Consider the following 144,179-nt stretch of genomic DNA (forward strand, 5'->3'; position numbering starts at 1 on the left):
TTTAAGTCACTTAACTAATCTGACCAAAAAAAAAAGGATGCTTCCTGAAAAAAAGTTATTCTCAGCCAGACAAAAGCTGGAATCTATATACCATTTTCTAGAACATGTCTACCACTGTTTGCTATCCTTCTGCCCCAAGGCAGCAAAAAGCTTCATGTTAGGAGCAGCATTCAATAAATATTTAGCTTTTTTTTTAGAACGGACTTTCACTGATCAAGAATTTCCTTTATATGGGTTACTTCTTCTGTCACCTTGGCTAATACTTCACATACTCAGAGAACAGCCATAAGTTTCAAGTTACTTTGCATTCATGGGAAAAATATCAGCATATGGGGGGAAAATGGTAAGGTTTCCATGAAAAAGCATAATGTGCAATTTCCTGTAAGAGGCCCGTCTTCGAAATGCAGCAGAAGATACTGAGTGGCTCTCTCCAGCAGTCACTAGGCTGCTAGAAATGCAAAGATAAATTAGGCAGAAGCACAACATTAGTCATTGTGTTACTGTAGGTTTCCTACAGAGAACTGGGCACAAACACAGCTTGTGCCACCTAAGGCAGCCGGACGGATTCCCCCTTCTCCTTTTTTTGCCATGTGGGTGCGATCCGGGCCTTCTAGGGAGCCGAGATTCCCGACCGCAGCTCCTCCACGGGCCCTGTCACCTCCTGGCAGAGGCACCTCTGCAGACATGGGCTGCGAGGGCGGCCCAGCACCTTAACTGCTCAGAGCCCAGCCCAGAGCTTGTGAGCTCCCTCGCCTCGGCTAACAGGTCAGAGCTCGTGAGGGACGCAAAAGAAAAACATTAAAGAAAATAATAATCATAATTTAAAAAAAAAAAAAAAAAGAAAAAAGAGAGATGGTAAGGCGTGCAAGGCATCCATCCAGGGCTGCGTTTGCCTGCCTTTCCTTCAGCTGCAGGGGGGCCCTGAAAGCCCTGTCAGCTCTCCCGAATGCGGAGCGTTCTCCCAGCTCTGCAGGTCCAAGCCGGGCGGTGGGGCAGCGCTGCCCCCCAGTGCCGGGCCCCGACGGCGCACAGACCCCCGCCAACCCCCTCCTGTCTGTCGTTCTGTCTGCCTGTCTGTCGGCCTCGGCTCGACCAAACACAGCTCTGAAAGCATACTACGTCTTTCCTGGAATCATGTAGATCAGGTATAGATACGTATCTCTCTCTCGTTGTGCTCATGGATCGATCTATCTATCTATCTATCTATCTATCTATCTATCTATCTATCTATCTATCTATCTATCTATCCTATATGAATGAATATTCATAGATCTATATACATTCAATGATGATAGCTACGGAAATATTTATATTTTATATATATACGTCTGTGTATACATTTAGACTCAACTGTGCAAGTACATAGACTTTTCCCATAGAACAGCGTCTTTCTGCACATGCAACCCACAAGTACTTTATCCTCATTTGTATTGGTATCAGCACAGGGGAAAAACAACAGAGCAATAAATATGAGGGAAAAGTGCCTGACTTGAAGAAGAAACACTGGTCATCCAAACAATTCCCATAAATGTGACAAATGAAGGTCCCTCAACAATTAAGATAGTGCTCTATATCACCATCTCACTTTCACAGCTGCATTCAAGATCAACAGGGAACATTCTGCTCTGCAAATGTGTGCTCTCTTTCTCTTTCCCCCATGCCCTGGCACTCTTTTAAGTTTTTATTATTATTTTTATTTCCAACATTCCATAAGACAGAGATTGACCTTTTATACACAGCAAGAAAGTCATAACTAAGGCTTGACATTCCCTTCAGTTAGGGGCATGTGTTCCTGAGTCACATTTTCCTCCATAAAACACTTGGAAGACTTCTGAAATGGTCCTAACAAGTAATTGTGCAACTTCTGCTGGGAGCAGCAAAAGTGCACTACTGGCAAGTGCCTCATGCCTTCTAGGCCCATAGCCACCGTCCAGAAAAATCCCATTGATGATCACAACTGGATGTCACACTGCTGCTAACAGTCACTTTGGAGTTTATAGGGGAAGTTTTCACTTGTAGCTTAATATCAGTTTAACACTTTGCTCCGCATCAACCCTGTCAATATTTACAGAGACTTACACCTTGTTAAGGCCACAGGGAAAAGTGTGTTTTGCCTTCTGCCCTCCCTCACCTCACCCATATCCTACCATGCAGAAAGTCCTACAGTGATGAGTGACTACTACCGTTTTCCAAAGATATGACCTAAAATTTGGACTTATCTTCATTATTTTAAATATGATCATCTGTCCCCAGACAGGATTAATCTGAGATTTGTCATACCTTGGCTGGGCTCCAGTGCCTTCAACAGAGAACTGCACCCACACGACCTCCACAGAAGAATTAGCCTGCTATAATTTTCCCTGGGCCTTCAGAAAGCTCTCATACCAGGTCTTAAGGATGACTCAGTGAGCAATCCTCACGCCTCCAACACCCCCTCACACAAATGAAATTAATCCAGAGGCCTAAATCAAGAAGATAGAAAACCTCAGAAACTATGTAGCAACATAGTATCAGAGAAAACACAAACATTTCAGAAAAATAAAAGGACTGGAAGAGAAGGAGTAGCACAAGGAGTTACTCAAAATATAATGTGGAAAAGCTTAGCTGTTTCAGAAAGAGGACAGCATTCCCTGTCAACAGGCAGAGCAAATGATATTTTTATTTTGATTTAATTAGGGCAAAGACCACAACTTCAGCAATACCTCAGATTTCTTTTAATTAGAAGGTGAGATGACAAAATATATAGACAACTGCTTTGATTTCATGTGGTAATTTGTACATTCCTACACCACGAATTGCATTAAAACAGGGTTATGTTATCTTTATGTTGGGTTACACATTTTAAAACCAAACATATCAGGGTTAGACAGCTGTTATTATTTATGCACTTCCTAGCATGTTTATTAATTTTGACTATGCTCCAATATCTGGACCAGAACACTTAATGTTTTGAGTTCATCCAGATAAGCACAAAAACGTTCTGGTGTACATGTTGCCCAAATACAGCAAAAGAATTTTCCTAGTCACACTAAGCATGCTGGCATACACTGTACTCTCACAAGAAGCATGGATCAACAGAAAGGCTGGCTTTATTGCTTTAGTTAAAAAATAACTAATTTCCTAATATTTTCCTACCTGCTTAAGCACACTGGGTACTGTAATACAAAGCAAAGGCATTTTAAACTTTGAATAGTGTATTTTTGTTACAGTAACAAACCAAAACCAACTTATCTAAAGCAGGATTTGGGATTTTGCTGTTAAAGGGCTGCAGCAGTCAACCTAGAGACAGTAATGGTCTGCCACAGTTCAGTGAGACAATACTCTAATCCCTTGGACTTTCCTTAAGCTAATTTTGGAAATCACCCGGCCATTCATAATGCAGCACTTTGCCTTCTCATATCCCTTTTCTGCTGCATTTAGCAGGAGCTAATACTTTTTGAAACACCATCACTCTAGCAGTTGTTTTGTTTTGATATTGCCTATGGAAAATGTGGCATTTTAAAGTAGAAAGAAAGAAGGAAAAAGAGGAACCAAGTACTGAACAATGGAAGACTTCGCCCTCATGTTAAGGCAGCTTCACAGGCATGGAAATAGATGGACCAGCAGATGTGAAATCAAGGGAGGCTTTCCGGTGATTGCTGAATCATTTCTTCCTTTGTTATCGCTACGGGGCTTCCTGTCAGCAAGTCAATAGTGCATTCAGGATACAGCTAAGAGGCCAGATCCTATTCACTGAGGAGCCCCAATTAGCCATGTGATGTCAGGGGACCTTTTCACATCTAACACAGTAACATTGTACCAGAATAAAGGTTATCCATTTCCAAAGGTGGAGAAGTGAAAGTAAACTGGAGCACACCCCTGTACCACTTTTTGGAACTATAATAGATTTTTACAGTGTGCGTTTCAAGATTTGTTCTGTTCTTCCCTTTTCCTCCATCAGATAAGCTTTGTTCAACAGGATTTTCTTGTTGTTTTTATTTTAAAGGAACAGAACATAAATCACATGCATGCTTTTTGAGGGAATGAATACACAAGTTTTACTGAGAATGAAGTAGACTGAATACACAACTGTAACAGCCACCCTGTCTTTGGGGTTGTTAGATGAGGAACTCCAGACAACCAAGACTGAAAACCCATCCTGCCCTATTCTGCATAAGCTGCCTGAATTCCCCTCCCCCAGCAGCACAGATGGAGAAAAAGATGAATAGGTGCTCTGGGCTTTAGGGCTGCAGAGGAAATTAGGCAAGGACTAGATGTATTTTTCACCCATAGCTGGACCTTGGCAGAAAGACTCAGTTGCACAGGGCTAACTAACAAGAACAGCAACCTCTGCCTCTTACCTGAGCATGGATCCCTACCCCAGGGCACCCCAGAGCTTACAGAAGCAAAGGTTTGACACTTGCACCCCTCAATGTCCAGGGGACAGCCTGGTCCCCATCAGAGGCAGCCACACACCAATGGAAAAGTGCAGATTTGTATCTAAAAACACAACTCTTCCTGTTGCTAGAATGACTCTTTGTGGCATTCCAGCTCTCAAAATTACAATCATCCAGCATAATCGTGTGTTAAAAATGAACAATGAGGAGAGCAAAAGCACTTTTCACCCTTGAGAAAAAGGCCTCAAGCAAAAGCTATCCACCCCCACCACACTCAGTAATCCTAGAGAAGTACTGGGAAGTGAGTTTTGTTTGTTGGTGGATTTTGGGTTTTTTTGTTCATTTGGGTTTTGTGGGGAGTTTTTTTGGTTTTGTTGTTGTTGTTGTTTTTAAGGGAAAACAATTAAATGAAGATATACCAAGGATTTGTTTTGTGGGGAATTCTTTCAATTTCAACGAAGATGACATCATAACATGACAGGTTAAGGCTCCAACAGGTTTTTATTGCAGATTCATTTGCAAGGTTACCTATTACTTTATTTGGCAGGTTGCACAGCTATCCCCAATAATATTCTAATTTCTTTATTGCATTGGGTTAAGATCTCTTCTGGTGTTCCCATGAACCACTAAGCGATAAACCTTGCCAGGGTGTAGTAATTTGCTCAGGCTTGCTTGGTATGCCACATTAGAAGACCAGATAACGGTGAATAGAAAACACATTTTATTAATACGTAGAATCATAAAATGTTTTGACTTGGAAGGGACCTTAAAGATCATCTAGTTCCAACCCCCCTGCATAGGCAGGGTCACCTCCCACAAGATCAGGTCAATCAGAGCCTCATCCAGCTTGCCTTGAAAACTTCCAGGGATGGGGCTTTCACAGCTTCCCTGGGCAACCTGTTCCAGTGGCTCACCACTAAAAATTTTCTTCCTAATGTCTAACCTGAATATCTTCTTTTCCAGTTTCAAGCCATTACCCCTTGCCCATTCATTACAAGCTCTTGTAAAAAGTCCCTCCCCAGCTTTCCTGTAAGGCCTCCTTCAGGTACTGGAAGGCCACGGTGAGGTCTTTGCAGAGCCTTCTCTTCTCCAGGCGGAACTGCCCCTACTGTCTCTGCCTGTCTTCATAGAAGAGGTGCTCCAGCTCTCAGATCACCTTCATGGCCCTCCTCTGGACTTTCTCCAGGAGCTCTATGTCCTTCTTATGTTGGGGGCTCCAGAATTGGACACAGTACTCCAGGTGGAGTCTCAAAAGAGCAGAGTAAAGAGGCAGAATCACCTCCCTCAGCCTGCTGACTACACTTCTTTTGATGCAGCCCAGGACACAGCTGGCTCTCTGGGATGCAGGCACACATTTCCAGTGCATGTTGAGCTTCTCATCCACCATCACTCTCAAGTCCTTCTCGTCCAGAATGTTCTTAATCCATTCTCCACCCAGCCTGTATTTGTGCTTGGGATTGCCCCAACCCAGGTGCAGGACCTTGCACTTGGCCTTGTTGAACTTCATGCAGTTTGTAGCTTTATTACAAAGGGAGGTAACTGAAATAAAGACTCTATAGCTTCTGACCAAGATTACATTTACTAGCTGTTTAAATACCGTTGTATTTCAGTTATAATTTTTTGCTTTAATTAAGCTAGTTTCTCTACAGTTCTTCTGTGTTGTAATGAACTAAACATCTCTGTGGGAATGTTACTTACTTCCTACATCACACTTCTAGTATTTCCATTGAAATTTGAAAGAAAAAGGAAAAAACACCCAAGACCTCCAGGATGTATAATCACACAGGTCATGGAATACAGGAGTATTCAATTAAAGAGAGCACTGCCTTTGAAGACAAGTCAATAATTTCATGTGAAATGCTGTGTTTTACATCAGGGTGGGACAGGGGTTTTTTCAGTTAAATTGTACTCCTCTTAAAACAGAGATTAACATAAACTTCAAGGTTTAAAATTTTACAGTTTACAACTTCAGACAGTCCCATCTCAGCTTTTAGAGATAATGGAACATGAAAAGTACACAGCATGCACAGACAGCCTGAACAAAGCAAACTCATGAAGTCCCCTGAATGCTACAATAACATTCTGCTATGCTGTATCAAGTCACTATAGGCATCTAAATTGAAAGTAATAACTAGAGTTTTCGGGTTTTTTTTTTTACTTACTACACAAACTGCTGACTGATCAAACTACACAATTTTAGAATTCAGTTAACTAAATAGCACAAGTTGCTTTTTTTCTTTTTGCATCTTGAATATAAATTATTTCCCTAGATAATCTTAATACTTCCCTTATTTTGTTCATATTTCTAGCATAGCTCTATTTTCATAAGCCACTAAGCCACCTTGTTTATTTATGTGAGCCTTTGAGACAGACCACTCATCTTGATAAGTGACAAGCAAGAAGGCTACCTAGCAGCATAGTATGATGGACTACCAATAATACATTAGCTGCAAGTATTATTGTCTTTTTTTGTGTACAAGATTCACAGTCTAACACATTCTTAAGTATAACCATAATACAATTTCTTCTGTTCTCTGAAATATCTTTCAGACAGAAGCAGATAAATTGTATCTTTTATTATTAACAGGATCAGACATATCAGAACCCCTCAGCTGCAAACCTCAAAATCAGGGTTTTGACGTTCAGCATCCAATAGACAGGAACCAACTTACAAACAACAACAAAAGCCTCCCACTACAATAAACAAAACCCTGTAACTTCCTTACATAAGATAACAAGACCCTTCTCTAAAAGCTTACCTTTTGAGGCAAATAACCCCCTCCCCTCAATTCAATAAACTAAACTCAAACCAAACCATCCCTTCACTAAGTTGGCTTTTGTCACCTGTCTCTTTTATGCTCATCAAGCAGATTAAGTTACCTATTTAAGGTGGGTTTTTTTCACACCACCACCTAGAAAACAAAAGAAGCAGCAAGGCAAGGTAGCTGTTGTACTTATCTGCTGGTTAGCTGTCTCTTATACTAAACAGGTAATGTAGGTTAGAGTATACCTATAAATTATATGGTGTATGTTTTGGTTGTGATGTAAAAAGTTTCTATTTTCAGTGCTGTAATATTCCTCTCTCTATATATATAAATGGTTTAAATTGCTTATTTTAAAGAGCTTTTAAACCCCTGGTGTTCTCATTATTAGCTCTACTACTGCTACAGAATTGATATTGTGCTTTTCTTTTTTATTTCTTAGTTTATTAGCCAGTGGTGCTCAAGAATACAAGTAGAACTTACATGGAAAAACAGCCTAATTCTGCTCTTTGTCCTCTCCTAGTGGTTGCTACTCCATGGTAGGGGAAGTCAAACTTTGTGAAAAACCAGTCTCTAAACTCTGTAGCTTACAGCCTGCTGTGCTAAGGTCAACCAGCACTTGACATGTAGTGCTAAAAACAATTAGGCCAGAAGATGCATATTTGTGGCTTGGTAGTACTTATCCTAAGGCTGGAACAAATAACCAAGGTGGAATTACTTCTGTTAAGACTGGCATGCTTATGAGTCAATGGGGTGGTGGACTGACATTGTGGAAATTATTAAAGTATCTCGGGTGTTTCAGTGAAGCAGGTGCTGTTAGTAATCCATGTGTCTGAGGTGAAGAAAGTGCTTCATCTGCTCTAGGTGGCAAGGTGGCAAGCCAGGTGGATTTTCTAAAGTTTTCTTCTGATTAATGCCAGGACACAAATTTTTGTCTTCTATAGACACTACTGTGTAGAGTGTGAAAAGAAAGGATTTTTTTTTCCTCTCTCTCATGGGAATTCAGGTAGAGTACAAGCTCCTGTTTTTTTTCTCAAGGATAGGGAAACTGTGATTAACTTCTTCTCCTTATTCTACCTGCTACTAAGGAAGCTATTGTACCCCTGTGATAGACTGGGAGGAGAAAGATATCCATAAAGGTATACTCAAAATAACAGGAAAAAAAAGGCCCTTACTACAGGTATCAAAACCAAAGCATGTGAATAGTAAAGTAGTTCTGGGTAAACTTTTCTATGTGTTACTTTTCTTTTTAATATAAGCTGTATTTATGATTATGTGGCTGTGTTGCAATTTTTTTTCTGGTAACTACTTCTCTAGAACCAGGGTGCTATAATTTCTTCATTCTGGGTGGATCAGAGCACCCTCCCCTGGTTTCTCATACTTCATGATAAATACTGCTGTGTTCAAGGCAGAGGGAAATGCTGTGTGACAGGATAAATAATACTTCTCATAGAGTGGTGTTCATCTGCTAGTACTGGGTATAAATCACTTCACATATTCTGGGAGAAAATGTCCTTTCAGGTAAGTGCTCAGCCTTTTCAGGGAGCCCTTAGAGGAGAGAATAGCAAAAAGGATAAATATCTAGCAGGAACATAGCTATTATCCTGTATCATATTCTTTGCACCTTAGGTGTAGCTTTTCTTAAAACAGCAATGCTTTTTTCTTAAAGCAATATTTACTGTATACTTCAATGTATGTCAGACTGCTTACTCAGGAGGAAGAACTCTTGATTATGTTCCTTGCATATGGACAGATTAAATCCATTTTGTTTTTCTTTCACTGTGTAATGGTCATAGGTACCTCCATAGAAAAAAATGATGCTGTATTTCTTCTCTCCTAATAACCAAATAAAACCCCCAGAATTAACAGTATAGTTTGAAGTGCAATTAAGGCTTTTTCTAGCCTGGAAATGGAAGGTGTTACACTGTGTTTTTGGGAGCCATGCTTTGGGACAAGAACTGCATAGCTAGTAACAATGCTTAAAATAAATGTGCAGGGCTCTTTCAAGATCATGCAATTTAGCCATGTTAAAAACAACTGTAAATTGAATGCCTCTTGGTGCAGTAAGGTTTAGATGGAAGAGATCTCTGGAGAGAAACAATGCAGAATTAGTGATCTGAAACCTATGATTTTTTAATAGGTTTGGTGTGTTTTTTTTTAACTACAGTCTAATGAGGGTTGATCTGCTTTCTGAAGTTGTTCTTCTAATGTAGCATTTCCTTTTTTCCATTCTCTTCTAGGCCTCCCTCAAATCTGCAAGTCTGCATCTAGTTCAGGTATTACAGAAAGAACAATATGTAATAAATCACAGCAGATGAAAACTCAGTCCTAATTTATTGGTAGGGAAACTCTGTGTGAAGGCAACTTGCCAAAATTTTAAGGACTACATCTAACTTCTGATAAAGTAACTATGTACAATAGCATTTATTGTACCTTCCCTGTTAGAAGCTCATTACTTGTTCTAGTCTTGCTAGCAACAGAAGCATGGAATTTAGCTTTGCTTGTGACTGATTCCCTGTGTTCCAAGTCCAGCTAATCTTTTTCTCTAACAGATTTGAAGAGAAGTCTTGGGGTAGTGTCAACATCAGTTACAGTCATGCAGGGTCTGATTCTATAACTGGATGTCACTTTGTTCCTTTAGGTAAAACTTCAGAGGATTGCTATGGTCCATGAGCTCAAGCAGGCAATTTGATGTTAGATTTGAGAAGAATTACCATACTGTATTAATACCAAATTTTGTATTGAATGCTTTTTTTTCTGTCCAGATGCTGTTCTAGAATAAGACTAGCATATTGTACTTCCTTTTCTCTTTCATGAGTTTATTGAACCAAGATCCAGAAATCAGGTTAATAGTACCTGTAAATGATAATTACTACAGCAGATCTGGTTGCCATATATTACATTTTTACTAGTTGACAAATATGCGATGTGAATTTAATTATTTTGGGAGTATTTTAGACAGTAACAAAGGCAGATTTCCTTTTCATGGTTGTCTACCATAGCATTTGTAATTAATTACTCTCCTTTTTTTTTATTACTGTTGCTGGTTTTCTAGCACCAACTAACATTTGTTGGGTTTTTAACAAACAAGAACTTGGTTTTCCCTTTTCTGTTTTACTCAGATCATTTGCCACACTGCCATGAGTTTGCCATCAGGCAGAAATTACTAGTGTCTGAATTCTCTTTGTTAGAATTAGTGCTTCAATTACAGGATTGTCAGACCTTAATAAGAAAATACAGGTGCTGCAGCTGACAGATCTTATGCCTTTGGTTATCATGCACTTTACTGATGTATAGTCTCAGCCTGGTTACATTATACTACAAGTTCAACACTGCCTGATGCTAAAACAGGGAGTACAGAATCATATAAAGAAGAAAATATAGCAGTGCTAGTGACTATGCACTTTGAGAGGCCAAAATCAAGACTTGAGTCCTGTCTCTGTATGCTGAGTGAGAAACAGTCATTATCCTAGTCCTTAGGTAGCCTGTGACTGAACCAGACAGCTCAGAATCTGAGAAATAGAAGAGGAAACTGAGGCATTAAAATTAAGAAAGAGAATGGGTTTTTAAAGGCACTAATGGACTGCTGGGTTTCCATTTTGTATCTACATATAAATGGCATAATTTCTTTATAAATGATTAGGAGGAGATAATGCAGGATATCTCCAGCAGTGGTGGTTCATGACTTGCATTGGTTTCAGCAGAGCTCTGTATGAACACAGTGACTGGCGGACAAAAGTGGAGTTCACAAGCTCAGGTCCTCAGCATGCAAAGCACTGAGTGCAGCCTTGTTATTAAGCCAAAGCAAATGCATGCAGACTTCTGCTGACTTGGAATACTAGACTGAATAAAAATAAGTAAAAATATGTAGTGAAAGTGCAAATTTCTTGCTAATCTGGGTTCTGTTCTGATGTGGCATATATAACTAGCATAACATAAGCATACAAGTAAAGGTAATCTTATTAGTCTAAATTCTTAGCAGAGCAGTGATGTTTTTTTCTTTAAATCACTTCTACCTGTGGGAAACGGAAGGGGGAGGTGGAAGACCTTTCTGAGAAATAAACATGCTTCTGGCCTGCTAACACTGAACCAACCACCTCATTTCAGCTGCACTGTTAAAGCTGTGCTATTGGAGAGCATGTTCTGACTTTTGGGAGACTCGACAGCGAAGGACGGTCAGCACCCCCGGGCACGCAGGGAGGTACAGTCTTCCAGGCTTTTATTGTAAATTATTTAGGCAAGCATCGTGGGGAGCTACTGTCTCTTAACTGCACGCGAAATTGCCCTCAGAGTGGTACGTGTGTGGAGGGGTTTATTTGGGAAGGGAAAGGAGAACCAGGGGCAGACACGTCGACAGTGAACCGCATTTCCTTCCAGAAAAAAGACGTGTAAAAAACCCGAGGGAGTGACCATTCCCTTTTTCCCCCGCCAGCGATGGCGTTTCGCCAAGGGGGGAAGCCCCTCTCCCTCCCCGAGGCGGGGATGCGCACCTTCCCCCACCTGCCTCCGTGGCGCGGAAGCCCCCGGCCCGCCAGCCGCCCGCGGGGCCTGCTCCCCCGTGCGGCCACCAGGTGGCGCCGTTGGGCCGGCCGGGGAGCGGCGGGGCCAGGAACCGGGACCAGGAACCGGGACCAGGAACCGGCCTCGCGGGGCGGCCCTTCCCGGGGCTCGCGGGGGCGGGGAGCAGCGGGCGCCTCAGCGGGTGGCGGGGGATAAACGCTCCTCTGAGGAAGACGTAGAGAAATGCCGTGTTTCCGAGGGAAAGGGCCGGGGTTAGGCAGCCCACTGTCAGGACGGTCTGCGACGGTGAGCAAGGGGGCGGCCCGGGGCTTGCGGGTTTTGGGGACGCCAAGCGCCGAGCTTGGCGGGGTGCGGGGCTGCCTGCCCGGAGAAGCACGGCTGAGTTCTAGGCTGTCGGCGAAAAAAAACCAAAACCAAACAAAAAACCAACCAACCAAAAAAACCCAAACCAAAACAAACCTGCAGGGTGCCAGATGCTGGCTAAGTCCAGAGCTAAAACGCCAGGCTGCCTTTTGCAAGCGGCTCTTCCACTTTTAAAGCTGCCACCCGGGTCACGCAGCGCTCGGTCTGCGGCTGGATGTCCGAGGCCGGGGAGGGCTGCGACCTGCCGCGCTGGCTGCCCCGTGGCTCTCAACATCTCGGTCAAACCCCGCAGAACCGTATCTCCTTCGTGAGGCTTTCGGAAAAAAAAAAAAAAAAGAGTTTGGATGGTAAAGAAGCACGATGGAAAGTGGATTAGTCTACAGGCTGTGGCCCAGAAAAGCCTGGCACCAGGAGCCTGGGGTTTTGTATGGCATTTAACCAGGGAGGTGGCAACTGCTGGTGCAAATTTTCCTTTGGGGATACTGCTGTAATCCATTTAGGAAACTTTATCAGCATGCTAGGGAAACTGAGGCTCAAGAAAGCTTTCCCCTGAAACAACTCTCTTGGTATCTCTTATCTGAAGGAGATAACAATAAATCTTTGTAATTCTCTGTATAAGGTTTTTAATACAACATGAACAAGGCAAGATTGCATTTTAAAACTTTTTTTAAACTTTGGCAAAATATATTAATACGTTGTGCTCTTTATGTTGTTTATGTACTTCTTGCATTTTGCTTATCTCTGTACCATTAGCAGTGTAGTTTTAGATCAGACATTCATGCAATTTAAACTTTTGCATATTGTAGGTTAGCTTCTTGTCAGTTTAATTATACCTGAATAGGTGCATATGAAGTTGAAATGCTGAATTTGGTGATGAGTGAATGCAGGTTTTTTGACCAGGAAGGCACATACCGTATTTCTGGTTGTGTAAGAGTGTTAAAATGATATAACCTTGTTTTGTGACTTTTGCAAAGTAAGCACAAGACTGAGAAGGATCACCTGGCTCATAAGAGTTCGCCGGTCCTTTGTGTCTTGTTCTGTGGGGATTTTGGGAGCTATGTCTTTAAATAATAATTTTAATATTGCTTTGCTGTTAAGCTGAAAAGCTCCAGGAGCATGTCCAGACCTTGCCCCTGCTGTGCCCTACTGGGCTGCTAAATGCATAATTTAGCAACTTCTGAGTGATCTGGGTGAGCTCCATCACTGCTTAGTGAGAGTAATTCTTCAAATAATGCATTTACATCAATAACAGATCTGATGATATATAATGTTATTGAATGTTCATGTTTTCATAGTAGTACTATTACCTAAGCAAAAGAATCTTAAGTTAAGATTTAGACATGAAGACTTTTGAGACATGAAAAGCATACCAGTACTAGATACTTAAGTCTTGCTCTTAAAGACTCACCACAGAATATATCGAGCCTGACAAGACAGTTTCTGAGGTGTTGCTTTTCAAAAGCCTTTGAGATTCAGCAGTCCAGATCTTACAGCTACAAAGTCTTAAAGAAAGTGGGAAAAGAGCAATGTTTGCCATAAGTAACTGTAAAGTTTCTTAGTGTTTACATCATTGTAGCAGTAGTATTTTTCACTAGTGCATCTGTGGCTTTTTATGGAATTGAAAGACTACATAGGCCATATACCTCTTATTACCTTACATTAAGGCTATAAATGCCTTTAAGTTTTAACAGTCTTAGAGCTGAAGGTGGAGCGTACATCTGGATATCAAGCATGGCAAAGAGTACCTTGTTAGCAAAAGGTATTTACTTAAAAAGGCCAGGTGGATTACAAATTGTCCTGTATCAAAGCTAAAGCAAACAGAATAGCTGGGACTATGTTGTGAAGTAGATACCAGTGTTCCTACAGAGGCAGTAGGAACTTCTGCTCTGTCTCGCACAATCTACCTGATTCCACTAGCTCAGGTGCCAGCAGCCAACGTGCTGTTCCCAATATTATTTAGTGCAGTCCTGGGTTTAATGCTCACAGGATGGTGCTTGTTGGTGTCAACCAGAATGGAAGTTTCCCTACAGCTTGTGGTTGGTCAAGCATAGTCTTGGACTGAGAAAATGTAGGATTTGCAGAAGTTTTTGTTTCTTAAAGTGAGTTGTTTTCAAAATGAATTAGCTGTTCAACTATATTGGAGGGTTTTTCCCTCCAAAGAATGGGTTACCATGGGGAAATGCAACTTTTACCTGTTTTGATGCATTGACAACAACAACAAAAAGGTTGGTCCTGTATTTTGGCTTTTAAAAAAAACAAAACACAACTTCCTTGAACTTCACAGAATGTGTGTTTTCTGGGAACAGTGTCTTCCCCGGTCTGAGAACAGAGGCTTCAAGTGAGCCAGAGAAGGAAATGAATGGTATCATGCTGGTTTAAATAGACTGTTTTGGGGACCACTCGGATCTAGAAGGAATCTTCTTGTATTTATGCTTCACAAATTTAAAAACACGACTGGGAATATTACTGCTAAACTCTACTGGATTTGAGCTAGCCAGTTCCCAAATCTTGTCATCCTCCTGAGCTGAATTCTGAATCCAGGGTACTGCATTTGGAGAGTTGAGTCGTTTAGATGCACAGGAGGAGCTAATTTACCCCTGGTGGCTGCAAGAGTTTGGGAAGTGCAGTGTTGGGACACCTGAGTAGCTGCGTGTGTGTCAGCTGAACCCAGCAGAGCTTGGTAGCTCTGATTGAGCACTGCCAGTGCTACAGTTCAGGTGGTGTTTTGCAGAGAGACACAGTACTTGTCATTTGCTCAGTTTCTCATTATCCTTCATAAGGAAGAGATATATTGAAACATGTATATACGGGTAGCTAACAAGAGTCAAGCATCAAGTTTAGAACATTAAAAGTAACTATACTAAAGTGACAAGCATTTCCCTTCCTGACTGGAGTTCACAAATAATTTTTGTTAATTACTGTCTTGCAGTAGTTGTTGTCCAAGAGATAACAAAGATGTGCAAGGAGTGTGTCTGTGAACTCGAATCTTTTGCATAGCTGAGGGATTAAGAGGTATTTCTAGAGATTATTAACCACTTTAATGGCCAAAGGATTCTGTACACACCAGAGTTGTCTGTTTCTTCCCATCAAGCTCTGTGTGTGCCACATTAACATCATCTGCTATACCAGGGAATTCTGCTTGCTCTTCTGCCTACATTTTCAAAAGAGGATACCTGCTTGACCTGCATACCCAGTGAATTGTTTAAATACCTGCTGTGCAATTTTCTTTAAGAAATGTTTCTATTTGTGAGCTTGCACAGGTAAGTCTTACTCTTGGAGGTGAAAGAAAGGGATTTGCTGACATTCCTTTGGTTTAGTTCTGATCTACTGGTCTTACAGATGGTCTAATTAGTGGCAAAAACTGGTAAGCATGTGCTCATGCCTTGCTCGAAGCCTACTGATAGTGTTATCTAAAAACATTCAAGAAGGATGATCATTTTCTCATGCAGAACTTGTGTGTTACACTTAAGGGGTCCCATTTTTAAAATTTGTTTTATCCCAACCATATATGCTTTAATTGAACTAAGCAATTTTTATTAGGGGATCTGGAGAGAAATCTGAGTGTTGCCACAAAAAGCTAACTGCTGTGGCAGGAAAATAAACACAGTTAATAGAAATACTGTCATTCTGGCATGTGCTTTCAGTAAATACATTGGAATGGGAATACAGAAGAATAAAGAAAGAATAGCTATGTGAGGTTTTTTTCTGCAAAAGTTTTAAGTAGCTAGTGAGTTTTTCCAGGATTTTCCTTATCACCCCAGGTAAGGTGATGGCCATTTAAATTTCCTTGTTCTTTTATGCTGGCTAACACCTTGTGTGTCTGCATACAATCATCTTTGGTCTGCTTGTTTCCATTCACTTTTCCAGTGCAAGGCTTTAATTCAGACTAAGCTGTTCTTTTATAAAGGCTATTTTTTGGGAAGAAAAGATATTTTCTTTATAGTTTGTGCCACCATGGACTTCTGGTGTCTCTTCTATTGCTATGTGAATTGCAAATGAGCAGAACCTCACTGTCCAAGATCTAACAGAGGAAGTAAGGGAAAGGAAATTTACTTTGCTAACTGGAATTACTGTTTAGTGAAAGGTAATGGAAGATGTAAGAATTCCATCATTTTAGGCAAAAAAAAGTGCAACCGACGTGTTTTTAATGAGTTCATAACTTGCCAGAAAAGAAACTGGAAATCAAGCTTAATAGCTAAACATGATGACAAATCTGTCAATGTGATAATAAGACATATTTCACCCCCAGAGACTTTCTTCCTCAAATGTTTTTTGTCAGTAACTGATTGGGCATTGCAGACAGGTTTAACTGGTATGAAAGAAACCTTAGCTTTTGCTTTGTTTCTGTTCCTCTACAGGTTTTGACCTTGGTAGCTACCAGAATACAGATGCATGTGGTGAGTCTGGACCAACGACTGCAGAAAAATTTGCCCAGTTCCATATATACCTATGGCTCAAAGATCTGCCTAGTGATTTTATGGTTTTGATTGTTGTATTTCATGTTATTATTTTTGATAGAAAAAGTGATCTTAAATGTTGGCTAAATTTTTGATGTAATGTCTATGTAGATATTTTTTAATGGATGTGACAGTCTAGGTCTCATTTCATAAAATCATAGAATGGCAGGGATTGGAAGGGGCCTCTGGAGATCATCTAGTCCAACCCCCCTGCTAAAGCAGGTTCGCCTAGAGCAGGCTGTACAGGATCATATCCAGGTGTTTTGAATATCTTCAAAGAAGGAGACTCCATCAACTCCCCAGGCAGCCTGTTTCAGTGCTTTAGTTACCCTCAATGTAAAGAAGTTTTTCCATGTGTTTAGATGGAACTCTCTCTTTTCCAGTTCGTGCCCATTGCCCCATGTCCTGTTGCTGGGCACCACTGAAAATAGTCTGACCCCATCCTCTTCACACCTATCCTTTAGATAATTATAAGCATTGATAAGATCTCCTCTTAGTCTTCCTTTCTCCAGGCTAAACAGGCCCAGGTCTCTAAGCCTTTCCTCATAACAGATGCTCCAGTCTCCTAATAAAGCTTGAAGCAAAATAAAAAAGCTCAACCCAGAGTTGCCCATTTTTCTATGTTATATGCTTGAGATAGTAAAGAAGAATTATGGAGAAGACTCTTAGAGTATTGTGTTCACTTTTGTTATGCTCTGTAATGAGACTGTCATAGTGGACTGGGAGAAAGAACTCTGGTTTTGCAGCCTTACTGCAGACTGGAGATTTTGTATGAGCAGGATAGGGAAAGTAACAATGTGAAGGAAAGCTCCAAAGTGCTGGTCAAGGTCTGCTCTCCTTCCTGTCAGCCTATATGTTAAAAGGAACATGAGCCAGCTGGTAAACACTTTTTCTTTTTTAAAATCAAAAGTATTATCAATCCATCTTCTCTAATGTTCCCACTTGCAGATTTTTGACCCTAGGTTTGCTTGTTGCTCTACAAATAGCACCACCCCAAATAAACCCTTTTGCTATTCGTAAGGTCTGAAATTTATTAATGAATCTTCCTTGAATTTTCCTTGAAATAACTGGTTTTGAAGTTTTACTCTTTTAGTACTGAAATTGAATTTTTCAATATTTTAGTACATATATTTTGTATATGTATCTACTGAAAAACTATTTATAATCTTCTTTGAGCTTACCTCAAGCCAAAACATGGATAACTTTGTAGCTGGAACTGCTTGAAAAATACCTATCTTTTATAGCATTTGCAAGCTGAGCTCATAAGGATATTCCATCCTTGTAGTTCTGCTGTTACATTAAAATGAGATAGGCATGCTATAATTGCTGCTGCAAAACCATTGTCTGGCCTTTATTTTAACAGCACTGTCTTGTTATGAGCAGAACTAAGCGGTGACTATGATGCCATAGGAAACAATGATCACACTATTTTGTAACTGTACATTATAATCAGGAACAGTATGGCACAAAGTTCAGTCCTCAAGATTAGAACCCCATACAGAACAAGAATGCATTGGGACACGCTTCCTGTCTGACCTTATTTTAGCGATGCTGGAAATGCCACAGTAGGTGTGTCTTGCAGTGCCAACGCAAGTGCATCAGGCTATCCAAACCTCCTACAAGCAAGCCTGTGAATTGTTCCCGAAGGTAGTTTCTAAGTCTTTCTTCTCCTTTCCTGATGAAAACATTTCCCTTTGAAATTAACACAGACTTACAGAGTGTGTATCAGAGAACAGAAGCTGGCTTGTAAATTAAAGCTTCAGTTGCCTTTGAATGTGTTTTTCCAATAAAGCAGTCCTGAGGTGATTTCTGTTGCATTGAGATCAGGGAGTCTCACACCATCATGCTAGGACATGTGTAAGATATTCAGAGTAAGTCAAGCCTGTCCAGGAGGAAACAGGTTGTAAACTGACAGGGGTTCCCAATTATCAGGCTATCATGAAAAACATGTGGTTACAAATATAAAGGTTCCAAATTTCTCTTATGGTCTCTGAAATTCACAAGTTCTTGGGGAAAAAAATAGAGCTCCTTATGAGAGCATTTGTCTGTAACAAATTCAGCAAAAGTTCAATAGAAAATTAATTTCTGTACTTTTAGTTACAAATCAAGAGCTTTTAAAATTGTTATAGTGAAAGGAGTAGCAACTGAAAATGCAAATGAAAGAGGAACATGAGGGAGAGTGAGTGAAGAAGGACAGAGGAATGTGCTAAAATTCAGTAAAAAATGTGAGCAGCTCTTTAAAAACATACTGAAAAATTAAGTAGAGACTGGCAGTGTGTATGCAGGATGATTTGTAGCTGTGCATTCAAAAGTAGTCTGAAGGGGATTATTGTGAAGAAAACAGTGGCATTTTCTTACCTGAAGGTAGAAATGGCTAGTAAGAGATCTACTTTCCTCTGTTTTGTGCATACTGGAACACCAGCTCTCCCTCCTGACACTTGCATGTGGTTTCCTTCGCTGAGAGGAAACAACAGGGTACTGCTCACTTGGATGGAGAATTTCTTAAGGACATTTGTCAGTATGACACTTGTTTGGTCTATTGAGTCTATATTTGGACTTGTCAGAAGTAGGAAAAAGGCAGGCATACTTATTTTACCTTTTCTTATGGAAAAAACCCTCACTAAACAGCAGTGTAAAGATCTAGTCAGTCCTGCTTTTCTCAGAGAATTGCAAAGCTAGATGTTTGCATCCATACAGGATGTGTGCCCCGTCATTGCAAATCCCACGTACAATTCATTGACATCTTGGAGAGCAAGGGGGATCTTATTTGCAAAATTGAGTTTCTGGTGTGAGTTTTGGCAGTTGTTCAGAGCATTGGAACTGCAGAAAGCTCTTTCTGCTCCACAACACAATGAGAAATCTCCCAGCTTTGGTATGCTATGAGAATTGGGCAAGTCATTGAGTTAGACAGTTTCATGAGGCAAGGTGGCCTTGCCCCAGAATGAGCTGATGCTTCTGCACTAACACTGTTTTGCTACTACTTCATTCGTGTGCTTGTTTAATTTAGAACATTTAGTTATAATTGGAGATGTATTACAGTATTCATTCTGTAGCCTATTTCTTATTCTTGGTTGATAGCTAGTTCCTTATTAGATAAGTGATGTATTGTGTTCCTGTGCTTCTTTCTACTGCTGGAATTACATAGAGTTGTTAAAAGGCTCTGTTACCTAAACTCTTTCAGAGGTAAATACATTTGTTTAAATGTTTATTACAGACCTACAGCAAATGGGCTAAATGTAGGGGGAGGGGAACCACTCAGTCTCAAATTCAGGCTCTGTGCTTTTGAGGTCAAGGCTTTGTGGATATATATCAAAGTGTAAATCCTACCCCTCCTTCTCTGGTTTCTCCTTTATTCACTCTTCCCCTTCCTTCACTGAAATAACATGCTTCTGGAATAAATATTCTGGAAAAGCAACTGTGTGGGAGTTTTGTGGTATACTTTGAGGCCAATTTCAAAATACTTTTTGCAGAGTTTTTTTTTGTGCACTGTGGTATTCCATCCATTTCAACAGAAAAAAACCTAGATTTGCTTCAGTTGCACCTAAAAGGAAACCTACTAGATCCTGGGGGACTGTTTGTAGCTACAGCATGTCCAAAGGAATACAAAGCCAATAGTTTTACCAGTTATTCTTGTAATACAATGAATTTCATGTAAAACCTCCACAATAATTTAAACAGAGTTGTCTCTTTATATTTTATTTACTCTTAATTCCCCCAGGAAAATAACAGAAGTGAATCAGAGGCCTTGTCCTTCCTGGTTAGCATGGTGTGCTTCTTTTACATTAACTGCTAAGGTGGGCCAGCTCTAGCAGAAGACTGCCGGAAGGTTGCACTGAGCTATGCAGTTCATGCAGTAACTGTTACTGACCTGGGAAAGGACCTCAGGAACTGTAGTCCAACCTCTGGCTCAAAGCAGTGTCAGCTGTGAACTCTGAGTGGGTTACTAAGGCCTTTATCCATGGGACCTTGGAAAGGGATGGAGACTGCACAGCTTTTCTGGGGAGCCTGTTCCACTGCTTGGCCATGTTCACAACAGGAAAGGTTTTCCTTTGGTTGTGTCAGAACCTCCTCTGCTTTAATGTAAGATCACTGCCTCTTGACTTCCTGTTGTGTACCTCTGTTAAAGAGACTTATTCAATTGTTTCAGAATTATAAAACATTTAAAGGAGCTTTATTCAGGCATTTAACTTTGTAGGTATTGGCTGCTACTGGGTACCCTCCTTACACATGGCCATCTTTTTTTCAGTCTCAGAAGACTCAGTCCTCTCATCCTGTCCTAACCGGGTATTTGCTTAAGCCTCCTGACGGCCTGATACTGCAACAACTGTTGGAGATAGGCTTTTTCTCCATGTGAGACTGCTGAAGGTAAAAAAACTTACAATTCTGTTTGAAACAACACTTAATCTTGTGTTTCAGTAAGAATGGAGCTGTAGGATCCCTGCTCTGTATCAAATGCTGGGTTTATCTTCATTTATAAGTTTGCTTGTTGAGTAGAACCTGCTTCAGTTTGGAAGTCTCTGCCTCTGGCCCATAGTAGGAGCATTCACTGTCCATGAAAAGCCCTTGTGGCTCTGGTCTGAGGGGTGCCTGTGAAGGCAGGAGGGTACAGGTACAGTCTACCCAGAGTGCAGTCTGGAGTCTTGACCAGAAGACAATGAAATGTTCTTTGGATAGGAGCCTAATTCATGCTGTCATCTCTCTGCTGTGTTGGTAGAGTTCAAAGAACCGTAGCCATGCTCTGGAAAAATAGCAGCTAAAGACAAACCCAAGGGTTCATCCTCAATGCTTCTGAGTTCCTTGAGGCTCTGCCTGACAAGGTGAGTCACACAGCAGCCTTTTTGTTTGAGGGAATGAAAATCTATGCCCTGGAAGCAAGTCTTCCCTGTTTGATGCAGCTGCTCCTGCTGGGATTTCCCAGCTGAGTGAGGGGCTGGTGCTTCAGGTGCCCTGCCTGGTGGGCACGGTGCTCAGGGATGCAGGTAGCCTCCTTTCTCTTCCTGAAGTGCATCCCGGCAAAAACTTAACCCAGGAATATGCCCTAGGTAATGAAGCAGTAATGCCTTAATGCCTGCTGCTGGATTTGGAGACATTTTGGTGTCAGATTGTCAAGTTACATTGATGTAGTAAGTGCACTCCCTGGGACTTGTGATCGATTTACAATCTTGTTGTTTTTCTCCCCTTGATAAATAACACTTCGCTACTTCCTTGTCTTTATTTTTTTAAAAAAAATTATTTTTATGCCCTTCTATGTCCCGCCGATTCTTTTTCCTGCCGTTTTTCTTCACACCTGCGCGCCGTTCCCGCTTTCCCCGGCGGGCCCTGCTGGCCGGGGCGGCTCCCGCGGGCAACCTGGAAGGAGGCGAATGGTCGCCTCCCTCCGGGGCTCCTGCCTTCAGCTAGAAACACAAAACCGGCGCGTCCCGAGAGCGTCTGGACTTGGCCCCGGCGAGGCAACATCTCGGCCCTTCACCACCCCGTTCCCGTAGCGCTTCCCGCCCCGCGGGCTCGCAGGGCCGGGGCGGGCCCCGGGCCGGGGCGGGCGCGGAGGAGGAGGAGGCGGCGACAAGGGGCGGGCGGGGCGGCCGCCATCCCGGCAGCGCCTCTGTGGCGCGGGCGGGCGCTGCCCGGCAGGGGGCGCTGTCGCCGCCTGCGCCCCTCTCGGAGCTGCGCTGCGAGGGGCCGCCGTGTGTCCGCCATATTGGCGCCCGCGCCGCAGCCGCTGCGCCTTGTTCCTCCATCTCCTGCCGCCGCGGCCGAGCGGAGCCGAGCGGGGGAGGGGACGTCGGCGTCGCCGGGCGGGAAGCGGGGCGAGGAGGCCGCGCGCTGCCAGGAGGAGACGGAAACTCGGGGAGGGGGGGGCCCGCGTATCTTCGCGCCCGCCCCCTGCGCCACCCGCCATGGCGAGAAGGCCCCGCGGCCCCTGAGCGAGGCGCACACGCACACAGAACAGAGACTAACCCCCCTCCCGGCCGCGGCCTGGCCCGGCCGCCATCAGCGGAGAGAAGCCGTCCGGCTCCCGCCTCGGCCGCGACATGGAGGCCGTGAAAGCCTTTAACAGCGAGGTGTGTAACCCCCCTCCCCGCTCCTTCCCCTCGGGATCGGGGAGCGGGCGGGGCCCCGGGGCCCCGCGCCTTCGCTGCCCCCTCCCGCTGCGCGCGCTTCGCCCGCGGGGAGGGGGCGGGAACCGGGGGCCCTGGGTGGGGGGTGCCGGGAGCGGGGGAGCGCTCCCCCCCAGCAGCCCCGGGGCCCGGGGACTTGCTCCCGGGTTGGGCGGGAGCGGGCCGTGGTCGCCGTCCCTAGGAAACGGGAAGGGGGGGAGAGGGTAATAGAGACACCCCCCCCCCCCCCCCCCATCGCACTCCTCCTTCCTCCGGCGGGCTGGGGGAGACTGAAGGGGGAAGAACAGTTCCGGCGGCGGGCTGGGGGGAGCGGGAGAAGGCCGAGGTGGAGGAGGCCTCTTCCTTGCGCCTGGCGTGCGGTGGGGCGGGTGATGCCCGGCCAACTTCACGCAGCGGCCGGAGGAGGCTGCGCCGGGCGGCGGGGGGGGTTTCCCCGATCGCCAGGCGCGGGGTCGGTGCCCTCCCTCGCGTCCCTCACCTCTTCTGCCACCTTCTTCTTCCTCGCTGGTTAAATGTGTGCGCGCACCCCGCCAGCGCACACTTTTAACACCTCGTGGAGCTGCGTTTTAAATCTGAGAATAGGAGTACAAAGGCCTGGAGACTCGTCGCTGTTTTTGAGAATTATATTCACAGTGGTCAGAAGTAGACGTTCCCTGCGTGCTACCCAGTGCTCAAGTCGTGCACCAAAGCACAGTGCTGAATGGGCTGCGGCACCCACACATACATGCTTACAGGCTCAGGTATTGATATGGCACTGGGCTTCCCTTTTGTGCCGGTAGTTAATGTTTATTTTATTGCAAGATAGTTCTTGTGGCAACTCTGCGTTATTCCTCTTCATTGCAAGAGTTTGTATCGTTTAGATCATAGACTCGTAGAATCTACTGAGTTTAGATTTTGAAGGCAATGCAAGAGCAAGGGAAATAAATACGTATTTTCTTACTAGGAAGTAACACGTCTTAAAATATCTTTTTATTTATATTAACCGTCGAAAGTATCGGCTGTGGTTACAGTGTATCCTTCTACAGACTTCTCATGTATTGCTTCTTCAAGTTGCCCTCTTGCTACCCCCACTGGGGATGTAGTAGAGTTTTAAGTCATACAATGCTGGTTTAAATGTTAATTTGATTTGCAGTGGAACAATATGCCAACCATGTTGTTTCTACAAGACACGGTAAGAGAGGTTTTTAAAATGGGCAGATACTTTACATGAGCTCAGGAGAAGGTGAACACTGTAACTCGTGAGCAGTTCTAGGTGTGCTATATGTGATACGGATTCTGTGAAATCATATTGTGGCCACTAGAAAAAAATAAAATACAAAATCTTTTCCCCTGTTTTATTATTTATTGGCTTATGTGTGGTATTGTTAAGTAAGGAAGAGGCTAGTTACAAGAACAGAACAACATAAACAGATTAGAGCTTGTTTGTTTGTTTGTTTATATGTATTAGTATGAGCTCAAGTTTTTACTTTCATATTGTGAAATGAACTCTGACTTGCTGAGCACTCAGGTATAAGTACTGTAAAATAATTAACTCTGAAGACTTAAGACAATAACTATATTGAAGAGGAGAACTTTAGAATATGCCTTAAATCTTCTAAATGCTTGAAAAACAGTAGACTTTGGGTTGTCAGAAAAGAAAATGCAGAAGATCAGGTAATAACATTTTAGTCAACTTATCTCCTACGGTATAAATAGACAGCATCTATGAATAGGCTTGTTTTTATGACTTCCCTTTCAGTTTTGTCTTAACCTGTTTCTCTGTATTTGAATGCTGGGCTATGCTGATAGAAAGAGTTTGAGGATGCTATCACTAAATCCCTGATCCTGGAAGAAAATAACATGAGGCTTGCTACCTTTGTGGAAACCTTAGTGTCGCTGCTAGCCACTCCTAATATCTCTGTACCCAGTTCAGAACTTGACTGTCCATCATTGTCTCTGGTCTAACTGACCTATACACAGTTTGCATTTTAGAACTGTGAAATGATTAATAAATATTTAGCGTGCTGAAGTGTCTGAGTCCACAGATTGTGTTATACCTAAATGCTTTTGATTAACTTAAAAAATACTAGTACTTGACTTCTGAAAATCCTTTTATTTGTTTCTGTTGTGTTCTAAAGTCATGTTATATATTCAGAAATCACATCAGAGTTCTGTTCTTGAGGTTTTTGGCTTAAATTAGATGTAAATTAAATTTAGCAGCAGATGGGATAGACAAAGTTGTACAAAAACTTTTACCATTCTTTACTTAATACAGTTTGCATTCAGTTAATAATCTTGTAACCGTTGATTTAACTTACTGGTGAAATCCAGATGACACTTTGGAAAGAACATTTCAAATACATTTAAACACTTTTCTGCAGGTTAGGTACTTCCTGGATTGGGGGTTTGTTTTTGTCTGTTTGTTTTTAAAGAAGCTGTGTTTGGATTCTGCAATGAAGCTAAAATAAAGGCAGCTCTCCATCTAGGTAGTATAGCTTACTCTAAATGTGTATGTGAGCTGAGCAGTATCTTGTATTATAACTACCGTAAATGACAGAATAGGAGTGATCAGCATAGGGTTGTCATTAATTTGATTGGAAAGAAATATCTTGGGTTTATTTGAACTCCGACTGTTGGAAGTCGTGCCAGCTGTTGTGGAAAGCTGTTGAATGTCTAGTGATGATGCATGGCATTGTCAGTGCTGTATGTAATCATATATATATAAAATTAGCCCTAACATTTAAAGTCTTGGGAAAGATAAATTTAAAGATGATAAATAATCACACTTCTAAATAAAACATGCTCAGTGTTGTTTTCATTTAATGGTTTATGTTTTACCATTTGGTTGAAACTGCTTGGCAAGTGAAAAACAGAGTGTTACACATTGGACTTAATATACCATGGATGTAACTGGCAGTGTTTTATACCACACAGCTTGTCATTAGCAACAGTTGACATAATGAAAGCTAACCATTGCAGAATCATTTTCCTCTAGGTCTCAGTACAGGCCCTGAGTGTTTTTTTCTGAAGAACACAACATCGAAATCAAGAACTTGACAGAAGAAAATAACTGAAATGTTTCGAATTCTTTATATGTTCTATAAAATGTATTTTGTGAAAAAGAAATTGAAGTGGACTAGAGGCAAGCAGGCATACCGTCACAGTTCCAGGACTCAGATGGTAATGTTTTTATTGCAGACTTATACAATTAAAAACTGGTATTTGTTATATAGTCAGCTCAGTGTTAAAGTCTTGCTGTCGGTTTCAGATCTAGCCGTTCTCACATTGGTTTCAGGTGCTGTACCTGAAGTTGGTTTTTGTGTGCTATACTCTCCAGTTCTCTTGCAATACTTGTCCTTTTTTGCAGTGGCAACCTTAGTATTTTGAAGTTTTTTTTCACTTTGTGATGTGAAGACTGTGTGCAGACAAGTGAAAAAGGAGACCAATGAATGCTTTAATTCTGAAACACTTAATTCTTTTAAAATTTATTTTGATATATGAATCTGTAGGATAAGTATAAATAGTTTTACTGTCACAGAAATGGTCGTAGGACTGGAATGTGTTTTAGGGGAAATGGAGTTCACAGATTAAGTACAATGCAAACTGGTTATTTGAAGTAATAATTTGTTTAGTCATGTTGGCTGTAAGTATTGCCATGACTTCTGTAAGTAATGAATAAGAGTAAACTTGAAAGGACATTTATTTAAGTTTTAAAGGGCAAATTAAGCTTAGATGGTTCTTTCTTTAAAAACTACAATAGCAATTCCCTGATCTAGTTGAATTAAACATAGCATTTATAGTAATTCAGTTTCCCAGACACAGGCACACATCTCTTCATGTACTGGTTGAGTCTTGCTGTCCGTTATGTTGCCCTTACTGTTTTTTGGGGGGCTTTTTGCACTCCCTTTATTTAAAAACAAAACAAAAACTATCTCATGCATGAGATGAACATTGATTGGTCAAATTGTTGAAAAATACTTGTATTTTGTAAGTTGCTGAGACTGACACCTGCAGTTTTGAACTGCAGCCATTTGGGCAGTTAGCAAAACCTACTCTAGGGCATTTTGATAGCTTAAAAAATTCTGGAAGCATACCTAGAGATTTCAGATGTAGAATGTACATTGTTGAATCCAGGGAATGATAGTTTTTAGCATCCAGTGCTATGAATTTGAGCTGAAACGTCGTGGAAAAAATACAGGCTTTTTATTTTTCAAGCAAAACAATATATTCTGATATTGGAGAGGCAGTTGTGAAAAGGGCAATTGTATAGTAAAAAAAACAAAAAAGAGTAAGACAAAGTTTCTTCCTTGGAGCCCAGGAACAAGAAAGTCATGTGTCTTCTGATTCCTTTCAGAAATGCCATGTTCGTTCGAGCATGTTTTGTATACAATTTTAATTCCTTTTGTCTGTATGATTGGGTGCTTATGTTTTCATATACAAGGGAACTGAATGGAAAACTCAGTGCCATGGAGATGTGGAATATGCTCCATCTTAAAGTGTTTCAAGGTGAGGATGCACATAGAGCACTGTAATATTAAGGTAGTGATTACAGTTTGCTTGGAGTGATGTGTATTCCTTTAGCCTTCCTCTTGTTAATCTAAATGTCTCCTAGGGAGAGAGAGTCACAATTAAAGCTTCCACAGCATTTCACTGCTGGGGTTCAGCAGTTACTAGCAATGGAGAGGGTTGTCCTTGCATAGCTAATCGTAAAGGGGAGTCACAGTGAGCTTTTGGTGTGCAGAATGGTTGTGAGTGCCACACAAGATAACATGAAGTGATACGTAAAGTGATCATTGCTCCTTTTGGATTAGCTGGTCATAATTTGTCAGTGGTAGGGACAGACTAGTCACTTAACATTTACTGGCAATACTGTTGTCTATATACTCTATTTGCACTTCCTTGTCTGTATGTCACCTTTACCATGATGTTTCTTTAGAAGGTATGTTTTAAGTGGTGGTGGGTAACATTTTCATCAACTGGAACTTCAGAAATGTGATCCTTGGAAATTACCCACATTTTAATTACTGAGCATTGGAGTATAGGTGCACAAAAGCACAAAATACTCTGGTTTAGATTACTTTATTTAAATGGCGTATTCTAAGTCACCAAGGTGGCTTTTTTTACAAAAGAATAATAATAAAAAAAAAGCTAAATTATGTTCCTCATGAAGATGCTAAATAGAGGCTAATGCTGAGTAGTTGGGGAGAGTGGGGAAAAAACATGCTGTTGGAAACGAGAAGCCAGGGCTTTTATTAGTGCAAGTAGGAATAGTAGCAGTGACATACAAGGGAACATGCAAAGGCGTGTAGGCAGCTCCCTTGCAAGATATTTTTCTTAGATTCTGCTGTATATTTCATATTGGCTGAAGCACCTGAAACATCTGCAGAGCTTTTTTCTAGCTGCTGAGAAAATGAGAAAACTTGTCTGTTTCCTCTTCTCTCTCACTGATATTTTATCAGTCTTAAAAAAGTGCAACTGCATTTCATATCCTCTGCTGTTTTGAAGGATTCTGAAACTATGATATATTTAAAGCTTTATTCTTTTTTGTTTATCTGATACCACACTTACGGTCTGGGATTTGTAAATTTTGCTGTAGCAAATTGGGATGAAAGCTTTTGGCTCACCTCTATTCCTTATTTTTCAGAAGTTGAACATATGTGTGCAAGTGGACACACATACATCTGGAAAGTTGTCTCAGTCTGCGGGGTGGATGTGAAAAAGGTCTTCAGTTTTGTTGTTTGTTTTTTTTTGCTTTATAGCAAAATACAATTATCCTCAGAGAAAAAAAACACCTTAATCTTTATAAACTGTATGAATTCCCTTAAGGTACAGCAAAATATATAATAATTTGTTAATTTCACTTTTGCTGTCAGAAACATTAAGAGCAGTATCAGTGAAATGTAAATACTTCTCTCTGTTGTGTCCCAGCAAGAGTTGAACTTTGCTGACTCTCAGCTATTTGCTTTATGTTTAAAAGGGCAGAGGGAAAGAAAGGCCTTTTCTCTCTAAGATACAGTAAATATTAAATTGATGTTCACCCGATTAAATGTCTCCCTGTGTGCTGAATAAGTATTTACAGTTTTAGTATCACATTTTCAAAGACTGATCTGACCTTAGACTTTTGCCAGCCACAGAATCTTGACTTCTCTTGATTCTGATAACCCTGAAGTTGTAACTGAGTACTATGAGCATCGATCCTGCTTGCTACTCATTTAGAGAGCAGTGAACCATTTTGTAGTTTAAAACAAATGCAATTCTGAACTCTCATGACTTCAGATGCTTTGATTTTCACCTGTTTGCTAAGACCATACTTAGGGCTACAATATTTGGAAAAGTACTTGAAATTATCTTGATTCTTATTTGAGTTTGCCATCAGCAATCTCTTTTCCTGTGGCAGTTGTTTTAGTGGAGTCTAGTAATCCAAATGGCTTTCTTACTTTTTTTCAGAATGTTTTTTTCTGTATTTGATAAAGCAAATCTTAAAATACGATCTAGACACTTCATTACTTTCATGAGGATTTTTTTTCACTTGGTAAGAGGCCCACACTTCTCTTGTCTGTGGAACTGGTCCATTATTCTACCTCTGGGCAGCCATCAAGACATTTTTCCCTAGTGCCTGATTCAGCCTGGATTAGAGCCTCTGTTCCTGGCTACAGCAACTGCTGGTGTAACTCCATTGTGAGGCCTGGGACAATGGTGCTTAATTGTTCATGTGAGTTCAGCCAGCTTGGCTTTGAATTTAATAAACAGTATTAGTCCTTGTTCCTGTATCAGAACTTTTCATTAATTTCTTGTGCATTTTTTTCCTTCAATTTCTATGCTTCTTTGGAGGTACTTTCCTGCAGGATTTCTCTGGAAGCACTGACAGCAGCAGCAGTCACCTAGGTAAATGTATTAGCTTTATTCAGCAGGTGCTTCTACACTGCGGAGTATGTGTTCTTTCAGAGAAGATGGGGATCTTCAGCTACTGCTGAGCTAGCTTTTGTCTTCATCTGTCCTTGGCAGTTGTACTAACCAGGAGACATCTTTTAGTAATAGAATTTTAAAAAGAATTGTTAAAATTTGGAGGAAGTAAGAGGAAATGAGTGCATTGCCACCATGACCCTCTGTTAGATTCATCCCCACCACGTATACGTGTTTCTTATAATAGCCTGCTCTTTGAGCTGTTACTGCTTTTGGTAAGTGAGCTACCATTTGAACAAAACATGATAGTTTTCTTCCACTTTTTTTTTTCAAGAGTTTGCCTACAGAGCTCACCTGGTTTTCCTAGCTACAGTTTTGATTCTGTGAGGTTTGTTTGTTTTAAGTTCCAAATGAGTAATATTGTATTGCTATAATTTCTTCTAGCTTTGTGATTATACAAGCAGGTAGCTGATGGGCATTTTTCTGATGCTTTGACATTCACAAATAAAATGAACATGTTTAATATAAAATACAGATGTGAAAGGTAGAACTTTACACCTTTGTTACTGAGTTTGCTGTTGATGATTTGTGAGAGTGCTCTGATTCCTGGTTACAATGAGGGCATAAAATAAGGTGTTTAAAAGCAGATGGGCAGAGCTGAAATCCAAGAGGCAGTAGTAGCAAGGAACAGTGGTTTGGAGTGGATGGTGGCTTATCAGTAAAACCATGTAGGGTAGCAACAGCTGGGAGATTGGGGACACGTATTTAGGTATTCTTGAGCTTGTTTGTTGTGAAGTTCTGTCAGTAGTATCAGTTTTGAAAGATTGGAGTAAATACTCTTTTACATACACTGATGACAGCTGCACAAGGTGTTTTATGCAAGGCAGTGAACAGCTGTCTTACATGTCTGAATTGGAATTTATAATTGATACAGCATGCCTTTTTGGGAAAGATATTTCAGAAGATACATCTTGTGTTGTCTGGCCTAGGGTTTAGTGTTTCCATATACACATCTGGAGTTGAGTGTTAAGGGCTTCCTTGGTGTTATTTTTTTTTTTGTTGTTGTTGTTTTCTGCGTTTAGTATGTATCAGTTGCATTCAAAAACTGAAGTAGAATTAATTATGCACATCCTTTGCTTTCCATTGGTCTTACTCTGTAGCTTATTTTTTCTTTAAAGAAGTACAAAATACGGTAAATTGCTACTTAAACTGTTGGTTTAAAAAAACCTTGGCTTCATGACATGACTTTATGGAGGTCTCTTGGCAGATAATTTAGGAATTAATGCCATAGATAAAAATACAATTGTGATACTTTGATTCTGATGTGATTACAGTTTTAAAAAGAGAAAAAGTCATACTTCTATATGTCTTTGGATTTTTCAGAGCTTTGAATATAATCACCAGATTGTTGGAAGCCTGTGGAAAGATCTGATCAAGCTGAATAGTGGATTTTCTATACATATTAGCCAAACTGAGCTGTTTCTTGTGGAAAGGAATAGGTTATTCTCTGAACCTGCTCTGAATTACAGCTTCAGATAACATGTTGGTCTTCATAGCTTGCTTACCAGATACTCAGAAGTAGCCACAGCTTTTTAATTTTCAGGAAAGCGAAGTAGAAAACTTCCTAGGGAAGAAGGAACATATGTATTAGTTGGAGAAATCCAAACCACTATAATCCATGAATCATGAAGTTTCTTTCGGAATGCAAGGGATTTAAAGCCATATCTAAGGAGAAAACATTCTGAAATCAGTATGATCAAGGACAGCTTTTGTTGCGGCAGAGAAAATGTGGGAGTCTTTGATTTTCATAATGTTTAGGAGGTGTCCCTGTATTTTATAGCTCACAATTGTAGAGGTGTGATTGTATTTAGACTTCTCTAAGGCATTTAACTCCATAGTGTGCCACACCTTGCCAAACCAGTGTGTTGCAACAAGAACAAAAGGCACTTCTCCAGTGTGGGCAGCCTAAAAGCTTGTGTCTGGAAACCTACAGAGACTGACACTCTGCGTGAAGCTGATTGATTTTCTTGTTGGTGATCTAGAATTAGCTATAAAATAATGATAATATGTTAATTATGGAAATTAGCCATATGGCAGGAACAATGAGAAAATTGCAGAAAGTGTACTAACCCTGTGGTATTCCCTGTTTTTTAAGTAATATGCTTTCAAAGATAATCTGAACTTTTTGATCAATCTTTCCTTTCTGTATTAGGGACTTTGGACATTGTAAAGCACTCGGTCTTGCCTAGCTATTTTATGCAGTCCATTTAGAATTTTCTAAGCATCTTGTTCCCACACAGTAAACATCCTAAGTTCTTATGAAGAGAAAAATGGGAATTGTATTTTATGACTTCCAAAGGGCCAGGAGCAAGTGAATTATGTTCTAGGCGCTATTCCATGCAACTACAAAACAAATGTTTAGTTCAGTTTTCAGGATATTAGAGTTGAATCCAGGTGTTTTCTTTAAAATCCAATTTTACATTCATAGTCTATTTGTATAAAGCAGGGTGTACCAACAGAACTTTATTTGAAAGCACTAATGGAGACGGTTTAGATGAAGTTGTAAATAGGCGATAATATGCCTTTTTGTTCAAATATATGAAAATTAAAATGGAATTTTGTCACTCCCTCTCAAATTGTTCAGGTTCAGTAAATCTGAAAGTTATAATTGTGCTTCCTCAAAATGAAGGAGGTAGGAGAAGGACTGAGGAAAGCCAGTGATGATAACACCTGACTTCTTCATGCACTGAAATTTGATGGGCTGGAGAGGCTGCTGTATTACTGTTGCATCTCATTTAACTTAATTACTTATACACTCAAGGTGAATATTCAAAAGTCCTCTTTAAATGTAAACATGTAAAGGGTTGTGTATAATACAACTGACATATAGAGGGTTTTTCATGTGAGTGTTCTATGGTTGCTTTTATGTATTTTATAAGTCAATTAAGTGCAACAGTAAAAGGACAACACTGGAATGTCGAGCATATTCACTATTATGTAATGTTTGTTAATTTAAACCACATGTCATGCACTTGAAGCGTTTGAAAACAGTTGTAGTAAGAAAGTTGCCATTGAGATGCAACTTTCTCTTGTTCTGAGATTTTTTTTCATGTTGGATTTCAGCAAGTCGTATTGTCTTGGTTGATTACTGGAAGAACTTTTCATAGTTCTCCCTCCAAACTGAAATACCTGATGCAGAATGGAACTTCTGCCATTCTGGGCATGCAGCACACATATCTTTGGTATATATTTTAACATTTCTGTATAATGCAAAGAGCAACAGTGTGCTAATAACAGTTCTCACTTGTAGGTCCTAGTCAGCAGCAAGGAAAAGTCTTAAATTTCAGGAAATTTTGTGAAATGCAACATAATAGGAATACGTTGATTCTACCTTTTTTTTTTTTTTTTTTTTTAAATAGCAATAGCTGACAATACTTTTTTCTTGTTCTTTGCAGTGTGGTGATATAAAAATTTGGTAAGCAATTTGGTGACTATTTCTGTGTTTATGATTAGATATGATGTATCTTAATGCTATTGAAAGGTGAAAGAAATTAACCTAAATTGCTAAGGGAATATGTATTAAGCTTAATTTGTAAGTATTTATTTTGTCTCTTGCACATTGACATTGCAGACATTTATTATTATTTTGTACACTGTCTGGTTAGTGTTGTGTCCTGGTAGCAGCCAGACAAAACTGCAAAAATACTTGTTGAGATACGTGTAGTTGATATCCCTGTCACCCCATCTGGCCATAAGCTTATACTTACGAGATTGGTCTGAGTCCTAAAGTATCAGTATAAAAATGTTTATCCCCTTAGCTGCTGAAACAGGAATTAATCTATATGAATTATGTTTCTTTGGATCACATTAGACCAGAGGTGTTCATAGCTTTCCAGCCTTCTAGTGGCAAAATTAGTCTTATATGAAATACTATTTCCTAGCCACTCTTGTGTTTTGAAGATGTGGCCAGAGATGTGAAAAAAGGATATGTTACTTCTGAAGCTGTATTTAAATGAAGTTAGTACTTTCTTCTAATTTTATGCACAATTTTGGTAGGGAAAAAGCTGGTTGTCTTGCCTGTTGAATAAGAGTTGTGAAAGATCATGGAATTAAGTGCTGGGCTTTTTAGAATTGTTGTATGCCATTGCCTTCCATGGAGATGTAGTAACTGGGCTGTTCACAGAGGATGTAGTTCATGTGCATACTTGAGAAACATTAAACTGTAGCTTAGCACTGTGTGGTATATTGCCTTCTAAATTACAGCTGTTTGCGATGGAGTTCACTTTTTGCAGATATTTACAATAGAATTAACTTTTAAAGCATTTTCTGAGTTGCACTCCTAATTAAAAAGATCTTGGTTGTGTTAGTGAAAAATCAAAATTTGAAATATGCTGATGAATTCCCAGACTTTCAGTAATCCTCTTCAAGACCACAGAATTAAAGAAAAAATACAGAGCAGAAATTTAATACTTTATCAATAGCATCTACCTGATTTTTTTCCTTTCTCCCCGTTCTCAATGTAGAAGTTATATAGCTCATTAAGTCTTTGAGCAAGCACATATTTTTCCCCAAAGTTTGGAAACAGTACTTAGTTTATTTAAAATTGTGCTAGGGAAGGGGAGTATTAATAATGCTGTTAAGCCTAACTTTTGTGTACACTGGAATATTGCCTTTTATGTAGTTTCTTGGCTCTCAGTATCATTGCTTTTTGCAGTACAAATCATTACATTATTTTATCAAATATAGGAAAATAAAAAATTGGGACTGTAATTGTCTTAATTTTTCAGCCTGGTCTTTTCCTGGATAAGATACGTCAATGTACATTTCTATAGTAAATATATGTAACTTGATGCATTTGGAACTTGTTAATTCTGAAGAAGGTGCGTGAGGAAATGACACCTCGCCGTTGTCCAACAAATCCGCACAAAATCCATGTGGGGACAATATCCCATCTACTTCCCTATAATATTGATTGACTTCCATGTGGATAGTGGTATTGAAGAAATGCTTGGTTTGGGATATGATACAAAACAATTACTCTTAAGGCTTTTTCTTTTCTTTTTTGTAACCAAGGTAAGAACAGAAAACATACTTTTTTACCTTGCTGTTGCACAAAGGAGAAGTAAGGAGAGAAAAAGCGCACGAGAAAAAAACTGAAGAAAGAGGAGGTAAAAATAAGCTAACAAGAGGATAGAAATAAAACTTATTTAAAAAGAGGGAACCAGAAAGGGAGAGAGATGAGCAGTCCTGATAGTAACCATCACTTCTGGGTGAAGTGGCTGCTCTGTGATTAAGACAGGGAGTTTGGAACAATTTAAAGGTCTCTGTTATCAAACTTCCTGCTCTTCTCAGACGCTTGAAATGGCAGAGCTGACTAGGGCTGGGTTAAGTTTGACAAGAACATCCCAAGACTTGGTAAGGCTTTGGATGATGAGGGTAAATTAAAAAGGAAGTGCATATGCAATTTCAGGTAATTCTGGAGGAACTGGAAAAGGAATCTGATATCTATTTGATATCTACATGGTGAGAGGGTCGTCTTCTCACCAGGGAATTCTGAGTCAGAATCACATGAGCACACCTGAGACTCTGTGTCTCAAGTCCTCCACTGAGAACTTACCAACTTTTTTCCTGGTAATCAATAGACTTTGATAACAGTATAAGCTGCCACACTGGCGTTTTTCACCTTGCTGTGCTAGTGAGTCGTGCTGATTGATGTTTTGTTGCGACACAAGGCTAAATTGGAGGAGTGAAGCACAATTGGATATCCATGCTTTTTGAGTCATTATTTCTAGGTGATTTGGTTAGCTGCTCTACATCCTACTAGAGAGACATGGGGAGGAATTATTAATAGTATGGAGAAGTGATGCATGTTTGACCCTCTCTGCCTCACTGTTACGTTTCTGTACATTTTAGTTAGGATAAGAAATTATAAATTAGCAAAATTTATTTTTACAATTTAGATAGTAATGAGGTTTAGCCTTACAAAAACAAAACAAAAATCCACCCTTGAAATTACCTGTTAGTTTGGTAATCTTGAAGGTTTTCAGTGCTATCTAATAAGCGGTAGGTGGCATCTGATTCTTACTTTCCAAGATCATTATCCTGGGAGTTGCTTTCATTGAGACAGATTAGGCTTTGGTGATTAAGAGTATCTTTGTGGACTCATTTTGTCTCTGAAGTGCCGTTCAGATTCCAGTCTTCCCTCTAAAGGTTTTCTGTGATTTATATTCAGTGTTTAATCAAACATGGATACTTCTATCCAAGGTTTATTGATTCTCACCCACCTAATTATCAAAATGGGGGTGTGTGTAGGGCATGGCTGCATGGAATTGTCATACAGGAAAACAGTAAAAAAAACTTCCTCCCATACAAGTGCACTGCACATTGATCTGGTGTTCTTTTTAGATATAAATGGATTGGGAAGATTAGTGTTCACTTGTAGTTTCCAGTATTGTTTGTTTGGAGCTGAGCATGGTTGGTTATCTAAAATACTTGAGATAGGCAGTTTAAGAGTCTTGTCCACAGCTTTCTAGAATAAATTGTCAGTACATTACATTTTGATTGACGTTGCAATCAAATGTGTGCTACTGTGGAGTTTCCTGAGTTGCAAAATCACTGGCACTTTTTACAGCAACTTGAAAGTATTTACTTTTGCTGTGCTTTTTCTCACAGAGGAAAATAAGATTATTCCCCAAAGGTCATATGGGAAGCCTGCATTTAATGTTCTTTCTGATTTGATTATTTAACTTGTTTTTTCAAAAACTTAGCCATCATTCCAATGTAGAAATTGTTTCTTTTACCAATAGTCAGACTCCTTGTGACTTGTCCCCACTTGTGTTGCAGTTCTGCCCCTTCCCCCCCCCATCGAATTCTGTACAAGTTTAGTTTTTATTCCTTCTTAACATTTGTGTTATTTGGAAGTCATTAATTTTGTTTCCTTTAGCATTACACACGCAGTTTCTTTTTGTGGCTCAGTAAATTTTGTGTGTGTCTACCTTTAGAGAGGGAATGGAATGTCTTACCTTTAGTTTTCTGAGTAATGTGCCATAGTTCAAGAATGGACAGTACAAAACAAAGCTTTGTATAGTTTTGAAATGGATGTTTATATTTTATCAATGTTTAACCTTTCAATTTATTCAAGTCAGTTGGTCTTACCAAAGTGGCATTCTCACTGGTGTTGTTTGTATGTTGGAGTGACTTTGCTGCGGAGAGCCTTTGTGTCAGAATCACTGGTGAATACATAGCTCTTGGCAGCAGTGCTCCTTTCCAGACAAATACTGGTAGACTGGTTTCTCCCCCTTAGATACTACAATAGCTGGGAGATTAATATTACCTTTGTTTATATTAACAAATTCTTTTTAGTTTCTGGTGCAAAATTAATTACTAAATGAATGGGAAAAAATAAATTGATCTGGCAACATGTGAGGTAGCTTTTTAATTAGCTTTTTATATGTTTGTAATCAACTGGTGATTGGTGTGTTACCCTTTTCAGTTAGCTTCTGAAACTCAGACAAAGAGATTACGTTTAGGAAGGAGACATTGTTCATTTCAGGTTTGTGCAAAGCTGGGTGCTTGGTGGACTCCCACGAAACAAGTACACCTTCCTCATAATACAGGGTTTCTTATATACATCAAAAGTAAAAATTCATCTTATCCCTCAAGTACACCAATATTAACATCTACGTACTTAACCTGGTGAGTTCTGAGTTTAACTACTCCTTATTCTGCTACCTGTGATACCCATCTCCGGTGGCTTCAGACATTCAAACCAAGTGAAGCACATCCTTCTGTTGGTCATGCAGGTCTGTCACTTCCAATATCAGATATGCAGCGTTCAGAGAGAAATTTTTATTCTCTTAGTGTACATTTTAAAAAAAGAGACACTGAACTTTGGTGCTCACGACAGCAGTGCCTCAGATTTCAACTGCAAGTTTCTGTACTTACTGGTTTTTCACTTAAAAAATTATACAAATATTTTCATTATGCAAGTCCTTCCAACTGTGAACTTAGGAAAATAATTAGAGAAGACTGTTTTTTATGGTGGTGAGATATCTATAAAGTGATTAGATGCTTAAAGCATCTAATCTGATCAACTGATCAACTTTCATCTTTTTGGGCAAGTGTTTTGTATGAGTCGATGTTTATCCAGAGAAGCAGGTAAATGCCTAGTGAGTGGAATTAGGCAGATTTTCTTCATAATTCAAAGAATCATACGGTAGCTCATCTGTAAAGCATGTTTTCTGAAGTTTCATAATGCTTTGTGTGTCTGTTTCTTTACTTTCTTCCAGCTTGTATTGCAAATGTGACTGATCTGCTTCAAAACCTCAGAAACTTTGTGGTTTTGTCTGCCAGTTGAAGATTACAACGTTTCACTTTTGATCCTCTTAAATGAAACACTATCACTGTTTTGGAAAAAATGCAGCTGGCTGATGTGATAAGGCTCACACTTCATTTGAATAAAGCCTTTTAAACTGAGAGCTGTATTTTATACCAGCATTCAGATATCTAACTGTATTTTATACAGTTATTTAAAAGAGTGGGTGTGTTTCATTATGGTATCTGGGCACAGACTTAGCAAGTCAGTGACAGCAGTTCATGAGTGAGTTGTGTCCCTCTCAGGATTGCCAGAGCTGCCCTCTTAGCTAAGGAAAACCACACTGGGCAGTTTGAAGCCACATCCACCAGCCTGGCTGTCGCTCCCTCTGTGTTCATCTCATTTGGTGTGTTCCCCCAGTCCCATCCTTCCCAGTTGATCTCCACTACTCAGATTGTATTGACATCTGCCATCCTCTTAGTAATTCTCTTTGAGGACTGAAGAGTCATATTTAGCTTTGTTCTTCATATGAAAGCTTCTCCATAATTTTCATTATCCCTAGTGATTTCATCTCCAGCTAGAGGGAAGAGCAGAAATTCCAGGGATATTGAGAGGTTGAGTGCACAATGTAGGTTAGTACAGTTGTCTAAATAATATTATGGTTCTAAAAGTCCATCTGTTTGATTTACTGCTGAGATTTTTCTGGTTTAGTGTTGAGTTGTTGCTTTCAAAGAAATGTCTCATGTATCAGCAGATCCCTTTCCTGAATGACAATAGTAAGCTTTAGTGCCAGTGTCCACTACTTCATGTGTACTTATGCTTACTTTGTCTGCCTTTTTATTACTCTTCCATGCTCACGAGTGGTACTCGGTGGGACTTCCTTCTAGTACAAACAAAACTACTGTTGATTCAAATTGTTTGCTGGCTGTCTTTATGGAGTAATTGTTCAGGTTATTTGTCGTGCAAGGGCCTGTTTAGAAGAGCTTAGTTTCTTTGTAGCATTTTGTGAAGGAACTTTAGTAAATGTCTTTTGGTAGTCCAGGTGGGCTGTATCAGTATGTTCATTGAGTCTTTCAGAGAAAGACAGTACACTGAGATGTGGCTTTTCCATACAACAGATGCATGGAATTGTTTGCTCATTGATTCTTTTCTTTGAAATAATTTATACAAATTTTTCTGGTTACAAACATTGAGCCTAACTGATTTGCTGTTTCCTAATTCTCGTCTTGAACCCATTTCAGAAATGAATGTTGCTTTTCCTATCTCTCAGAGCTCCACAAGACTGAAACTGTTTAAAGTGGGAATTCATGCATCACAGCTACTAGGTCTTTCATTCTTGATTTCTGTTCTAGCACATAATTGTTTTTCACATTGTAAGCTTTTCTTTACCTTCTTATGAGCACACTTAAGGGAGATTCTGTTGTGGAAAGTTTCCACAGTTTTTCCTGTGTAGATCTAAAAAGAGGAGGCAGTCCTTTTTCTGTAGGGCTTTATCACCTATGAGTCCTCTTTATGTGCTGTTTGTCCTGGAGGAGCAGTGTAACAGATCTGCTATTCCTTCTCTCTTCTTAAAGGGCTGATTTTTATGTATTGTCCTATTTGTTTTTCAAACATGATTGCTTTATTTTTTACATCTACATTACCAGTCAGAGCTTATGGTCACTTCTCCCCTCGCCTTCTTTGGACACCATTCTTATTTTCTTAAACGTACTATTTTACTTAAGATAGTTTACCTGAATTTACTATTTAGCCATGTTAGCATTTAACCTAGTTTGTTTAAAGGCTTTTTTAAATGTGAAGTCAAGCATTTATCTTCTGCCAATGAGCCTGAACACCTTAAAAAAGCATGAGCAGGAAATAATTATAGCAAACTCTTTTGGCTAAGCATTTGTACAACAGGGCATACTGGAAGAAAAGAGCCAGAATATAAACACAAATTTTAAAATCAATGTATTTTAACTCTTTGTTTTCACACTTTAAAATAATGAATAAGTTGTAGTTATTTTGCTTTAACTAGATTTGAAGAATATCTGCTTCAGACTTCTGCCATGGACTGACAGACCTAAATCACCAGTGTTCCAAGTTAATATACTTTTCAAAATGAAATGTATTTATACAAAAATTAAAGCTTCTTAAAGACAATAAAGGAAAAACAACTCAGAATAATTTTTTTTTTTTCCCTTGGTTTCTTCCAAGTACTAAATTTAGGATTTGTGTTTTCCTTTAAGTGACTGTTAAAACATGGGACAGGTGTATCCATTGCCTCAAAAAGCCTGCTTCTACAGAAGTATGTTATTAATTTTGGTGTTTCTTTTCGTCCATTTTTTCTTTTTCTAGGTTGAATTATCTGTTGTTAAGGCTAAGTTTGGTTCTCTGATACCTGGAATAAAGTAATGGGATGCTAGGAACAATCCATGTTATCCTCTTGGTTTTTGCTGTATTCCGGATGTGTGGTACTAAGATACCTGACAGTACACAGCTGATGCTTCACAATCAGTCGTGTGCGAGTCTTCTGTGTTTCCCAGCACTGTGTTGTAGCTTTCTAAATGCTTTGAACTGCTCCATCCACTTCTCTTTCCTAATAGTTTTGAAGCTGATGGACTGGCCAGGTGTTGCCCCAGCATACCTGCGTGAGTCAGTGGTTCTGTGTCCTTGTAGCAGTGTTTGTCATAGGTGAAGAAGCTACTGTTTCTATCTCTTCTGGGACTGTTTCCACATCGGCAAGGTGGCTTCTTGAAGATAGGCTGATTTCTTTTTTGCTCACATATCTGTTAATTGCTTTTATTAGTATTTTGGGCTTTGAGAGTGCTGACCAGGAATACCCAAACTGACACTGCTAAGTTACTGCCTGAATGTAAGCAAAGTGTTTCTGGCTCTGTAGTGGCTGCAGAAGTATTTTATCGGTAGTTGCATATCATCCAGCTAAACCAGTAGCCAAGATAAGTGACCCACACAGTCTGTCTAGTAAAACACCTGTGAGTAACTCGAAGTTGCTGACTGGAGATTCTTGATTTTCTGCCTCTTTTCTGCCTTTCCCAATGGTTGTGAAGAGCATTTATGTATTTTAATTCTAGAACAGTATTGCTTTTTAAGAAGCATGTAAGTAATTAAGAATATTTTGCATTAGTGCAATGCACTAATAACAGCAATTAGGATTAGTAAGAAGTAACAGTTATTTAAAAGTGGTAGTAACAGTTGTTTTAAAAGTGGATGTCTAGCTGTGAACTGGTTATAATTTCACTGTTTTAATGGAAATCCATTCAAGCTGAGGAGACAGATACTTATGTTTGGACTAACAGTTTTTTTCAGTTTGTCTTTTGACAGCTATACAAGCGTTAGTTAAAACTTGTAATGATGGGAAGGGTAGAAAACACATCTCATATTGGTAGGGAGAAGAAATCCTTGTCTGTTGGAAACTCAAATACAACAGAATACCTACTTGTTAACTTCAGAGTGATAGATTATTATAAGCAATTTGGGGAGCATGACCTATATTTAATATTGTCTAGTCTGTTCCACCTGTTATATTTTACTTCGTTAAATGTAAATAATTTTGAATTACATTACTGTTTCAATGAGTTTTTAATGGAAAAACTCCAGTTCTTTCTGTCTTTAGGAAGAAAGAAAAAATTGTCCATGGATGGCCATTTCTAGTATTACGGCTCAATTTTTGACCTAACATACTTGTAGACATCTGTGTTGTAAATAAAAATACCATCTAAGTTAAGTCAGTAATATCCTTAAAACTCGTTTGGCATTTTCTATTTGGTCTTTTTATATATGCAAGCAGCAAATATTAGGCAGTTCCATGTCTGTTAACACCTATGATTAAAGGAAAAAAGAGCATAATTTTGTTCAAAGGAATATATTGTGAATAATCAGACGGTTTCCCAGCAAATAAATAGCCCTGGACATGGAGTCCTGACTCAGTGTGAAGGAAGGAGTTGTTTCCATTTGCCACCTATCAGTCATAGCTATGAAGTTACTTCATGTACAGTTCTCACTATGTAGCAAATTTCTGATTAATATCTGTCATGCTGGATTGCTTCTGCAATGTGGTGTATGTACTAGTAAAACAAGTAGAGTTATTACTGCATCCTGGGAGAAAATTGTTGCAAAACTCTGCTGCCTGTGTACTGTGGCTGTTTTGATGGTTAGATATTTATGAAGGTACAAAGCTGTGTTTAAAATTGAGAACGCAGCTGAATTCTAGATAGAGCATTTGTATTACTTTTCATATATTATTCTTCTGAGTTAACACAGTGAATGAAGGAAATCTTGCACTTTTTCCATTTTGTTTAATGGAAAATAAAAAAGATTTGATTCAGCAGACATATGATGGTGAATTTAGGAAGTAGCTGGTTATGCTTCTGTTATGCTTCCATAAAGGTGGTCAAGTATTTTTAAATTTTTTTGCCCTAGAATGAAAAACTTAATGAGAGCTACTGTATTTGCATATCATATGCATTTATTTTGTAACTTCACCTGCAGGTGTCTACTGTATTTAGTGCTAGTAAAACTATGTATATAGTGACTATTGCAAAGAAAAACTTGTTCTCTTTTAAACATTTTAGATCTTGGATTGTATTTTATTGGGCCTTTTTAGTTTTTCTTCAACAGGGATACCTTTTCTGGTGTAATATATACTGTAAATACAATGGAAATAAAAAGCAGCATTTTCTTGTGGAAAAAGAATGTATTTTTATACTGCGTATAACTGCAGAACATATTTCTTAATTACTGAGGGTTTGTTTGTTTGTTTGTTTGGCAGTTGTACTCGCTGAATGATTATAAGCCACCCATTTCTAAAGCTAAAATGACGCAGATCACCAAGGCAGCAATCAAGGCTATAAAGGTAAGGAACTCACTGATTTCTTTTGATTACCTTTCCATTTATTGTGTGTGTCAAAGCAACTGAATGCCTTGAAGAGCTTACTTAGAACTTTTCAGCTCCCTTGTTGTCTGTGCAATTTCCAAGTTACAATCAAATGTGATACTGATGGGATATTCAGGAGTGGAGCAGAAGGCTTAATTTGTTGTGTGACTTTCATTTGCTGGTTGTCATATGTGAGAAAGAATTATACTAACTTGACTCTTCTGTCAGATGTGAAAGACAAATTTTTATTTTTTTTCCTCAGTTTAAAAAGAAAATAGTGACATTACCTGGGAACTGCAGAATAAATAAAAAACTAAAATATACAACTACAATTCCCCATATCCTTTCCCCTCTCCCTCCACAAAAAAATATCTAAGATATGTGTGCCTTTGGATCAATTACATTGTTTATTTCGTTTTTACAAATTCCTAGCAGAGCTTTTCATGGGTGTTGTGCATAGATTTTATTATTTATGTTGCTTAGGTACAAATTGTTCTAAAGTTTTAGCATTGATATGCTAATTAAAGACTTTTTGACAAAAAGTAAGCCTAATTGCCAAACGGCAATGGAGCTGCAGAAATCAGCTCTGAAAAATGATGGAAGGAAGTATAGCATTAGTGTTAAGCATTAAAACAAATGGAAACTCAGTGAAAACTGGAGATGAAGAAGGTGATAGGATAAAAGAAAAAAGTAACAAACTTATTCTCTTTCAGTCTACATTCCTCTGAGAATGCAGATACATTTTCAGATAATAAAACCTATATTGGTGTTTTGGGTAATTTGGAGAGAGACTTTTCTGATTGACAGAGGAGTGAAACTCACTGGATTTCTTAAGTAAGAGAAGTCTATGTAAATGTTAGTGTATGCGGTATAATGAAAATGCTAAATACTTGCATTTAACATAAACAAGTAGTAGTTGGCAGTAAATACTTCTGTAATTAAACAATTAGACTTTATCAAAATGTTTTATCATGTATTTAACTTGAAAATCCTGCTTCCACTCCTAAAATTTCAATAACATCTAATTGTTTAGAGCAGTCACTGAGATGATATAGAACCATTATGAAGATACAAGAGATTAAAAAACAGCAACAAAAACCAACTACAAACCAGGCCAATTTAAAAGCAAAAGTGTTCACTAGGTGTTAAAAGATCTTCCTGTACCCATGTTTTTAGGTTATTGAAGTGCATACTTGGAAAATAAATTAATTACAGGCAAGCACTATGCTTAGTAACACTAGGCTGACATATTCAGTTGTGTACAATTAAATAATTGTAAGTTTTTGAAGCAACAATTACATTATTCTCTTAGTTCTCTCTAAGTAAGTGCATGCTATTAAAAAAAAATTCAGCATAAAAAAGCTTCAGAAGACAAAAAAAAGTGAAATTGGCTTTCTTAGATGCTGTTAAGTGTTCTAAGGAAAACACCGTGCTCTGTAGGTATTGGATTGCTGACTAATCATCCAGAGTTTCTAATTCTTGTTTTACTATCCATATTGCATGACTTGAACATGCATCTTCAGATTTTGTTCTCTGTTGAAATATTATTTTATTTTTCAGTTCTACAAGCATGTTGTACAGAGTGTTGAGAAGTTCATTCAGAAGGTAAGTCAGTCATAGGTATTTTGTGTTAGCACTGAGAAAAATGTCCTCATTTTGGGTTACCAAGTATTGGAGACCATCAGATTTTAGGTAGATACATGGATCAGTATTTCTGTCACATGTTAATTTTTTTCAGTTTTCAGTCACATTCAATTTGTCCTAGTAATTTGAGCTGTGATGCAGAAAGACAAATACTTGGCTCTCTTTTTGAAGTTATGAGGTACTTTTATCTGAATCACTGTGGATACTGTTTTTACACTACTTCTGTATGCATTCATTTAGTCAGCATAGCCCAGTCAACAGCTGACAGCAAAAGATTTGACAGTGTTTTGGTGATTGACAGCTGCTGTGGCTTTTCTGCCAGGTTTTCACGTAGATTTTGAAGCTGAACAGAGGATGATCAATCAGCCTAATCTTGTGTGTAGTAGGAGATGTAGCATTTAATTTGGTGGTTCCCTCTAGTTATTTAAACAAAAAAACTAGAATTTAGATCAAAGACTGGAATTACTTTTTGGGAAGATGCAGTATTAATGTAAAGACTCTGAATAACAAGAATTTTATTGCATTTTGTTTTCTTGCAACAGTTAATTATTCTTGGGTAAAACTGCATTTTGCCTCCACTTAGAAAGGCCTGCATTCCAGTTTGTGAGTCTTTCCTTCTTGACTGCATACTTCCTGACTGTTCTTTGATCATTTTGGTACTGACTTTCTTCTGCTTTTGTAAATAGGAGTTAATTATGATCAAATTGTGTTTTTATTTTGTCTAGCAAGCTAGATAAGTTAGTTGGTGAATGTTGCAATTTTGGGAGCAATTTTTCTTCTGTTCTCCATTTTCAAGCAGTCTGGATTGCTCTGTGTCAGTAACCTGTCTTCCTCATTACCTTTCATTCCTTGGTGCCATGTGTGTGCTGCAGTGCCTTTTGGCAGTGGTTGGACAATGTAAACAGGAGAGCTCAGCTTCAGACCGGTATTTTAAGTGCCTCAGAAGAATTAATTACTGAATTATTTCAGTTCTAAAAAATTAGTCCTGTGTGGAAAAGGTGTCACTAGTTTTGTGGCAGTAGTGAAGACTAGTAGTATACTTCACTATTGTTGCTAGTGTTTTGTCAAGTAGTTGACTTTTGGTGCATCACCTCTGACTTCTTCCACCTGTAAGAAAAGGGATCAATAAATGTCCTTTCATCCCTGTTGAATACTACAAGTGGACGTAGGAGGATGAGAGCAGGTATACATCTTACCCATCTCTGATTAGTAGTGCTTTGCAGTTTTACATCCCAAAATTAATCTGGAAGTGCCTGAGTTATTGATAACTTTGTTAGAGATCACTCTGGATTAGAAGTTTCCTTTTGGTGGGCTTGATCTGTTATTTTCAGTATTTCATGAACAATTTAGTGAAATGTGCAAATTATTAATAACATCAAGTAATAAGTTCTTTTAGTAGAATTGGAGAAATGCAGATGAAAGCTAGCCATTTGATATTTATGAACTCAGTTTGTATGTTTGGAAGGTAATTGGATTGTTTTTCTGGAAGCAGTCACTTCAAGATAAAACTCAAGACTACTGAATCATCTGTTAAAATCTGCCATAGACTTGTTGAGAGTGATGTCAGTGCCATCTCAATTAGCTTGCTGCTGATTCTTTACTACTCCAATATTTTCTTTTGTGTTTTTTATCAGTTTAAATACAGAGAAGAGTTGTCTGTTCTGTATTTGAATACTACTTTTGTGGTAATAATTTAGTGAAAATTTCAGTAGCTAGAGTACATTGAGGTGATTTTCTTAAGATTGTATTATACCCTATTAAATTTTAAATTTATAAGTTTAATAATGAGTATTTATTCTTAAAAGGATGGCACACATATTCTTAAAAATAAAGAATGGCACATTTAAATACAGTGAATCATATTTAGAGCTGAAATAAATGCTTTGTCAAGGTTACAAATGTCAGCAAATCAGCACTTTACAAAATACAAAGTTTGTATCTATGCTGTAACAAAATTAATAGTGTGAAGAGTTTGTTTGGCACTGTATTGGAGATTATGAATTTAGTGTGTTGCATAATATGTTAACAGACTACCTGGGATGTACTTTCCCCATGTTTTCCATAATAACTTCTGTGATAAGTGTGTACAACCAATATTCATTAAGTGAATCCATGTCACAGGATATTCTACTGATGATTTAATTATGTTTTTGTATGACTTCTCATTCTGTCTTAACTGCATCAAACCACTGCAACTGGTTTGACTTTGCAATTAAAATTTTAGCTTTAGTATTTAAGTAAGTAACAGTACCTAAGTAATTCGTCTTGTGGTTGGCAGACATGTTTAAAAATACCATGTTGTTTGTAAATTATGCAGGTTTTCCAGAGTTCTAAACTAAGTGTCAGGGGTATATTCTCCATCAAACAAATGTCCAAATAAATAATTTTTGTTCTGGCAGGGGGAGAATATACCACACATTAATTACAACAGTGTAAAATAAAATAAAAAAATATTAATGTTGATGTTGACTTTGATAATTAAGAAGGACAAAAATATTTTGCATTATATTTACAGCTAGTCCCAATGTACCGTAAGAGTTTCTTCTTGCTTTATATTGCTCTTGTAAAATAGATGTGTGCATTTAAAACGGGTATGTGGTTAATGTGCTAATTTTTAATAGCTACATTCTAAAAAGTTGGGTTTTTTCTAGTGCTAGGAAATAGATTTTAAACCATTTACAAATTTGTAGGATACATATAGACATAGTAATTTGCTGGTTTTGAGAGGGCTTCATTTTTCAGGACAATTTATTAAATAGAAAACATTGTAGTAATACTTTGACCCATTTAAAAAGGACTGTTAATATTTACTCTGCAGTTAATATTTTTAAATATTTTTTTTAACATATGCATATTTTAAATGATCATTTTTTGTAGTGCAAACCAGAATACAAGGTACCTGGTCTGTACGTCATTGACTCCATTGTGAGACAGTCCCGACATCAGTTTGGACAAGAAAAGGATGTGTTTGCTCCAAGATTCAGTAATAACATCATCAGCACTTTCCAGAACTTGTACCGTTGTCCTGGGGATGACAAGGTAAAAGCACTTAGAGATTTTTCTGATTAAAACAATGATTAGAATGTTACCTATGAAGAATAAAGATTTTGATTGCACTTCCAGCTTGCTAGAGTGGATCTAATTATAGACTTACACATTTACATGTATTTCTTTAATTTTGCTTGTCTGAGTGTATGGATGGTGGAAAACACTTCTAATTAGATTAATTAGACTTTTGGAAAGCTTTTCAGGAAGACTGGATATATTTGTATAATGTAGAAGTGGACATGTGGAAGGACAGGGAATTGTAGTGAGTCTTTTATTGTCATCTTCCCCCCTTCAGTGAGAAAATGAACAAGTAGTTTTTGTTTGTTGAGGAATATCTATCTTGGTAGCATTATCTTTAGTACAAGCTGGTGTATTTTGGACTAAAGGAGCAATAGAGAAACAGTGAAGTGACTTAAAAATATCTTTCCTTTGATACTGAATCAACCAACAGCTGAATAAAGTCCAACTAGAATAGCTTGACCCAATTGAGCAATTGTGGGTTGTTTTGTGTTTTGTTTGTTTGTTTGTTTTTTAAATCAAGCAGAAGTATAGTAGCATTTCATTTAAAGTTTCAAAAACCCTATGCCAATTCCTTTGCCTGGCTCAGACATGGAAAGTACAAGGGGGGAGATAGATACTGAGGCACGTAAATAGTTTTATATTCCTGTTTTGGATAGAAGTGGGATGTTAGAGCCTCTGATGGACTTGTCAAGGACTGCTTATAAACCAAACATTTAAAGAAGAAAGGCTGGCATATGGTAATGCTGAATGGAAGCCTCCAGAGATTTCTTCAAAGGAGTTCTAAATTATGTCTTCCATGTAGTGAAAATTTAGCACTTCTCTCTGTTAAGTATCATGTTGGAGTTTTGGACAAGCAGACTTTGTTTCCTTTGTTGTAAACACTGTTTATGTTTTATAAAATTTAGATAATTAAACCATCTTAGTGACAGCTAACACAAGATCTTAAGAAGAACTATCTGTTCTTTATAATACAACTAACTGTCCCCTCTTCCCAAATATAAAGGTGTCTTTCTATCATATATTCCTATCTAACTTTTCAAAATGGTAGTAAAATTTAGAAGAGACAACATTTGGTATAGAAATGCAAGCTGAACAACGAGTTACATCTAATGGAATTGTATAAAGTATAAATTTTGATTTTTTCCTTCCATGTGATCCACATTCTTTTAATACTAGTATGTAAATTCAATAGGCAGGCAGTGGTGTTCCAGTTTAAACTTTTAAATTCCTCATTTCATCAAGAGAGCTTGCAAAATACTCAGCTGTTTTCTTAATAAAAGTAGTTAGCAATCTTACTAGTATGTGCCAATTTTCAGTGGTCGTAAATAATTTTGGTTCATAGGTAGATCAGAATTGCATTCATATATGTTTACTCCAGAAGTTTAAGAGACTAATAATTCCTTGTTTTCATTATTAGTAATGTTTTAAAATCCTTTCTTAAAATACTTTTCCTTCCATACTGTCTTTTAAGAGTAAAGGTACAAAAGAGCCATTTGATAATACGTTTGTTTCATTTTAATATATTTAATTTTCTGTTGAGAGAAGACTGTCACTATGTCCATAGAGTTTTTACTGTTGCCCAGGGTCAGCCTCCGATTTGTAGCTTGGATATCTTTGGTGTGACCCAGTATAACTATTCTTACTGTTTTTTGCTGTTTGTAGATCTAAATATGCTTCAATCGAGACATACTGACGTTGCTAGTTAAAAATTCCAGAACTGATAATAACAAGAAATATAGGCATGACTCAGGTCTTTTGTTACACTTTCTTCGTTTTAGAGTAAAATTGTTAGAGTGCTAAATTTATGGCAGAAGAATAATGTGTTCAAGAGTGAAATTATTCAGCCTCTCTTGGATATGGCAGCAGGAATTCCTCCTCCCGTTGTGACCCCAGTCTTGCCCACCACTACAGCTGCTATGAGCAACAATACACCAGGTAAACAAAAATAGATTTAACGTCACACTTTGAATCAAAACACTTTTGTCAACTTTGGTATGCTTGCTGTTCACATGCTGAAAAAACTCACTGGTTTCCTCCTGACAAATTAGATGAATACTAGAAAGAAATATATTATAGTCAGGATCTAGATCTAGATCAGGGCAACAGCAAAACCAAGGCATCCTGTTGTGTTTACTTTCCAATTGTATTAGAAATTTATTCAGGTTGAGTAGCAGTGCAGTAAGACCTATTTTGCACTTGAAAGTCAAAACAGTACATCACTGAAAGAGTTAAAAACACAACACAGCACTTATTACGATCTTTGTTAATTAGTGGTGCCACGACTGAGAAAAATGAAAGAGAAAGAGAATACAATACCTATGTCATCGGTAGGATTGAGCTTGCTGGATAATGTCAGACAGTGCTCCTTTGCTTTTGCTGGCCAACAGACAATTATTTCAGAGGGAAAAATAACACAACAAAGCTGCAGCCAGTGATATACTTCCCTCTCCCTCAAATCTGAAATATGTGGGCCAGGAATCATGCTGGAGAATCATTTGGGCAAATAAACTGCTCATGGAGTTACCAAATGCTAACTTTGTTATATATGCAGACTTTATACTTTTCTGCTCTAAGCACCTTCCTTATGTAGGTAGATGATGGGTAACTGGCTTTTCAACTTCTTTTGCTTTGCAAAGATTTCTTCTTTCAAGGTGGGGTGATAATACATACAAAAATTGATTTTTGGCACAATTGATTTTTTGGTCAATGGCAGCCTTGGCTGCAGTGATCACGAGATGGTGGAGTTCAGGATCCTGTGTGGAAGGAACAGAATACCCAGCAGGATCAGAACCCTGGACTTCCACAAGGCAAACTTTGGCCTCCTTAATCAACTGTTAAGGGAAATCCCATGGGACAGGGTGCTAGAAGGTAAAGGGGCTCAAGATAGCTGGTCAACATTCAAGGACCACTTCTTGCGAGCACAGGATCAGAGCATCCCAATGGTTAGGAAATCTAGTAAGGGAGCTAGGAGACCTGCATGGTTAAAAAAGGAACTACTGGGCAAACTCAAGTGGAAGAGGAAAATCTACACATCATGGAAGGAGGGGCTGATCACTTGGGAGGAATATAGGTCTGTTGTCAGAGGATGTAGGGAGGCAATTAGGAAAGCTAAGGCCTCCTTGGAACTTAACCTTGCAAGTCAGGTTAAGGATAATAGAAAGGGCTTTTTCAAATACATAGCTAACAAATCTAACACTAGAGGCAATATTGGCCCTCTGATGAATGAGGTGGGAGCCCTGGTGACAGAGGATATAAAGAAGGCAGAGGTGCTGAACGCCTTCTTTGCCTCTGTCTTTACTCCTGCAGGATTTCCCCATGAGCCCCAGATTCATATAGCCCCAGAAGAAGTCAAGATAGAGGAGGAGTTTGCCATGGTAGATGAGGATTGGGTTAGGGATCAGTTGAGTAATCTGGACATCCATAAATCGATGGGTCCGGATGGAATGCACCCAAGGGTGCTGAGGGAGCTGGCGGAGGTCATTGCCAGGCCACTCTCCATCATCTTTGGTAAGTCATGGGTAACAGGAGAGGTGCCTGAGGACTGGAGGATAGCAAATGTCACACCAGTCTACAAGAAGGGCAAGAAGGAGGACCCGGGTAACTATAGACCGGTCAGCCTCACCTCCATCCCTGGAAAGGTGATGGAACAACTTGTTCTTGTCACTATCTCCAGGCATATCAAGGATATGGGGGTCATCAGGAGCAGTCAGCATGGTTTTATCAAGGGTAAATCATGTTTGACTAACCTCATAGCCTTCTATGAGGAAATTACTAGGTGGATAGATGATGGTAGAGCGGTAGATGTGGTATACCTTGATTTCAGTAAAGCATTTGACACCGTCTCCCACAGCATCCTTGTAGATAAGTTGATCAGGTATGGGTTTGGTGATCAGGTAGTGAGATGGATCAAGAACTGGTTGAAAGGAAGGAGTCAGAGAGTTGTAGTCAATGGGGCAGAATCTGGTTGGAGGTGTGTGACCAGTGGAGTCCCTCAGGGGTCGGTACTGGGACCGGTGTTGTTCAACATCTTCATCAACGACCTGGATGAGGGTATAGAATGTACCCTCAGCAAGTTTGCTGATGACACTAAGCTGGGAGGAGTGGCTGACACACCAGAAGGCTGTGCTGCCATTCAGAGGGACTTAGACAGGCTGGAGAGTTGGGCGGGGAGAAACATGATGAAGTTCAACAAGGGCAAGTGTAGAGTTTTGCATTTGGGGAAGAAAAACACCATGCACCAGTACAGGTTGGGGGCTGACCTGCTGGAGAGCAGTGTAGGAGAAAGGGACCTGGGAATCCTGGTAGACAGGAGGATGACCATGAGCCAGCAATGTGCCCTTGTGGCCAAGAAGGCCAACGGCATCCTGGGGTGCATTAGAAAGGGTGTGGTTAGTAGGTCAAGAGAGGTTCTCCTACCTCTTTATTCTGCATTGGTGAGGCCGCATCTGGAGTATTGTGTCCAGTTCTGGGCCCCTCAGTTCCAGAAGGACAGGGATCTGCTTGAGAGAGTCCAGCGCAGAGCTACAAAGATGATTAAGGGAGTAGAACATCTCCCTTATGAGGAGAGGCTGAGGGAGCTGGGTCTCTTTAGCTTGGAGAAAAGGAGACTGAGGGGTGACCTCATTAATGTTTACAAATACGTAAGGGGTGAGTGTCAGGGAGATGGAGATAGGCTTTTCTCAGTGATGACCAGTGATAGGACAAGGGGTAATGGGTGGAAATTGGAGCATAGGAGGTTCAAGGTGAATATACGAAAAAATTTTTTTACTGTGAGAGTGACAGAGCACTGGAACAGGCTGCCCAGGGAGGTTGTGGAGTCTCCTTCACTGGAGACATTCAAAACCCACCTGGATGCGTTCTTGTGTGATGTGCTCTAGGTGACCCTGCTCTAGCAGGGGGGGTTGGACTAGATGATCTTTCGAGGTCCCTTCCAACCCCTAAGATTCTATGATTCTATGATATGTGTCCAATCCTTTGCTGATCCCATACTGAAAAGCAGTGAGATGGATGAACCCATCTTGTTTTTCACTGGTGTCTGTAGATACGTGAAAGTTGGAGCTATTGGACTGGATTTACTTCATCTCTAAGATAATTATTTTTTGTTTCCATTAGTTTGTTTACTTTAAATTATTGAAGTCATAGCTTTACTTTAGTATTTTTTTAAACTTGGATGCAAATTTTCTTTTAAAACAGTATTGTAGTATTTTACGTTTAGTGTTCACTGCCTATCTCTACTTTTGAGGTAAAAGCAGAAGTATTTGCAGGGATGTAGGATTCTTCTGGGTTATGGCTTCAAACTAATTATCAGATTGCTGATTTATTCTCCATGTTCCTCTTGAGAAAAAATAAAACAAGCAATCCTTATGAATCCAGCTGCTGCAGATTGAGATCTTGAGTAGAATGCTTAAGGCTCCTCCTGGGCATGAAGTGCAAGTCCAGTAATTTGTGGACTAGCAGATGTTTCTGACTAGATTGCTAATATTCATCATTTGATATATATTGTTTCCACTAAATGGTTTGTATTACTCTGAAACCTATTTATTTTGCATTCATCAGCGGTTTTGTTAGTAGTCCCCATTGGTCAATAGCAGAAAGAGCTGTGAACTGCACTTACACAGAGTAATCCTGCTACTTGAGGAATATTGATGCGTGTATGTGTTATTTCTGTGTGCTTTGTATGTCAGAAAAAGATTTCAGTTGATGTTAATACAATGCTTTCTCAATATTTCATAACAGCAGGGGGGGGTTGTTTTATTGTGATTGTTTGTGTGGGTTTGTTGGTTCTTTTTGTCTTCTCTAACACGGTTTTTAAATCTGCATGTTAAAATATTTTGACATACTGCATTTTCCCTTTTTTAGGAACACCTGTGACTCCAGTTACTCCAGCCAATGTGGTACAGAGTTTACCTGATCCTTGGGTGTCTCAGATTGCTAATACAGATACTCTTGCTGCTGTTGCACAGATTTTACAGAGTCCTCAAGGCCAGCAGGTAAATATTTTGTAGACAGTTATACTGTGCGCTGTTTGATACTTTGTGTCTTTAGTTACACTTAAACAATACTGCTTTTATGAGTGTCTCTTAGTTTTGTGTCTGTTACCCATGTTGACTATCCCATGAGGTTGCCCATTCCAGTTAAGTTCCAAGTAAACTAAAACTTCCTGTTACTTTGGTTGTTCCTTAAAAAAAAATGCAGAATGTGAGATGGTCTGTAATAGATGCATTTCTATATAGTGCTGCAGATGACTAACTCAAGAGCAGCATAAGATTTCATGGATATAGGTATGAAATAGAATGCCAGTTTAAGCATATTTCACTGCAGTATGTCCCAAGAAGCTCAACATTGTTCAGAATTACATAATGGCAATGTATTTATTCTGGAAGTGCATTGTGTGTTGATAATTTTCTTTATCTTTCCGTCAGCTAAATATAGTTTTTATTTACAGCATTAAAAAATAAGGTCTTAGAAGTGGCTGCATTCCTCATTTTCTGAATGTTTTTGGAGTTTCTAAACTCCAAAAAGGTGGCTTCATGTGTAGCATACATGAACTGCTTGTCATCTTAACCCACAGCCTCCTAAGCTGAGCGCTTGGAGTTGGCTTTCTGTAAAAATGTAGATTGTTTTTCAGTTTATACTAGGAACGCTGGCACTAGAATGACTTTGACATTGTGATTTTTATTTGGAGTGAGGAATGGGATGCTTTACCTGATGGTGCACTAAGCAAAAATCCCATGCATATATGAGTGAGAAGCAGTCACCAGTGAACTGTTATAAAACACTGATGTTGGCAATAACAACTTTACTTAGTGGTACTGTTTTACAGTGTTCAGCTGAGCAGAGTCATCTGTAATTGTTCATAAGTCAAGTGGAGGGAGCATTTTCATCTGCTTACACTGAAATAAATTGAAAAAGAGAGTTAAATGAGTGTGTGGGATACCTTGTGAAGTGTAGAGGAAAGACAGTGGAATAGCTCTTAAGGAGGGGAAGTAAAGTACGAATGGGAAATATATGAAAAGTCAGTAAAGCAATTTTAAAGGTTATTACCTAGAGAGTATTCTGCACAAAGAAAAAAAGGGTGAAGCAAAAGAGAAAGATTTTGAAGATGAGGATGGTATTGAGAGTTTTAAAGACAGCAGATTACAAAGAAATAACATTTGAATGTTTAGCTTAAAATGGTAAAATGAGGAAGAGAATGGATTTTGAGATGGGGAAAAGATGATCTTAAACAGAAGTGTGGAGACAAACTGGATACACAGTAACTGTACGTGCAGATCTCTAGCATTGGGAGATGAACTTGGAACATTTGCTTCCTTGTTTCTTTTCTTCCTGTTCTCCAAGCCACTGTACTCCTCCTGTAATCTCTAAAGTCCTCAATTTCATATTAAACTGTATTTTATGGATGGGAATGCTTGCAAGTAAATTGAGAGACTTGACATAGGAGAGGGCAGGGTAAGAAAGATGTGACCAACCAGAATGTGGAAGGAGCTAGAGCATTGACCATCCAGGATTTTCCCATTCCAGGGCTTTCATCTCTGCTTTTTCAGTTTGATCCCTTCCTACTCAGGTAGGTAAAGGTAAAAAAAAATAATAAAATTTAGTGATACATTTATTATCTTTTCTCTTTTAGCTTCAGCAGTTGATACAGACACTGCAGATACAGCAGCAAAAACCTCAGCCATCGCTACTTCAAGCCCTGGATGCTGGTCTTGTCGTTCAGTTGCAGGCCCTCACAGCACAACTTACAGCTGCAGCTGCTGCTGCTAACACACTTAATCCACTGGAACAGAGTGTCTCTTTTAATAAGGTAGAAGTAGAATAATAGAAAATTGAAGAAATATTTATTGTTAAATATTTGTATGTGAAAGTCATCTTTTGGGTTTTACGGTTTAACTTTAGAGGTATTAAGAATACATGAATATACTATAATGTGCTCTATCTTGAAAGTTAAGGAAAAAAAAGTATAGAGAGTATTATAAATGAAAATACTAGTTTTTATATGAGATTAGGGCTAAATGGCAATTCATAGAGTATCTTGAGTTGGAAGGTACCCATAAGGATCATCAAGTATGAAGGTGGATTTGATTTAGCAAAGTTGACCATTATTATGTTTTTATTCATTCTTTGTAACACAATGGTCAGAACTGAACATGTCTTGTATTTTCGTTTCCTGTGTTTATGATCTGAGGTATGAAGTTATCCCTTACAAGGTAATGAGAGGAAAACATTCAGAAATTTATATACGCTGTTTTCCTAGAAGAGTAAAACATGGTTGGACGTGTAATTTACGTACATTATAAAAGCCAAGAAAACTGATCTTAGCCATAGTGACAGTAAGTGAAGAAATAAGTTCAACTGTAGTTAAAGCTAGTCATGTGATGCTTTCTAAAGGATGCCAAAATGCAAAAAAACCCAAACAAACCCTGTAGGTAAAGAAATGTGTGTGTTGCAACATATGTGCCTATTTTAACAAAAAATAAAAATACAGAATATAAGAGTTTAAGAAGACTGGTTTCATGCTAAGTAGCAGTATCCGTGCTGGCTGTAGTATTAGTATAGTATCAATAGAATTAAGAAAAGAACCACTTCTACTCGAAGATAATTTTTTTTTTTCATTATCTTTGGAAGAAACAGCTTGTGAGTAGATTCCCTCTGTAGGATTGTCCTGGAGTGAATAAATACTAAGAATAAAGAAGTAAAAAAAGCCAAAACCCCATTTTTTTCCTAACACAGATGAACTCGTTTTCAGGCATTTAACTGCTCAGAACTGGACAAGTTCTGAGTTTAAAGTTTGAGAACCATTTAACTTACATTTCTAGAATTTGTTCAGCTAAACTCAAATCTCTGAAATAGTAAAGAGAGTTGTCATTACTAATGGAAGTAATGCAGCTGTAAAAAGTAAGTCAGGAAAAAAATGGACTGTACTCATGCTGTATCACAGCTGTAAACATCAGCTGAAGTGGGGTATAATCACAGGGAAAAACTACATCACTTAATAGGGACTGCCTTAATATTTAGATTAAAAAAGCAATTAAGCATATGGCACTGTATTGTGGTTTATTCCGCAGATTTCAATTGCAGCATTTATATGGAAAGGTGTACTCGCAGGTGTGGTGCTTTTGAATGTTGAACAACTTAACTGAAGCAAATTGAAGGAATTGGCATTCTGATCAGATGTTTATATACCTTGAGTGAGTTCAGCCTGATGCTCTTTAATTAGTTTATGCCACTAATAGTATGCAAAAGTCTTGTCATGAAAGCTGTCAGCAGAGTGAATGTACATGATTGTGATTTCTGGGACTTGGAAGGTAATTGTTGTGGAAGGAATTCTTGCATCAGTGTGCTAATTTACAAGCTTTCAGTAGGTATATAGTGTTGATTTGTTTTTGTAAGATGTGGAAAAGTTGTGTTTATAGTATGTGATCTTGATCTCAGTTCTGCATTATACAAGCAGTGTTAGATTATAATACATCTCAAATTCCTTGCTTAATGTTCTGCAGCATAACTGTGAAAGAACTGACAATGTATGTGTTATTAGCCCACTGAAGCTTTTACTCAAAGGCTATTTAGGGTGTTTTACAGAAATAGCATGTAATCTTTTTTTTTTTTATTTTATATAATATAATGTTGGCACTACCGTGCCTATTTTCTCCTTTTTCTTAGGTTTGGGATTTCTGAATCTAGGTATTATAGAAGAGTACATATCAATTTATATGTATTAATGGGCAATCTTGTTTTTGCAATGATAAGTAATGGGGATAATAGTTTTCCTTGCTTTTCTTGATGGTGTGTCAGCACCAATTTCATCTACCAACTGAATCCCGCTTCTCAATAGCTGAAAACCTTGAGTGACAATGACATTAATCTATTTATTAGACTCTTTACTTTTCATTTTATTATATAATTAATTGTATAATTTTTTTAAGTACACAAGGCAGCCTTCATAAACAAAGTGTTAAAAAGGCAATATTTACTTTTATAGGAAGCATGTACATCAGTGTTTTAGTTTGAATCAGGAGTAAGCTTTTGCAGTGGAACTTTGATTGTTTACATATACCACACATAATTTCACATCATAGAGCAATCTAGTAACTAGTAACAAATTCCAAATAGCTGCCCAAATAAGATAAGAACTATAAATCAATTTTTTTAAGAGGAGAAGATTTGTGAATGCTTTGCTTCCTGACAACAAATACAGATCTTCATTAGTAACCTTTCAGAATTGAAGTACTAGAGTTCTTACATGCATTTTAGAGACCTTGCAATAGTTTTTTGTTTATCTTAAAATGCTTCAATTGCAGGTGATGATACCGTTAGAGATAAAAGTATCAAAACCCAAGGTGTCAGAACAGTGAACAGCAACACTAGATTGTTAATAGCCTTTGTTTGGGTACCAGACATACAGTTGCTTAATCTCTAGGGTTCTAGTCTTTATAAGAAAATATGTTGTTTACAAGTATACTTTTAACAGTGGGGCACGAGCCAGCAGAGTGCTTTGGCAACAAAGAGGGCCAACAGCATCCTGGGCTATGTGAACAGGAGTCTAGCCACTTCTTGGATGGGAATTGCCATCCCATCCAGACATCCCAGACATCCCATCTACTCTCGACTACATCTAGACCATCACATCCAGTTTTGCCACCCCCATACAAAAAAAAGACATTGACAAATTAGAGGGAGTTCATGTAAGACCACCACAATGGTCAGGCTGGAACACTTGCCCTCAGGATATTTGGAGCTGGTTCAGCCTGTAGCAGAGGTAGCTTTCGGGGAGACCTAATAGCAGTCCTCCCTCCCCCCCCTTCCCCAGGACCTACAAGAAAGCTGGCAAGAAGGTGAAGCTGGAGTCCTCACAGCACGGCATAGCAGCAGGATTAAAGACAACGGTCAGAAATGAAAATGAAAGGGGTCAGAGTGCATATCAAGAAAATATTTTCTTCCCATGAGCACAGTCAAGCACTGGAATATGTTGCTTGGAAAGATTGCGCAATTTTGGATGTTGGAAACAAAGATGTTTCTAAGACTCAGCTGGATAAAGCCCTGAGTAGTCTTAACTGAGCTTTCTGTGAGCAGAAAGCTGGACTGATGAGGTCCCTTTTAACCTGGACTGTCCCGTGATCTTAGGATTTATGAAGAGAGTAGAAGAGATACTGTCATCTAGTGCAAACTGATGAAGTATTCTTACCTGAGGTACAGTGACCAATCCTGAACATCTTAAAAAACTGCAGCAACAAAATTAGAGAAGCTAGCAATTCTTAAAAGCAATAATTAGAAATATTGAGTAGTTTCTGCAGAAAATAATGAATAGACTTCTGATGGAGTTTAGAGAATGGAGGGTGAGGCCATGATGTAGATGTAAAAATGTTTACATGGTTGAAGGCAGTGTCTGAAAGGCAAATGTTCTGAGTTGGCAAACATAATAAAAAGACAACATTTATGATAAACAGTAATCATTATGATACAAAGAAAACTGTGTAGTTTTCATTTTTTTATACAATGAAGGTGACTTGGATAGCAAATATAAATACTGCAGGATATTCTGATGAATATATGAGTATCCATATTTAAAAATAAATAAATCCCAATTACCAATAAATTCAGCAGTTTTCCCAGTCCTTTGTTTTCAAACTCTTTAGTCTCCATAGTATCTTGTAATGAGTTGCACAAATTAATATGTTTTAAATGAAAAATCCTTCCTTTTGTCAACATCAAATATGCATGTTTTTTGACCTTTCTACATGACTGTATCTTTGTATTATGGTAAAGAAAGATTTTTGGTCAAAATTTCCTATACATTTATGTCCTATTCTTTTTATATGAATTTCTACAGAAAATATCGTGATCTTTAAAAATAATTTTGTTTTCTTTGGAATAAGAACCTTTTTAAATGTCTTTAAGAATTCACATTGCTTTTTCTGAACATATTTTCTTCTTAGGTAACTAAAGTTACAGGTGTAGCATTCATGGAAAGTTCTATGCTTTTATATGTGTTCATGGGATGGATTTACTTTAGGTATCCTAACATTTACTTTAATTTCTATTGCTTTATTCTATAGAGTATTCTGTTACAATATATTTTCCCTTTAATAGCTACTACGTTGTTTAAAACAAATTTAAACAAAAATCATTTTGCACGTTTTATATTTCAGCTGTAGTTCTTTGGTTTTCTCTGGCCCCAGTTTGACTAAATTTTTTTGCATAACATAAATTGTTGACTGCCATCCATTTGTTCCTTTTCTCAGAGAATTAAATAGTACATATTTTGTTACCTTCCTTCTACTTGGTCATGATGGAAGATATATGATGATTAATGGTATTTTAAAGATGAGACTGGTTGTTTTTCTAAAATACGTTTGTTTCAGAGCAGCAGCATTTTGCAAATGTTTTACTTGAAAATATTCTAATATGGACAAAAAAAGAAATGGCCACCTTGCTTTAAATTGATTAAATATAGATGGTGAAACTTATTCTGGATTTTAGCATTCCCATCTCCCATAAGCTTCATGGTCTATGTTTCTGCTGTGTTATCTCAGAGATAAATTCAATCATATATATTAGATTATTTCATTGGGAAAATAGTTCTAAAAATTCTTGATTGATCAGTCTCTTAGTGAGCTTTTGCTTTGCTCGTTGTGCTGGACTCCAGTAATTGAGAGTAAACAGAGCATTTGAGAGAGAAATTCAGCTACTGAATCATCACAGATTGTAACTGGAGACAGTTTTGCCTTGGTATTTTGAAATGACTGCCCTTTGTTCTCATCCTCTTGTTTTTTTTCTTCTGAGACTAAGGTTTGAGAAGAAGTTGTGGTGATTTGTAGTGCAGCATTAACTGCTTTTCAGAAAACTTCCAAGTCATACGGATGCATGCACATAGGTTTGCTAGCGCTGCTCAGTCAATAAATAGTGAAAAAAGACAGTCTCACTGACAAATAACGGTTGTGTTTTTTTGTGCTTGTCCTTTAGTTTTGTCTTCAAGAAAGGAAAATGCTCCTGAAATGCTTCTGGGCTCTTTAAAAATTAATTAAAAAAAATTTTAGTTCAGCAGAACTCCAGCATAGACATCTTTATAGATAAAACAGGAAGTTTATCCAAGTTTTTCTTTTTCACTCTCAGATAACTTTGGAGCCTAATTTCTCTTGCATGATAACGGCTTGCTTTGATTTTTTGCAAACTACATATAGGAAGCTGTTTTCAAACAGCAATATATTTGAAGGAATTCAGGTTGTCTAAGTGACCTGTGTATGTGAAAATACGGTCATACTTTGCAGAGTAATCAGGCTCTATGTCCTCTCTTAATATGAGCAAATCTGTTTACTAATTGCCAAAGGATAGAATAGTTGGCCTTTTCATAGTAATTTCTTATAATTAAAGCTACTATTACATAAAATTAATCTTTATTTAAGCCTTCCTCCGAACTTACTGTTATTTCTTGTGGAAAGAACATTTGGTTGTACTAACAGCAGCCAGAGCTCGAGAAAGCCATGGACAAGATTTTGTATTTGATGCATTCAAGAGTTTGGTAGCAGTAGTAGTATGACATTTGACTTTACTCAGGTTATTTGCGAGACTTTTTTTTTTTTTTTTAAATTGAGAAATAAGAGCATTTCTCTTTTGAAAAGTAAATATATATAAAGGGACACAAAAGGAGCACTCAGTAACGCCTATCTTGCTTTCTCCTAGAAGCTGATGGACAGGTTTGATTTTGGGGAAGAATCTGAACAAAATGAAGAGCCTAAAAAGGAAACTCCCACTTCCCAACTGTAAGAACAAGCTATGTTTCTTATGTAAATAATAAAACTTGCCTGACACTTGTTGAACATTAGGATTAAATAGTAATGTAAATGTTGTTTCTTTCAGAGCATAAGTATAATAAACCAGTAGGAAGAGAAAAGACAGTTTACTAAATTAATGAAACATATACGTTTTAAAAATACTGAATGTAAGTCTGTGTGCCAGAAGTTTTGTTGGCTTCATCATGAAGTTAGCACATTCTTTGCTTTATTAGTTATGTTCATAGTGTTAATATGATAATGATGATAGCAGAAAATGAAAGTAGTTACGTTGTCTTAATTATTTTACATTTTTAGTCAAACTTGAAATTCAGTTGTGAAGATCTGTTTATCAGTTGTTTGAAACAAAGAGAAAAACTTGTGGGTTTTTTTTCATTTAAATTAATTAATTTTAGGCCTTTAGTACCAGAATCTGTGAACAACTCGCTGTTTCACCAACTAGCTGAACAGCTACAGCAACAAAATTTAGAACATCTCAGACAACAGCTTCTGGAGCAACAGCAGCCTCAAAAGGTAAGAACATCATCCTGTGGCTGTTGTAATAAATATGTTCTCCACTGATAAAAAAGTCATAGTCCAGGACAAAAAAATTGTCTTGTTACTAACACTTCTCTTATAATGAAAGTCTCTGTCACTGGCTGATCATCTTACTGAAGCTGGCAGGATAACTGCAATAGGCAGAAGAAAGTGCTTAAAATAGAAAACAAGAAAAGCCATCCAAAGTTGTACATTTTATTTCTCTTAGGAAGAGTGTTCTTCAGCCAACCTGCAGACTGACTGTACTTTTGTTGTTAAGCTCTTTATATGGGCTAGAAAAACGTTTTCTCTGCTGTCAGAAATAAGGCGGTGAGCACTAAAGTGCTTATGCTCCTGTCTGTGGAGGGAGAGCAGCCTGTGAGCTGCTGCTGCAGAGCTATGAAGAGGACAGAACAGAGATTGTGGATAACTTTCAATTTCCTGATAAATGAGTAAGAACTGATGCTTGAGACAAGTTTCATCTTAATTGTGAATTGGGTCCACTCTACTCTTTGAAGTTAATTGGCTTATTTTTTCTTAGTTTAGTCCTCAGTATTTAGCTGCTCTTTCCCCCTCCACATCCCATTAGAAAAAATCCAAAAGTTTGTTCTGTATTTTTACTGGCCAGATATAAAATGGACTTTCTCTGAAGTATTTGTATCTAGTTTCCCAGTAAATTAGAAATCTTAGATTGAAAGAAAATCTAAGGGATCACAAACTTCACAAACATCTGTTTGAGATTTTAGTTTAACTTTTGCAAGTGTGCAGTTGCTCAGCTTTCAACCAGGTGCGTGATTTGAGGTTTGATTTTGTGACTTTGATTTTATAATTATTTGGAAAAATAGTAGTTTAATTTTTACTATATACTATTTTCTAGTTCTGCTGCTTTATTTTACTATTTTTATTTTCATTTCTCATTTAAGTACAGCAACAAATTTGTACAACATAGCTACAGACTAAACAGTTTTTTGCGTTGGTGGATATCTAGCAATTTCTGTCTTTAAATACTAAAAATGTTGTAAAGGTGTATGACTTTGAAGACTGCATCAGTTTTAGGAGTGTTTGATGTGATGTATCTAAAAGTACTTCAAATTTGAACACAGAAATGCTGAAGTCCTACCATATTGTAATATAAGCAGCGTTAGAGTTGAAATTAATTTTGTCTATGAAATTAGGTTACCAGACAGTTATGGGTAGAATGTTTATATGACTCACCCCGTATTATTTGATTTTCTATTCCAAGTCCAAAAGTTGTTTCCCTTCAGCTTCTTGTCTAGTCAGTATGGATAGGAAATTGTATTTTCACCTTGATAGCAGCTAAAAATACAAACTCTACTGGAACTACTCTGTCATGACTGCAATATGTTATGAGGAAGATTTTAACGGAAGGAAGGAAGGAAGGAAGGAAGGAAGGAAGGAAGGAAGGAAGGAAGGAAGGAAGGAAGGAAGGAAGGAAGGAAGGAAGGAAGGAAGGAAGGAAGGAAGGAAGGAAGGAAGGAAGGAAGGAAGGAAGGAAGGAAGGAAGGAAGGAAGGAAGGAAGGAAGGAAGGAACTGTTGAAGAGTAATAAGGAAAATGAGACAAAACAGATAATGTTAGAAGCCAAATGCATTAACTGAATTGTAGTATAATTTTGATTTTTACACAAACTTACTATAAGCTATTTAAAAATATGAAGGTAAAAAAACCACAAAACTTGGTACTACATGTCATTCTGCCATTCTGCTTGCAGATAGAGTATCTAGCATACTGAAAATTAAAATGTAATGAGAATCACTGTAATGTTTACCTGCAATATTGGATTTTAGGTTTAAAATTACTTTTCAAAATTGTCCTGATAGCATTTTTTGAGTATTTTCCTTTCCTGTATTAGTGAATTTCTTCCATATCATACAGATATTTATTCCAAACTTGTACTTTTGGTCCAATGTACTGGCCTTTATACTTTTTTCTCTAGCAAATCAACAATGCACTTAGTGTTTTACCTTTTTCAGTTTTGTTGTAATTTCAGAACTGCTTGTTTTGTTATACATTTTGTAATTGACATGCTGACAAATGACACAACACCCTCCCTTATCTTGTCATAATTACTTGCCTTAAGTCATACACTGTGAGGAAGTCTGGAATTAGATGACTTTTTTTTTTAACTATTCCAATTGGTATTGCAAATATTTTTGTTAATTATTTACAAAATACATTTGATGAATGCGCATTCATGAGTGATGAATGTCACTATATATGTGGCTGCTATCATTATTGTTTCTTTGAAGTTTTGAAGCCAGCCAAATCAAGCAGCAAACAGGTTTTTTATTCAGTACATAGTAATTTTTCAATAGTCAGGTATATTAATTGTTTCAAAGTTTTGTATTTAAGGGTAATACAACAAAAGGAATTAAATGGAATGACCTTTAGTTCAGCTTTCATATTAATAGGAAGTGGGAAAATAAGATAAATAGTTTTTCAGATATATTTGAACAATTGTTTCATATAATACTACATTTTGACACAGTAAACATTTTCAATTATGAGGCTTTTTATGGTATATTATTTTTTGTTATTTAGGCAAGCCCTGAGGAGAATCAAGAAGGAAATTTTGGTTCAGAGCACTCTGCATCACCATCACAAGGGAGTAGTCAACAGCAGTTTTTAGAAGTAGAAACAAATGTAGATGATTCAATGGATATTCAACAACAGGTAAAACTATTTAGATTTAATTAAATTTAAATTTCAACAGAAGTTTAAAGCAAAACATACTGAAACGATTTCAAAATGAGTAATACAGATATATACTTTCATATAGTCATATATCTTGTGAGTATGTTAATTATACGTTATTGAACGTCTGTTATGTCTGACCTCAGGACATGGATATAGATGAAGGACAGGATGTTGCTGAAGAAGTTTTTGAACAAGAGGAGAAGAAGTCAGCTGTTCGTTCAAGATCAAGAACACGTTCAAGATCGCGTTCAAGGTTTCATGATTAACTTGTATTAAGTAAATTAGGGTTGTCTGAAACAAAGTTGTAATTTGTTATTACAATTCCAATTTTTTTTTTCCAAAATTGTAATGATCAATTTTTGGCAACAGCAAAAAAGTTTTAGTATTTGTGTGTTAGATGCAGACTTGGTCTATGACAGTTCATTTTGCCTATCTATCGTTTAATTTTTTTTTAAGACCTGTTCAGGTAACAAAAATAACTAACACTAACCATCTGGACAGGTTTTCTATGCCAGAAAAATAGGTATTGTCTTTTGTTTTAAACTCAATGTGTATGTTCCTCACACTAATGACATAAAGTTTATTTCCTGAAGCAGTTCAGGTGAATGTAATGGAAATGTCTGTATCATGCTTAAAGTATGTAGTTAAAAGACGACTAAATTAGAATTTAATTTTTAACTCAGCATACTGAAATTAAGTATTTTGTAGGTCACCAAGAAAACGAAGGTCTAGATCACGGTCTGGTTCTCGCAAGCGTAAACACCGGAAACGTTCACGATCAAGATCAAGAGAAAGGAAGAGAAAGTCATCTCGATCATATTCTAGTGAAAGAAGGGCTAGGGAAAGGGAAAAAGAACGGCAGAAAAAGGGATTGCCTCCTATACGGTCAAAAACACTAAGTGGTGAGTGGCAGCTGCTTGCTGTGTTAATAATGTAATATTATAGGGGGAAAAAGGGTTTGTTTTTCATTGAAAGAAGAAGATTTAGCTTGAGTGCTGTTACAAAAACACAATAACCATATTCTTTTTTGATCAGTTTAATTTCTGATGTTTCTTACAACTTAGTTACATTGTTTCGTCTTGGAGGAAATCTGGTATCATACTATTCTACTGATTATTTTAGTCCTACTGCTGCACCAGTGATTTTACTTCTGAACAGAGTGAAGGAAGGGATCTCTCTTAAGTTACAGTCTGGTTTGTCTTTAATGCTGTCTTCTATAGGGCATTTGGAGATGACAGACACTTCATCTGAAAATTGATGCACTGATAAGACATTTATGTGGTACACACTTTGGACACACTGCTGAATATCGTAGAGGCTAGTTTTGCTAAAACTTTAGAGTGCTTTTAAATAGCTTTTCACAGAAACATAGAGCCAAAGCAGGTGGAAATGTGAAACAAGAAATTTGCTCTCATAGGACATACTGTAGTGGCTGTAATTTAAGAAAGTATCAGAAAACCCCTGGATTTACGCTTCTGCAGAGTCCTGCTGTTGTTTCTACAGAGAAGTTGCATACTGAAAAGAGGGAAGGTAGTAGGGAAAAGAAAAAGAAAGTTTTTCACACAGTTGCATAAATCAATGGGAAAGTATTTTCAGATGAACACGAGAAACAGTGAAATTAGGTGTAGTCATCTGCTACTGTATCAGTGTATCCCGCTGCTGCTTCTTGCAGGACTGGGTTTTTGGAATGCACAATTGTACTTAATTTATTTTTGTAATGAACTTGTGTTCCCAAATTTAAGTTTGTTTAGATCGGTTATGCACAGTTTCTCAAGTAGTTTTGCATTATCCTGTGAGGATTACTCTGGACAGTAAGACATTTGAGCAAAACCACCAATTTTGACCTAATCTCTTGGGAGACAAAAGAATTTGAACTGTGTACACATGGAACAAGAAAGTTTTAGCTCATATCAGTGAATGTTTATGTTTGGTGAGGGGAACAGGGGTAGGCATTTCAGAGACAGATTGCAGTGATCTGGGCTTGTGGTGAAATTACAAGAGTCAGAAGTATTATGGACATTTTCACCTCAGTGGTGGGCCTCAGCCAGGTTTGTCTTTTTGGGATGTTCCCCAAGGTAAAGTAGAAGTATAGTTTACATTTCCTTCATGTGAACATGCGATGCATAATACTGCAGTTAAGTTCCTTCTGTAATATATTTCTAGCCACTGAGAACTTAGCCTTGCTTCATTAAAACTGACTTTAAATCCTAGAAGCATTTTTTTTTATGGAATAGAAATGGTATTTTTTTCCCTAAGTAATTTCTGCTGCAGTTTGCCTTAACTAATAATCTGCAGAATTCTTTTTTTTCATTTATTTTAAAACAACTATTTTGTTTAAAGAAAAATGAAACAAGAAGAATGAACACTATTACTGAACATCTGTTTGATGTCTGATAAAACAAACATTTTGTTAAAATACTTGATTTCTCTGTAGTAGTAGATTTATTATTCTCACTTCTTGGTCAGTGATTTCTGTGTAATTGTAAAGCCTTTTATGTTCATGCTATAAAGTGTTTTATAAGCTAACATTCTAGTATTTTGATTGACATGAATGTGTCTCTTGACAGTTTGCAGTACTACTCTTTGGGTAGGTCAAGTAGACAAGAAGGCTACACAGCAAGATTTAACTAACTTGTTTGAAGAATTTGGACAAATAGAGTCAATTAATGTAAGTAAGCACGTTGCAATGCATTTTCAGGCATTACAGACTAGCAACCTAAATATGCTTATGCCTCTGAATTATTTTTATAAGTTTAAGCTTGTATTTAGGAGACCTTTTTTTTAATCCCTCTTTAAAAGCTGGCTATGATATTTGCTTCTTGGTTTCCATATACTGTCTTTTGAAGCACTAAAGACACTAGATTTCATGGTAAAATGGCTTTTCCCAACTAACAACTTAAACAGGTATTTTTTTTATACCAGGGTCTTAACATATACAAAGTTACATCATTTGTCTTTTTGTGATGTGGCATGGGACAGGTATTATTTTTCCTTGGACTAGTGGACAAAAAATTGATGTGTATACACATAGTTCTTGGTTTCGTTTCATACAGAGTGCTTCTTAAGTGGAATCAATGTGCATAAAACATTTAGAAGAAAAGAAATTGTACTCTAAACAAGCGCTTATTATAAAATGTGACAATTAAAAGGATGCTTATAGTTATTCAGTACATTTCTTATGATTTAGAGTAATTTAGCTTTAGATGTTTGGAGTCGTAATTAAATGTTGCTTGTAATTCAGCTTCAAGAAAAAGTATTTTTGGCTAAAATAACATATATACACAAGATAAATATAGGTTTTTTGTCTCTTGCTCCAGCAGTTTTTAAGTACTTCTAATGCAATTTAATTAATTTCATATAATATTTTTACTATTTTTCCTATTACATTGATGTCTTAAAATGTATTATTAATAAGGAACATTACTGAATCTTTTAAAAAGCTTCACAAGTCAAAAAGCCCCCTAGCCTGGTATTTAAGCCTCGTTTTGATTTGCTGGGAGTATCAATTAAGAAAGTTAAAATGAAAGTAATGTAACAACTGTAGCATCCCAGTGCCTGCTGCATTTCAGAAGCAAACAGTGCTATAAATAGTTCATCCTACACATTCCACGAATTAGTGCCTAGGATAACATGGTTGTATATCTTAAACATAGTTTTATAAGAACTGCATTAACATCTGTCATCATAAATATTATTTTTTATGTTAATGTGTGCTCCTAAACAATATAAGAGACACCAATTTTTTTTTACTATAACAAGCAGTTGTCATACATGATTTGCAGACTTTAAATGGTTACATGCCACATCATATACTTTACTTTCCTAAATTAAACATTAAAGTTAGTGGAAATCATGCTTCAGCAATGTGGACTCGTACCTTTCAAGAATGCAAGATACCTTTTCATCACTGGTTTGCACCTCTCTGAAAGATTATTGGTTAGCTCACAGTGAATTTGGAACTTAAGGAGAGATAACAACCTCTGCTTTTCTGAAGTTGTCATAGTATAGCTCCCAGTTCTTCCCTGCTCCATGTTGTTCAAATCTTTAGTCTCATTTTTAGCACCCATTCTTAAGTTTACTGCTGCTTCTTGAAAATGTTATAACTGAAGTACCCTGCAAACACCACTCTTTAACTGATGCTCAAAATGGTTAATATTGCTGAATACGGTAACAATTATTTTCAGTGTAAGCTTTTCCTTCTTTGGTATGAGTATTTACTTGATGTAGTTATGTGATCTGAAGTACTGGGTTTCCTACTTTTTAAGACCATTGCTTTTTTTTCCATAGATGATTCCCCCAAGAGGTTGTGCTTATGTCTGTATGGTTCATAGACAAGATGCGTATCGTGCTCTTCAGAAACTTAGTTCTGGGTCCTATAAAATTGGATCTAAAATTATTAAGGTAAGTTGATTTTAATTTGAAGATGCTGTCCATTTCAAATACAGTACCTTTTTAATATAGTTATTTATAATTTAGAAACATTTAATTCAAATGTTCAGTATGGAGAAGAAGAATTAACCAATAAAGTGTAAATAGTTTTCTTTACTCTCTGCATGAACGGCAACTTCTAACAGGCAATATGAAGATAATAAAATGAAATTACGACCTGATACTTAGGAAGTACTTGGAGAACATTTTATGTATGTGCCAGTGATGAAAGACTGTAAACATGGACTGTACCTGACCATGTGGATCACTGAATATTAAGTTTCATAGTATTCTCACAGTTAAGTGTATGATTAAATGCTATGTTTTTTCTACTTTCTTTGATCCTTTAGGATGAATCCTTGAAATACTGTATTTTTAATTTCTCCATAAATATGTTAGAATTAATGTAGAACAAATTGAAGCTTTTTAATGTAATTAATCTCCCACATACCACTTGCAGAGTCCAAGTAAACTTCCTATGGGTTTATTTAAAATTAAAACCTTATTAAGACTTACTAAGCATAAGTAGATGCTGAAGATTGACCTGCAGTGAGGGAAACGTGAAGGAAATTATCTTAACTATTCTGTTCACAAGTTGTATGATTTAATATGATTATGTGGTTGACTTTTATTTCCAGATTGCCTGGGCTTTGAATAAAGGTGTGAAAACAGAATATAAGCAATTCTGGGATGTAGATCTGGGAGTTTCCTATATTCCTTGGGAGAAAGTAAAATTGGATGATTTGGATGGCTTTGCTGAAGGTGGCATGATTGACCAGGAAACAGTAAATACAGGTATGGGCATTAACAGTTAGTCAAGATAGTTACAAGATGTGTTTATTTTGGTAATTGCAATTTGGTTTGTTGTTTACTTGGTACATACTCTTTTTCAATTCACATAAATTTTACTAGCTGCTTGTTTACAATATAAATGGCCCTGTAATATGAAATATAGATTGTATTTATAGATAAATAGTTGATTGTCTTAACAATGGGGGATTAGAGACAAAGGGTAATTCATTTAAGTAAGTTAATACATGTTAGCATTTCTAAAATATTTGTGCTGTGCACTCATGCCAAGTATGCAAAATATTAATTTGTGTAGAAATTATCATCTGCCTGTGATTGTGAAAAGTTTTATTTTCACATGTAAGTTAATTGTGAGTTGCAACTTGTCCAACTAGGTACAGCTTAGCTGAACCGTAAGGTATTTCTTCCATTAAGTTGAAGAGACAGGAGAGGAGATAGTAATAGGATCATAGAATGGTTTGGGTTGGAAGGATTAGAAGATCATCTAGTGCCAACCCCTTGCCATGGGCAGGGACACCTTCCACTAGACCAGGTTGCTCAAAGTCCAGTCCAGTCTGGCCTTGAACACTTCCAGGGAGGGGACATCCACAACGTCGCTGAACAACCTTTTTCCAGTGTCTTACCACGGTCACAATAAAGAGTTTCTTCCTAATATCCAGTGTAAATCTGCCCTCTTCCAGTTTACAGCCATTCCCCCTTGTCCTATCGCTACACACCCTGGTAAAAAGTCCCTCCCCAGCTTTCCTGTAGGCCCCCTTCAGGTACTGGAAGGCCGCTATAAGGTCTCCCTGGAGCCTTCTCTTCTCCAGGCTTAACAGCTCCACCCAGACCTTTCTCTGAAACCCAGTTAATTGAGAGTTTGTGAAAGATTCACGCGTACTGTGTTTTCTTGAAACAGATTTGCACCAAATGACTGGACTGGACTTCAGCCTTGCAGTCTTGCTTTGAGTAAAAATTGAGTATAAATGACATAAAAAATAAAACACGGAAGATTACTGAAATGCATTCACTGTGTTATACTCAAAATACAAAACTTTTTGAGGAAGTGGCAGATAAAAGAAGTGGGGGCTGGGGTGAGGTTTGTTTAGCATGAGGATTCTCCATCATTGTAGAGTAGCCAGAACACAGTCTTTAGAAAACTGAAGCATACTCTATATTACAAATCATTAACATAATGATTGGTGAAAAAACTTGTCGAGTTTTGAAAACTCAGTTTGTATAGAGACATAATTTAAAAATATTGCAGGTTTTAAATGTATTTTACATTCTTTAAAATATATTATCATAAATAATTGCACTAGCTTATTTTCATAAGTTTCAGGGTTATTTGTAATGGATCCATGTAGATATCAGATTAAAATTTATTGTGTAAGAAGAAAGAGGACTTTTTAGTATTTAAACAAAAATAACGCATTCATTATCTTTTATATTAAAAATACATCCTTTTTTTTTAAAGAATGGGAAACAGCCAGAAGCTCAGAAGCTGCTAAAGAAAATACTCAAACTACACAGAGTGCTGCAGTTGACAAGAGTACAGTTATTACAACACAGACAGAAGCTTACACACAACCAGTCACTATGCTGCAGGTTTGTATTGATCTGAGTTTGCAAAAAACCCCAGAGAACTGGAGGGCAAATTTTTATTCAATACAGATAAATCTCAATTCTGAGTTATAGTAGTAGTCCTGCGTCCATGTGTGTTCATCTCTGGAATATTTTGGAGTACAATCCATTGCCGTGATTGAGCTAAATGTTTAGTTTCATGCACAGTGCATCCCAAATTCATGTACAATCTCAAATGAAGGCTCAAATATTGTAGACAGAGCAATTATAAAAAAATTAAATACTGGCACATCACTTTTTGAAGGAGAATTTAAAATGAGCTTACAGAAAATATTTTGCTTAAAGAGCAAAGCATTTTTCTGTAAGATGAAGAATGAAGTAATCTTTTTTTCACTTGTGCTTGTTGCTTCTCTTCCCCATAGCAACTTTGAATATAAGTGTAATTATTTTCTCATTAATTTTAGGCAGAATTTTGTAGGGACAGTCTCATCTTTAAAAGAGCTGATAATTCAGATAGTGTGCTCTTGCTTTCCATATGCAGTAATTAATGAGTCTCTGATTCTCAGCTGTATTTTTTTTTCCTTCTGCTAAACCAGAGTTTTTATTAATATCCAACAGTAACAAAGTATTGAGAAGGACTAGAAGAATACAGTGTAATTTTTCTTGAGCATACTGCACTGCACATTCCTGAAGTATAAATGCTTTTTGTCAAACTCTTCAAATCCTTTTTATGTTCACCATATGAAATTGTAAAATGAGAAGCAGTTGCTTAACACAAATATTTTTGTATTCATATGACTACTGTTTTATCTTTACTAACATGTATAGATATTTTCAGTACTTAAGTTGACATAAAATTACTATGAAAAGTTAGTGTATTTGCATTTACTTTTATTGAATTTTGAGCTGTTTTCTTATCACAAAAATTGTCGTCAGTCTTCTTGTTTCAACTGTGTCCTTGTGTACACCATTATCGGTATATATTTAAATAGACTTTTATATATAATATATCTTTTTTCTGCTACTGGCTTCTTGTAATTATGCTGTACTCCCAAAAAGAAGTTTGAGAAATATGAAGTAGTTTTCTGGATTTTATTACAATTATTAGCTTTATAATTACACACACTAAACTCTAAAATAGGTAAATTTTTCTAACAAGAATAGAACTGCTGTTTTCTAACTGCTTTCAAATTGCCACACTATCTTCATTTTCCTTGCTTCTCTCACTCTCCCTTTCTGCATTCACCTATCTCCTATAGGTAAATTTTTAATCTTGTATAACTGTAGCTATTAATTGTGTATTTTTGTGTTAATTTTTAAATAAAGGAAAGATAGCATAGGATTCTTCCAATGTCCTTGCTTACCTGTAGTGCCATTTCAGAATGCAATCTTATTCTTCAGGATGTTCAGAATATATACAAAGCCTTTGCTATATTTAGTGTTTAACATGAATTGCAGTCGACTCAGCTTATCCCTCTTTTAATGTTGTTGAATACTGTTAAGTATTGAAGTTGCTTGTTTTCTCTTTTCGTGAAAAAAGATTCCGGTAGCTCCGGCTGTGCCTGCTGTTAGCTTGGTTCCACCTGCGTTTCCTGTCACAATGTCTGTCCCTCCTCCTGGTTATAGCGCAATTCCTCCTCCACCCTTCTTGCGGGCAAGTTTCAACCCTTCACAGCCACCTCCAGGTAAGTTAGTAAAAATTAAGTTGGGTATCTAAGAAGTATACTCATTTGTGTGCTTCAATATACATCGTGCTTTGTGTAGTTTTCCATCAGCCGCTGTTCACTGTTTGAGCTAGTTGACTTTTGAATCTTTAATTTTAATCCAGTATGAAATTTCTTACATTTAACTTAATACCGGTTTTACCAGTGTGTTCTGTCGAGAATAGGAATAATGGCAGAATGTTTTGTTTTAACTTTGATAAAAATGTAAATGTAAAAATCCTTCAATTAATCTCCTTTATTTGGAAAAATTTGAAACTCTTTGTTTTCTTCTTTGGATATTGCTGGGAAAAGTTAACTTGTAAAGAATCACATCTAGATCACGTACATAAAGAGGGGGTTGTTTTTGAAAACAGTAACTGCTGGTTCCTCTTCCCATGCCTTTGTTGGTTTCTAGTCTTCAGTGATGCACGTTTTCAGGATGAATAATGCAGGCAAGCTTTTACTGCAGGACTTTATTTGCTTCCCTTGTAATAATTTGTAAATTTTTTTTCCATATAGGTTATATGCCTCCCCCAGTTCCACCTGTGGTCCCACCACCTGTTGTCCCACCACCTGTTGTCCCACCAGTTGTTCCAACACGTAAGTTTGATTCTTCTAATGGTTGGTTGTGTGTTACGAAAACCTTAATTGTTTGAAATACTACTGAAATACTGAATCAAAAACAAGTTAATCCTGTGTAATGGAAAATAGCAACATGAAGTTAGTGTTTAGCTGGTTTAAGCAGGTGTTGAGAAAAAGATTTACAGAGCTTTTCAAGTTGACTGAAAGATGATACTGTGGGGTTACTGGGGAAAAAATATTATTTATTATTTGGCTGCATAGTTCAGTATTCAAACCTGTCTATAACAGATGTATCCGTTACTTGAGCTATTTGGTGTAAGTCACTGAATAATTTATTTTTGTTTAGCCTTTTAACTGTATTAATTTTATGTTTAAAAATATCTGTTAAAGAGTACTGATTGCTTAGGTTGCCTGCAGTTCATGATCTCTACAACAATTTTAAATATTAGAGGACTAACTGAAGTTAAGAAATTATATCAAAGAATGTAACACTTAGAGTAATTTCACTTATTTTGATTTTTCAGCCTGACTTTTGTCAAACTAGTCTTGATTACTGTGATACACTTCTGTTATTTCTCTGCAGCTTTAGTACAGCCTCCATTACCAATTGCACAAGAGACAATGAAGGATGTTCCCTTTACTAGCCTTGTTCTACCAGTTGGCACAGTTACTAGCAATTTAGCTACTCCAACGTTATCTGCTGGAACTGTTTTTAACCCTCTGCCTATCAACAAACCAGAAGCAGATGAAAAGGGATCACATCTTACAGACCTTCAGATTCCTTCCAGTGAAAACAATAGATCTGGTAAGATATGTCTTTGTGGTCTGATATGATTGCATACAGGAGACATCATACTTCTGAGGGGATTTTTGCAGATTGTAGTCCATAACACTAATAACTACAGGGTAGTTTTAGACTGGGTATCATTTTCAATTTAAGTTGGAGAAGTGCTGGGGACCATCTTTGTCATCATCTGATCATTTATTTCCAGCAGCTTACGTTTGGGGATGTTTCTTTCATAAATTTGAGAAGTGAAGCTCATCCTGGGAGCCCTTTAGAAAACTTAAAAGTGCGTTCTTGCCACACAAGTGGCAATGGAAAGGAGCAGGAGAGGGTAGGATAACATTTATAACGTTTATTAAATGACATCAAACATTTTAGTACTTCTGGGTAATGGCTGTGAGGTTTGTAAATTTTAAGCTGCTGTATAATTCTTTGCCATGTAGAGACGTTAATTTCTGTGGCGTAATGTCTGTTTATCACCAATGTGATTAAAATGATGCATGTTCATTATAGAAACTGAGACAGACCTTGTCAGCAGTATCATCGCTGAATGCATTAACTGAATATGGATTAAGCTGCATTTTGTTTTGAATGTGATGTGTTACTCTGGCATTTTCTGTTAACTGTTGTTCTTGTTGCTGCATTTTAGTGCAAAGCGATGTCTCAAGTAGCTCTGGACTTGTTGGAGGAGTGCAGCCACCAAGTGTTTCAAGCAGTTCTGGGCTTACTGGAGAAGGGCAACCACCCATTGTCTCAAGTAGCTCTGGACTTGTAGGGGGAGTACAGCCACCCAGTGTTTCAAGCAACTCTGGACTTGTAGGAGGAGTGCAACCACCAACTGTTTCAAGCAGTTCTGGTCTTGGAGGAGGAGTGCAGCTACCTGCTGTCTCCAGTAGCTCTTCTCTTGCTAGTGGAGTTCAGCCAGCCAGCATCTCAAACAGCTCTGGACTTATGGCTGGAGTGCCACCACCAAATGTCTCAAGTAGCTCAGGGCTTCTAGCTGGAGTGCATCCGCCCAGTGTCTCAAGCAGCCCTGGCCTTCTGACAGGAATGCAGCCACCCAGTGTCTCAAGCAGCTCAGGAGTTCTGGCAGGAGTACAGCCACCAAGTGTCTCAAGCAACTCTGGGCTTCTCATAATGCCACCACCCAATGTTTCAAGTAGTTCTGGACTTATTGGAGTGCCACCACCAAATATTTCAAATAGTTCTGGACTTCTGGCAATGCAGCATCCAGCTGGAGTTCAAAACATGCCTCATTTAAATATTAATAGTCAAAGGATGCCAGGAATGCCTCTCATAGATATTCGTCCAGGCCTAATGCCCCATTCACCTGGACCAAGATTTCCATTGATGCAGCCAGGAATGCCACCTCAGCGTAGTATTCCTCCTCCAGCAATTCTTGATCCATCTCTTCACCCACCACCTCGAGGTCCTTTTCCTCCAGGAGATATTTTTAACCAAACAGAAAGACCTTTTGGAACACCAGGAAGACAAAATATTGATAGCATTTCTAATCCAGAGAAAAGACTACCACTTGGAGGCGATAACATTCAGCAGGAAGGAGACAGAGATTATCGCTTTCCTCCAGTGGAAAACCGAGATAATCTTAACAGACCATCTTCAGTGGATGTCAGAGATTCTGTTGGACGACCACCAGTTGATCCAAGAGAGGGGATAGGAAGGCCTCCAGTAGATGGCAGAGAACACTTTGCAAGACCACATGTAGACTTGAGAGAAAATTTTGGAAGACCAGGTATAGATAACCTTGGTCGAAGAGAGCATTTTGGTTTCAATTCAGATAAGCACTGGGGACAGAGAGGAGATTATGATGAAAGAGAGCACCATACTTTCCCAATTTATGGTGGCCCTAAAGGCTTCCATGAAGACAGAGAGAGATTTCGGCATGTAAACTATAGGTTTGATAGTAGAAGCGGTCCCAATTGGAACAGAGGATTTGAACAAGATGCTCACAGAGATTTTGATGACCGCAGAAGACCCTGGGAAAGACAGAGGGATAGGGATGACAGAGATTTTAATTTTTGCAGAGAAATTAATGGGAACAGGTTTGGAAGAGACAGAATGTCAAACAACTGGATGCCCCCTCCACATCCACGGGTGTTTGAATATTTTGATGGGGCCACTTCCCAACGCAAAGCTGATAACATGCCCCAGGTAAATGGTGAAAATACAGAGACAGAAAGCCAGCCACCAACTGCAGAGGTGCAGGATGATCCAGAACTTTATGAAAAACTGGCATCTTCCGTCGAGATAAACAAAGAGAAGAGTGACACAGAAGCTGATATAGAAAGTGAACCAGTGGTAGAAAGCACAGAAACTGAGGGGACATAATCATCACTCAGTAGGTAAAAGATACCTTTTGTAAAGTTGTCATCTCTCTGTAATAGATAAATGGCTGACTGGACCGTAGCAGTTCACTTTTGTCTGCCAGAATTAAGTTAATCTGATGTTCATGTTCATCTTTCACTTAAATAACTGTACAACTGACTTGTATAGAACACTGTTCTTAATTTGAACATGGTAGGTAAACTTTTTTTTATTTCTCTGGTAAAGCATAAACTTGCCCCCACTTGCTTTTAATTTCACAAAGGTAAAATAACAGCTTGTCAAACAAAGACTTCCTATGGAAGAAAATGGAATTTTTTAGATACTACCCTTAGGTTGGCTATCGAAATTGTTATACTTGAAAACAGGTGCTGGTGTATCTTGTCCGTGTTTTTAGGCTGCTGCAGAATTTTAAAGTATAGACAAAGCTGTGACATTTTATGTTCCTACAATTCGGCATAAAAATGGCCCATGTTATTTAAGGAGCATAACACAGAGATTAAAAGTGATTTTGTAAAATCTACACTATAGTCTCTGTTTTCTCTAAAGTGAGTGTTCGTGATTTGTTCCTCGTACTGCAGTGGGTTTAAAAAAAATGAAAAAATACATTTTAATGTTGGGTGCATTTTGTTTTTAGATGCCAATAAAGCATATTTGTTTGATAACAGTGTTCTAGGTATTGTATTTTTTTAAAAACCTGCAAGCTCTAAAAACTTGGAATCAGCTATGATATGTGCTTAGCTAGTTGTTGCAAAAGACATATTACTTTTGTAAGACCAATGCAACAGTTATATGTGCAAGAAGCATATGGTTTTCACATCGCAAATCATGCAGTCAGTTTATGTAAATAACATGTATGTAAATATTTGTGTAAACTGTTTGTAGATACCACTTTTTCTGTGCGTGCCTGTGTATGTGCACACACTCACAGAATACTGTAGACAGTTCAATAAAATTGAAATAAAACTAGGTTGTAAAAGCTTACCTTTCACCTTCTTTAGGTAGTAAGATAAAACTTATTTCATGGCAATGCTGTCAAGCTTATATTTGCCTTCTCGTGCTCATTGTTACAATGTTCTTACTACTTCTAGAAGGTGGAACATGATATACTGTAAGAATATACAGTAGGATTTTAGCTTACTTTTAAAAATGCAGATATGCATGAAGCAAAAACTTAAGCAAGTATTTGCATTGTCTTATTTTGTAATATATCGGGTATTCTGGCTAGATAGTGGTAGTGTTCAGGTACTTTGTGGCTATTTGTTTTAAGTGACTCAAAGTCCAGAAATGTTGCACGAAAAGTAAGAGGCTGTTGTTGGTCTAAAAAACCCTACATGTTTTTAACAGAAATAAGGGGGTCTTTGTGTTTTGATGGCTTAACATTGAAGTAGAATCTCTTGCTAAATTGTTGAGATGAATTGGCTGCTTAGGTAAATCAGTAGCACTGTTCTCTCCTATTTCACCTACTTCGTGGCTTGTGTATTCTTTAAATTCGTGGTGAAAGATTTGACTGTAGGGTAGTGTCAGATTTTCAGTTTCTTCCATTCAAGTGCAATTCACCAACTTCTTTCAACATAACTTTTGTTAAAATTCTGTGTCAGAAAGCATCCGTTCACTCAGTTTTAAGGTAGTGGTTTTTCTCTTGCATAATAGAATTCAAGTGTAGATTCTGTCACATGAGTGCCCCTTTGAGAGAAGAAACATTTTTAGCTCAGATTAGAATTTTGATCTTTAACATTAGGGCACTAGCATGCAAGTTTTAATTCCCCTCATCTCTTCCCAATGGGATGAAAGTATGAGAATGTCACATGTGTGTGTTAAGCATAAGCATACCTTTGAACACAGAAACAAGTTACACATGTATGTGTTCCTCTCTCCCTCTGGGAGGTGGGATTTTTTTTTTTTTTTTTTTTTTTTGCTATGTCATGGTTCAGTTTTTCAATTACAGGGACTTTCATTCTGGATAGTAAAGAAGCTGTCAGTTTAGTGAAGGCAGCCTTGAAAGAGTGGACTTGAATGAATGATTTTCAACTGTGAAAGAAGTAGTCATCAGTATGTAGTGAGGTATGCATTAAATAACTATTGCTTTGTAATGGACCTTGCTGGTGTGTTTTTTACCAGACTGCGTAGAGGAGTTGAGATGAACAGTGTTTAAGATACAGCTACCTTAATAGGCAAACTCTGGCTCAAGGAACTTGACTGATGCTCCTGCACCACCTACTATTAGTATTCTGGTCAGGAGGATATATGGTTGTGTGGAAGTCCAAACACACAAAATACCTATAAGGATACTTTATGAACTTAAGGGATTTTCTGTATTTCATTTTAATATGTGCAGTTTGAAAAGGCTTCAGTCATAGACCATATAAATACGTAAAGTCAAACACATATTGGCAGTAGCTTTACTTTTAAAATATTTTGTTAAATGCCTCTTTAAAAGTGAAAGTTAATATGTTTTTCTCTAAACTGGGACTGGCAGTATGCTAAATTGCTCATAGTATGATGGTTTAGGTAAATTGCCAGGTGAGATGTTGAACAATTTGGTTTGTAGTGGTATAAAGCAATGTATTATTTAATGATTTTTCATATATGTGAATATCTTTCAAGCATTAATAAATTGGCTGCAGTACATAAGTGTTATAATATCAGTTTCTAAGAACTATTTTATTTTTTCACAGAATAATAGTTTCTTGTACAGTCTTCAGTTGCATCATGTTTACAGCTAGAACTGTTCCAATTTCTTACTTTATTAATGTAGCATGCAGACAAGTATTACCAAAATAGCTGTGTTTAGATGCTCAGAAATACCTTAATATTACCAAACCAGTATGATTTCTTTATCTTGCCAATAGGAATCTTTCAGAGTTTAGGTGAAGACTTTCCTTTTTCACTGTAGATGAAGCCATGGTAATCCACATGTGCACTGCAAGGAGCTGTCCTGAGATCCCTGTCATTCTTTGATGTGGTTCAGAGTAGTGACAGGTGGTTTTTGCTAATGCAAAGGAAGGAGTGAGAATGGGACAGAAACAAAATGAGGGCAGCACTTCTGGCTTGTGTTTGTTTAATGTTTGCTCTAGTGATGAAAGGTGTTGATTCTAGTAACTGAAAAAACTGATCTACTATTTACATGAGTAACATACAATACATATTTCACGTAGCTTTGCAGGCAACACAATGCATTTAGGCATGCACTTCTACTTGCAAACTTTAGTTGTAAGTTGTTTGATGTATTTGTTACCTTTATAAACAGCCTGTGATTCTGATCTTTCACTGTATTGTATTTGAGTAGAATGCTATGTCCATAAAGGTTACAAAGATGAAACATGGCCTTCATTTGCTATGAGGACAGTTTCTTTGCTGAAGCCTTTTCCTGCAAAATATTGGTACACTTTCATTTTTATATGTAGTGCTTCACATTGTTATTACAAACTCAAGGGAATAGACTCTCTTTGATTCTTTTGCTTCATTAGAGTACTGTATGATTCTTTCAAGCCATTTCAGTGATTTAATTCACCTTGTCTGTGAAGTTAAGGTACTCTTACCCTGCATAAGGCAAAATGGGAATACTGTAATCGAGGCTGTAGTGTAGCGATATAGAGAGGCATTACTTAAGCACAATTGGAAAATTATCAAATAAACTGTCAATAGAATATAAAATATGCCATTTTATTGCAGTATTCTCTCAAAATACAGTGGCAGCAGTTTTTGAACACATGCAGGATACATTAAACCAGCCAACACTTAAAAAACTCATTTTCTTGATTCCTGTTCCCCCAACTTGAATCTTTGGGTCATTTGATTTGAAAGTGGTAAAAATGGATCCTGAAGTCCATTCTTTGTGTTTGCAATGTTGTATTTAAAAATAACATAATAATAAGGGTAACTCTTTTTGTTTCTTGATAATAGGAGGTGAACAGATAGAATTCTAAAACCTATATCAGGACTCGAGTAACTAGGATAATTTTTTGTTATTGTTAATTCAAGTAATGAAAGGGTCTTTCACTGTTGACATCTATTGCTGATTCTTTGAATTTTACATCAGTCACATTTTCATTTTGAGTGCTGAGCTTTCACAAGCATGTACTGTGAAGCCATATACTTGTGTAGATGAGAGATGGAATTAAAGGCATAAAGGCAGCATATTCTTTTTTTATTTGAAGCTGTTTTATTTGAGCAAGAATGGCAAAAGAATCTTTCCACCGTGTTGCTTTACTGTATTTGCATCAGCAGAAACTTTGCTGTGGCAAAGAGAATATCATATTGCAAGACTTTCTTAACTGCAACTAGTCTTATGCTGCTCTTTGAAGGTCATCTTTATGTTGTTATTCCCTCCACTTAGTCTGTGTAAGTTCTTTGGGTACTCGGTAAACACTGTAAATTTTATTAATGTATGTACATGATACTTCATAGTCAAGAAAAGTCAAGTAGAGGTACTAAAAAAATAATTATTACATCTCTTTAAGAGTCATAACTTCCAGCAAAGATGTATAGGATCTGAAAAGTGTCAGTGATGGGATGGTATGAAAGTATGGGATGGTTAATAGCATTTTTGTTGAAGTTGGTAAGCTCTAAAATTCTTGCCATGATTCTTGTATTCCTTTCTATCTTGGACAAACTGGATGAGAAAGGCTAGTCTCATTGAATATCCTACTTGTAGTATCTTTTAGATACTCTTATACCAAAGATTAGAGAAGGGGAAGGACTAGTGGTCTGTGCACTCTTAAAAATCAAGAGGTTGTTGAGATACGGTGCAGCTGAAGATGAATGTGTTTTCTCTGCTTAAGAAGTTTAAAATGCAAATTTCAGCACTTGCATAGTAAGAGTGATCTTAGGGGTGTCACTGGTTTACTAATTTTATTCTGTACATTGTCATTTTTCTTTTACAGTTAGCTCACTAATACTAATTTTAAATTTTCTTCTATCAGATGAAATCATATTAATGCCCTCAGACAAGGGACTATTTTGTGCTTTACAAAAAATAAATCTGGTCAGAGAGTATTTTAACCTGTGTAGCTAGGTTAGTTGAACATTTTTTCCTACTTGATATAATGCTTTAATGCTGTAGTTTTCCTCTTGAACGATTTTCAGTGTGCATGTTTTGTGTTACAATGGCTAGATGTTCACATTAGCATGTATCAGTTTGCACTGGTGAGGCTGCACCTCAAGTACTGTGTTCAGTTCTAGGCCCCTCCCTACAAGAAAGGTGTTGTTGGAGCGAGTTCAGAGAATGGCAAAGCCGGTGAAGGGAATGGAGAACAAGTCCTTTGAAGAGAGGCTGAGGGAATTGAGATTGTGTAGTTTGGAAAAGAGTAGGCTGAGGGGAGAGCTGATAGTTCTCTACAACTACCTGAAAGGAGATAGGTGGAGGCAGTGGTTGGCCTCTTCTCTCCAGTAAATAATGATAAGACAAGAGGAAATGGCTAGGGGAGGTTTAGACTAGATATTAGGAAAAAATTTACTTACTTGAAAGAGTAGTCAGGCATTGGGACAGGCTGTCCAGGAAGGTGGTGGAGTCCCCATCCTGAGGTGTTTAAAAACCGTGTAGAGGAAGCACTTCAGGACATGCTCTAGTGGGCTTTTTTTTCTTTTTTTTTTTTTCCCCTTTTTTTTTCTTTTTCTCTTTTTCCTTGGGGGAGCTGGGGGTTGACAGTTGGACATAGTGATCTTAGAGGTCTTTTCCAACCATGAGAGTTCTGTGGTTCTGTAATCAAGCTTTCTGTGAAATGCAGAAAAATTGTGAGATTCTTTCAGGAAGATGACTCGATGTGTTTCTAAAACTAGAGTAGACTTTACATCCATATTAGTTTGTATACTGGAGCATTATGTTGTAACATCACAGTTGTGTGCAAGCCAGTGCAAAAAATCCTTAAAAGGTGAAGAGTATTACATGGATATAGAATTGTTAACACAGGTGTAGATTGGTAGGATTCACATAGCCCATAGATGGAGGGACTTTGGATATGAATGTCACTTCCACACTAAGGGAGAAATCATATTATAACTACATCTGGGAAAATAAGAAATCTGGCTTTTTCTTGGTATCAGCACGAATTAAGTAGAACTAATCTTACTGTATAAAGTCCTTTCTAAAAATCAGTCCACCTTCATACAGTCAAAAATAAGGAAGCTCTATCATTGTCGCTTCAATTGATCAAGGGAAAAGTTATTTTAGATTTATGCTGAGGTAATGAAGATCGCATTCAGCAACGCAGTGAAATGCAGTTTTAAATGTGCCTTAAGTTTTTCCTTCTGAAAAAGAGCACAGCTTCAATTTCAAATTTTAGTTTCAAACTGCAGACAAAAATGTGAACTAAATGAATACATTTTTGTCTGTAGAATTTTAAATGGAATTTTGAGTTCAGTGATTTTCTTCAATAACTTATTTGTCATTTCAGTAGTGTAAATACATAAATACTCAATGGGCACTCCAAAATTTTACTGGAAGTTACACTAGTCTATCCAGTTCAGGTGTTTTTTTTTATTTTCATGTGTTTGCAATACATTGTCAAGTACCATCATAGAATTCCTCTTAACCACACATTAGAAATACCTTTGAATGATGTAATTACGTTGCATAATTCAGTTATTTACATCTAGGACAATCATAATTATCTTCTTGAAATTAGTGAATTTCTTGCACAGTATGACTGCCAATACAGGTAATTCACTATTGAAAACCTATTGTTCAAGCTCTCTGTGATCAAAAGTATAATACTGAAAACAAATTGAAATGCCAGTTAATTTGGAATTTTGTTACTTATGAAAAGCAAAAAAGTTAACATTTAAATCAACATGAAATTTGAGAAAAAAAAATTGCCCTATTAAGAATATTAACTTAATGGGCTGTAGTTCTATTAATTGATAAAATCAGTGACACACCCATTATTATAATTAGAATATAGGTACTTGAAGTTTTTAGGATAAATATGTGTACAGAATATCAAAATCTAGTTTTTAAGTTTTTGTGCATACCATCTGCAGTTCCTGTGTGTACACTTTATACATGCTTTCCACCTGCAATCCTCATTGCATGATCAGAACCACTGTGGAAAACAGCGAAGTGGAATGAAATGGCAGATTCTATGAGACACCAGAAACCCTCTACATACTGGATACTACATGTAAACCAGTGGATAGATAATGCTTTTTCAGAGGCAATAGCTTGTTAGCCTAATTTGAAATCAGGTAAAACCTCACTTTACAAAGCATGAATAAACCTTTCTTTTTTTAGCTTTAATACAAATACTGACCTTGTTAGCGGTTCAACTCTGAATGCTGATTTAGAGGATATTCTGATTAATACATATGTATTTTGCCTCAAATGTAATACATCATATGTATTATGTCACTGTAATACAGACACAGCTAGTGAGAAGCTGGAAGTGATGTTTTTTGGGGCAAAACCATCAGAGAAATTAAAAGAGGAGATACCTGAATTGTGTGAACCACCAATCTCAAACATCACTGTTGAGGAATGTCTGCTTAGTACAGGGATGATTAATGTTACATATAAGTATCTTCATAGATAAAAGGTGCATTTCACAGTAGTATCCTGATTTGGAAAGTCCTAGCTACAGGATCATTTGCTTTCTGCTATCTGTAGAAAATACCATTTTCTTGATGAAAATTATTGCATTACCTATCATGTTATTTCTAGAGATTTCCATATAATTTTGCTTCAGTCCTAGTACTAAACCACTATGTGATACACAGCGTCACTAGTGTAGCTGTGGGACATTGTTACTGGCTTCACTGAATCCAGAATTTCAAAGACTTTGTCTTAGGTGTCTCAGTTTCTTCTTCATCAGTCTTTAGAAAAGCAGATGGTAGAAGGTTATCTGGTTCTAGTTTCATTGATTTTTCTACTGCTTTTAAGCCCAAAGCCACCTAGGGGATAATTTTTATCTTTCAAATCCTGTTCCCCTGTGTAAGGATTTGTGAGCAGGCAGCCCTAATAAATACTGTTGAGATTCTGAGAGCATGGGGTGGAGTAGGCTGTACAAAAATGCAAGCAATGTACTTGTCTAGTCTTGTGCTAGGAAATTCATGGAGTGAAAGAAAACGAGTAGATTAAAGCTAGTTAATCACATTAGTCTTATATTCTGGCTCTCCCAAATCAGTCTGCTTTCTAAGTAGATCTTTTCACTGCAGCACATAGAGCAGCCCTGTAATACAGTCAACTGTTCTTTATTTAGAATCTGTTATGTCCTCTGGCTTACTTTTTTCTGTCTGCTTACTGCTTTTTTGAAAGGTTATGTTTTATTTAAATAGCATTTATTCTTCAAATGATTTAAAGGAAAATGAATGCACTAGGTTAATAAAGTTTTCTTATTTCATTTTAGAATGTGCTGCCTGACTCTTCAATAAATCTCTTTCTCCAATGAAAAGTTCTTACATTTCTGTATTAACTAGAATAGAAATAAGAATGGTTGACATGTAAAAAAGAAATAAAATTTTTATCTAAAATGGCATATTTTCGTCATGATAGTCTCGTTCCAGCATGTTCAAGAAAATAACTAAAGTGGCATTTTGCACACCACCTAGCAGGTTATGCTGTCTGTGATACGCAACTTGAAAAAAAGCGACCTCAGTAGCTGTCTCATGCAACATTTGTACACTGTAGTGAATGCCAAGGTCTTGCACTTCCTGTCTCCATTCCGTACCTTGTCACCAGATATTTTAGGCTTTTTTATTCACAGTGAAGAAATTTTAACAACAAATTGCCTGAAAATGATGAAGAATTTCACTTTTCCCAACTTTGAGAATTAGTTTGTTCTAAATGTCTCACATCTTGATACAGAAGAGCAAGCAAACAAATCCAAAAGGAACAAATATGTTAAAGCAATTTTCTAAACATTTCTAACATTTTATGAGTAAGAAAATGACTCAAGAAAAGTCTGCTGGAGAACTGGAAGGGTTTTAAGTCATGGTTTGTTTTACTACCTGATTAGATTTAAAAAAAAATAATTCTGTTTTCCTAGAGGACCTTCCCAAGAGATTTCACTGTTCTTTTGTCTCATTATTTTTTTTCAAAACTGGGACTCACTAAGCATCTTAAAATACATCTTTGAAAACAGCAATTTTCTAGCATTGACTTGGGCTATATACCACTAAATACACAATACATCAGAATTATTTATTGTTGAACTATTGATGTATGTGTATATATCCATTTTACAGAAGCTTCTGGAAAGCTTAGCCACAGTATTTTCAGTCTGTACCATATGAAGGGAAACACAGGTGTGATGGTGTTCCTGCAGCTGACACATCTTTTTTTTTGTCTTCCCTCTTGCTGTGTCAAAGGAGTCAGTTAGACATGGGTGGATGGATAAGTTCACATACAGATTTAAGTCCACATAATCTCCGAAAATCAGGTGAATATTTAAAAATCTAAATATTAAGTTAGGGTTCTAAATTTAGCTTACTATGAAACTACCACAACTTTTCGTCTCAGGCTGTGAGGTAACACAGGGAGTGCAGAAAGGTCCAGGAGAACTGCTGTGCCTTACACGTGCACAGGCGGATGCTCTGAGAGTGGGCTTGTCTTGAGCGCTAGGGGCACAAGGTTCTCAGTCACCCGGGGGATCAAGGTTTTTTTTTCTGCCTGAGCCACAATAACAGTGTTACTACAGCTGGCAGCAGGCTAATCTTTTTATACTGAACTTTGTCATATGGTTAATATTTATGAGTAGGAGAAGTATTTAAAGTTAATCATTGCTGGCAAGTCAGATGTGTGAACCAGGTGCTGAACTTGAACCCTTGCCACAAGCAAGAAAGATCAGAGTTTATTAAACCACTGTAGGTGCTTGTTTGGGTTGTTCTGGAACAAGAGTTGTTTCTGAAGGTATTATAGGCCTACTTTTAGGTCTCGCTTTCTGTGAAAAGGCTCAGAGTTAAATTCTGAAACTTTCCAGGGTTCTGACCTTCTGAAATACTAGCAGTAGGTGGGTACCTCAAATACACCATTCACTTGCATTTGCTTTCCCATTCCTTTTGTGGTCTTGTCTGCGCTTAGTAACAGGTGGCAAAAAAGTGTCACATCCCATCATCATTACTGTTCCTAAGCCAGATGTTTTTAGGTCTCCTCCAATGGCCTGAATACTTCTGCTGCCATTGTTCTCCATTTCTAAAGAGTCTGAAATAGGAAATGTAGTGTTTTGGCTCAAAATCTCTACTGGAGTGAAAAAATACTTTCCCCCATGTTGTATTTTCAGTCTCATTTCTTTGGCAAAAGCTCTTTGCAGTGACCATTTCAAGGCTAATTATTATAGCATGGTTTTCAGAGTCTACAGTCTGAAAGTGAAGTTTTGATGGGTTTTAAAGAAATGGCTTTCAAATACTGTCCTGTATGCTTTCCCCACCCAGATAAAACTGCGGTGTCCAGCCAACCACTGCAGCCTCCTTTTCTGACCTTCTTAAGACAGAATGTCCAGTGTTATCTCAAAATATATTGCAGCTTCTGTGAAGAGCAGCTCCTCAGTGTACGTGCAGAAAAAGGAGCATGTAAAAACAGTGATCCTGCCTTGCCAGGATGCTTTATCCAGTTTTTGAACTGCTCTTTGTAGGAAGCCCTTGGATATTGGAAAATGAGAATGGCAACTGGAGGAGTTGCTACCCCAGTTAACTATCATCTGTACTGGGGCTCTGGGACTTTATATGAGTTACATGGCCAGCAGCTGGCTGTCCCTTTTGTGAAGTGTGGCCAGTTCTGACATAATTGTTCCAAACACTTTAAATACTAAGGAAATCTCTAAACCCTACAATTGCCCATTAAATACACAGATACTGGGTATGACTAAGTCTTGTCTGTGACATAAGGCAAACAATCCCTTCCACATGCACTTTTTCCTGTCTCTTTAAAAGCAAAACACTATTGCTCTTTCACTATTTTATTCTCTCCTGCATAAAACAGAGCTAGTTGGATACAGTAGTGGTGAGAGTTGCATATCTCCTGCTCACAAAAACAATGGATGCAGAGAGGATCCTGCATTATAAGAAATCTGAATTGGTTTATTTGTATTCTTTTTTCCTGTATTCTTTGCATCCTGCATCCTAGTAGATTAGTTCTATGTACAGTGTTTTTATTGAAAAAAAAAAAATTAGTAGGTTATTAACTTTCTTGTCTCAAACTTGATGTTTTCTGCATTTTATTTCCATCTGAGTGTATAACAGCATAGTGAGAGGACGATTTAAAAATGAGTAGCCAAGCAACAGCAGAATAGCACAGGAACTGGGAAAGCTGTTCTAGCAGGACTGAGTAGTGAGTTGTGTGCAGGTACAGGAGAGATCTTTGAAGCTCAGTCACCTTACCCGTGGTTTAATGACATAATATTTTTTTCTGCACTCTGAAATGATGAACACTTCTGTGATCAAATCCATAGGCAGTACCAAGTTGTCATGTGACAGACTATCATGGGATTTTTGTTTTAAGAGATCCTGATTTGGTGAAAATTAAACTGTGTAGAAGCTCCTATCACAAAGATGCAAATTTTTTCATATTCTAAAACATTTTCTAAGCAGTTGCTGATTTTTTTAGTGATTGAATGAATTTGAGATTTGATATTTCTTTCCTCAGTATTTTAGTACTGATTACATATGTTTTTAAAAGCATCAGCAATGACCAAAGGGTGATGACTGTGTTTTTTGTGATATTAAAGAATTTGTGAGGCTATTAAATGTAGTTACTCAGTTTTATGTGTGTTTTCCCTTGGTTATAAAGTAGAATTGATGCCTAACTAGCTAAGTACTGTTGAGGTAACACTGATATACTTCAGCATTTTGTTTTCCTTGAGGTTTTTGTGATTTCAAGCATGTGAGAATTTGGGTTATGTCAGCTTTACAGAACATAGAAGCTCATTCGTAACTCTATGAACAGTCAAGAGGAGTCTTGCAAACTAAGGAGAAATAATCAAGTCTTGATGCTTTAAAAGCTATGTTAAAGAGTAAAAGTTACTCTGAAAACAAGAAATGCTAAATCCTTTATGAAAGTAGGGTGTCTGTCTTAGTTGGTTAGACACTGTAATGAAAAACAGCCATAATAGCTGGTAGGAAAATATCTGATGGATTTTTATTTTTTTTTTAAGTAACCATTGACTGCAGTTTATTTGCTAAGGTCTTTAAGATTAGTGTGTTTGACTTGTTCTCTTGAAAAAGATCAGAATACTGAAATCTAACCAAATGCTTACTTTGAAGTCTTTTCAAAAAATGCAGTTTCTACTGCAGCTACATTACGAAAATAGGGCCAGTAATTTTCAACCTGTAACAAGTATCTTTGAGCAAGGGACGCTACACAATAATCTATTTTATTTTTGTAATTTCAAAATAAAAATAAAGTTGCAAACACATATTTATTTGAATTTTTGAAAGTAATTTTGGTATCTCTTTTTACTATTGCTTGCAGTTAAGATGGCTTCCCCGGATTTTGCTTCTACTTTATTAATTTCTTGAGCTGTGTTTGCTTGTGGCTGTGAAACCAGCAGAGGGTGCACAGAACATACTAAGTCCCGGCTGTTTCTTCACAGTCCACTGTGGTGTTGATATACAGAAACCAGATAGCTGCTCTCTTAATCCCTATTCAGGTGAGGTACCATATGTCTTGAACACAGTGCTCAAAATATTTCACTGTTGTGCTTCAGTGCTTCCATCGGATTTGAGTGCTCACTTGGGGTAATCTTTCCCCTCTGTTGTGTGCTGGGCTCAGTGTAATGTACAAGTTCCTACACACCCAGCCGTTTACCCTCTGCTGTAGTTAACAGTGATTACATAGTCATCATTTTCATAGATCAAAGCCTACTTTAAAAATGTTGGTGAATATTAGTTGTTTATCACCATGGTCTGTGAAAGTGGATGGTTAGGTTTTTCTCTGCTTTTATTGACTGACCGTAACAAGCACAGATGGCTGATGGCTGCCACCCTCCCTACACCCACCCAGCTAGCATACTCATTCCCAGTTTCTGTCTTATCTGGCCCATGACAAAATAGTTCAAGGACTTAGATAATTTTTAAAAGTTTATTTCCTGTTACAAGTCCTAAGTGTTTTTTGGTCAGGGTGCTTCTGCTCTGCTTGATCCTGAAACATTTTTATTTTATTCATCAGAGAAACATGGTCAGGAGAGCTCAGTTAAGAAATGTAGCTGAGGGAATGTGTTTTTCATTACCTTAGAATGTAGTTTGTCTGCATGTAGAAATGCTCTATTAAACTACTGGTTAATAAGTTTTATTACATTGAGTACCCCACATGTAATGTGTCACATCTGAAAGGGGACCAGCCAAGTACACCTCTGGAAAGAACTGTGTGAAGAGCTTTTACCTAAAACCATCTGCTGTAATGCTGGGGGTTAGATTTGGGGTGCTTGGTAGATTTGTCACAGCTTTTAACAGGATGATTTTGATCCTATAATCATTTGTATATTATTCCCTTCTGTTTACATAGATCTTCAATAAGATCCGTTTTCTTCGTAGGGTAAGGTTCATGGGCTGGCATGTATTTAGATTAACATACCTGATCATTCTCTGGACACAATTACAGGACTGTCCTAACCCAGCAGAATATTGATTAAACTTATTTCCAGACTAGGAATGTTGGAAATAGATTCATACGTTTTTGATTTTTTTGGATTATATAACTGGTAAGTGATAATTTTCAGCAGATAGGTACTTCCCTCATTTTTAGACTGCTCATCTTGTTTTATTATTAGCTGTGTAGGAAGTCTGTGTGCTGACAGGTGATCAAGTACTACTCCAGAGGAGATAGGCAGCTCTCAGTATCAAGCTCCCTTCAAATCCCATCTCCCCTACAGGATTCCCCTTTCCCCGGACAGCCATCTCGTGCCTCCTGGTAGGTCTGCAGATGTTTTGCCATTTCTCCATAGCTGTTGCAGCACTTGCCTGTGCAGTCCCATTTATGTTTTGGTTTTGATGTCCATTCATGTATCCTACTAATTGCAACAGTTCAGAAATGAGAAAGTAGCTGTCATCTTCCATTTTCAGCTATAAACCAGTCTCTAACATCAGTCCTGTTAAAAAATACTGTGAAGGATTTGAAGGGGTTTTTTGCATAGCGTTTGGGCATTTGTGATGAAGTCTAGTGAACAAGACAGTCCTTGGGCTTTAATTACATATTTGCTCAAATTGTGTAGTTTTTATTTTACTAAACTCATCTGGAAGTTTTCTTAGTGAAACCATTGCCTGTATGAAATCTGTTGTAACAGTTTATGTATTGTAATAGTGAATATATAATACAATCTGAAAATTATTTTTATCTATATATTTATTAGTATTTAATAATTACATATTAAACACTTTGAAAACATAAGTACATTTTTAATATAGTTTCAGTAGCTTAATGTAAAAATGCATTAATCACAGGTACTGTTTTCTAAGGCATAAAAGGAATCTTTATAATTTTAACATGAAGAAAAGCTGTGGCACCTAAACTGTCCTAATTTCATTTCTGTAAAAATTATCCTGAAGAAAGGAGGGAAAACCCAATCTCTACCTTAGTTTCACAGTGTAAACATTAATATACATTAATCATCAGTATGATACAGTTACATAATATTACTTTGAAGGATTTTTTTTCTCCCACAGTGAAGCACTTTTATCTTGTGTTTAATGTAATGTTTGATCTTATGTGTGGCTATCTGAGTTTCTAGTGCTTGATTGTTAGAATAAGTGCCTGATTGTGTGAATTAGCCTGCTGTAAATCACTGAAGTACACTCGTTAGCTCAATTTCCTGTTAGGATGTAGCTGCTTTGTAATTTCTCCTATTTGTAAATTTTTTCTAAAACATCTTTTTCCAGCATCTTGTTGGAATCAAGATAATTTATCAAATACAACTTGATTTTTGCTTATTTCTAGTAGGCCAAGCTCATTTTTAGCTGAGCTCCACTGTACTTAGATGTCTTAGTTTGGATCTCAAAGGTTTACAAAATCTTCTTTGTATTGTTGCTTGTAAGAAAAATCTTTCATCATTCCAATTGAGTCTTCTTTTTGTAGCTATTGGGTGGAAACAGAAACCCAAAATTGCAGTTGCCCTTAAGACCTTTTTTTGTGGATTTACAGACATCATCTTACGCTTTTTCTCTCACTCCCCAGTCAACTATCCTTGTAAAGGTAGGAAAGTGTCAAACCGCCCTCAAAAGCATTGATTTTGGTAACTGGTGTAGACTCAAGTCTTGAAGGTTCCTCAGTCTGCTGAGGTCCCTCAATATCTTAAAGTTAATTGATCGCTTTAATGTCAAGCAGGAAATTACAGCCTACTTGTGGTGGGGTTTGCTTTACTTAGGTGTTCTAAACCACAGTCTGTTGGTGTCTGGGAAGCAGCACAGGCTGGAAACAAATGACTTGGGCAGCTCCTTATCTCTGCACTGCTGGCAGTCCTTTCTTTTCCCGATAAACACTGTTTCTGCCTCAAAGAATGCTCAGATGCTGGTAAGGTAGCTGAAGACCGTGATGTCTCTGAATCTGGGGACTGTTCTTAGAGGACAATATGGGTTCTGCAGGGAAATGCAATGTCTAGTTGGTATTACAATAGTTTTGAAGTGTAACATTATTTGTACCAATGTACTGTTGATCTCATTTTTACTGGCTTCCAGTGGTTGAGAGGTGAAGTGATGAAAGGATGTTTGCATCCAAGGGAGCAAGTGATTTAAGGTCTGCTTTGCTTTACTAAAATCTTAATCTCACTTGCAACAAAATGAGTTTGAGTACAGATTGTGCGAGTTGTGATTTACCTTCATGAGAGTGTTGTGTCTACATTGGCTTCCTTAGTCCAGTGTTACCTTTAATAAGTTGGAATGCTGGTTGGATTGAAATGTTGAAATGTGGAAGGAAATGCTAGAAAGCTAGAGATATTAATGTCATAACTTTCATTGTGGGAGACTAGTTTCTTCTTCATCTCTTTATTAAGATCTTTTGCGTTTCTCTGAATTTCTAAGTCTTTCTGTTTTATTCCCTCGTACTATGGTGAATACTTTCTCACTGTTCAAGAACAATGTGATTGTAGTATTCTCTGTAGCTACAGAGTATGGATTAAATTATGTTCTTTACTGTGAATTAAAGGAAGGAGGTAAAGAAAACTCTGGGTTTACATGTCTGGGCTTTTAGAGTATAAATACACTTTCAGTTTTTACATGGGCATGAAGTCTTGACAAATACAGATTCAATAAGTTGTTTTTTAAAACTGTTGCTTAAAAAAACAAGCTAGTAGATTTTTTTCATTGAGTCAACAGAAATCCTAGTTTGTCCCATAAAGTAGAAAAGAGGCATTTTTTGAGTTTTATTTGTATCAGCAAAGAAAGAAGCTTCCGTAAGTCCTTTTCTGCATGTTAGAATCTGTTGAGTGAAGGAGGTGCAAAGAGTGCTTTCTACTTGGCAAAATCCAGATTTGATCCGGGAGAGGTTATGCTGTTTGTTTGCTGCTCGAATTACCTTTGTCAGGGTAGTGCAGCAGGTCCAGCATGCACATCCGGACACGTCTCCCTGTGTGTGGAGCCTAGGACAGCAGTGGTGTCATTCATCACCTCATACTGTCTTGAATTCTTCTACTCTTTTACCATCTGGCCACGGTGTTACTGAGGGCATTTCAGTATGGTACAATCTCATGTGGTCTCTTCTTCCAGTCCAGAGCTCCACTTCTGCACTCCTCTTGTAGCAGAAAGAAGAAAAGTTCTTCCAGCTTCCAGTTTTTTTACGTCAGGCTACACAACTCCTGTTGAGACAGAAGAGAAGAAGCATTTGAAAAGAGGTGGCAAGTGGGATGGCTTCAAAGACAGCTCAGGTGGAAAAGCACAGCAGCAACATGCGTAACGTGAGAGCATAAAGGCTGCTCATCACAGCAGAGTCAGGGGAGTAAGGAAATGGATGGGCTTTTGTAAAGTCAATTTGTTCACATGTCAGGTGCAGGAATACTTACAGATCTACCAAAGAAAACTGTGTTTCCTGTGTAAAGCAAAAAACAAACTTCATTACATAGGTGACTTCAAAGTAAATGTAAATTTTAATAGGTCTTCAAATATTGTTTACAAATAATGACTGTACATAGATTCAGAGTGAGAATTGAAAATAAGGTACATAATATTTATAATTTTCTTTATATATAAGAAATAAAAATCTGAATATGTTTTAAATGATATCAATGCTAAACTAGTTTATATCAATATACTCTATTCTCTCAGCAAAAAGTGTAATGGTTCTATTTAATTCCAAATCAGTATATTTATTAGGAAGAGCAAACCTAGCTACTGGAAGAAAACACCATGAAAAATACAAATGGAAAACAAGATTAAATAAATTATGAAAATACTTCTTTGAGGACTTAACCTAAAAAAAAATTCCACTTGGACTGTATTTCTAAAGGTAATTTTACTTTTCCTGTTTTGCACTGCCACTGTAGATGCTAGACCTGAGGCTCCCTGGCCACCATGTCAGCTCACAGGACCAGGAGGGGCACTTGCAGTCCAGTGGCTGCTTTTCTGCACCATGTGCCCATGCTGTGGGTATGGCTGCTCAGCAGCTCTGTCACCACCATATGTGGGCTGTCTGGGAAAGCACAAATTGCCATAGCAGTGGGATGGGAAGGAACAAGGAATTCATCTGTCCACCTCTGTGCTGGCCAAGTAAATGTGGGTTCATGAAGTTCCCATTCCTGTCAGACTTTTCCAGGAAGATTGCACTGCTCAGTGAATAGTATCAGTTTCCAAAGGTTAGCTTTCTTAAAGATGCTTAATGTATCAAGAAAATACTTCTTCACATGCTGATATCATTAGGTTATGAGCCACCCACCCTACTGTTGCTCATCTGCCAGTGGCCATGCCTGTAACAAAGCCCCAGCAAGGTCATTTTTCGCAAAGGAGTTTCTATGAAACACAGGATCTTGGACTCATCCTTCTGAGAAGCAACTCTCCTGGCATCTTGACAAACCTTGAAAAAACTACTGCTTCTCATTTTCTTTTACTACCCTCCTGTCTTTCTTTTAGGATGCTTATAAAAATTTGAGAGACCCAGGAGAAATCATAGTATCGTTTGGAAGGAGTAAAAAAAATTGCTTATTGTTACATCCAATTCTCATTCTCTACCATAGCAAAGTTTTTACTGCCTAGAAAAGGGATGAAATGTTGAGAGCAGGATCTATGCACATCTATAAAACTTTTGTGTTTTACACTGTTACTCTGCATATCTGAGCTTCTGTGTGAAAGCATGAAAGGAACTGACATAGGCAAGGGTCAGCATTACTGGAGTTTTTGTGGTTATCAGGGCATCCATTCCAGGCATGTTCTATATCCCTAACCAAGATTTGTTATTCTAAAGCATATCTAGAGATACGGCTGCAACTAGAGATCCTAACTTACATGAGCTAAGAGATCACCATGGGGAGCAAGGCTTACTTAGGATAGAAATTGTTCCCAAACTGGCAAGATGTCTGCTTCACCATTTCCCAAATTCTTGGCTTGATGTCAAATGAAGCACTTGGTAATTGCCCATGATGCACAGGGCTGTCAGGTCTTGTGTAGAGAGCACATGCTCCTACTGCCAGCTCGTACAGCCAGCCCCTGGGGAAAGCACCCCTCAAACCAGCCAGGGAGCTGAGTGCAAGCTGGTGCTTCCATCTCACAATCAATAACTTTCCGTACTCGTTTCAAGAGAGTATAAAGATAGTTTTAATAACAGGAAAAAAATACATTGCCCAAATATATAAGGAGGTAGGAAAATAATCTTGTGGTAGAATTTAGTTAAATATTAAGTATTTATGGTTAGGTTAGATTCTTCTCTAATAAAGATTATTTGAAAATTATTTATCAGAGGGCAGGTCAATGAACTTAGGAAAACTTATGACCAGTTCCTGCCAGTTCAAATTTTGCTACTATTATAGAGCAGAAAGCATGTTTTTTTCCTTTTATCTTAAGTGTAAGCTGATGGCAAATGGGATGGATGTTGTTCTGGTAGCTATTGATTGCACAGTTGCTTTGTGCATCTAAGGTTTAAATAATGACCATCTGAAAGCAATAATTAAACATTACTTAAATAGTGTATGTAAGTTAAAGCTCTCCTGCCTTCTTTTGTATGCTTGTTTCATCCTTAACAGTTTTCAGAATCAAAGTAAATTTGAAAAAGCTGAAGGTCAAAGCTGACAAAAAAGCATAAAAATAATCCATTGGAATAAGTCCATTGGAGACATGATCAGCTGTGAGGGTTCTCATTTAGACACACATCAGTGCTTTAGGTGTTGTAATAATAAGCACCTTTGATTTCTTATTAATACTTTGCAAATTGGATTGATGTGCTTCCCCTATTGATTGTTTTAGTCTCCTATTTATGATAATTATTAAATTTAAGAATGTAGATACCTATCCAGCAAAGCACATAAAACATGGATAGTCTGATTACAATAACTGAAATTTCTTATGTGCTTAAACTTAAGCAGAGATGAGTGCATAGCTGCAGTAGTGCCTACATAGAAAGGGACAAATAAGGCAAATACGGAGAAACAGAAAAGAATGTAAACACACTTGTACAAAATGAAATATTAGTTTAAAAACAATGTTTATGTAAACTTGATCATTTGCTTACTTGATAAAAGAATGATTGATAAAACAGTGACAAGTTTTAAAGTCTAATAACGTTAAAACACACCACTAGTTTGTCCTTTTGTTCAGTTTATGTTTCTGTTGCCCAGGTTTCTGTTTTCCTGACATCACAGTTCAAGGTAGATGAGTTGAGAGATTTTGTTATGTGAGTTTGTTTGGTGTTTTTCTAATGAAACATTTTTTTCCAAGCTAGAACGTACAATGTTATTCAATTTTTTTTAAAACCTGACATTTCATTAAACTAGGTTTCATATTAAAAGTTAGGAAAATGTTATACAGAAACTACCATGAAACCAGCAAGCTATTACTTGATGGGAGTTACCTTTGGTGAATTTCAGAATATCTCATATAAAAGAGTTTAATCCTCTGAAATACTCTGTGCATTCCTTTTCACACATTGTTCCCATAGGTTTCTCCTTCCTCCCATCTGCTTTTAGCAACACTTCACATCCTTGATAGAAGCAGAAGGCAGATTTTTCATTAGCACTGTGAGATAAGATACCTTCCTTGGCTTTTAATTAGGTTTTCCTGAAGCAAGTGTCTTTTCCAGGCTGCAAGATTTTTAACTGAGAGAGATTTTAGTAATGTTTTATTTACATGTGTTAAACCATATTTTAATACCTACAAAGGAGTGTCCATAAGGTTGGGTATTGTCTGAGTAAATATCTTATCACTGAGATCCTTGAATTTTTTTTATCACAATCTTCCTGCTATCTGACTGCTTTTAGTTCACTATCATATTTGGCTTGAGTCCTTTCAACAGACTAAAATTTACAGGACTTTTAAGTCCCGTTGGACAATTAGGATAGCTACGCATCCTTAATTTTTCTCCTTATCTGCTTTTATTTTATATGAGCTTTGAAACTGTATTATTGGATTACTCCACTATTTAGACAAAAGAAGACTCAAAGACATTATTTGTATGAAAATTGCTATACAAAATAAACCTGCCTTGTATTGCCTCCAAAAATCCATGTGTCATCACATTAAAAAAGGATGCCCCTGCCATAATAGATTGCTTTACTTTGCAGGATATGAAAATGCTGTTTTATTCTTTGCTCTTGAAACATCTTTTTTTCGGCACAGGAAATTAATGCTTCTACCTTTATTGGTTTTCTTTAGCATGTAATTGTATAACTATGGAAAGTAATCCATTACAAGACACAGCAATCTGGCCTCCAGTACTAATGATAAAATAATAATTTCAGACTCTGGGGTTACACAAGTCCAGTGTTCCCTTCCTTTGAGGCATCTGTTCATCCTGAGTGTGATACAGAGCACAGTATACAAGCATAAGTTTTCAAAGACACAAATTTTGTTACCCAGCAAGTGGGTGCAAATCCAGATGTAATTGCATCTGGGAAGCAAGGCAGATTTTGAATCAAATGTTTGATAGTTCCTGATAGTTGTGCTAAAATCAGCCTACGAAAGACTAAGCATTCTGTACCTGCTTATAAGTATGCACTTACGTAATAGTACACGTTGGATTTTCCTGTCTTTTCCTACATGTTTTTCCTCTTGCATTCAAGCTTCTCTTTATTCTAGAACCACCCAGCTCTTGCACAAACTGTCATTTCTCAAGGCCCATAAGCCAGTACTTTATGTCCAAAGATTTTAACTTGAAGTAGTTGAAGTACAATGCTGAAAAAGGCTGCATTTTTTTTTAAATCATGGCCAGTTATACAAATGTGCTGTTTTGTCTTTCAAGCTCTCATACTAAGATATTTGTAAAATAAACCAGTAAAGTCACAGAAAAACCAGAATTTTATGGTGATGATCAGAGTATCATGTCTGCTGATTTTCTGTAAATTCCTTCTTCTTGTTTTGCAGAGATCAAAGTACAATATTAATTTCCATAAACCTTGATCCCTCATTGCAATCTTTATTTTTCTCCTTCTTACTGTGTGTGATCACCTGAACATTTTGACTAATGTGTTCCTGTTTCCATGCTGTGCACTCCCCATTTCAGATGAGCAGTGTTCCCACTTGATTTCTCATTCGAGGGAATCTAGGTCACTCATTTAAACATATCAATAGTATGATTTCAGAAAAGTCAGGTGAATGAGACATTTCTCTCTGTGTTGACAACCTGTCTTATATGTATCACTAATTCAGAATTACGGTTCAATGGAATGATTGATTGCTCTAAAGTTAAGATCTCATGTGGCTTACTGTAGGCATTCAGGGTGAGACTGAACTAATTGCTTCTTGTCTCAATGTCTTGGTTTTTCATTCCTAACAAAGGGGGATGGATGATGGCTGTATTTCCTTTTTTCACTTCTTTCTCTTACCTTTTTGAGTGTGTTCTTTTAGCTGAGGCTCTCTTTTTTGTGGGTTAGGTTTCATAACAAAAGTACTAGAAACAGATTTGGGCCCTACTGCCACTATTGGTAGTTAGAAGTTTTTCTGATACCTTCTCATTTAATATGCTGTATACTTTCAGGGAAGTTTGGACTGAACTGTTTAAGAAAGACAAGGATGCTGTTACATAATTTGGGAAGTTACAGGCAACTTTTCTGTCCTTGGAAGCTCATGTTTCTTTTCTGTATCCTCAATCCCTAGTTAGCATAGTTTCTTCAGTGTTTATACCACCATAAATGCCTTTAATAATTGCTCAGCTGACAGCAATTTAAAGAGGACATGATACAGAGCAGAAGGAGGTATATTTACTACGTTCATAGCATTTAGCTGGTGCTAGCTTTCAATGGAGAGACTATAGTAGATGTGCAATTGGGAGTCTTACAAAATTAAGAAAAGCTGGCATTTTCTGGGAATTTATGATGTCCCACTTAGCTACGTCTTTTTATAGACAACTCATCTTCAGAATTATTCTTCATGAGTTGTCATTACCCATAGAAATGTGGTCTGCAGAGGCTCTGGGGTGGCTGAGAAATCAAATGGGGAAGTAAATCCTTATGAGTGTTGCTTTGTTTGTGATTTCTAGAATTACAGGTGCACCCCCAAGATGCAGTAAAGAGTGAAAACAACTGTTAAATTTAAAGGAGTTTTAAAGTGCATTAAGCAACCAAATGGTAGTGTTTTCTCAATACATTTGAAAAGAAATAATCAGAATGTTGCATTAAAACATTTCTGTATTGGTATTGTACTATTTCTTTTATATTGTTTTTTTTCTCGGCAGGGCCCATTAAAACATTCAAATCTGAATTTCTGTAAACTGTACAGTCTCCTTAGTTGTTTACACTTTTTAAGTAAAAACTAATGCAATTACAGTAATTTGACATCATACCAGGAAAATCATGTAAATCGTCATTAAAAATGGTTGAAGTATGAACTTATTTTTTTTGTTCTAACCTGAGAATGGTTTTCAGGAGGCTGTTAGTCTTAACAGGAAAGTAGAAAGAACAATTAAATAATTGACAGGATAAGTTTAATCCCATTTATCCATTAATTCGATTTTCCCAGAGCAAGAACTATGATCTGCATTTTCATGCAAGGAGAAGATTGTTGCCATACACAGTATGTTATCCAGTCTTTGCAAGTGCTCAAGCATAAGAGCAGACATTTGGCTATGTTTGCATTGCTCTCAATTTTATTTTTTAATATTTTTTCTAATGGAGAGTACTTTGTTTTTATAGATAATTTTGTTTAGGGCTAAAACACTGACAAGATAGTGTAGAAATGTTTCGCTCCATACTGATTATGTACGCTGTAGTTTGGAAAATGGATTTCCTTGCTGGGAAGGTTTCAAATGGAGGCAGGATGCTTTATGCCAGACTTGCTGTAGTCAGGTACAGGGTGTGTGACTGTAGTGCAGGGAAAAACCTGTGGAGGGCCCTGGCAGCTCTGCGGAGATCCCCGCCCCCCCCCCACAAATCCCAGCCACAGCTTCTGGCCTGGCAACCTTTTCCTCTGCAAATCAATAAGACCCGCTTACCAACTGACACATGGAATTATTTTGGAAAATTCCTGTTAACTCCTGTTAACAGTTAATTCTACACTTCTTTAATTAAAAAAAAAAAAAAAAAAAAAGTGATAAAATTAGTAGTAAGAGACCTGTTTTGAATCCCGTAGTTTACAGGTAAAGTCGCTCTGATGATCTGCACACTCAGGCTTGTCTGTCTGTGAAGGGATGGGACCTTTCATGCCCTTTTTCTCTGATCTTTACTCCTCAGACTTCTTTTAAGGTGGCAAAACTTAAGGGCCTCACTCCATGCATTCCCCTGATGAAGGCCATCCTCCCCTCTCCATGTTGTACTGGGGTTTCTGATCCTATTTTCCCAACCAGAAATGAAAAACAGTCCTTGCTGGCAGGGGTGGTTGGCCCCTGCAGGGTGCTGGCCTGTCATGGCAGAGCAATTTGCCTGCCCCAGCAGAGACTCGGCACCAGTGGCCACAGGCTGGGCCCCTATAGCAGAAATCTCCATGTCACCAGCTCTTGGCACACCACTCCTTTTCCTCCAAAAAGTGTTGGCCTTCTCCAGGCCACCACCTTCATGACCACCCTGGTCTCTGCTGGGCATCACTACAGCCTTGCCCTGCTCATTTTCTTTAAAAGCCTCTTCAACTCGTTTCTCTAATGGCCACACAGCAGCATGTACCTAATTACTCTTTATAAGCCCATAAACCAGTGAAAAGTGCTGTTGTAAATAAAGGTATGACAGAGCACGAGCATGTCAAACAAGTAAAACAAACATGCAGCGGGGACTGAGGGGTGTTCTCTGCTACTTCCAGCCAATTGAATTAATTAGCTAAATGGATTTGGGAGATCCATTCCTTGTCCTGCAGGCTCCATCCTTTCTGGCAAGCATTGTGAGACAAATTACAGTCATGCAATTTCTGGTATTTAGTCTCTTTGACAAAAAGCTCTGATCTGTGCTTTGTTTCTGTGGCTGAGCATGAAGTGTAAGGCTGAATGGGATCTCACATGGCATCACCTGGGCTGTTCACCTACTTTCAGGGAGGATCAAGCATACCTTTCCTCATAATATCAACAAATATCAACATCAACATAAATGTATTAGCATTACATGCAGTACCTGTAGATAACCTGCTGCTGGACTGATCGTCCTTGTGTTAGAAAGCTTTCCTCTGTAACTGTAAGTTTTGTCTTCAGCATGATGGACATGGAGAACAATTAGTTACCATCCTCTTCTTATAATAAACTTTTACATATTTTAAATATGTAATTATGTCTTCCCTTAGACTTTGCTTTTTCTAGACTAAACAATCTAATTCTTTCAACCTTCCCTGTTCTACATCTGTTATCATTTTCTGTGGCTTTTACCTGGACTCCCTCCAACTCTCCTTCCTCCCACAGCCTGGTAAGCAGAGCTGAACACAGAAACAGTCAGGGCTTTGCCATGACTGGTATGGGAAGAATAATTACTTTATTTGCTTACAGTATTACTATGAATATATATCAGGCTGCCTTCTTCTGCAACTGGATATCATCCTGATTTATAATTGCTTATAGACCACTGTAACTCCCCTGTAGATCCTTTTTGCAGGACAGTTGCCTAGCAAGTCTCCTTTCTATACTTGTGCACTTGAATTATCCTTCTATGGTAATTTACACTTGTCTTTGTGAAACTAATGCATTAGTTTTAGAACATTTATCCAAATTACTGCAATCATGATGAATTCTATTGCAGTCTTAGAAACTGCTTGCAACATCACCCAGTTTTATATCACATCAGATTTTACAAACCATTTTTTATCACCAAAGTACCAGATTCTCAAATATACAAGGCATCAGAATTTCAACTAGCTTGTTTTGAGAAACCTGATGTAAAGGCTTTGGTTGTGCCCATCTCTCTGGTGACTAGTTACAGTTATGTTATAAAACTCTGCCCTGTGCTGACATCCCAAGGTAACTGACATTTCAGCCACCATTCAGGTGCTAAATTCAGCAACATTCTGATGCTAAATTAGTCTGTGTGAAGCTCCAGGTGATGGCAGCAGTATTCTTTCAGGCAGAGCTTATTTTAAACTAGCACGATTGTTCTATGCTGCCTTTATTTTTCTATTTTTTTCTTGTATTTTGTGCTCTTGATTGTCCCTGTGGCTTAGAATGGTGAATTCTTTGCAGTTCTCCCAACATGCTAAGTTGTGTATCCTTACCAATACCTTTTAAATTAATTCTTTGGAGCTTTAAGGTAATTAAATACCTCCTGGTATAGCATACTGCTCTCTTACTCTGCACAGCGTTAATTTGCTGCTGTGCCTCTAGTGCTGCCCTTCTCTAAATTTGTCCTCTCATTTGAACTCTTCACCCCGTGGTTCACCTTTGCCTGGGGGCATCCTGGATTAATCCCTGGAGGTGGCTGCACCTATATTCCCGGTGCTCCCCTTAGCATTTATCTGCTCTTCCTTTCCTAGGAATTAAGAAACCTCTCATTTTAAAATCACTTGCATTTGATTTTCTTTTCATCGCTAAATTCTTAACAGCTATCCTACAAAACTAAAGATAAAGCTAGAACACAGCCTGCCTACCAGGTTACTTCTTCAGCAAATAACCTGAATATCATTTTCTCCAGGAGACATAAAATAAATGTTTAATATCAAACTTCATCCCTGCTCAAATTTTGAAAGCCTTTAGAGTTTTTGTATGTTTTCATAAGGGAGTTCTTCCATCTAGGAAGCCAACAGAAGACTGTTTCAGAGGTTTTCTTCACTCCTTGAAGTAGACAGGGGAATACTTTTATGAGCTAGTAATCTAATCCTTTCTGCAAAGCAATTGCAACTAAAAAACACAGCCTGCTCTAACCTCAGAAGCCAACATTGTTTTAAAGCATATTCTGCAGCTTTAAAAATATGTCTGAAAGAAACTTTCTGAAGAAAATGCAAGGGGCGCTGTGCCCCATCACTATAATGGCAACTACTAAGAGGGGAGGTGTAACAAGCCTACAACTTTACCCTTGTGACAGGTAGTCAACACACAGTGCAATAAATGGAATCTTCCCAGAGCAGAGAACAAAACAGAGCTAAGTCTGACAGGGACATCTACAACCTATATGAATGTAAAAAAAAAAAGTCAACAAGATAAATACTATGTCAATAAAAGAGCCAATGTATTAGTCTCAGAAGGAAAAACACTTTTATGGTTGATCTGTCTCTTATGGGCCAAACAGCAGCTCTACATCTATAGCCTTTTTTTCATTTAGGAAAGGATATACGTGGTTCAGATATTTGAGCAAGTTTCTTGTTTTCTTTGTTTAAAAAATGTTCAGTAATAGTTATTTTAGATCTCTGTAAATGGATGACAAATAGCCACATTTTAGTTAAACCAGAACTTTCTTTATAGCCAGTTCTTACCCTGCTATCAGTGCTATTTCAGTAGCTCTGTGGCTAACAGCAGCATTTTTCTTTCTTTGGAGGTTCCAAATATTAGAATTATTTTAAGGGAGTGGTTTTGGATTCACTTTATATTCACACTGATAGGTTATATATCACATGTATTATATAATGCCTGTAATTTAAGAGTCCACAAAGAAAACAAAACATTTATTATATTCTGAGGCATTTCCAGGGAGTGAATAACTATGATTATCTGAATAGGCCATTAGCTACCACTATTACTCTGCTCAAATGCAGCTGAAATAGCATTTCGGTAGTGGTAAAAATATTTGGCAGCACTGCACTCACAAAAAAACACAACTTTATAAATGACATTTTTGGAAAGTCCTCTGCATTCTTAGGAATCTCCAAAAACGTTGTATTTAAAGGCACCAGACTCAATTTTTCCTAGCTGAAGCTGATCAACAAATACAATAAGTATATAATTTAGGTGACTATTACATTTCATCAATCTTACGCCCACATATGTAAGAATTCAATAATTAAAGTAGCTTTTTAGATGAAGTCTTGTTTTCATTTATTAAGCCTTCTCACTCAATTTTATCTCCATTATATTGTACATATTTCCTTCTGGTTAGATGGTTTGTTCTACATAGGACATATGTTTTTCCAACTCCTTCTGTCACTAAAGAAGCATGTTCTACAATTAGAGGAAAAAAGATATTCTAGCAGAATTACTATTGAAGTACTGCTAGCAAGATTTTTCTATTACTAATATGAGCTAAAGAGCATGGCCTCACAGTTAGTTAATTACAATTTTTTAAACTTTTTTTTTAGTTCTGTTTTGGCATTGAGATAGATTGTTCTTTTTGGTACTTCTTAAATACCTTCTATTGCACTGACTTGTTTTATTTACTAAAAGTTTTGCTTACAATAAAGTAATTTTCCTTTGTACTGAATTTTTGTTCAGAAGAGGAAACTGAATGTCTTCAAGGTAAAATCAAGGGTCTTCAGATTATTTTTTAATTTAATATTCTTGACAGTTTAATCTGATTGGAAACTTAAGTATCTTCTGAAGTTTCTTGATCTTCCTCTGCCTCAAACAACTTGTTAATATATTTTCATGCTTTGCATAATGTCAGATCTCTTCAGAAATGCTGGTGGTAGTTATAGTAAGAAAAGATCATAGTAATTCTCAAGAACATTTCTGGTTTAAATCCTTTGGTGAGCAGGAATGATATTAATTTGGGTATGTTGCTCTCTGGAGATCTTTGGCATCCTGCGCAGGCTGCATTCCTCCGCTGACTGGATCTGATGGATAACTTTTTGTAGATTGGGTGGTCTGTGATGGAGCTGAGGAACAGACTCTAGCACTAGTGATTGTCTTTTTAAGAAAAAAATACTTGTCTCTACGGAACTAAAGTTGAATTTTACTTTAATTTTCCCATTGCTAGAAAAAACACTTTCTTCAGACAATAGTATGTTTGAAAAAGCTGAAGATTTTTAAGCACTTAATATTGAATGCCCAACACCTTTGAAGCTGCATAAGATTTTATAATTGGACATGTACAAAAGGGATCATTTAAAAAAGCAGTGGTATCAAGTGAATGCAACTGCCATTGTTTACAGCCAGATTTAAGTCTTTGTTTCATACTTAATGGAGAAGAATAGTGGTGATGGAGATGTTTCTATGTTGACATGAAGAGTGCCTGGCTCTATATTTTAGAAAAGAAATGTGGGCTCAGTAGCTGGTAAAATAATAAATTATCTTGTCTTCTCCATTAAGATTTCTTTTGATCTTGCAGTAGTGTGATTAATATTGCTTACTTAAGTATTTTACTATGATTATTTATACAGAACTATTTCAATTATTTTTTATTAAGGAAGATATATATTTTAAGAGCTAGATTTAGGCCTTCTAAAATGTAATATGAGTGAAAGTAGAAAAAAAAAAACTATTGAACAATTCATTCAGTTAACCCTCCAGTGTGGATTTCATAGTCATAGAATGGGTTAAGTTGGAAGGAGCCTCTAAAGGCCATCTAGTCCAACCCCCCTGCAGTGAGCAGGGACATCTTCCAACTAGATCAGGTTGCTCAGAGCCCTGTCCAACCTGATCTCGTTTAATAGGAAGTTGCTGAGAGACCATAGCTGGCAAGGTAGCGGCAAGTAGCCTTCAATGGGTGGAAGAGCCTTGCCTGTGCCCTGAAGCTCTGTTGTCTCATAATGATTATCTGAGGCATTTTTTCTATATTGTATTATTTGATTGGAAGAACTGAAATAGATGCACAGTGACACCAATATAGATTCAATCAATTTTTTGGAATTTGCAGAGACAGCTGACTTGAAAATGAAGTTAATGATCTGAAAGTTACCTACAGGAAGAGTGTCTTCTGCTTATTCAATGCTGGACAGATCTACCATCAATGCAGACATTTATAGAATAATAAGAGTATGGGAGTAAGAGGCATTCTGTTTACATAATTTATAAATGTTAAATAAAGGTGCCAAAATATTTTTAGTGCCAGGCCCAACGAGACAGGATCTGCACTGGAATTACTGGCTTTCTGATCAATAGTGGCTAAGGTCGCAGAGAAACCACAAGTAATGACAGATAATAACTTGCACATAAAATAAAGCTATTTAAAGCAATAAAAACAAAGTTATTTAAGGCAATAATTAAAGCTAAATATAAATAAATACTTGTAGATGTAGACTGATGTTTTCAAGCAATTTCCAGAATCTTTAAGAGAAGCTCTAGGCTTCATGGTTCACCTTTCATAGCTATTGATACTTCTAAGCCACCAGGGAGGGAATTCCTGCACTGCAGCCATTGGAAATGCTATTTCCACTGCAGAGGATGAACTGCAAAGGGCACATGGGAAGGAAGCTGATGGTCTCCACTGTGTGGCTAATGCCAGAGAGAAGACACAATTCGTAGACAGCAGAGGGGCAAAGAGAAGCAGATACTTTCATTTCGCAAATTGGTAAAACCCTGGCAGACAACTGCAGATGGATAATCTTTAATTCAAAGGAGATGCTGAAAGACTGGGATTAAATTTAATAGTACAAATGTAAAGTCAGGCATTTAAAGAAATAAACACAATTTCTGCAATTACTTTTCAGAAACAGTAAAATGAGGGAATAAAAAAATATATTAGTTTTGAGATGTCTCTGAGCCATTGGTGTAATACAGCTGTGTAAAAGCTAAAATGCTGTCTTAGGACACATGAAGCAAAGTATCTCCAGCAGAGATGGTGAGGTTATCAGTGCCTTTATAGAAGGCCTTTGTAGGTTTAAGTATGTCTCTTCAGCCATATTCAAGAAAGATTGAATTAAACTGGAAGAGACTCAGAGGCAAACTAGAAAAAGAACAGGAAAGCTAAGAGAAGAGGGTGCTAACAGATGTTGGCTTAACCTAGTAAAAGGAAACTTGGGAAAGAGACTGTGATCATGGCCTCTCTATCTGCCTTCAAGTACTGCAGACTTGAAAAAACAGAAAATCTGGTTGTAGTAGAGACACATCTCAGGGATATAAATTGGTCATGAATAAATGTAAGCAGCAAATTAAAGAAAAACAGATTCTAGTCATCAGAGTAATTAATTTCTGGAACAGTAAGCAAAAAGATAATAAAAGAGTAAATAACCATCAGACTTTAGGTTTTTGGTCAGGAGATGAAAAGGAATAGAAAAAGCCTGCATGCTGCGATCTTTCTGTTTCCTGTTCCTCTACTTTGTACCCCTCCTGTACTGTGTAGCAAAGAACTAGAGGCAGTTTTGTATGCTCTTGAGATTGCTTTCAGGAACCAAATGCTCACTTGTATTCGATGGGGTGAGACACAACAGTAAAAAAGCAAGAAGACACTTTGGCTGTGAGAAAAAATAAAAATCTAGCTGTGTTGGTTATCTTGGGATCTTTGTGAGCCAGTTGTGTGATACAGCCCTGACAGAGGCTCAGAGAGGTCCAAGAGCTTCATGTCCGTTTCAGGGTAGCGATGCTGATTTGGGTTTCAGCTTGCTTCCGCCACGTTGTTGGAAGCCCAGCCTTCACTTACTGCTTTGAGACAGTTCAGGGAGCTGCTCTGTGCTGCTGCCAAACAGTTTGTTGGCTGGATCCAGCCGATAGTGATTGTGCAATGACTTTGTTATCTGCTTTGTCCCAGTTACGGGAACACAGCAGCCCCGCAACTGGGAGGCAGCAGCTCCCGGCCTGCTTGTTAAGTGAGATGCCAGAGATCAGCATTCCCTGGCCCTGCTGGATCATGCTGGGGGAAAGGAGCAGTTTGGGACAGATTACATTCACCTGGATCCTGGCAGCATACAACTCCCTAGATGAATCGCAGCCACCCATAGGCTGCACCAGCTCCTTCAAGGCAAAGAGATCCAGGTTAGTTTAAGGCTTATCCCACAGGACTGACATGGCACGGGAGCAGTCGTGCTTTCAGCTCTCCTGCAGGGCATGTGGCTGTGTGGTGGGGATGCTCTCGCCATGTGTACCAGCTCTCTATGCCACCCAACCCTCTGAGCCAGTCCTCAATGTTTCAGTGCCACCCAGAGAAGAGTTCAATTGAACTGCCCCTGCAGCATTTATGGGTATGCCTTTGCCTTGAAGCAAACCAGAAGCTTTCCCTCAACGAAGCCCAGTGAAGGAGAGATTAAAGCTGCTCTTCATTAACACCTTGAAGCATTCTTTGCAGTTTCCAGCTCACACCCTCTGCCATATTGTAACCACCCTAATGAGCACTGTTTGGCTTGAATGTGGATGGTGTGTGCTAGCGAGTATGTAAAGCATTGGCTCCTGGTCAAGATTCAGTCATGTAACTGTGCAGACGTACCCCAAAACGAACATAAATCTTTGTCTCCCTCATGGCAATGCAGAGCAGGATAACTGCTTCAGCCTGCGAAGCTGGCAGACAGCAGATTTGAATGTTTCTTGTCTTGCAAATGTCAAACATTCAAAAATTGTGGCTTCAAAAATTATGAGACTGGCTTTAAAATCCCGAAATCTTAAAATTAAGAATCTGGAAATCTATTTTATTTTACCTTCTGTTTTTCTCAGCCTCTTCTGAGCCTGTCAGCACCTAAAATCACATTTTGCACCTTTTCTTTCCATTTATGAGCATACAAAAATAAATTAAAAGATGAAAAGTTGCATAGTGATGTGAGCAGCCCTCTTCAGAGGAAGCCTTGCAGAAAAACATCACGTCATGGAGCCCACAAGAAACTCTCCAGGGATGACAGCACTGGATTTGATAAAGCCAAGGACTGTGTTTGGCTGGAGCTTGCACAGCTGCAATGAGGATATAGTTTGGATTACAGAGTTCGTGCTGAAGGCAGATACGTGGTGTGGAGAGAAAAAAAAACCAAACAAACAGGTATAGATTACCTGATTACCTAAAAGGAGGGAAAGAAAATGAAGAGGTCAGAGGTGGCTACAGTTGTTGGCTTGTGTAGCGCAGTACATGCATTTTGAGTCACACACCAGGGAAACTGCTGCAAGGCTGTCAAGCTCTCCCTCCCATGCAGAACTTGCCCAATCCCGTAAAACGTTGCTGGGTCCCAGGCTGTATTTTGGAGGACTGGCAACTGGATTATCACTTGGTGCCCTGATCGGGTCTGTTCATTTCTAACCAGTATCACATACACCACTGCATTCAATGCAGAAAAGCTTTACAATTAAACAATTTTTTAAAAGATGTCATGTAGGAGTCTTTCTAATTATTTTAAATTGTTTTAATGAATCGTATATACTGCTATTTCTGTCTAGGTGAGAATTTTCTCATATTTTAAACTGTTCAATTAGATTGTTAAACTGGCAGATTGTTAGTTTTAAATATATATATCTAAATAAATTCTGTTGTAAATTTTGTTATCTGTTGTAAAATGTCATTTGAATTTAACATATTGTAGCTTCCCTTAAGACATCAAGACTATTAGATATATTCTAATACTTCTGCTTAATGTTTGCCTGTTAACTTTTTTTAAAAAATCAACTATGAGAATCTTTTGATAATTTTATTTTATTTTTTTTACCTCGATAGGGTCTTTTCTAACATCAGGGACAGGGGCTTTGTAATTTAATTAAAGTATATACAATCATCAGCATTTGCTTACTGCAAAGGCTAAAACTTTTGCCTTCAAGGGACAAACAGGTTGAAGTGTTTCATTAGTAGTCTACTGTCTACCTGTAAACTTTCACTGAAATTTAAAGTCAGTTAAATTATGTATGAGGTATTTTTGCTTCTTTCTAACATCAGGAGAAGTTTTACATTTGCTGTCTACTTCTTTGGTAACTTCAGTCTTAATTACACTGTCAGTAGTTTTCACTCTCAATCAACATGCTAATGTTATGCTGTTTTATATACAGACTCATATTCCTGCTTTTGAAAAAAATGTGTGGGACTCATCTCACTTCACTTTACTCTTGCAAAACATTTACACTGCACAGCTGACTGTTTTGTCTCTGTAGTATAGAGCTAGTGCTACATAGTGGGGGTGGGATACCCACACACCTATCATGGCTGCTCCTGCTATTTGTGTCAGACTCTTAGGCGAGCGTCAGACAAATGCTCCTCCCATCATTGACTGGCTTTAGATAACTCTGGCTGGGTGCCTGACATTTATCATGGGTTTGCTTCCCTACACAGTATTGTCTAGTGCCATTAAAGGTGTCCTGATGGTTCCCATGCTAATGAGGCAGGAAACATTTAGGGCATCTGAAAAGGCACTAGACACCTTAGTGTAGATAGCTGACTGCCCTCTTTGGTATCAAACTGAGGTGAGGTGAAAGGCCCGCCACCCCATTCCACACAACTGGAGCAGCTCCTGTACACTGTTTAAGGTGGAAGAGATTCTGTGCACATTGGAACTGCGTCTCTGTGTGCAGCTTCAGCCACCACAGAAAAGCAGCAGTGACTTGGGATAAAAGTGTACTGGATGTTTCAGAAACATGCAACAGTGTTAGACAAGGGTTTTGGACCACCGTAGAATTACTGCAGAGGAATTGTCTTTATTTCCAGTCTAGATGGTTTCCTGTCACAGTAATATCAACCCACCCACTTTGTCTCTTTTGCCCATTGATGGGGTACACCTCTGACAACATGTGCCCAGCTTTGCCTCATGTGTTGAAGGCTTTGACTTGTGGTCAGCCTGGCCTGCCCTTGGGCCTGTGAGATGCATCCTGCTGTGGTGGCAAGACCCACTCGGTGCTAACAGGTGAATGCCTCACCTCTTCCTCCCTTTTCCCCAGAGGATTCTGATCAGATCCATGTTTCTGATTGGGAATCTCACACAGGTGACCTCATATGCAGGTTTTGGTGGTCGTGGAGGAGCAAGGTGGTATCCTATCCATGTGTTAGAACTCGGGGCTTTTAAAAGCACATGCAGCCCATTCCCATATGATAGCCAAAATCTGCACATCCACAAAAAGGCAGGACAATTCAACCACCTCATCCCCCTTTCTTCTGCCAGGAGATGACCGTGTGATGATGCCAATGCACAGAAAGGGGGGTACACTCTTAGCCTTGCCTGCAAAGCAGAGAAGCTGAGCAGATTTTGGTTCTGGATCACAAAGAGAACAAAGATGACCTTTTAAGAGAGAAGTCACGAGGACATGTACATCTTTCCATATCAACAGCATATCAGCTCCTACTCCTGATGGAGCTGGTGCCTGAGTTTTCTGTCAGCTGTGTTTCTGTCTGAGCAGTTTGTCTGTCTTTTACTGTTAGCAAAAGTCTTGATCCCAGGAAAGGCTGGAAATTCTAGCCTTGACTCTGATAAAAAGATGACGATAATTTTGGTATCTGGATGTATATGATTGTCAGTGAAGTCTCTTAAATCCTTATAATTTCAAATCCCTAGAGCTGCTCTCAGAGAGATGCAGACATCTGGTTTATCTCAGCCTCAGGACTTCTGACTTCCTGTAATGAGCGAGTTTTTTGTGGGAATCCATCTCTGGCTCGGTGGTCAGACAACAGGCTGTGCATCACGAGCGGTCCTGGGTCAGGCTAGCTCTCCTTCCTTTTCCTATTTCCTTCTTTTCTACTGGAGAAAGGAAAAGTATCTCGTTATGCTGCTGTCTATGTAATCATATGTTTCTCAGAGGAAAGTCAGTCTCTTTTCATGGGAAAACCAATGGGATATATCCCTAAATATCAAGAAAAATCAAATTTCTTATTAATTGAAGGTGGACTGTATGTTGTATTTACTAGTTTGTATTTCATCTTTTTCTGGCCTCCAATTATTGAAGTCCAGAGGTGAAAATGCTATACTGTACATCACTGGGAAGGAACTGAGAGCTCTGTCTCTGCCACAGGAAGCAAGTTATTGCACATTTCTAAGTAGCTCAGACAGCATAAACAGAATATATCATAGAGTGACAAGTGGAAAAGGTCTGCCAGATAACCTAAATTAGGTAAGAGTCATCTGTGCCTCCTGTTTTTGTGGAATTGGCTTGTGCCTGTGCAAAGACTGTTGTAAACTGTAATCCTTGCTCTGAAGGGCTCAGTATAACCAGTCCTGTTGATGTTTGTAGTCCTTGTTCAGTATGTTTCCGATCAATAACTTATGCAAGATAAATAGTAAACAGTAATTTTGCAGCTTGGAGTTTTGTGAAGCTGAGCAACTGATTTATTTCCGAAGGAGTTATTGTAGTGGTTTGTCTTTATTGCTTTCTTAGTGGAGGCTGCCATTAAACAAAGCTCAGTTTTAAGATGCTATGAGAGGCTACTATTAAGCCTAAATCAAACAATATTCACTAGAGTACATACATCAGAAAAGCAGCTATGTGAATGTGAATGTAAAATCGGTTGTCAGCAAGACTATATTCTCACTTGAAATCTTTTTTCCGTAATGTTTTCATTTTCAAAATGTATACAATGCTTCATTTGAAAAGATACGTACTAGTATTTGCTTTATTTGAATAAGACTGTAGGGCAAAATATTTCGGTTGTTATTTTTCTCATGTGTGCTAGGGAAACTGGACTAGAACAAATTGTTATTATATGAGTACGTAAATTATTTGGAAACCATATGCAGAGAGTAGTTCTCAATCATACACCATTAAGTCCATGAAGTTCTGCAAGTGATGATTCTATGATTCTCTTCTAATGTTTTTCTTTGTTCTGGTACTGTTCAGTATTCTCATTGACAATTCAGATGAAAGGTTAGAAAGTACACTTACTAAATACATAGAGCAGAACCAGCATGTTGGGAGCAAGGCAATTGAAAATGACCTTGATAAAGTAGCTGAGTAGCCTAGAAAATACCAGATTTCCAGCAGTTAAATTAGAGCAAATGCAGAACTGTACATACAGCTTGACATAATCAACTGCACATAAATGCAAGAGGGAAATGACTGACCAAGCAGCAGTTCTGCAGAAAAGACCCAGTGTCATATCGATCCCAAGCTCAACATGCACCAGTGGTATCGTGCTACTGCAAACAAGGCCAGCTCTATTGTGGGCTATAGGGAAGGGAGTACTACAGCATAAAATGTAATGAGTCCTATCTACTCAGCACTGGTAATGCCTCAGTGGAAGAGCTTTACCCACTAGCAGAGCAAACTGGGCTCAAAGATCTAAAACAAATGGGCCTTCAAGGAAATGTTGAGAAGTTGTTTAGTCTAGAGATAAGAGGAGGGAAGGAAGACACAATAGCAGCCTTCATATAGCAATAGGTGACTCTAAAGAGGAAGGGATTTAGCTGCCATGTATGCTGTCAGTAGAGGAAAGCAAGAATAGGCTGAATGCTCATCAAGGATAATTCAATATGAGCATCAGGAAAAAAAATGTAAGTGGCAAGGAAAAGTGGAGTCCTGGAATAGGTTGTTTAGGGGGAACTCATGGAAACTTGCACATGCTTAAAAATAGGTTAGACAAACATCAGCAGGCATGGCATGGGTCAGGGATGGTCGAAGAGCTCTCTCAAATTACCTGCTAGTCCTGTTCCTTTCATGATTCTATCTCTGTGAAAAGGACAAGGATAATAATTTTATGTGCAAAAAAGCACTTCGCTTATGTTTACAAAATTTCATGGTATGTAATAAAACCATAATATTAGTTCTGGAATTTATTGCATGACGTCTGCATTTTTATTAGGATGAAGCAACTTTTTAAAATATTGCCCATGTCAGTATTGATGTAAAAATTACTAGGATCTGATGGCTTTGTGAATGATCTTGGTGAAATAAATAGGTGAACACAGTCAATCAGATACCTGTGGTAGGATACAAAAGCACTAGATTCTAGCAATAAGAAAGTTTGGTCTTTAGTCTGCTTATAGCCCATGCAAAAACGATGGACACCTTGTAGAGATTACCTAAGGCGTGGGTGAATCCCCCTCTAGAGGTGCCTCTGCCTCTCCTTCTACCCATTCTGTAGCAAATGCATATTGCAGGTGTATTCTTGGTCTCTCCTTTTCTCAGTCTGTGATAGTCAAAATTTGGTTTTCTGAGAACCAAAGTGCCTGGACTGCAGAGGACCGTCTAAAAAAATTATAATTGGCAGGAAATCAGAATAGATAATCCAGTGGTTTTCTGACCCTTTCTCTGAAGCCTATTCAATAAGGCATTTTATAGTTGTTATTATTAATAGTTGTTATCAATACAAAATGGACGTGACGAATATGTGTTAGAGATAGTTCTACATCAAATGTACATACACCACTTATTAATCTGTTGGATTGTTAATTGTGTATTAATCCTCTAAATTGTTTACACTGTATCTTGCATACAGTGTGTGAGAGACAATACAGGACTTTTAGCTAGGAAATTTGCTGTAAGAAGTTCTTCTTTACAGAGATAATCCTTTAATGAAGATTTTAAAGTACTAAGCAACTGGACAATGAAAGGAAAAATTAATAATATTTTAAAAATAATGTTATGTTTAAGTCTGGGTAATATTTTAGGAACCATGCAGTGCAAGACATCTTTCTTGCTCATAAGCTTACTGTTGCCAACAGAGAGACTATATATATATATATATATATAGTGTCCCAAATTTGTTATTTATGAGACATTTGCTATTGCCTGGATTAAAAAAAAAAAAATAGTCTACTTTTTGGGGCTTTTTACAAATTGGAATTATGCTCCAGTAACCAGTGATGACTAGTTATTGTTCCTTTTGTCAACAGGCAAGATGAAGGAGGTTCTGGCAGCTTACCATGTCCCGGGCTCTGCAGAGCTAAGTGAGAAGTGTGCCCATGTTCTTAGCATCACATCGCATCTTGGGTCTGAAGTGCCAGAAGGATCCCAGCGCTGCAGACTGAGACGGCTCTGAGCACCTCAGTACCCCGTTTCTGACAGAACCCAGGGATGGCAAACTTACATACCAGTATCACCTGTCTGGGGCAGGTTTAATTTTATAAATTAAAACCATAAACTCTATGAGTTTCTAGACCATATTCGTGCTGTTGAGGATGATCTGCTCAGATGAACAGTTTTGCATCCATCGGAGAGACAGGTTCTTCTGCTGGACCAGAAGATGACAGTGACTGTATATTGTAACTAATACCATTTGTAGCATCTCCTAGTGCAAATGATTGAAGAACAGGTTGCAAGAATATCCTGTAGAGAACAAGACATGCTTTGTTTCAATCTACAAATTTTAAAAAATGTTTTGTTTTTTTAAAGATAACCACTTTTACATAACACTATGTGTGCAGTTTATGTGCAGCTCTTCACTGTGGCTATCTATATTCCAGAGATGAAAAATTCCTTTTAAGACACCTGAACTTCTTTTAGATTTGTGATGAATCCTTTAATTATGAAAGTATCATGAAAACCTAGAAGGGAAATATTTCAGGGCTTTGCTTTGTCTGGATGTCTCCAGTTTCTATGTTCTGAAAGGAGGAGGAAAGGGCAAGACACAGAAATGAAATAAAAAAACCACCACATTGCATTTCTTTTTTGGCATTTGCACCTATCTAAATGTGTGTTTGATTTAATAACCAAGGGGAGAGAAACAGCAAGTTACATGAGCCCTCACATGAAAGGTCTGTGTTTTCAGGCAGTGTTTGCTAATTTTGTCTCTTGAATAGCTATAGGAAAGAAGGAATATGTATATGCCCCACCATATGTGAAAAAGACATACTTGCCATTCCTTTATTTATTTTTGCTCTTCCAAAAATTAAAGTGCCAGTTATTTGGAATGCTGTAGTCTGTGGTCTCTTTACATTTGTTTAGTGAGATCCTTTCAGCAAGATTATTGCCATTACGGTGTAACTGCATGGTGACCACAGCTTTGGGCCTGTATAATAAAGATCTAAATTCAAAATTTTGTTTCTCATCATTTTCTCTATATTTATATTGTCTCTGCAAGCTTCTGATTGGAATCCTGCTTATTGCTGATCACTGTTGACAAGAAGATTGGGGGGAAAAAAAAAAAGTTAGACAGCAAGGTATTTGTATGGTTAGACTTTTTTCTTCTTTGTATCATTATTTACAAGTAGAAAGGGCAGTGGGATACAAAATGTTAGCAGAACAACAGTGATGTTTAAATTCAGTTTGCATGTGAGGCCCCAGGGCAATAAGGAGATCAGCCTTCCTACATCCTGGATTTATGGCCATACTGAAGTATTTGACATCTGGTCTCTATTAATTAGTAATCCTGTAAAGGTAGAGCAGGAATAAGCTGCAGAAAAGCTAAGTCTAAGCTGGCTTTGATTTGCTGTGTGTGATATATTGCACTGAGGATATGTACATCAGAGTTTAAAAGCCAATTAGACTCCTTTTCCTTCCTCCTTATTTTCTTCTTCGAAGCCAAAATTTTAAACAAAAAAATGTTCTTTGTGTAGCTATTAATTTTCTGTGACCAAAGAGTGCACATTGCATTTCAAAAACTAGTTGCATATGGATGGCAGAGTCCTCACCACTGTGAAGTCCATACCAGTGCATTTAAGTGTGAATGGGGTCAGACAACAGCATCTCAGTGCAGTTTCCTGATTAATTTAAAATAATCTAAGGCTGTGTTCCAGCTGAGAGGGAGCAGTCTCATCCTCCCCTTCTGTTCCATTCACACCTTCCCACTGCCTCCCTCAAAGAGCTGCACACCTATGAGGCTTCCTGGTCTGACTGAAAATGTCCATGTCGAAGAGTTCAGTTCTTGTGCCAGCTCTGACACCAGGGAGAGAGTGGGAACAAATACCTTTGTATCAGCAGTTTAGTTTTAGGTCAGCTTACACTGATGGAGGAACAATGTTTACAGGTCCCTCTAGCTGTCAATTAACTAATCTTATTACCTAAACTTTCTTTTTAAGCGCATTGTGTTCTTATGGCTAAGTAGTATTCCTTGATTCAGGAAGACTGCAAAGAAAATAAAGCCCTGGAAATTAATTACATCCTTGGGGGGCACGGGGGGGGAATAACACCTTTAAAATTACCTGTCAGTGGAAGTATTTGAGGTACAAGAGAAAACTTTGCAGTGAAAGGAGTACACTCTTGCCATTCAGATTACTCTGAAGATAATTTTTTTTCAGAAAAACAGAAGTGAAAGCTGTGTCCTCCAGCCGTGCCAGGACACTGGGAGCCTCCTGTGCTAGCAGACCCTTCGCCATTTATAAGTACAGGCTCAATATGTGGCCAGCTGGGCTCACCAGAACTGTAGATGCTTGAGCTTGACCATGGCACTGTCTGAATTTGAATGTCAAAACTACTTGCCCCAAGTGCGGGGCTGGTTTTGGAGAAACAGCTTTTTGTCTGTGCTGTAACTGGGCTGCTGGAAACCTGACTGTCCTGTTGGGTGAACTTTTCTGTTGAGATGTGTGACTGTTGCCCATCTGTTGAATGAGCGATTAAAAACCAAAACACAACAAAATAGAAAAACCTTCTGGCACTCTGGTAAGGGCGGAGGTTGGAGCTTTTTGTTCTCTGGATGAATCCCCCTTTGAGAAGCCTCTCTGTGCTTTCCCTCAGCATCTGGACAAGCCCTTCTTTGTGAAGGCACATGAATATGGAGAGACCTGCAGTGCATCCGACTCTTCAGTCAGCTTCAAAAGAAAGTTTCAAAAGTCATTATTTTCTGGCAACCTTAAACATCTGAATTGAGGCAGTGCTGGCTTTACAAACAGTATTAGCGGCCTTTGATGACTTGGAGCAATTCAGTATTTGCACGATTAGAACAAATACTTAATGTAGACTAGGTGGCTTAGCAGGCAAGAGTGTTAGTTTTGCTGACTGAATGTAGGTTGTGAATATGTCGTTCACATTCAAAGAGGATGATCTTAAGTAATTTCCTTAGCAGACAATAATCCATTCCAAGAATAAGAACATCTGTTCAGGGCCCAGACCTGAAATAAATAGTAGGTTTAGAGACAGGTCTTTTGTTCAGCGTTGTGTCGGTATTAGACATCTAAGAAACAGTCGACTCTTCGGGTTACAGCTGGGATTTTGGTGACAAAGAATGAGCATGTCTATGCTACGGCTGACCACACCAAATCTTACTTTTGACTGCAGTTCTGCTCCTACTGCCAGTCTGTGTTGCTGTGACAGCATGGACTTTTACAAATACCAGCTTGCTTCAGACTGCATACAGTTACATTCTCTTTCTTTTGAACTATGTTTATGTGTACAAGTTGCTGTTGATTTGTAAGGGAAGCTCCAATGGTTGGCTATCAAATTTTCATTTATCTATTAGTTATTGCTCAAAAAAGCCCAAGATTTTGAGAAATTACGACCATTTTAACAAGCAATTATCTATCTTTTTAAATTCTGTTGCAGCCTTTATCTAGAAATCTCCTAATACTTGTTAAATAATGGAGTCTCACAGAAGTTTCCAGGCAGCATACATTTTATTCCAATGTATAAGTAGATAAGCCAAGTAATTGGAGAGCTAAGTAACCTCAATGATATGTCACAAGGAGTTGCTGCACTGCAAGCAACTAGAAACAAAATCAATAATAATCTTGTAAGTAAGCCAACATCAAACATAGTTGTTAGCACAATTTTTCTCACTCCCTGTTGAATTTGCCATTTACGCAAAGAGGGCCCCTCTGTCAGCAGCTTCTGCAGGAGCTCTGTATCTGTCCCCTCTCCATCTTGCAAGAAGTAATGAGGTTGTATTGCTCAAAATGATGTTAACTGCCCCCTGGGAATCACTGTGAAGGGTCATCTTCCTATTTTGTGTTGGGTCAGTTCTTGGCCAATTTCAGGGTTGTCTTCTTCTCTGGCTTGGCTGGCACCTTTCTTGATGCTTTGATGATGCTCTTGAAGTCATGTCTGGTTTTGAAGTTACTCTTTGCTGATGTAGTCAGAGGAAGAGAGCACGCTCCTGGCTACATTACTAAGAAGGAGAGTTTCTGTGGTGTGTCACTGGGCTCTGCACAAGGCCCCCTTCATAGGTGGTGATGTGTGGCTGCTCTGGGTGTCGGATATGAGTTGCAGAGCTAATGAAATACTCTCCATCAGCTGTGAGGTTATTTTCCAGATGTTATAGCTGTTTTCTTAAGCTCTAGGGCAGAGTCAGAAGTTGAAGTGATGGGCAGAATGAGCAGAGCACTTAAAAAGGCTGATAGTGAACCTGACTAGGAAAACCCGTCCATACAAAGAACTTCCCATGAGATTACTTAGGTTAAAAGAGAGGTAGCCTAGCACACTCACAAACAACTTAAACAATGAACTGATGAAGTCAGAAACTCACAAAGCAGCACTAAAAATGGAGAATGTGCTGTTCACACCGCTTGAACTTCTCACCAAGGTTCCCTATTTCCATCACAGAGCTTTAAAAGACTTTCTTCATTTTTGTTACTACCACTAAGAATAAGCAGAAAACAGATCAACTTGAAAAGAAAAACAGTGTAAAAAGAAGTTGCCACCTTCCAGTCTACATAGAAACAGGTAGATTCAGTATTAAAACAGCTGAATTAAATGTCCTTGACTTTAAAAGCATGAGGCAGCAGCTGCTGCTGTTTGCAGGTGCTGTGCCTTCTTGGCTGTCCTGTAGGACCCACAGCCAGAGTTGCTGTGGGGTAGAAGGCATTGCCCATCCATGGCCCTGCAAGGCACGTTTCATGGCAGATGAGCTTTGGCAGAAGGGGGAAAGCTTTTCCTAGCTGATTGTAACTCCTGCAGACAGCACAGCCATTGTAGTGATAGCAGGCAGTGAATGGGAACTGAGCTGAAGCTAGATCAGAGTAACCCTGAGCTCTCTCTCATCTAATCCCAGACACCTTTCACAGCTACCACCCTTGCTTTACTCCAGCATTCACGTAGTGTGTATGCTCTAGATAGTTTGTGCTCCATCTCCATGGAGCTGGAAGTATGGAGCTCTAACCATCAGTGGATGTCAGAAAAATAACAATTTCAGTTGTACCTGTGGTAATCAGCCAAACAATAATGTTTTCCTTAAAACACCAAATAAATAAGTTCAGACCAAACTAAATAAAGCCCCTGAATCTTACTTAGGTACAAAGCTTCCTGTTAAAACCGGTTAATCTGGTAAATTAGAAGCTAAGTATTTGAAACTGCCTACTGCCTTCAGAAAAATTCTGAAAGCTAGCCAAAACCAGAAGAGTCATATTTGTGATAGCCTGTTTACTTGTTTGTGTACATGGTGTTTTGTTTTAAAAAATAGCCTAAAATATATGTAAGATCCTGATCAGATTCTTATCAAGTAAGCGCTATAAAACATTCCTGTTAGTCTTGCTTTTGCTGCAACACTGATGTATCCTGTGCAATACGGATTTGGATGGCTTCAGGAATTATCCTCCCGACACTGTCATTTATAGCAGTTTTTATCATGTGAATTTCTAATCAATAACCCTCATGAGGCCCAGAATAGGATCTGTTGTTTCTTTGTTTTAATTTTGTCAGTATTGTTCAATAACAAAAAACTGCAAAAGTCAGAACGTAAAAGTGAGGTAAATTAAGGCAGAGACCTTCACGGTTTCCAGCCGGGAGACCCTATCTGATGCCACACATACCCCCTACTCCCTAGCAGTGGGTATTTTAAGCAACTGATCAGTGCTGTGCTGAAGTTGCTCTGAAGAAAGCCCTGCCTTGCACAAAATCATGTGGAAGATGCAAACACCTTGGCTTTCTTCAGCTTGGGTAAGAACTGAAGCACTTACAGACCTGGAGGAATAGGCTCTCTGAAGAAGTCAAGCAACATGTTGGCAGAGAGGGGACCTGTTGTTTATGGTTGGTGAAAGCTCCTTTGTGCAGCAGGGGAAACAGAAATGGCTTCTAGCATAAGTAAAATGATCCCTGCAGAGTTTAAACAGTTATTGTCATCTTTATCTGGATGACACTCAAAGGAAATAAAAAGTTGGTCTTTTTTTCTTTTTTTAAAGTGTGTGCTCTGTACACCAGCCAGTGCTTTTTCCATGGGTGTTCTCACAGCCTCCCTCTGTTTACCACAGTGAGAAAGTAAGAGAAAGACTTGTTAGCTTAGCTTTGGAATGATCATAATTTCTTCACTTAGTTTTGTAGCTGGACTTTTGTAGCATAACTGGTTACAAATAATATTGCAATAAGAAAAGCATGGAGTTTACTTAGCTGTTAGGGCAATCTCCAAAGAGAAGGATATTTACTCCTATTCCAGCTCCTCTTCTCAGGCAGTTTCACAGTCAGTTCTGCAGGGAGTACCAGAGCAGTGATTCATTGTTAAGGGCAGTCCATCCCATCCCCAGGCCAGAACTTTAGATTTCCCAAATGTCACTGTTTATAAAATATAGTTAGGTATGAGGCTCCATTTTTTTGTGCTGTCATTACTCTTTTCTGTGTTTGTTTTTAAGATCTTCCAAGCCAGAGATAGTGATTTTTCCCCCTCTTTATTCATAGACATAAATTCAGGAGCTCCAGCAGCATTAAGCAACATGTATTAGGTGATTAATCAAAGCACTCTTGGAAAGCATCGTGTGCCATGGCAGAAGAAATCAATAGCAGAACCTATACATAGCAAATTAGTTCTGTAATGAATTGTTTTCCAGGTCCTGGGCCCTTCCTGTATGTAATCACTTCATTATCACTTCCTGTAATAGTACAGAGTATGTGCCTACATTGTTTTGTAGGATATATTTGTGCTAAGAATTACAGACTGAATTCCCATAATTCAATTGCCTCTTGAAGTCCACAGCAAAACCTGCACAAACTTCTGTGGGACCAAGGCTCAGTTCAGGATGGAAAATCTATCAGTGCACAGCAAAGACACAGACTGCTGTGCGGAAAAATCACAGTTCTTCACCACGTATGGAAGCTCTTGTGTATATCACGATGACAACCCTGTGTAACTGAACTTGCTGTGAGCCAGTGTAGACACAGAAATTCAAGGGAGAAAAGAGTGTCCTGGATGATGAAGATACCCTTGTAATGTGAGTCTCTTTGGTCATGTAACAGGTTCTTTCCCCAGTTAAGCCAATGGGAATTGGTTAGTCCTAAATATTGAAGGCTATCAAAAACTGAACCCAAAAGAAACTAGAAGCAAGCATAGAAACACAGAATGGCACAATGCATTTTTTTCTGAAATATTTGTATGTCTAATCTTTCAAAACCCAAACGGAAAATTCAGGTACCATCTTAAATAATTCTCCAGCAGTTCCAGGGGCACACTGGGCTTCAAGGCCAAAAGAGAGCTCTCCAGATTCCTGGTCTTTAGTAAAGAGCAATGAAAAATAATAGAAACAAAGACCAGCTGAAAGATGCTCTTCAGCAGTGGTAGCACTTCAAATGATAAATGCTGCCATTCAGGTTTGGAGAGGCACCTTCAAAGTCAAAAAGACATGTTTACCTGGCGTGATCCCCTGTAGGTCCTTCCCCCCATCCTTGCTGTGCTTCTGTTTGTGCACAAGGAAGGTAAAATTGTGCTCTGAGTCATGGTTGTGCAATTAAGTTGGAGTCAATGACCAGTTTTGCTTCATTAAAAATATAATTAGTGTTACTGATCCTGGAAATATTGGTCACTGCTTTGTGGCAAAGCCCTGCACGTCCTTTCAGGACCATAGGCCACAGCAGAACCAGTATGAGTGTGTGGCCACCTTTGATCTTTTGATGAGCACTTCTATTCAAAACAGCTGCCACGTTCTAGGGTAAATCAAGAAGGAATGTCTGAGATCAGAGCTTCAGCAGCACAGCAAAGCAATCTGATGTTGATGGCTACTGACCTGCTGCAGCTGGGAAGTGTGGGTCATATAACTTCCAAATGCAGATGAATAGGGTCTTGTAATTAAGCTTAACTTCAGTCTTAGACTTTTCAGATTATTAAACTACATTAAAAAATATAGATTCTTTGTCATTTCTTTTGCTGTCACATGCGTAGTTACATAGAATTCCAGTCTTTTTGTCTGTCTTTTTAAAAAGTCCAGGTTGTTAGGACCCATTTCAAATTAATCTCAGAACATCTTCTAAGTATCATACATGCTCTGAGTATACTTTTCAACAGCAGCTTTTTGTTTTTACGGGTGAGAACTGTCACTTAGGTGGGTTTAAGAGCAGTACTCTGCCAAATTTGGCACTTTGTATTTGCAAGGACTTTCCAGGGCAGCCTGTGTCCCTGGGTCAGGGGGTGGGAGGCATCCTCCTTTCCCAGCTGCAGCACTTGCCACCCTTTTGGCTGTGGCCCATGGGCAGGGGTGGCCTGTAAACCGCTCCCCTCCGGCCCAGGATCAGGCCCCACATCCTGACAGGCTTGCCAAGAGTTAAAGGGCTGAAGTAGAACCGGAGGGCTGGGTTGCTGCCACTGCAGACTCCAGACAGGAGGGATCTTTGGCAGCATTCCTGAGTCTCCCAGTGAAGGCAAAAGGAGCCAATTACTTGCTAAATGAAATTATATATTCAGTCGAAGTTTAGACAAGACAGAGTAACTGATTGCATTCCTTGGGAGATTTGAATAAAAACACCTCTCAAAAGAGCTCTTACTCAAAAGCAAGGGCTGTTTGCCCAAGTACATTTTCCTTCTGGCCCATGTAACTCTGGTGCATTTTTTTTCCTGTTCACTGTTCTTTTTATCCTTTCAGAATCGAAGTGACTTCAGACTTGTTTGCTTTCCCTTTATTGTTTTTCTGGCTCCCCTTCCCGTATTTGCAGAGTGGTCCAGAGTGTCCAGCACCACTCACAAGCGGGTCTTTTCCTCAAATCACTGTCAGGGCTCCTGCGGGCACCAGGGAAGGGGCAGGCAGCAGTGGCTCGGAGAAAGGCCCTGGCAACTAGCGGGAGTTTTCCCCCCTCAGCTACCACGGGAGGGAGCCCTTGGCCAGCCCCGGGGCCGCCAGCTTCTCCGCCAGCTCCTCCGCCAGCCCCGGGGCCGCCCCGCCCGGGTGAGCGGGGGTGGGGACGGATGCCCGGGGGTCTTGCGGCCTGAAGCGGTTGTTCTCGGTCATTTCTATCCGTCCTGTCACAGATACGGTTTCCTAATCGAGACTGTTTCAAACAATGGAGCTTGCAAGGAAAGACGACAACAAAAAAACACAAACAAGAAAGCGATCCGGAGGGATGGGGGGATTTTCTAACCGTTTCTGCGTTTCAGAGGGCTGCGGGGGGCACAGGCAGGTTCACTGCTTCCATGCTCCAGTCTGATCATAACTTTCCCCTATTATTCGAGGTAGCCTTCCACACAGCAACAGAGAAAAATTAAGTAATTTAATAAATAAACAGAAAAAATTCATTTTGAGTCTGGCCCAATATTTTACAGGCCTTTCTGCCATTGCTTCCATGGGAAGTGACGTATTCTCCTGCAATGACAATTATCAGTTTTATTACAGAAATTTTCTACATTCCTCAGGCCTCAGCTGCAGTTGAGCCTGCAGGCTGCCCAGCAGAAAGCAAACACCAGCACAAGGCCCTGCACACTGAAGCTGGGTCTGGGGATTAGCAGTTTACTAAAAGATTAGCTTTTATGTCTGGGCAGTGGGGTGTTCACAGCACTTGCTGTTTGAACCAGCCTGTGTGGCTGGCCATGGGGGAATGGCTCAATGCAGAGGCCAAGCCAAAAAGCAGGTAAACTAATTTCCCTAGCCATGGTTAGGGTGCACCTAAGAGCCCAGTCTGCCGGCTTCAAGCTCTGTCTCCATTTCAGCAGTCAGACCCTATGTGGGAGCTTGCTGGTGTGAACAGGAGAACAATGGTGCTTTCTAGTAGGGCAGGGTAGCCAAAGAAGAGCTGTGTGTGAACACGGCTGCTACCATTTGTTGCCTCTGAGCAACTTGACATCATGCTATGCAGGTGTAGCTTGACAGAACATCCTGTTTTGACCAGATCTTCGTATGGAAAGAACCTGAAATGTAACTGGCCAATAAAGAGTTGAAATGACCTTTGGGGCAGTTTGTAAAGGACTGAGAAGGGATGTGAATGCATCAGCACTCTGAAATGTCACAAAATTATTTCGTGGTTGCAGAGCACACAAACACACATGGAGCTTTTCAGAATAAGCAAAGATGTTTCCTCAAGCAAGGGCTATGGATGTGTGTAGAGAACTTGTTTCCTTGGTGTCTCTAGGAAGAGTTGGAGGTGGGGAACTGGAAGGGGAGTTATTTTACACAGCTGATTGCATTGGAAAAGGGAAAAGCAACTTGCCTAAAAAGGAAACTGCATCTCATCTTCACACAGCCTGAGGACCTTCATGCCTGGAGAAGTAGAAGTCAGTGTGAATATTCAAACTGGGCAAGCTGTAATGTGAGCAGTGAAAGAAAATGCTGCAGTCAGGCAGAGACTGAGGAATGCAGGTCCCTGGCATACTGGTTAATGACTGTGTTTTCAGGCAAGATTCAATCCAAAGATGCATTGAAATAACAGACAATCCAATTTGATTGTAGCAGGAGATGGGAAAGACACAGAAAAGCAGACAAGGTGATCTATTATGACTCAGCCAGAAAAGAAGGAAATACTGAGATTTCCTCCATCATGTGGAGTTTTTCTTGTCCCAGATAGAAAACTTCTACCTTTGGTGTTAAACCTGAAAGACCAAGAAACATTAGGCTTCTGAAGGCAAAACAGCTGAGCCCAGCTAGCAGAAATGCCTAGCTGGAGAAGAGGCGGCAGCCAGGGTAGTAATGCTCATTCACTTGGACAGATTTATCTTTTCTTCTATTTAATCAGTGGCTCTGTCTATTTTGCTTCATGTTCCTTGGCAGCTGCAGCATTCATTTTCCACACCAGGCAGCCAGGGACAGGCCAAGGAGTGAGAAATACAGTGGTCTCCCTCGTGCAAGAGCAAGACCTTCCCCATCTTGTGTTCCTCGTTGCCCATTTCAACACACTTTCCAGCCTATTGTACCATCTTCTTCTCCCATTTTCCTGCTCCTCTATCTTTATAGCTGATCTCCACATTTAAAGCATTTTAATATTAAATTTGCCTCCCTCTCTCTCCAGAATCAGCTTTTTTCTCAGTCCCCTCATTTGTGGACCTGGATGTCAGGAATCCAAGGAGGATTCACTAGTATGACCTCTTTGGTTGTTCTCCTTGACTCTTGTATTACACGATAGCTTTCAGTATACACATGTATTGTGTTCAGTGTAAAAAAACTGTCTTTTGTAAGTGAAAACAGAATCCCTGTGCCTGCCAGGCCAGCTCTGTGGCTTTTATTGCGTGTCATAGCAGAGGGATGGTTGTGAGCAGATAGGCGTGAAGGCAGATTCAATGGATTTTCAGCTGTAAAAATTTATCAGCAGTATTCCCCAGGCTGCGGTAGATTGAGTACGGCCACAGAGCAAGTTCTCTTTACATGGGTGAAACCCCTCAAGCTGCCCAGAGCTCAGACTGACAATGCAGGAGCACCCTTAGAGTAGGGATTTTCTTTTACCTGGTCCGCATCTACTTCTGCAGGCCCACTGCTAGTCTGAAGCTGGTGGCCCCAGCATGGCTGTGCTTTACCGAGCCCCACATGGACTTTCTTGAAAGCTGTGTGTCTCCAGAGGGTGCCCCTTCCAGGACAGAAGGAAAGGGTTACTTGCGTCAGTAACAAGCCGTGTTGACTCAGAAAAAACAAAACTCTTCAAAGAACATGATGTATGCACACAGTGAGGCCAGTTGCCTTTTTTAAAACCAGTGACACACTTGAAGGCTGCCAGATTCTGCAGCTCTTACATGATGTGCAGACAGTGAATTTTTTAATACTATTCAACATTTGCCTGAGTCTGAATTTAATTAAAAACAGATTGAGAAGCTGGGAAGAAAAAAATAATGAAAAAAAGAAATTAGAATTAGGAATTACAAAAGCCAAACACAAACCCTCTGATAATTGTCGCCGCTTGGGGTTACAACACATGCACATTGGCAAAACTGCTGTCAGTGAATCACAGCAGAATGTGTCGATTTGTTTAACTCCTGGGAGTCGTGACATGACTCATTCCCACCCAGAGACCAAAGGGGGGTTTTGAAGGGAAAATGTTGGATAAAGCAGGGTCCTTGCAAAAGAACAAAGACAGTTTAAATTCTAGTCTTTGAGATATGATTCATTAATGCTGTGCAACTTGGTCGCAAAGTATGGCCATCCCCATTTGGTAACACTGGATACTTGTGTTTAGTGGTTCAAATTGACTGGACAATGCTAAGCTGGGCCTTATTTCTGTCACTGACAAGTGCTTTCTCATATTTTGAGAAAGCAATTTGAGAAATGTTTTTTTTACATACCGTTTTGAAAGCCCAGTTTTGATATCAGTGTGTCTAATTTACAGAAAGAGTCCTAAAGCCATTAGGTGCTGTAAAAGATATTACTCAAAAGACAGCATCATTCTTTTCCAGTGAAGATTTGTGAAGCTTTGCATCTGATTCACATGGGAAAAGAAATCTTGACTGTATGAGTCACTTCAATCTTCGGATACTTAACAAAAATGTACAGTGTGATTTGATGTATGACTAATGTGTTTGTGTATTTAAGAGTCTGTGGGTGCTAATGGAAGTTACAGAGCTTCTTATCTAGAAAAGAAGACGCTTCAGAGTATACCGGTTCACTGACTTTGATCTCTACATAATCAGCTACTGTTTTGTAGATCTAAAAAATTCCTTAATGCTCTGCATGTTTTAGGATTGCATTTTAAAACTCCCCTACAGCAGGTCTTTGTTTAAACATTCCACTCATCTACCATTAACCATCTCATTGTGTTTTATTTCAGTTCATTTGCAAAGCCTGCGCTCTATCTAATTAGTACAAATTCTGATGCCTGCTGGCAGCCTCCCTTCTCTGACCTGTCACTCCCAAGCACATTCATGAGAAATTTCAACCTCCTGTTGTTAATAGCATTTGCGAAGTGACCTTTATTCTCTCTGTATACCTTCATTACTCGCAGGTAGTTACTAAGTAACCCATACAAATGCTGCAGGCAATCCATCTCATATTAAGAGCTGCACTCCCTGGCTATTCAGCGTTGGTGTTGTGGGATCTTCTGGTGTTGGCACTATCCTCCATTTGAAAAGGTTGTTTGTGAACCACACTTCTGGAAACTTTTTAATTAACAGAGGTTTTCTAATGGCAAACTGGGCTTGCAATAGCAAGAAAAGAAAGGTAGAGAAAAGTATTTTTATTCATCATTCTCCTTAACCAAAAGTTTGCAGGAAATAAGTGAAATATATTTCTTGATGAAGGTGTTTTTCTTTTTCTCCAATTAGCCTATTACCTAAATTTCTCCTGGTTTTTCTTTCTAATGGATGAAAAGTAATAGAAATTTTTTTAGAAAATAGTTTATTTTTTTTTATTTCTTTATTTCAGATAAAAATGAAAGCATAGATTTTAATAATTTAAACAAAAGAGTTGCATTTTAATTTGTGCAACCATTAAAATGAGTTTTAAATAATTTCAATCCACCCTAATTGTGGATACTACAAAGAGTTCATGTTAAACTTAGTGAACCTGTGTGAACATTTTCATTTACAACTGATCTGAAACACATTGCTATTGCATTTTCTCATTCTTTGAATCAGTATTTATCACTACCATTTAAGCCTTTTTTACACATGTATATTTTTCAGCTCTCTGATATATATATCCTCTTGACTCCCTTTATTCCCAGCTCTTGGCTGTGTTTTGCACAGGCATTATCATGATGTTTGAACACCCATCACATTGCTACATTGCTTTGGCAGTGCACCATAATGAGGTATGTGGGCAGAATGGACCAGAAATTAATTTAGAGCTCTGGAACCAAGTCCATCTCAGTTGATATAGGTAACATCTTTGTCTCATCCTTCTGCTGTTAGTACTGAACAGAGTCATGACAGCATGAAGGAGCTAGGAGAACCAGAAATACCTTCTGACTCTTGTGTGGGTCAAATATAGTGTCATCCCAGTTCTGTGCTGAATTTAAATCAGTCCCCGTAGTGATGCCAGACAGTGACTACAGTACCTAATTCTGCACCTAACAGAGAAATGATGTAACAGAAAAAGAAACTTTCAGTCACTCTGCCCCAGGCCAGTAGAACCATAAAGTATTTTCAATGATCCCACCACTGGCTTTAGACCCAAAATAAAGGCATAAGGGCTCTCCATCAAGTATGTCTTGCAAAAGTCCCTTCTCAGCCAATGATAACTGCTTTAGGTGGTCAGGATTAACCCCTTAGCAGAAGGCTTTGCCAGACATTAGTAACTCAGCCACATAAAAACTTTTTTCTGCCTTTAATCAATAACAAAAGCCACATGCTTGTAGCAAAGGAGACACTGAGCCCATCCTTTTTGGAAAACATGTGTGCTATGAACACAGACCCTGTGTCAGCCCACAGCGCTGTCTTAGCAGTAGACTCTCCTTGGTAACATTGTAAAAAGCCTGTTCCTTTCACATTTTATTTGTCATGGTATTATAATTGTTGCTCCATGGAGTAGCATTAGAACATTGCCCTTCCTTTGCCAGGAACAGCACTGATCTGTAAATGGGTGTTGCAGCTGTGTCTGTCATAAATGGCCTGCTAGGCAGTGTAATAAATGCCAAGTATGTTGTAGTATTTTTCACCTACAAGGCAGTACAATTATCAAAGACTGATATGGGATGATTTTGTTTCCCCACAAGAGGTGACACTCCTTCTATTCAGCACTTTTTGGGATTTCCACATTCCCTTGGTATTTGCCAGCAGCTGCCCAGTGCTGTGCCTTGCAACGCCTCCAACTCCGGCAGCAGGCACAGGAGGGCTGACGGTGACTGCAGGTCCTGCTGGGATCACGCTCTGTAGCAGCGATGTCAACCTGCTGAACCTAATTGAGTGGGAAGACATGTTGATTTTGAAACAGTGCAGGCAGTGTTGCATTTTTGAGAAGCTCTTAAGCACTTAGTCCTTCGGGAGCCGGCTTTGGAGCTGTGGTCTGGATACAGGCCCTGGCATGCTGCAGACATTGAATACGGATAGGTTTACTCCGTCCTAGTATCTGTTTACCCCTGGAAAAAAGTTCCCGCTTGTTTTTGTTTCTTGTTTATTTTGTTGCAAATGTCTTGGAAAAGCGAATTTATTCTTGTACCTATACTTCAGCTTTACTTGACATGTAACTTGACTGAGTGGTGATCTTCATTTTCCTTAAGCTGCACCCACCTTTTGCTGCAGGGCCAGTCCTGCTGGGAAGATGCAATAGCATTTGATATCAAGAAGCCTTGTGTGCAAATCTGAGCTATCAACCTACAGACTTTCTGGCAACAGGGCTTCTTCTTTTTTCCTGAAAGCAGTCTGGTGTCTGATATCAGCAACAGGCTGCTGTGACAGTACTCTGTCATTTTTCTGATTTAAAAATACGCATTTCCGCTCTCCCCAGGAGGCTTCTCTTCCTGTGGCCCAGGGGCAGGAGCTGATGATGCCCACAGCATGTCTCACTATCACCCATCACCCCAAGTGCTTAGGGAACACTTCTTTTTCCATAAACATTAATTTATTTGCAGTGACTGGGACTGCCAGGTAGCAGGTCGGAGGGAATGTAATTATAATGGTGCTTTTGTGGGATTTCTCTGGGCTGTGCATCACCTTAGTTAAAAGAAAGTAAACTTTTTATCCAAGAACAGAAACTCATTTCACATTAGACATCTGAGTACTACAGAAGGGTAATGTGGTGACCAGAGTTAAAGTCCAGACAGGAGATCATAGTCATAAGCTTTCCATCTTGCAGAATAAACCTTGTTAGGCTTTCCTTTCACCATAGGCTGACCAATTGTCACAACAGCTCACTGCTTCCAGGCAGAAGTATTTTACAAATACTTATGTCCTTACTATGGACAAATAGAGAAGAAAGAGTGCTTCACTTGCAATCCAGAATTATGTCACTGTGAGCCACCTCATTACTCACATTGTGAACATTGTGAAATTTTGGACTATTGGTGTATTCATCATACCTCTATGTCTGTTCTTGCACAGAGGGTGTGTGAGAGGGTAATGGAAAACCAGAGCTTTTAATGCAGAGTCAAAAGATGCTGCCAATAGTAAAAGACTGTATTTTTGTCATCATGCCAGGATGCTGATCCATCAGTGCTGGAGCTTGTGGGATACCTGTGTGACAGCTTTCACAAAGTCATACATCAAATTACAGGCACATGAGTGCCTTTGGAAAAATTGCCTTTGAAAAACTCACTGTCCCCTGGCTACACATTCAAATTCTGTGAATGGATCACTCTAGATAAAAACATATAAAACAGGGTTGAGTAGCATAAAATGGGAGGAAGTACAGTTCAGGGTGATGGTTTGTAGTGCAGCAGGTAGACAAACACCTCTCTCCCATCTCTTCCTCTTCCATTCACTGTTACACTGCTGTGGCACAGTAAGAAGCTGTAACAACATAGTCATTTCTAGATTTTTTTCAAAAGAATAAGGCAGTACTTGCCAGGAAAAGCAAGTTGGTCAGAGCAGAACTTTGTCCACAGCAAAGTCACTGTTTGGCAGTGTTCAGTTTTGCCTTCTTCCATCTTCAACCCACAAGGATGGTCAGGACCTCGGATAACTGTGAATGTCCCAGGCAGTACAATCTGAGAGGTCTCATCAGCTCCTGGTCAACAGATGTAAACAGCCAAATCAGAGGAACAGCATATGAACATAGAATCATAGAATGGTTTGGGTTGGAAGGGAACTTGAAGATCATCTAGTTCCAACCCCCCTGCATGGGCAGGGACACCTCCCACTAGATCAGGTTGCTCAGAGCCTCATCCAACCTGGCCTTGAACACTTCCAGGGAGGGGGCATCTACAGCTTCCCTTGGACAGCCTCTTCCACTGTCTGTCTCCCCACCCTCACACTAAAGAATTTCTTCCTAATGTCTGCCCTCTTTCAGCTTAAAGCCATTCTCCCTCATCCTATCACTACAAGCCCTTGTAAAAAGTCCCTCCCCAACTTTCCTGTAGCTCCTTCAGGTATTGGAAGTCCTCTCTAAGGTCTATGTGAAGCCTTCTCTTCTTCAGACTGACCAACTGCAACTCTTTCAGCCTGTCTTCATAGGAGACACATCACACCAGTGAAGTCCATGAAAACAGATGATGCCTGAAGGACCTGAGGTCCTTGGTGTTTGCTTTCCTCCAATTCCTATTTTAAATTATGTTACTGAGAAAACGGATTTAAAGTGTGTTTCAAAATCAAAGGAGATGAGAAGTAAAAAGTGGTGTATAGCAAATGAAATGTGAGAAGTCCAGTGACTAAACAGTGGAATTGTCTCACCACAAAAGCAAAGCTAGCCACTTGAGCCTTGCTAGCCAAGTGTGACAGCTTTCCCCAGCAGGCCCTGACAACAGGTATCTGGGCCACCAGGGGTAACCAGATAGGTACTGCTTTGGCAGTACCAATTTATTCCATATCATGAGGTATGTTCCTTGATCATGAAGGTGTGGAAAGCAGATAGGTGAGGGTGGACATCATGTTTCTTCCACTGTGAAAAATGTGTCTGTGTAAAGCTTACAGCCTCTATTAGTTCTCCTGCCACTTTGGGAGGTTTGGAGACACCAGTTTGCACGTGCACTTCTGATACTATGAATCCCGGTGTGGATCTGATATAAATACAATTAGCATAGAACCAATCATGATTCTCACATCAGACACTGCAATGTCAGTGTCTGTGAATGGGTCAATTTTCTAGCATATCCTTTAGCAACAGCTAGACTGTCACAGTGATCCAGACTGATGGAAGAGCATTAATTTGCACTTCCTGAGGACTCAGCTCACTAATCAATGGGAAGGTCAGTAACTGTGGAATTTTTATGTATCCAATATGTAACAGAAGCCGATAACTTTTTTCAGATAATAGATGACTATGGGCTAAAATAGTTGTATGCCTGGTCTGTTACTGCACCATACAGACTCTTCTTCTTAATTTACTCGTGTTTAAAACTTGACTTGTCAAATCCAACAACAAACAGTCTTCAGACTTTACATGATAGTACTTGGTAATTACTATGTATCAGTAAAGGGCTACTAAGTTGTGGAATCATAACAATTTCTCTCTCACTCATTCTCTTGACTCTTCTCTACCGTTTGCTAATCCATCACAGCTCTTTACATCCCAGACATTTCTGTTGCAAACTATCCCTGTCTAAAATTATAAGAGGCCAAGACAATGTTTTCCTTCATCTGATCACTACTGTTCTGAATGTCATTCTTCTCTCCCAGGGAGTGGTTCTGTAGCACCAAATTTATGCTGGTAAAATGTGCATACACATAACATCCTGAGTTCATTCATGGTGGTAGGACCCAGAGACCTAAGTGGGATACAGGGCCTTTCATATCTAGGTCACTGGTGTGCAAATAAGTAGGTCAGTAAGGAGTAGAAGTAGGTTATCCAATTGTAATGTGGGGTGTGGGGTGCTGATCCACTTCTTGGGTATGTTTCCAGAACACAATGAAATAGCATCCCAACTGATACTGACATTGACTGGTGTCCCCCCTGGCAATCTCTGCAGAGATGCCATGGAATAAATGGACAAGGAAACAAAACTGCCCTGTCACATGGAAGAGGGTGCATGTGGGTCTTTGTGCAGGCATATTGGGTGGCCAGCATGTAGCCTGGCTGTGAAGCTTTTGCTTTTCCATCCATTCTGTGCCTGATTAATGGATAGGAAAAGGACTTCACTTTCCAGGGCTTTATGCTGACACATTTCATCAGCATTATCACTTAAGAATACATATAAGACAAATAGCTTTATCCTATTATGTCAGAAAAAATTGCAGCCTGCAGGCCTGATTCTCTGCTCCATTATGCCAGCTTTACGCTGGTGCAATTTTACTGAGCACTGATGAGCTCCACCAGACTAAAACCAGCACAACAGTATAAAGATGCAGAGTCTTCATCTTCCAGAGGATGGGAGATAAAGCTCCAAGGCCTTGTTGCATTAATAGTGGTGGCCCTAAGTACAGTCTCGATGAAAAGCAAATGGTATTTGTGTAGCAGTTTTGCTATAGCAGGTCCTGCTTTGGCTCTGTCAGGTTTCTATGGCACCATTCTGGGAGGTGGAGGTTACAAGAGGAACTGATGACTTGTTCCCACAGCTGTACTGGGCTGATGGCAATTTAGAGCAATGTCCCCCTCAACTCGGGGTCCATTTACCTCTCAGCCCCAGATAAAAGCATTTCACAGAGTGTTTGGAAGAAGATATGTCTGCAGTATCCATTCTGTTGTTTCCTTGTAAAGAAACAGCTGCTCAGAGTGAGGGGAAGAGGAAGCAAGAGAATGCAAAGCAGATGCCATGTGGTGCTTTGTAAGAGCAAAGACCCTTGCAAACTACTACCAGTTGTTTTGTTGTTTTGTTTTGTTAGTTTTTTTATTAGAGTCCTCAGAAGCACCTGAGGATGAGGAATATCTTGATTTGCAAAGCTGGTCCAGAAATTGTCCTGGTTTCCTAAGTTTCTCCAGGCCACCCATGCAGCCAGTGAGCTTGAAGAAGGAGGAGGAAATGGTCAAACCATTTTCCACCCACCTGGCTTATGTAGTTTCTTTGCTCATCTTCCAGTGTGTTATCAGGCTGATTTGGAAATAAAATCAAATTGAAATGGGGGGAAGGGAGTGAAGCCATACATTAATCCAAACAAATCAGACAAATTATTTATGTTATCTTTGCCTCTCTCCGGGAATAATGTCTGTCCTTTTATTCCAGCTTTTAACTGAATTATTTTTAAGTACTGATGCATGTGCGCTCTAAGCCTTTCAACACCTGCAATGACCCCAACTTGCCCATAAAGTCTTCTGTGGCACTTCGACAACAAGAGTAACTGAACAACACAGGCAGAAGGGAAGAATGACAAAGGCCATGTTAAGAAAAAAAACAAAATATGAATGACTAAAGTTATCTTAGCTGCTTAAAAAAATACGTGGAACAGAAACTAGAATACATTTAGGTATTTTTTTAGTAGGAATTTCTTTAGCACTCATCCCTGCAATATCTGATTACTCCATTCAGCAGACTTTCCGTTGCTCTCTCTGCTTTGTCCTAGCCCTATCTTAGGGCTGCAGAGCTCTTACAGACATCAGGAGCACTACTATTATCTGCAGTTTCCTGGGTGCAGCGCACATGTGATCCAAGAACATACTTCCTCTCCACTTCCCATCTCCCTAGATAACAGCGCTCTGCAGAATTCACTTAGTTACTATTCGGTGCTTCCAGAAACCCTGCTTTTATCCTTTACTGTGAGCTGGAGACTGGTGATACATGTAACTTAGTGTGATTCCATTTGATTTTATGAATTATCTGTTGGCTTTGTTGTGCACAGTTCTTGCATGCAGGGGGGAAAAAAAGAAAAAAAGAAAAATAACTCACCCAAGTGTAAGATAAGAAAGTAACTGAGCAAGGCTGCTTGGAAATGGCTTGATTTTTATCAGGGAAATAAGCATTCCCAAAAACGTTAGTTAAGCAGTAGCCTGTGCTGGTCCCTTTAAGGTTTTTCTCAATGAATAGATATTCTGTTCTATTATATATGTACATGAAACAGATTCGAGTACAAATAGGTGCTATTTAGTTCCAGATAGAAAATTACAGAACACTTAAATAGATTATGTTCCCAAATATATTGTAAGGCAGGTAAGCAACATGGATCTCACCACCTTTTTACTCTTCATCTGCTTTGTGCTCACTGACTCATGGTCTATAGCTCTAGTAGTAAATTAATGTCCAGGACCTGGGGCGACCTCATTAATATTTATGAATATGGAAAGGGCAAGTGTCAGAAGGACAGAGCCAGGCTCTTCTCAGTGATGTCCAATGACAGGACAAGGGGCAATGAGTGTGAGCTGGAGGGAAGGAGGTTCCATGTAAACATAAGAAGAAACTTCTTCCCTGTGAGGGTGAATGTGGGAAATGGTCCATCTTCTCTCCCCCCATATAAGATTAAACAATGTTATACCCGTATTTCTGTATAGCCCTTTCACAGTGCTCCTGCAGAACTTCTTATGATTAGTCATCCAGTTCAAACTAATTACCATGGCAAGAGAAGTTTTCCAAGTGCTTGCAGAGAAAACAGTCACTTTTCATGGGCTGTTTGCTGTCCTGACTTTTCAGGAGAGAAGCAAAACATACAGTAAAGGGGAACAAGGGATAGGCTGTAAGGAAACAAAACTAAGGAAATATTTTGATAGCAGAGGAAGTTGGCTAGTCAAAGGGTCCTTATCTGTGTACAATACTGTTTATTTCCCAGTTCATTTTACTATTGGATACTGGACATTAGATAGTGGATTTCTAAACAAGTTTTCCTAGCAGGCAGGACTGTGTTTATGGACCATTAAGCTGTTGCAGAATAATCACAGAATCACAGAATCTTAGGGGTTGGAAGGGACCTCGAAAGATCATCTAGTCCAACCCCCCTGCCAGAGCAGGATCACCCGGAGCACATCACACAGGAACACGTCCAGGCGCGTTTTGAATGTCTCCAGCAAAGGAGACTCCCCAACCTCCATGGGCAGCCTGTTCCAGTGCTCTGTCACTCTCACAGGAAAGAAGTTTTTTCTAATGTTTACATGGAACCTCCTATGTTCCAGTTTGCACCCATTGCCCCTTGTCCTATCACTAGATGTCACTGAAAAAAGCCTGGCTCTGTCCTCCTGACACTCACCCTTAACATATTTGTAAACATTGATGAGGTCACCCCTCAGTCTTCTCTTCTCCAAGCTAAAGAGACCCAGCTTCCTCAGCTTTTCCTCATAAGGGAGATGTTCATCAACTTTGTGGCTCTGTGCTGGACTCTTTCAAGCAGTTCCCTGTCCTTCTTGAACTGAGGGGCCCAGACTGGACACAATATTCCAGATGCAGCCTCACCAAGACAGAATAGAGGGGAAGGAGAACCTCCCTTGACCTGCTAACCACACCCTTTCTAATACACCCCAGGATGCCATTGGCCTTCTTGGCCACAAGGGCACACTGCTGGCTCATGGTCATCCTCCTGTCCACCAGGACCCCCAGGTCCCTTTCTCCTACACTGCTCTCCAGCAGGTCAGCCCCCAACCTTTACTGGTACGTGGGGTTGTTCTTCCCCAGACTCTACACTTGCCCTTTTTGAATTTCATCAAGTTTCTCCCCACCCAACTCTACAGCCTGTCCAGGTCTTGCTGAATGGCAGCACAGCCTTCTGGTGTGTCAGCCACTCATCCCAGTTTAGTGTCATCAGCAAACTTGCTTAGGGTACACTCTGCTCATCCAGGTCATTGATGAAAATACTGAACCGCACCGGTGCCAGTACCGACCCCTGAGGGACTCCACTAGTCACAGGCCTCCAACTAGATTCTGTCCCATTGACCACAACTCTCTGACTTCTTCCTTTCAACCAGTTCACAATCCATCTCACTACCTGATCGTAAGCATAAATAATAATAAGCATAAAGAGTGCATGAAATCAGTCCCTTCAGCAAAGCTCTGAAAGGCAGAGTTGCATCCTCACATGTACACATTTCACACACTCACACCCTGCCCTTTTGCACTGAAGGTATTTGTACATGCGACTTCCTTGTACTGAAGAAAGACTACATGTAAAGTACTCACTGAGCCAAGGGAAGGGCAACAATATTGCAAGTCAGCACAAAGGGAACCTCCGTAGGCAAGGGAGACATGAACTTCCAACAGCCATTTCAAGATAGAATTATGAAAAAAAAACAAAACCAAATGTTGGACATTCCTTATGCAGTCTTACCAGGTGGGAGAATGAGCAAGATATCCAATGCACACACCAACACGCCTACATCATTTATCTACCAATAATTCACTGGAAATCCACTAATATATTTTTTTAATTGTTAGTACCCTCATAGGGTTTATGAATAATAACAATTGACCAAGAACAATGGTGTTACTAAACTAGCATGTGCATATGGAGACAAAAGAAAAAATCCTAGCTAAGCAAAAAACCTGAGTTTCCATTACAGTCTGTTTTTCTACATCCTTCTGGTGGGCTACACAGTATATTGTTTGAGCAAAGAAAGGAATTTATTCCAACCCCTCAGGGTCAGTAATGCCAGACACCAGTTTCTTTTCACACCATTTCTGGGTTAGTTCCATCTCTGTCCAATTACATAGCAACATTAATTTTTTATCACAGTTATGGGGCTAAATTATGCATTTGGGAAGGACCACCCCTGTTACTGATGTGGCAAAACCTTTCTCAGAAATCTGTTGTGTGATCACAAATGGCACACAAATCTTGGAGGTCTTATTTCTAGGTAGCCTGGAGCTTAGATAACACTTTGCAACACTGTCTTCTCAGGGCTTGGAAAAATCCCAATCACTTAGTTTCAGGAACTCCACTTGTGAAGAAAAGTTGATTGTATTCACCTAGTAGCTTCAAGAGTGTTGTGGCAACTGGTTATTCAGTGTTTGCAAAAGGATCTGATAATAAAATGTGCTCCAGGCTGCTTGTGTCCTGTGCATAAAGCATTAGGCTATCTTAGTACAGCATGAAAAGACTGCCTATCTCCAGGGACTGTTTCCCCTAGATGTAATGCACACCTGTGCAATAAATGCCCAGAAAGCACAATTAGACTCTTGGGTTTTATGACTGCCTTGAAAGCACGTGGACACCCCAACACTGAGAAAAAACAAAGGCTTTCAGTAGGAAGAAGTATGTAGAGGTGTCATATATTTGTTTCCTGCTCCAGAAGTACTCAGAAGCTGTGGCTGGGATCTTCTGGAGACAAATCTTGCCACCCTTTGCTGTTCTCAGTTCAGAGACTCTACCCTTGAGGAGTCTGGTGCTGACACACTTGGCATTTCAGGCGTTGCTTCAAGCTGCCTCCATTAAACCAAACTTTGCTTGTGTCTGGAAAATGTGTTCAAACCACAGAGCTCCTCCTGAAACCATTCAGAACCATGTGGAGGGAGGTTCTTGGAAAGAAACACCACACAACATGCAACATATCTTTATATATCTCTATATATAGGTATTCATAAATCCTAATATTTATATATATGTAATTATTAACAATCCTCTTGAGAACTGAACAGAAGGAAAGCCTAACTTTTATAATGAAGTGAGTAACATACACTTGTGTAACAGATAGGTTATTTTCACTATGTGAGTCTGAGAGAGTGGGGGGAGAAAAAAAAAGCAAAACCCCAAGGGGTCCTAAACTGCTCAAGGGTTTTGAACACAAGCCAACATATAATATTTAAAGCTGGTGCTTTTCAAGAGCGTCCAAAGCACATACAATATGGAAGTTGAAATATACAGTCAAATCTTAACAGGTGTATTCAACAAATGTAGTTACTAACTGCACTGATGGGCAAGGAGGATTTTGCTGGAATTCTGTAAGGGAATTACTCTGATGGATCTGGAGGAGAGAACTCACCTGTCCTAGTGAGTTATTTTCTGGGTCTCTGCTGTACTCTCCCTTATAAACTTGTGCTGTATTTTTCTCCATCATTCCCACTTCCCAAAACAGTACGAGCAGCCCCTTTTTCTGTTCCCACCACCTCCACATCATTGTATCACTAACAGCTCTCTAAGGCCAGTTCTCCACTATCTCCAGCTCCTCTTCAGGTCTTTTACCTTTACTTATCTCAGCAGCTGAGCAGAAAGCAGTTTGTTTTGGGGCTTTTTCAGAAGCCCTGCAGAAATTGCTGTTTAGGCAGCCACCTTAATTAACACTAATTGGCCAATTGTTTCTCCTAAATCCCTTCAGAGCAAACAAACCAAATGGTGATGATTGCCTTTCAATCACTAACATCATTAATGTGGCCACTTCTGTGCCTCCTTAACAGATTTACAGTAAATGTGAGCACCTCTGAGGTCTCTTTCACTATATATGTTTGAAAATGATTGAAGTTCAAAAGGTATTGCAGGTAGCAGGACTGATGATGAGGAAAACTTGACAGCAGTTCCCAGAATTCTTGTTTCCTTAGGAACCAGACTGAAAGCAAATTAGAAATGTTAAAAAACGCCAAACCATCTCACCTGTGCTTTGTGGTTAACAGCCTTGTTTTTCATGCTGTTGTTGCTATGGGTTTACAGTTATTGTGTATTTCACAACATAATAGTTCCAAAGAGGGTTAGTGCCAAGAGATAAGAGGTAGGTCTGTTGTCACATCATCTTCCATGTAATCCAAGGGTTATAATTCTGTGCTCTAATTGATACTGACTTCAAACTCCTCCATCGCAAATTCACATGCTTAACTGACTCTTGGTGAAGAGAAAGACAAGAAATGTGTGCTGGTCAGCCCTAGCCCCTGAGAGCCACCAGCAGAGTTCAGTCCTGCTGAATCCAGAAATGTTTTTACTCAGCATCTCTTACTGCAGCCCATTCTTCCTCCCTGCTCCCAACAAGGAAGCCAAGTTTTCCTCTCATTCACACAATCCAGACCGATAAGAAAAACACACCCTATGTCGACTTGTCCTTGCTTTGTCTTCTGTCTCTCAAAGCAGTGTGTGCTTGGCTCCAGCCCTTGCTCTCTCTGGCCAGGCATTGTACTTTCCTAAAGCCTCTCCATGTGTGTCTGGTGCTCTCGAAGCCCAGGGTGGAACACAGTGGCAGTGACCTGCCTTCTCACAGAAGTCTTACCAAAAATAATTAATAATTTTATATGCTTAAGAGTTATTTTAAAACTACTGTCTCCCAGGTCACAGAATCACAGAATTGTCAGAGTTGGAAGGGACCTCTAGAGTTCATCTAGTCCAACCCTCTCACTAAAGCAGGATCCCCTAGAGCACATTACTCAGGACTGCATCCAGGTGTATCTTCAGAGAAGGGGATCCCACAACCTCCCTGAGCAGCCTGTTCCAGTGCTTTGTCATTCTCACAGTGAAGACATTTTTTCTCATATTTAAATGGAACTTCCTATGTTCCAGCTTGTGCCTATTGCCCCTTGTCCTGTCATTGGGAACTATTGAAAGGAGTCTGGCTCCATCCTTTTTGCACCCACCCTTTAGATACTTGTAGGCATTAATAAGGTCTCCTCTCAGCAATCTCTTCTCCAGGCTAAAGAGCCTCTCACCAGCAAGCCCTCAAAGTGGCCTGAGATGCTCACCCAGCCTTGGGGTAGCCCTGCTGGAATGTCAAAGATGTAGTAGTGATGCTAATTTCTACCCTGTCAATGAAGACAAGCAAGCTTTGCCCTCATGGCAGTGTTGATCTTTTCAGAAAGGTGCAAAAAACTAGCTTCTCCTAAAGGAAATTTGTTCATATTCTTCTCTCCAAGGAAGTGTATATTTGGCGTCTTTAAACCAGGACAATATGTCAGAAGGAAAACCCCAGAACAGACATTTAACCTAGAATACATGGTCAAGAGTTAAAAAATATGAACTGGATGCCTGTAATCTGGTTATTCAAAGTTTTCTAATTGACAGGGGGATGAGGCAATGAATGATTAGAACAGCAAAGGAGACAAAAACCTGGTAAATTAAGCTTAGTGAACATAAGGGGAAGATAAAAGGCAGTTGTGTGCCAAAGGTCTGTGGCTGGTGACCTTCCTGCCTAAACTCTTGAGGACTGCTCTCATACTGATTCCTTCTCCTGACCCAAGACACTGAAGGGGCAATTAGCTAGCAAGTGTGGGCTGTGAGTCATCCCATGTAAAACTACCCCCTTCATATGGAGACTGATGTGCAAAAAGCATTACAGTGTCACCTAATGCAAGTGGTGGGTGCCATGAAATGTCATCTTTGCCATGTTCACAGGCCTTCATTTGTGGTCCTAAGTGTGACCCACGGCTGCTGCTCAGGATGTGCTCTAATTACAGCACTGGCTGAAGATTCCAGCTTGCCCCTATTTTCCTACCAAACACTCCTCTTTGAAACCACTGTCAGCCCATGTCTTCCACCAGCTGCTTCAGCTAGGAAGTCCTTGTGCTGGCAAGGACTTCAGCAAACTTCCTACCAGAATTATTCACATTCCCCTTTTCCTCTGAAAATCAAAAAGAAAGTAAGTATTTAGCCTTCATAGTGATGAAAACCCCTATAAAACCCCCAAGAAGGAAGGAAGACAACTGAACCAGCCAGTCCATTTTTGCCAGCCCTCAAAAGGCCTAAAATAATATCTACAGCATGAACATAAAATGGAGGAATGGGAAAATTCAATCTGTTTTAATTCTGGATCGCACGGTATAAATCAGTAAAAGTTACATTCCTGGGTCACGCACAACTAGACCCTTGTGGTTGTACCCCATGATTGTCTGCGTGTCCTGCAAAGCAACAGCACAGACTAGCATCACCCTTTTAAAGCCTCTGTTCCTCATCAGGACTTAATTATGAGAAATCTGCCTGCTGCAGAAACTTGTGGTCTGGGATTCAGTCTTATGTAAAGGGACACCAGCCTGCCTCTCAGGCACGTAATGCTGACCCTTTTCTCTGCTCAAGCACTCTTCTGGAGAAACTGCTGGCAAACAAAGAAATAAGTCACTGCTGGGCAGCTCCATGAGTCCAAGTGCTACAGTACATAGGAAAGAGCAATAGCAAAATTTTCCTGTTCCAGGAAAAAGTTCAGTCATGTGTACTAGGTAAAGCTAGGACACATGACATATCTAGAAGACCTTCTAGACCTTTAATATGTGCAGTCTTACACCTCTTGACCTACGTCTGTACCTTGCCAGGTTATTTTGTTTTGGTTTGGGTTGTGTTTTGTTTTTTTTTACTTTTCTAAGTAACCATTAGCTTTCAAGATGTATACTGGCTTCTACATCACATGTACTAGTGGTCAGAGTTTGCATGACACTTCCCTCCTTCTTTAAATTTCACATGCTAATAATGTTCAGAGACAGTTAATGTTTGGATAAGAGGCCTCCAAAGAAATTCTGTGTGTGTGCACCAAGGCTTATGTTGGCAGTCAAGTTACATGGATGACATGTTGGTTCAGGACAACACAAGGGCACAAGCTTCACTCTATTAAGCCCTGGAACCTAATTAGAACACACCCTTTTTCTTGAGCCAGCAGTGAACCAATGAAAAACCAAGGCATAACTGCCTGGCTCTGCTGTGGCTGTGACAACTGGGACAGACAGGAAGGGGGAAGAAAGCCATGGAAATGAGTGATAGTATTGTATGTTTGTACTGTGCCTCGAAGTTCATGCCAAAAATCTGAGCCAGATAGTGTTGGTTGTATGAAGAAGTGAGACCTTGTTCTAGTTAGTTTACAAATCCATGTCTATATGAAGAAAGCATTGATTATGCATTTTAAACTAATATGTTAAACATGCTTTGGCACCTATTGAGAACTCAAGGAAAACTAATCTGCAACATTAGTCAAATGACATTGCTTATATACTTTCTTTACAGATAATAAACACAGCTATGAAATCGCAGGGAGGAAAGTACAAACGCAAAGTTCTTTTGAACAGCATGCTTATTTTATAAAGTTAATGTATTAAAAAATATCATCTTACTGTATAGTAAGTCTACCTCCTCACTCAATTTGCAGTCATGTCTGCTGCTACGAAGGGAGAAAGGGGAGATTGCTCTTTTCTTTTTCCTAGTAGTAAGGGGCTAATACATTCACAGGAGAACTGGATTTATACACAGTCCACTGTAACAACAGGAATCAATAGGAGAAGAAGAAAATACTAGAATGGAGTGCAGAAACTAAATGCTGATACTTAAATGAAGAGACCACAGTCCCTTTTAGGAACTGTCTTGTAGCTTGGCATGTGCTAATACAACAAGGCAAGTGGAGAGTCTGCCAACACCCTGCCCTGGAAGATAAGATATGTTGTGACTACAGTATCTTTCATGCCAGTGATGGTATCAATGCCAGCAGAAACGTTGGTATCATTTTGTTTAGGAGAGGTTGTGTCAGCAGCCCTGGTGGTTATGCCACTTCTGACTTGAAAACTGATAATGTCAAAATGTGATAAAAGCTTGAGAAAGACTTTGATATGGAATCCCACCAGTCATGTCCCCATCAATGTTTTGAGAATGTAAGTACATGCTAAAACCCAAAGTTTTTGGTAGCTCTAAGTGAAATTAGCATCTGGAAGGAGCTAAGGGGCCCACCTTTGCCTCGTACACAGAGAGCATTTAAGAAGAGTTTTTGATAACTGTGAAATTAGGCACAGCTTTGTGTTTTCCAGAGGTTGCTGTTTCCTTATCTTCTCCATTGGTGCCTAACAGGGCAAACAGCCTTTTCCAGAGGATGTACTCAAGTCATGGTTATTCCTGAAAATGAAAATTATCCTCTTTGGGCTTAAGATGAATCTGATTTAATTAAATACAAAACAGCCTTGGCTTTATAGGCTTCAGGCAAGGGCTTCTGAGGGTGGTTTGACATGCAGAAAGCTGCTCACATCCCAGAATGGCCTGGGAGTGCTTGTCTGTTGTAGACTTTGGCCAGGGCATTATCAGTGCAGGTGACAGGAGTTTGAGGAGAGGAGGACCTGATGGGTTTACCAGCCTCTCCTGCCTGTGGGATGACATACCAGGTTGGAGACTTCATGCAGGGGGCTCCTGAGAGGTT

The 144,179-nt window shown here is 38.7% G+C and overlaps 1 protein-coding gene across 4 annotated transcripts; it reads left to right on the forward strand.

Moving 5' to 3' along the window:
- The first annotated feature begins 22,195 nt into the window (after positions 1-22,195).
- SCAF8 (SR-related CTD associated factor 8) lies at positions 22,196-115,732 on the forward strand. Of its 4 annotated transcripts, none has more exons than XM_051615794.1 (21): positions 22,196-22,541; positions 42,566-42,649; positions 44,231-44,275; positions 47,192-47,353; positions 49,162-49,318; positions 53,243-53,373; positions 55,011-55,187; positions 61,061-61,140; positions 61,566-61,683; positions 64,248-64,379; positions 64,547-64,656; positions 65,112-65,305; positions 66,971-67,071; positions 68,691-68,804; positions 69,470-69,626; positions 71,098-71,228; positions 72,745-72,889; positions 73,427-73,507; positions 74,073-74,294; positions 74,923-76,636; positions 114,591-115,732. In XM_051615794.1, exons 1-20 carry the CDS (start codon positions 22,512-22,514, stop codon positions 76,620-76,622), a joined length of 4,071 nt encoding a protein of 1,356 aa, XP_051471754.1. In that variant the 5' UTR covers positions 22,196-22,511; the 3' UTR covers positions 76,623-76,636; positions 114,591-115,732. The 4 variants fall into 4 exon arrangements, with proteins under 4 accessions (XP_051471754.1, XP_051471755.1, XP_051471753.1 ...); XM_051615795.1 differs by lacking the exon at positions 114,591-115,732 and adding an exon at positions 84,959-85,087; XM_051615793.1 differs by lacking the exon at positions 114,591-115,732 and having other exon boundaries at positions 74,923-77,281.
- The last annotated feature ends 28,447 nt before the right edge of the window (positions 115,733-144,179 follow it).

The sequence above is a fragment of the Apus apus genome, chromosome 3 (genome assembly GCF_020740795.1).
Source record: "Apus apus isolate bApuApu2 chromosome 3, bApuApu2.pri.cur, whole genome shotgun sequence".
Lineage (NCBI taxonomy): Eukaryota > Metazoa > Chordata > Aves > Apodiformes > Apodidae > Apus > Apus apus.

Bases quoted from the DNA above. Each gene is read 5' to 3' on its own strand.
- SCAF8 (XM_051615794.1), top strand. From the start codon at position 22,512: ATGGAGGCCGTGAAAGCCTTTAACAGCGAG. The intron at 72,890-73,426 runs GTAAGTTAGTAA...TTTTCCATATAG, and splicing joins CCCTTCACAGCCACCTCCAG to GTTATATGCCTCCCCCAGTT. The intron at 74,295-74,922 runs GTAAGATATGTC...GCTGCATTTTAG, and splicing joins CAGTGAAAACAATAGATCTG to TGCAAAGCGATGTCTCAAGT.